This window comes from Mobula birostris, chromosome 4 (assembly GCF_030028105.1).
Source record: "Mobula birostris isolate sMobBir1 chromosome 4, sMobBir1.hap1, whole genome shotgun sequence".
Lineage (NCBI taxonomy): Eukaryota > Metazoa > Chordata > Chondrichthyes > Myliobatiformes > Myliobatidae > Mobula > Mobula birostris.
In genome coordinates this window covers 105,638,858-105,783,036 of record NC_092373.1, presented here as the reverse complement: position 1 = coordinate 105,783,036, position 144,179 = coordinate 105,638,858, and the positions used below count along the sequence as shown (strand labels likewise).

Genomic DNA, 144,179 nt, shown 5'->3' with positions numbered 1-144,179 from the left:
AGACCGATGCAGTTTGATGCCAGCAGCATCCTAGGAGTTGCCGGTTCGTGTTGAGCTCAACATAGGACTGCCTTAGGGACTCCAGCTCCAGATTTTTTCCTCAGGGTTTACTCCCGAAGCCTTCCCTAAGAGTGGGTGTAGCCGCAAGGCAGTGGAAGTTTGAGATCAGAGTTTTTCTTCTCCTAGATGAGCTGCCAACCATGGCTGATGAGTTTCATCTTCCTGAAGTGACTGGTTTTAATGCACCAGTAACCCGTCTCCTGTCAGTAAATACGGTTCCGCCATGCTCAGTAACTCAGACACACCTGAAAGCCAGGAGCTGAACTTAGTTGTCAGAGGTTATTTGAGGTGTGCATTTAATAGGTAGCAGGAGCTTGTCCCCATTACCACCCTCAGCTAAGGGTCCTGGCCTTACGAGGAGAATAAGCTGGGACTAGAGTCCCTGGTGTGAAAGAGGCTGAGGGGTGAGCTTATAGAGGTTTATAAAATCATGAGGAGCATAAGTAAAATGGATTGTGACAGTCTTTTTCCCGGGGTAAGAGTCTAAAACTCGAGGCTATTTGTTTAAGGTTGAAAGTAGAAAAAATTAAAGCAGACCTGAGAGTCAAGGTTTTCACATGTAGATTGGTGGGTATATGCAGAGGTAGAAGCAGGTGCAAACATCATGTTTAAAAGACCACTTGAACGGGTATTGAACACAGATGAGGAAGATTTAAATGGATATGGACCAAATGAAGGCAAATGGGACCAACTCAGTAAGTCACTTTGATCGACATAGACAACTCTGTGCCTTTGTGGTTCAGTGTATGGTTAACCCACTGAACAGTTTTACAATGTACCAAGTACACGTGCCTGGAAATTGGGACACTGGCTTGGGCACTTCCAGGCTTGATTTACCCTAATGCAGAATATGACTATGAAATGGAATCTATTGCATCAATTTTCATTCACAGTAAAACACAAAGCAAAGATTATAGCAAGTTGGCAAGAGACATAAAATAAGGTGTCCCAACTGACATATTGATGCCTAGTTTTGTCCATCACTTACTTGATTTTTCTGTGCTCAGCTTTAATCCAAAGTGTCACTGACAAAATGTATGGTATCTCTACATTATGCACTTCACTGTAAGATGCTGTGATCATAGAAACATAGAAGATAGGTGCAGGAGTAGGCCATTCGGCCCTTCGAGCCTGCACCACCATTTATTATGATCATGGCTGATCATCCAACTCAGAACACCGCCCCAGCCTTCCCTCCATACCCCCTGACCCCCGTAGCCACAAGGGCCATATCTAACTCCCTCTTAAATATAGCCAATGAGCTGGCCTCAACTGTTTCCTGTGGCAGAGAATTCCACAGATTCACCACTCTCTGTGTGAAGAAGTTTTTCCTAATCTCGGTCCTAAAAGGCTTCCCCTCTATCCTCAAACTGTGACCCCTCGTTCTGGACTTCCCCAACATCGGGAACAATCTTCCTGCATCTAGCCTGTCCAATCCCTTTAGGATCTTATACGTTTCAATCAGATCCCCCCTCAATCTTCTAAATTCCAACGAATACAAGCCCAGTTCATCCATTCTTTCTTCATATGAAAGTCCTGCCATCCCAGGAATCAATCTGGTGAACCTTCTCTGTACTCCCTCTATGGCAAGGATGTCTTTCCTCAGATTAGGGGACCAAAACTGCACACAATACTCCAGGTGTGGTCTCACCAAGGCCTTGTACAACTGCAGTAGTACCTCCCTGCTCCTGTACTCAAATCCTCTCGCTATAAATGCCAGCATACCATTTGCCTTACACCCAGGTCACGTTGCACCTCCCCTTTTCCTAATCGGCCACCATTCAGATAATAATCTGTTTTCCTATTTTTGCCATCAAAGTGGATAACTTCACATTTATCCACATTAAATTGCATCTGCCATGAATTTGCTCACTCACCCAACCTATCCAAGTCACCCTGCATCCTCTTAGCATCCTCCTCACAGCTAACACTGCCACCTAGCTTCGTGTCATCCGCAAACTTTTCCCCTGGGTGTGCCCATAATTTGCAATGGGTTTGGACCTTGCATTGATAAGGCTTGGAAGTCGGGGGGCTGTCACTCACAATACGCAAAATTTATCAGGCCAGGCCATTATTTTGCTTCAACCTGGAGACAAAGTACACTTTCCCAATTCTCCTCTGTGCTTTCTTGCCTCTGTGGCAGACTTTTACACTGCAGTACATTGATTCCCTTGAAGAGTATTTCTGACGGCTGAGGAGTATTTACATAAGGTAGTGGCTTGCAGGGGCTATTAGGAAATATGCAGGTAAAATCTTTGCATGAATAGGGATCAGCAGAATGCAAATCTACTGTTATTTCTTTGCAGATCATTTGATTGGTTTCCAATCAAATACATAAACTGCACCAAAAAGATTGGAACTCCAAGCTTCATTAAGTTTTAAATAATATATTGAAAGCATGTCCAGTTTAATACAACTGAAGTTATACAAAAGTCCAAAAGAAATGGTGTTGTACCCAGAGCACAGCTATTTTGTACAGAATTCTAGGTGTGTTAGTGGCCATCAGAAAGTTCAATTCATGACATTAACTGCAAATAACATCAAGATTAGACCATAAGACCATAAAACATATGACCAGAACTAGGCCCATTGAGTCTGCTCCACCATGCCATCATGGCTGATCCTGGATCCCACTCAATCCCATACACTTCCCTTCTCGCAACATCCTTTGATATTCCAGCTGATCAGGAAACAATCAACTTCTGCCTTAAATATACATTTGGACTTGGCCTCCACAGTTGTCTGAGGCAGAGCATTCCACAGATTTACTGCTCTCTGGGTAAAAAAAATCCTCCTTACCTCTGTTCTAAAGGGTTGCCCCTCAATTTTGAGGCTGTGCCCTCCAGTCCTGGATACCCCTACCATAGGAAACATCCTCTCCACATCCACCCTATCTGGTCCTTTCAACATTCAGTAGGTTTCAATGAGATCCCCACACATTCTTCTAAATTCCAGTGAGTACAGGGCCAAAGCTGCCAAATGCTCCTCATTTTAACCCCTTCATTCCTGGAATCATCCTCGTGAATCTCCTCTGGACTCTCTCCAATGCCAACACATCTTTTCTGAGATATGGAGCCCAAAACTGTTGACAATACTCCAAGTGTAGCCTTACTAGTGTCTTATAAAGGGTCAGCATTATCTCCTTGCTTTTATATTCTACTCCCCCTGGAAAAAATGCCAACATTGCATTTGCCTTCTTCACCTCAGATTCAACCTGTAAATTAACCCTCTGGGAGTCCTGCACGAGGACTCCTAAGTCTCTCTGCACCTCTGATGTTTGAACCTTCTTCTCATTTACATAATAGTCTGCACTATTATGCCTTTTACCAAAATGCATTATCATACATTTCCCAACACTGTATTCCATCTGCCACTTCTTTGCCCATTCTTCCAATTTGTCTAAGTCCTGCTGCAATCACATTGCTTCTTCAGTATTACCTACCCCTCCATCTATCTTTGTAACATCCGTAAGCTTTGCCACAAAGCCAACAATTCCATTATCTAAAACATTGGCAACCAATGTGAAAAACAGTGGTCCCAATACTGATCCCTGAGGAACACCACTAGTCACCAGCAGCCAGCCAAATAAAAGGGCAGAAAAAACCCATTTTATTCCCACTTGCTGCCTCCTGCCGGTCAACCATTCCTCGATCCATGCCAGTATCTCTCCTGTAACACCATAGGATTTTATTTTGTTAAGAAACCTCATGTATGGCACCTGATGAAACGCCTTCTGAAAATCCAAGTAAATGACATCCACTGCCTCTCCTTTGTCCACCCTGCTTTTTACTTCCTCAAAGGACTCTAACAGACTTGTCAGGCAAGATTTCCCTTTACAGAAACCATGCTGACTTTGACTTATTTTATCATTAGTGTCCAATTACCTCAAAACTTCATCCTTAACAATAGATTCAATTGGGAGAAGTGTACAGACACAGTAGGCACATCCTTGATAATAGATTCAATTGGGGAAGTGTGCAGACACAGTAGCTCGTCATCATGCAAGGCCACTGAGAAATTTTCAGGATAAAAGGGAGACTTGGCCTAGCGAAGTGATCATCGGAGTAGCTTGGGTTAGCGTAGTAGGGCTTTGGCTCGTTGGAACTTTGGCGAAAACGGGCCTAGGCGAAGTAAGTTACTTTCATATCTCTTTTTAGGAATGGTGGGTATGATTGCAAGGCCAGTTTTCTGTTCTGGGTGTCAGATGTGGGATATCAGGGTAACTTCCAGCCTCTCTGATGGTCACATCTGCACCAAGTGCATCGAGCTGCAGCTCCTTAGAGACCGAGTTAGGGAACTGGAGCTGCAGCTCGATGACCTTCGGCTTGTTTGGGAGAGTGAAGAGGTGATAGACAGGAGCTACAGGCGGGTAGTCACCCTGAGGCCACAGAAGACAGATAAGTGGGTGACTGTCAGGAGAGGGAAGAGATAATGGAGAGTACCTCTGTGGCCATCCCCTTAACAATAAATACTCCATTTTGAGTACTGTTGGGGAGTGAAAGCCTAGCTGGGGGAAGAAATGAATGGCAGGGATGCTTCACTACCAGATGAACTCGATGTCTTTTATGCACGCTTTGAAAGGGAGAACACAACTACAGCTAAGAAGATCCTGCTGCACCTGATGACCCTGTGATCTCTGTCTCAGATTCCAATGTTAGGCTGTCTTTAAAGAAAGTAAACCTTCGCAAGGTGGAAGATCCCAACAGAGTACCTGATAAGGCTCTGAAAACCTGTGCCAACCAACTAGTGGGAGTATTCAAGAACACTTTCAACCTCTCACTGCTACGGGCAGAAGTTCCCACTTGCTTCAAAAAGGCAACAATTATACAAGGGCCTAAGAAGAATAATGTGGGCTGCCTTGATGACTATCGCCTGGTAGCACTCACATCAACAGCTTTGAGAAATGCTTTGAGAGGTTGGTCATGATTAGACTGAACTCCTGCCTCAGCAAAGACCTGGACCCATTGCAATTTGCCTAGTGCCACAATAGGTCAATGGCAGACACAATCTCAATGGCTCTCCACATAGCTTCAGACCACCTGGACAACACAAACACCTACATCAGGATGCTGTTCATCAACTATAGCTCAGCATTTCATACCATCGTTCCCACAATCCTGATTGAGAAGTTACACAACATGGGCTTCTGTGCCTCCCTCTGCAATTGGATCCTCAACTTCCTAATCGGAAGATCACTATCTGTGCGGATTGGTGATAACATAAAAAAGCTTTTTTAAATATATAAAGGATAAAAGAAAGTTGAGGGTAGATATAGGATGAATATAAAATGACACTGGAGATATTGTAATGAGAGATGCAGAGATGGCAGAGGAACTGAATGTGTATTTTGCATCATTCTTCACAGTAAAAGACATCTGTAGTATACTGGACATTCAAAAGTGTCAGGGAAATGAAGTTTGTGCGGTGAAAATTACAACTAAGAAGGTGCTCAGGAAACTTAAAGGTCTGAGGGTGGATAAATCTCCTGGACCTGATGGAATGCACCCTCGGGTTCTGAAGCAAGTAGCTGGAGAGATTGCAGCGGCATTAACGATGATCTTTCAAGAATCAATAGATTCTGGCATTTTACCAGATGACTGGAAAATTGCAAATATTAATCCGCTATTTAAGAAGGGTGGGAGGCAACAGAAAGGAATCTATAAAGCTGTTAGCCTGATATCAGTGGTTGGGAAGTTGCTGGAATCAATGGTTAGGGATGAGATTACGGAGTACCTGGAGGCACATGACAAGATAGGCCAAAGCCAGCATGGTTTCCTGAAAGGAAAATCTTGCCTGACTAACCTACTGCAATTTTTTGACAAAATTACAAGCAGGGTAGACAAAGGAGATGCAGTAGATGTGGTGTACTTGGATTTTCAGAAGGCCTTTGACAAGGTGATGCACACGAGGCTGCATAGCAAGATAAGAGCCCATAGAATTACAGGGAAGTTACTAGCATGGGTGGAGCATTGGCTGGTTGGCAGAAAACAGAGTGTGGGAATAAAGGGATCCTATTCTGGCCGGCTACTGGTTACACAGGGGTCGGTGTTGTGACCACTGCTTTTATGATGTATGTCAATGGTCTAGACTATGGTATTAATGGATTTGTGGCTAAATTTGCCAATGATACAAAGATAGGTGGAGGAACAGGTAGTGTTGAGGAAACAGAGAGCCTGCAGAGAGACTTAGAGGGAATGGGCAAAGAAGTGGCAACTGAAATACAAAGTTGGAAAGTGTATGGTCACGCACTTGGGTGGAAGAAGTAAATGGGCAGACTATTATTTAGAAGGAGAGAGAATTCAAAATGCAGAGATGCAAAGAGACTTGGGAGTCCTTGTGCAAGATACCCTAAAAGTTAACCTACAGGTTGAGTTGGTTGTGAAGAAGGTGAATGCAATGTTGGCATTCATTTCTAGAGGTATAGAATATAAGAGTAGGGATGTGATGTTGAGGCTCTATAAGGCACTTGTGAGACCACACTTGGAGTATTGTGTGCAGTTCTGGACTCCTTATTTTAGAAAGGATATACAGTACTGACATTGGAGAGGGTTCAGAGAAGATTCACGAGAATGATTCCAGGAATGAAAGGGTTACCGTATGAGAAACGTCTGGCAGCTCTTGGGCTGTATTCCCTAGAGTTCAGGAGAATGAGGGAGGATCTCATAGAAACATTCCAAATGTTAAAAGGCCTGAACAGATTAGATACAGTGAAGTTATTTCCTGTGGTAGATATGGCAAAGTTATTTCCCATGGTAGGGGATTCTAGAACAAGAGGACACGACTTTACGATTGAAGGACATCCTTTTAGAACTGAGATGCGGAAAAATTACTTAAGTCAGCGGGTGGTAAATTTGTGGAAATTGTTGCCACGAGTGGTGGAGGCCAAGTCACTGGGTATATTTAAAGCAGAGATAGATAGGTTCTTGATTATCCAGGGCATCGAAGGGTATGGGGTGAAGGCAGGGGAGTGGGGATGACTGGAAGGTTTGGATCAGCCCATGATTAAACGGCAGAGTGGACTCCATGGGCCGATTGGCCTACTTCTGCTCTATATCTTATGGTCTTGTGGTTTTATGGTCTAACATATTCTCCTCGCTGATGGTCAACACTGGCACACCCCAGGGGTGTGTGCTTAGCCCACTGCTCTACTCTCTGTATGCACATGACTGTGTAGCTAGGCATAACTCAAATACCATTTGTAAACTTGCTGATGATACAACCATTTTTGGTGGAATCTCAGGTGGTGACGAGAGGGCGTACAGGAGTGAGATATGCCAACTAGTGGAATGGTGCCTCAGCAACAACCTGGCACTCAACATCAGTAAGACGAAAGAGATGTTTGTGGGCTTCAGGAAGGGTAAGACGAAGGAGCACATACCAATCCTCATAGAGGGCTCAGAAGTGGAGGGAATGAGCAGCTTCAAGTTCCTGGGTGTCAAGATCTCTAAGGATCTAACCTAGTCCCAACACATTGATGTAGGCAAGACAGTAGCTATATTTCATTTGGAGTTTGAAGAGATTTGGCATGTCAACAAATACACTCAATAACTTCTATAGTTGTACCGTGGAGATCATCCTGACAGGCTGCATCACTGTCTGGTATGGGGTGGGGGGGGGGGGGGTGGCGCTACTGCACAGGACCAAAAGAAGCTGCAGAGAGTTGTAAATTTAGTCAGCTCCATCTTGGGTACTAGCCTACCCAAGTACCCAGGATATCTTCAAGGAGCGGTGTCTCAGAAAGGCAGCATCCATTATTAAGGACCTCCAGCACCCAGGGCATGCCCTTTTCTCACTGTTACCATCAGGTAGGAGGTACAGAAGCCTGAAGGCACAAACCCAGTAATTCAGGAATAGATTCTTCCCCTCTGCCATCTGATTTCTAAATGGACATTGAACCTTTGGACACTACCTCACTTTTTAAAAAAATATACAGTATTTCTATTTTTTGCATGCTATTTAATCTATTCAATATACACATACTGTATAAAGTATACTGAATAAGATTTACTTATTTTTTTTTTATTATTATTATTTCTTCTTCTATATTATGTATGCATTGAACTGTTGCTGCTAAGTTAACAAATTTCACGTCACATGTTGGTGATAATAAACCTGATTCTGATTCTGATCAACAGTGGCCGTGTCTCTGGCATTGAGTCCGGCCCTGTGACTCCGAAGGGTAGGGAATGATAGGGAGCAGATAGGGAGGCAGATTCTGAAACAGTGCAATAATAATGGGGTTGTTGTGACGGGAGATTTTAACTTTCCTAATATTGACAGGCATCTCCTAGAACAAGGAGCTTAGATGAGGTGAAGTTTGTTAGGTGTGTTCAGAAATGTTTCCCGACGCAATATGTAGATAAGCCAACCAGAGGAGAGGCTAAATTGATCTGGTATTAGGAAATGAACCTGGTCAGGTGTCAGATTTCTCGGTGGAAGAACATTTTGGAGATAGTGATCACAACTCCAACTCCATTATCATAGCGCTGGAGGGGGATAGGAGCAGAGAATTTGGGAGAACATTTAATTGGGGTAGGGAGAAATATGATGCTATTAGACAGGAACTTGGGAACATAAATTGGGAGTAGATGTTCTCAGGGAAATGCAGAACAGAAATGTGGCAAATGTTTAGAGAACATTTGCATGGTGTTCTGCATAGGTATGTTCCACTGAGGCAGGGAAAGGATGGTCGGGTAAAAGAACCATGGTGTACAAAGGATGTGGAAAATCTAGTTAAGAAAAGCTTATGAAAGGTTCAAGAAACTAGGTACTGGTAGAGTTCTAGAAAATTACAATGTTGCCAGGAAGGAGCTTAAGAATGAAATTAGGAGAGCCAGACAGGTCCATGCGAAGGCCTTGGCAGACAGAATTAAGGAAAACCCCAAGGCATTCAACAAGTATGTGAAGAACAAGAGGAGGAGCCATGTGAGAATAGGACAAATCAAGAATGACAGTGGAAACATGTGCATGGAGCCGGCGGAGTTAGCGGAGGTGTTAATGAATACTTTGCTTCAGTACTCAACAGTGAAAAAAGACTTTGGCAGCTGTAGGGATGACTTGCAGCGGACTGAAAAGCTTGAGCATGTAAATATTAAGAAAGAGGATGTGCTGGAGCTTTTGGAAAGCATGAAGTTGGATAAGTCACCGAGACTGGATGGGATATACCCCAGGCTACTGTGGGACGTGAAGGAGGAGATTGCTGAGCCTCTGGCGATGATCTTTGCATCATCAATAGGGACGGGAGAAGTATTGAAGGATTGGAGGGTTGTAAATGTTGCTCCCTTGTTCAATAAAGGGAGCAGAGATAACCTAGTAAATTATAGACCAGTGAGTCTTACTTCAATAGTGGGCAATTTGTTGGAGAAGATCCTGACAGGCAGGATTTATGAGCTTTTGAGAGACATAGTCTGATTAGGGATAGTCAGCATGGCTTTGTCAAGAGTAGGTTGTGCCTTACGAGCCTGATTGAATTCTTTAAGGATATAACAAAACACTTTGATGAAGGTAGAGCAGTGGATGTAGTGTATAAGGAGGTAAGTAAGGAGGCATGGGATCAAGGAGACCTTGTTTTGTGGATCCAGAATTGGCTTCCCCACAGAAGGCAAAGGGTGGTATTCTGTATGGAGGATGGTGACCGGTGGTGTTCCACAGGGATCTGTTCTGGGACCCCTCCTCTTTGTGACCCGGCTGAAGAAGTAGAAGGGTGGGTTAGTAAGTTTGCTGATGACACAAAAGTTGGGGGTGTTGTGGATAGTCTGGAGGGTTGTCACAGGTTACAGTGGGATATCGATAGGATGCAAAACTGGGCTGAGAAGTGACAGATGGAGTTCAGCCCAGGTAAGTGTGACGTGGTTCATTTCGGTAAGTCAAATTTGAAGACAGAATATAGTAGAATAAGGTAAGACTCTTGGCAGTGCAGAGCATCAGAGGGATCTTGGGATCCGTGTCGATAGGACACTCAAAGCTGCTGCGCAAGTTGACAGTGATGTTAAGAAGGCGTACGGTGTGTTGGCCTTCATCAACCATGGGATTGGGTTCAAGAGCCGCGAGGTAATGTTACAGCTATACAAGATCTTAGTTACACCCCACTTGGAGTAATGTGTTCAGTTCTGGTCACCTCACTACAGGAAGGATATGGATACTATAGAGAGAGTGCAGAGGAGATTTTCAAGGATGTTGCCTGGATTGGAGAGTGTGCCTAATGAAAATAGGTTAAGTGAACTTGACCTTTTCTCCTTGGAGCAACAGAGAATGAGAGGTGACCTGGTAGAGGTGTATAAGATGATGAGAGGCATTGATAGCCAGAGGCTTTTTCCCAGGGCTGAAATGGTTAACACAAAAGGGCATAGTTTTAAGGTGCTTGGAAGTAGGTACAGAGGGGATGTCAGGGGATTTCACACAAAGAGTGGTGGGTGCATTCAATACACTGCTAGCGATAATGGTGGAAACAGATACAATAGGGTCCTTTAAAAGACTCTTACATAGGTACATGGAACTTAGAAAAATAGAGGGCTATGCGGTAGGGAAATTCTAGTCAGTTTCTAGAGTAGGTTACACGGTGGATACAACATTGTGGGCCGAAGGACCTGTAATGTGCTGCAGATTTCTATGTTCTATGACTCTAACACTTCCCCAATCACTGAGGTTAGGCTAACTGGCCTATAATTTCCTCTCTTTTGCCATCCTCCCTTCTTAAAGAGTGGGGTGACATTTGCAATCTTCCCAGGGCCATGCCAGAATCAAATGATTCTTGAAAGATCATGACCAATGCACCCACTATCTCTTCAGTAACTTTGCTCAGAACTCTGGGATGTAGTCCACCTGGTCCAGGTAACTTATTCACCTTAAGACCTTTGAGTTAGCCTGGCACTTTTTCCTTTGTAATACCAATGGCACTCACTCCTGCTCCCTGACACTCATGGACCTCTGGTACACTGCTAGTGCCTTCCACAGTGAAGACGGAGCAAAGCGTCCATCAAGTTCATCTGCCATTTCTTTGTCCCCCATTACTACCTCACCAGCATCATTTTCCAGTGGTCCAATATCAACTCTCACCTCCGTTTTACTGTTTATATAACTGAAAAAACTTTTGGTATCCTGCTTTATATTATTGGCTAGTCTGCCCTCATATTTCATCTTTTCCCTTTTTATAATTGATACAATATCCTAAAGCTGCTCAATGTGTGCTGGGTATGAAAACCTGAGAGATTCAATGTAATCTTGGGCATTGTTTGAGTGCAATTTGCACATTCTCCATGATCAAGCAGTTTTCCTCCAGGAACTTCAGTTTTTCCCCAACATCACAGACACGTCACTTCATAGGTTAGTTGGCTAACTAAACTGCTCAATAGAAGATGAGGTGTGTGATCTTGGGGGGGGGGAGTTGATCTGAATAGGGGGGAGAAAAATGAGGTTAATTAGTGTGAAAGGGAGGTTAATCGTCAGAGCAGATTTGGTGTGCTGAATGATCTGTTTCAATCTTACACTCTTTGACTCTATTAATTTACTGTCTTACTCAACTCAATTCCCTAAAAATAGATACTATTGAAAGGACTTGCATTCAGACTACATCGATTATCCTCACTGTGACTTTTGAACTCCAGTCTCTCACAGTATGTCAACCAGAACTGTACAAGATACCTCTGCTGTGGCCCAACCAATGCCCTAGAAAGTTGTATCAATATCTCCCCAATCTAACATCCAATTCAGACAATAAGGTTGTTCATCTCATCATTTTGAGAGAAAGTACACACAATAATTCAACTTAATTGATTGGAGCATGGTTGGAAATGGGACTGAAAGAAATCTTACTGAAGAATGCAATTGTTTTACAGCTGAGCTACTTTCTGTTTTCAGGAGGAAGCCCCATAACTGCCGAGTGTTACAGCATTGGAGTGTTGCAAAAAGCAGCTTGCTGATCTCCCTCAAACTCAAAACTGTTAGTTGCTTATCTTTTTCCCCCTGTTTTCAAGGTTTCTTCACATTTAGGAATCCCTTCTTACACTAACATTTCATATTGATTTCAACAACAATCTTCCTGTGGCATTGTAAATACTGTGCTGTTTCAGAGTTGTGGAGTTGTGCAGCAGGGAGACAGGCTTTGGCCCACCCTATCACTACTTATAATGGTGCATGTTGTGTAGCAGGAGTGAAAGTGGAGCAGACATTTGTGCTGAATATGCAGCCACAGATTATCACAGCAATGAATTATCAACCACTTTACAGTCTCAGCCATACTTAGAGACACCTTTTTCAGGAGGAGGGGGAATGGGATTGATTAATTTAGTTACAGAAAGGAAAACAGCATGGATAAAAAGTAATGTGTGGGTAACGTTTAAGAAACTCGCTTAAAGGCTTTGTCAAAACTCTTTGCAGCTCAGGGATATGAGCCTAACAGGATCAGATGTTGGTTCACTCGGTTGGTAGATCACGGAAGAGCCTACTGCAGTCTCATGTAATGTTTTGCTTCATTACGTTGCAGGAAATGGAAGATCTTTGCATATGATTAAGATTCTAAATTCAACTAACATTCCCCCAGGGTTTTACTACTGAAATGTGGAGAGTTCTTTATTAAGTTTGGGGTAGCACAGTAGCATAGTGGTTAGCTGAAGGCTTTCCAGTACCAACAACCTGGGTTAATTTCCCACCGTTGTCCGTAAGGAGTTTATACGTTCTCCCTGTGACCGCATGTGTTTCCTCCAGGTGCCCCAGTTTCCTTCTGCAGTCCAAAAATGTACCAGTTGGTAGGTTATTTGGTCATTGTAAATTGTCACGTGATTAGACTAGGATTACATTAGGGGATTGCTGGCCAGTGTAGCTCAAAGGGCCGGAAGAGCCTATCTTTACTACATATTGCAAAATACTGTGTTATGCCAACAGATTTTTGAACAATCAGACACACATTGTGAAATAGTTGAATGGCAAATATTTGACAAACCTTGTTTTGATAAACCGGCACTGCCTGCCGATTTTAGGATTAAAACTTGACAGAACAGAGAAAGATGAGACATTCTAGATACTCTAGAGCTGGTAAAATGCAAGGGAAACTGGTCTTGGGCTTGATAATATGCTTCATCAATTCAGTAAGTTTGCTTTCATTGGGATGAAAGTGAAATAGACTTGTCTTGATTTGAAAGTTAAACATGCTTATTTTAGTTACGATAAATTGCCTCTTACAGAAACAAATGAAAATTTGGTAATTTGCAACCTATTTAAAACAGCAACATCTGCAAGTTTGAATTGATCAACAGAAGCCAGTTATGTGAAATGTTTGTGGCTTGGTATTGCCAGTGTGAAATTAATATCTTATTCTTTGATTTTTACAAAGATTCAAAATTCAGCTTCCACGATCGATCCGCGTGGTCCACGACCTGAAACACTTGGTCAACAAAAATCACCTTCATGTTCAGTGGAGACAAAATGGGCAATCTGCACTGACAGTGACTGGGTAGGTGGTGTGGTCATCATATCAATTTTTGAGAAGATTTGCAACATTGCACAGAAATAAAATAATGTAATTGTGCATTATTACTATAGGGTCCCAAATGTCCATCTGGATGCCGAATGCAAGGATTAATAGATGTTAAAAACCAACAAAATGATGAGCGGTTAAAAGACATCCGTCGGATGTTGGATGACTATTCCAAAATGTTTGGGAGTACTCACATTACAGTGACTGAAGCTGTCAATAGAATCAAACAGTCTCTGGATGGACTAGGAAGTGAGTGTTTCTAGAAATATTTACCTTGCGTGTTCGCATAAACAAAAGGAGTTTAAAGTTGTTCACTTTTAACATTTCTGGATTTTGCCTTTTAAAATGTTATCACTAACTCACTGGAAGTTATGGCTTGATTGTTTTTGCAACAAAACAATTCTTGTTGGCATTTATAGTTATAGTATTCTTAAGGTTATTCTCCCAAACTGACTGACTATGTAAAGATTTTGTAAAGCCCAAAAAAAGTATTGAAAATATTAGCTGATAGGAAAGGTTGCACCTAGAAGGTGCTTGTAGTTTTCAATTCCTTTCCCTCACTCAATTGTATAACTGCAGTTAAGAAATTTAGAGGTTTTATGTAGTCTTTTTTCATCAGTGATTTCTAACAGAAGTTTTGTATATTTTACTTTGTTTAGAATTTGGTGATACATACAATCAGCAAGTACATCATCTGAATTCCAGACTTATCATTTTGCAGAAAAAAATCAATGAACAAATTTATAAAATACATGTACTACGACAAAGTATTTTGGAACAATTCAAAGAAATTACAAGACTAGAGGTAATAACTTTATGGAATCGTAATGTAGTCCAGAAATGGGTCTTTTCTGCCCAGCTCAAGCATGTTGACTACGATGACTCCTCCCATTGGCCTGTATCCAAATACCTTTTAACCACAGTAATTGTTTTTGTTTCTATCAGTTCCTCTGGCAGCTCAGATATTCACCACCATCTGTGTGGTGAATTTTTCACAGATCCCCTTTAAGTTTCTATCCTTTGATCTCAAACCTTTGCTGCCTAGTTCTGTCTCCCCCTGCCTGGGATAAAGACTGACTATTGCCCCCTCAGCCTCCTCATTTCCATTGACAATAACCCCAGTTTATTCAATTTCCCTTTGTTACTGCTACATTCAATTCTGGCAAATTTCTTCTATTGCTACCATGTGTTCCATGTAGAATGGTGATAAGGACTGTACATAATACTCGAAGAGTGGCCTAAACAATGCTTCGTCCAGCAGTTATATGAAATTTCAAGTCTTGTATGCAACATCTTGGCCCATGTCTTATTTTAACAAGTTCACTGAATACCTTCTTCACTACGCTATTCACCTGTGACTCCTTTTTCTTTCTATTCTTTCTTTTTCTTTTTAAATCTTTTTATTGAATAAGTATACAAAAGGATAAGCCATATGGGCACTAATACACTGTTAGAGTATAATAAAATTACAGGAGATATTAATACAGAAAAAAAAGTGATACAAACAATGTAATTTAAACATAACATACTAAGGTAACATAATAGTATACTAATTTATATATATATATCAATAGAGAAAAGAAAAAAAACCCCAAAAAAAACCCCACCGTGCAACTAAACTAAAAGCAAAGCAAAGCAATGGGCTAACTTGGAACCAAATAGAGTTAGAGAACTTAAAATCACGTCCTCAAACCCGACCTCCATTAAAAACAGTAAAAAAAAACAAGAAGGGTATATAAATATGGATCAAAAAAGAGAAGAAAAAAGAATTACATTAAATGAAAATATTGAATAAAAAATCTCCAGGTCTGTTCAAATTTAAGTGAGGAATCATAAAGATTACTTCTAATTTTCTCCAAATTCAAGCATAATATCGTCTGAGAAAACCAAAAAAAGGTGGTTGGAGCGTTAAGCTCTTTCCAATGTTGTAAGATACATCTTTCCGCCATTAAAGTAAGAAATGCAATCATTCTACGGGCTGAAGGAGAAAGATTACTGGAATTTTTAGGTAGTCCAAAGATAGCAGTAATAGGGTGAGGAGAGATATCTATATTCAATACCTTTGAGATAATATTAAAAATGTCTCTCCAAAAAGTTTCCAGAGTAGGACAAGACCAAAACATATAAGTTAAAGAGGCTATCTGCCCCAGACATCAATCACAAAAAGGATTAATATGAGAATAAAAGCGAGCTAATTTATCTTTGGACATATGTGCTCTATGAACAACTTTAAATTGAATTAGGGAATGTTTAGCACAGATAGAGGAAGTATTGACTAATTGTAAAATCTGCCCCCAGTCATCCTCGGAAATGATAGACCCCAATTCCTGTTCCCAATCTACCCTAATCTTATCAAATGGAGCTTTCCTAAGTTTCATAATAATATTATAAATCATAGCCGATGCACCTTTCTGACATGGATTAAGGTTAATTATAGTATCTAAAATGTAAGTAGGACGAAGCATTGGAAAAGAAGAAAGTATAGTACTTAGGAAATTTCTAATTTGTAGATATCTAAAAAAATGTATTCTTGATAAATTATATTTATTAGATCATTGTTCAAAAGACATAAGGGAACCATCTAAAAATAAATCCAAAAACCATGCAATACCCTGAGTCTTCCAAATTTGAAAAGCACGATCCGTAAAAGAGGGAGGAAAAAATGTTACCTAAAATAGGAATCGCTAGCCCAAATTGGTTAAGATCAAAAAATTTTCTGAATTGGAACCAAATACGTAAAGTATATTTAACTATCGGGTTAGATACCTGTTTAAGGCGTTTCAAATCAAAAGAAAGAGAGGAACCTAAAATAGAGCCAAGTGTATAGCCCTGAACAGATTGTAATTCCAATGCTACCCATTTAGGAATCGATAGTATATCCTGATCAAGTAACCAAAATTTCATATATCGAATATTGATTGCCCAATAATAGAATCTAAAGTTAGGTAATGCTAAACCTCCATCTCTCTTAGCTTTCTGTAAATGTATTTTACCCAGTCTCGGGTTTTTATTTTGCCAAATAAATGAAGAAATTTTTGAGTCAACTTTATCAAAAAAAGATTTTGGAACAAAAATCGGTAATGCCCGAAATATATATAGAAATTTTGGCAGAAAAAACATCTTAACCGCATTAATATGACCAATCAAAGTTAAATATAAAGGAAACCATTTAGATGAAAGTTGAATAATATGGTCAATTAAGGGTAAAAAGTTAATCTTAAATAGATCTTTGTGTTTACAAATAATTTTAATCCCAAGATATGAAAAATAATTATTAATCAATTTAAACAGAAAGTTATGATATAAGGGAAGTTGTTTATTAATCGGGAAAAGTTCACTCTTACTAAGATTTAATTTATAACCTGAAAAGAGACTAAATTGTGCTAATAACTCTAAAACAACAGGGATGGATTTTTGAGGATTAGAAATATATAAAAGTAAGTCATCAGCATAGAGTGATATTTTATGGGACTTTAAGCCCCGAGTTATCCCAGTAATATTTGGAGATTCTCGAATGGCAATTGCAAGAGGTTCTAATGCAATATCAAATAATAAAGGACTAAGAGGACAGCCTTGTCGAGTACCTCGAAAAAGAGGGGAAAAAAGGTGAGCTTAGAGAGTTAGTACGGACCGAGGCCACAGGAGAATGATATAACAGTTTGATCCAGGATATAAATTTCGAGCTAAAATTAAACATTTCAAGCAGCTTAAATAAGTAAGGCCATTCTACTCTATCAAAAGCTTTCTCAGCATCTAAAGAGATAACACACTCAGGAACATTTTGTGAGGGGGTATAAACAATATTTAACAGTGTACGAATGATATAAAAAGAGTAATGACCTTTAATAAAACCCGTTTGGTCTTCCGAAATAATAAAAGGAAGTACTTTTTCTAATCTGTTTGCTAATAACTTAGAAAAAATTTTAGAGTCAACATTTAATAAAGATATTGGTCTATAAGATACACATTGAGCAGGATCTTTATCCTTCTTTAATATTAGAGAGATTGACGCTCTATTAAAAGATTCAGGAAGTTTACCAAATTTTAATGAAGCCTCGAAAACCCTACAGAACCAAGGGATTAATGAAGGTGCAAAACATTTATAAAATTCTACTGTAAACCCATCAGGGCCAGGAGCTTTCCCCAGGTTCATAGAGGAAATAATATTCTTAATCTCATCAGTGGTAATGGGAGTATGTAGCATAGAAGACATATCCTGTGAAATCTCAGGGAAGTCTAGGTTATCTAAAAAATCATTCATATATTTAGAGTCTCGAGGAGACTCTGATTGATATAAGGAAGAATAAAAATCAAAGAAAGTTTGATTAATCCCTGCATGATCAAGTATCAGTCGGTCATTTTGATTATAAATCTGATTAATTTGAGATTTAGCATAATTAGACTTCAATTGGTTAGCCAACAGTTTGCCAATTTTGTCACTGTGTACATAAAATTCACTTCTTGTTTTCTTTAATTGGTTTACAATCGAGGACGAAAGTAATGAACTGTTCCATTTGAAGTGCAGTTCTTTGTTTATATAACTCCTCAGAGGGAACTGTAACATATTTCTTATCAATTTCCTTAATCTTGTCCACAATTACCAACTCCTCCTGCTTCAGCTTCTTCCTCAAAGCAGCAGAATACAAGATAATCTGACCACGAATATAAGCTTGACTCCTTTTTCAACTATATTTGTACACCAACACTCCTAAGGTCGTGCCATTTACTCCGTTGTATTCTACCAGAATTTGACTGAACAAAATGGCTTACCTCAGACTTGCATAAATTAAACTCCATCACCTTGTTCACAGCCTTCTTCATTATCTACTGCCAATTTTTGTGTCAACTGCAAACTCACCATCCAGACCACCTACATTTTAATTTAAGAAATATACATCACAAATAACAGATATCCCAGCACCTTCCCCTGCAGTACACCGTTTGCTGAAAACATCCTGTCAGAAAACCACTTCTTTATCACTACCCCTTGCATTCTATCTCCAAGCAAATTTTAGATCTTTTTTGCTAACGTGCTTGGACCTCTTGTGCTTTAATAACCTTCTCCACCAGCTTACCATGCAGGACCTTCTCAAGTGTTTTATCAAAGTCCATATAATTCACACCTACTATTCTGCTTCATTAATTTCCATTGTTATCTCCTCAAAACACACAGTCCGATTTCTGAGACATGATCTCTCCTGTAGAAAATCATGCTGGCTTTTTCTAATCAGTGCTTGTCTTTCAATCTGCCATTTCATTCATTTAAAACTTCAACTTTTCTTTTATTTCTCTACTTTTGCAGAGAGGGCTCGGTTCATATTTGAGATCAAAGTAAATTACAGATCCACTTTAGTCATAAGAAGGGTATAGTTTCTGCTATACATTTTGCATCATTGATGGACTTGTAGCTAAAGTGACAGTTGCTTTATTTGTACACTGAAGATTTCTTCAGTGCTCCTGCTACCTCCCAATCTGTATTAAGGACTACAGAGAGAAAACTAAACTGGCCCCAGCTTTTAACATGATTGCAATGAGCAGACAGCCTCCGGGTAGGCTCAGTGGGGTAGGTGAATGAGCAAGGATGAGCAAATGGGAAGTGTCAGTTTAAGATGCGCAGCACAAAGCTGCATTTCTGCAAGTTGAAGAAGAAATCCAATACAGCACAGCCAGGTCCCCAAAGGTGTACTCTGAGCATCTTTTCAAATGAAACTCCGCTGAAGTTGTGGAGTAGATGCACCTGCAACAGGAATATTGAGCGCATTAGTACAATTGGGATCAATTTTTCAGGTTAATTTAATATTAAGTTTTTGTTCCGTGCTTTTTTTATGGTGTCAGAGGCTATCAATCCCAGCTGAAGAATATTTTGCCAATTGTTTATCTGAATTATCATAAGTGCATTTTTTAAATAATTTGGAAATTGGAAAAGAAAAAACACTTCTCTTGAAAGTGAATAAAATATTTTTCATTTTTAACAAGTTTTTAAAAAATCTTCTAAATTACTGTATCCTTATTTGTTAGGTTGACATCGATATAAAGATACGGGCCTGCAGTGGATCTTGTTCAAAATCATTCATTTACAACATTAACAGAGAACGTAATGCACAACTGAAAAAAAATCTTGAACATATGACTTCATATGGAATCGGAAGTATTGTATATGGAAAACCAACACATGCCTTCAAAATGCGTACGCTCAAAGGGAGTTCAGGCAGCAATTTTAAATCTCTTACAAGAGATCAAAAATATCCAGATTTCTGGGATGAAATAAATACGAGGGAATATACCCTAGAAACAAATACTGAAGATTCAAGTGGTAGTGAAACTAAATATCTTATGGCTTATAATCAAACAGTTAGTGCAACTCCACATTCACATGTGAAAATACCAGCTAGTGCAACTCATGTAGGTAGCACATCGCGGGAGGATGGGCACTTCCAAGAAGGCCATTTTGATGAAAGTCCATATTTCGGCCACAGCTCCTTTCATAAAGCGCACACTTCACATGAGTCTATAATTACTGAAAGAACCATTTCAAAAGATGGTACAGTTAGCAAAACAGTCACAACAGGTGAGCCTGATTCCTTCTCAACTTCCTTTCAACATCTTTTTGACAAGTTAGGAATACCATCACACGCAAAGGGTAAGGGATCTGCTATTAGCACGTCCACACATCACTTGCCTGAGTCTGAAAGTCTTCGAGCTTCCAATACAAAATCAACATCTAAGACAGGTGGTAAGGTAGTTCATAGAACGATAGTCACAGTCACTGATCACTCAGGAGAGTATTCAAACCTGGGGGATTTCAGTGATTTTGGTAGTGACCCAAGTGTCAGAATGGAGGGACTTAGTAGTTCAACAAAAAAAACTACACTTACTCGCTGGTCCAGTAACAGTAATCCAAAGGGATTCACAGTCAGCCATGACATGAATATGTCCGATCTTCTCACTGATGAAATCAGAGACCATCATGAAAGCAGCCACTTTCCTCAGTGAATAGCACATGAGATAAAAGGTAGGCTCCACAAGTATGCCTTCTTTAATTATATATTTATGCGTACTTGTTTTTGGCTATGTAAAATCAGAGGCACAGTGAGCCGAAATATAAGCACTTATTATAGAATTCGTATGGCATTCATTGTTGTCGATTAATTTAGCAATGTGGGTTGAAAAGCTTCAAAAAATTTCCAGAATCTCTTTTTTTTATCAATTAAGCTGCTTCAATATAGCCACGTTGTTGGGACCAAAGTATCAATAAACAAATCTCCATATTCAAACAGTTAATATGGATCTTCAGGCATATATTCTTAGTCCAGGAACAAAATCAGTATTTAAAATATACAATCCAAATTTCAGGTATCCGATTCAATATCAGTCCTAAATTTTCCTGTTTTTTTCAGGATTGACTATCACAGCAGATTTTACAAAATTCTTAATGCAATGACATCTTATTAGGTGTCTAAGATGATGAGGGGCATTGATCGTGTGGATAGTCGGGGGCTTTTTCCCAGGGCTGAAATGGCTAGCATGAGAGGACACAGTTTCAAGGTGCTTGGAAGTAGGTACAGAGGAGATGTCAGGGGTAAGTTTTTTATGCAGAGAGTGGTGAGTGCGTGGAATGGGCTGCCGGCAACGGTGGTGGAGGTGGATACAATAGGGTCTTTTAAGAGACTCCTGGATAGGTACATGGGGCTTAGGAAAATAGAGGGCTATGGGTAAGCCTAGGTAATTTCTAAAGTAAGTGCATGTTCGGCACGGCATTGTGGGCTGAAGGCACAGTATTGTGCTGTAGGTTTTCTATGTTTCTATGAAAGTACCACCCGCTGGGGGTTAATAACAGAAATGTCCTTGTCAAGAATTATCATAGCAATTTACATATTTATGATAGAAACCAAGCCACATTGCACCAAGAAAATTTGGCACTAACTTGACAAAGTTAGGAATGACCAAAAGGTGGTCAAAAGTGTACATTTTAAAGGTGGTCCTAAAGGAAGAAATAATTATGAAGAGACAACAAGATTTAGACTGTAAATTCCAGTACTAGAGGAATTAAAGACCTGATAATGTAACATGCAGGAAATGTGAATGCATTAGGCAACAGGGTTAAAAAACACAGATTTCTTTGCGAATTGTAAAAGTGAAAGAAGAAATGGGGAGGGTAAAATCCCAGTAAGAACTTGTCAACAATTCTAAGAATTTAAAACAAAAATACAAAACACTTAGTAAATCCAGTAGCAGCTGTGAGGTAACATTTCAAGTCATAGAATTTTCATATGAACTGGGACATAGAGGGAAAAAGATGTTAGTTTTAGGTTGCAAAGGATGTGGTGGGGTCTGTGTTGAATGGATCTGACAAAGTGATTCTTCTTCATGTAAGTACCATTTGAGAATTTAAAAAAGTATTGAATGGGTTTTTATTATCTTTCCGGTCAATGTTTTCCAGATTATAATAACTCATTACATGAAAAAAAATCTTCTCATCTTACTCAATCTTCTCCCAATTGCCCTACATGTAAATGATTTACGAACCCTATCCTGCACAATTGTAATCCTTCATCATTTTGAAAATTTTTTTTTCCAAATTGCCCATTAATTGAATCTGCTGTAAGGAGTTGATCCTGGAAAAAAGTCTAGGATCATCCCAAAACTTTAAAATTATGCTTTGTGTGCCAGGGTCTAGGTCATTAATAAATGTTTTCCAAAGGGCAGTGATCCTGACCCCAAATTCCCTCATAGAATTTCCTTCCAGACTGAAATTATTATCAATTCTGATAGAGGGACTTGGCCCGAAACGTCGACTGTACTCTTCTCCATAGATGTTGCCTGGCCTGTTGATTTCCTCAGCATTTTATGTGGGTTGCTTCGATTTCCAGCATCTGCAGACTTTCTCTTGTTTGAAATTATTATTGTCTGTTTTATGTCCATTCGCTGCATTCATAGGGTAAAGAAATATAATCTTTTATTTCTATCTAAATTTCTATCTATTAACTTTCTATTTATATAAATATTATATTATATGTTATATATTATATATAATTGTATGTTATATATAATTATGTATATTATATGACAATATAAAAATTATAATGTTAAATTTCTATCTAAATTTATTCACCTTTGTTTCCTCAGCACCATTTTTTATCCTTTTTTTTCTCATTGTTTACATTTGCTTGTTGATTCTGTTTATATTTTCCTTCACTTCTCCTTTTCTTCCTTTGTTCATGTTTTTTCCCATTTTATCTATAACAATATGGCCAAGCGCGATGGTTTCTCTCTTTATCCAAACATCATAAAGAAACCTCTCATGATCTAAAGATGTTCCAAACCACCATGATCTATTAGTCAGTTTTATTAAGGCTGGTTGAAAAATAATGAGTGGAAACTCCATGAATTCAACCAGTTTTTGTCAGTTCTGATCTTTTACTAGTGTGTGTAATAAAATTTGCATGATATCAATAAAATTCATCTGCTTTACTTTGCAGCAAGTCAAGAGAATGGAAAACTTCCCAAAGATTATCAGCCCTTATCAACTATTTTCTCAAACCCATTATTAATTGAAGAATCATTTCAATAAAGATATGCTACAATGGATTGGAGCTACATTTTTGTTGTTTCTTTCTTCTTAGTAGCAATGCCTAAAAGATCATGTTGCCATAATATCAATCAACTAACTTGTTGCACAATAAGAAGCAAATGAGTTCAAAACAGAATCAAATTAAGAATCAACAGATCACCTGTTTATATTTTAGATCACCAAATAATCAGGAAGAAGATAGACAAACACAATTTCAGACACTTTACAGAAATATGTAATAACTTCAAAATAGGGACAATGAAAATAATGAAATACTTCATTATCCTAATTTAAAGTGGGAAGATAGGAAAAAGGGGAAGATATTCTGAAAATGTGTAACTTTCTTTCTTCATCATTGTATTTCCAATATACAAGTAAAAATGGTAATGGCTCTGAATTATTTTCAGCATGAATAAACTCAATCACTTCCCCCCTTGATCGGCTGTTAATTTATTTTTGAGCTTTCATGTTGTCCCAGTCCTATGCTAGAGGCATAGGTTTAAGGTGAGAGGTAAAAAATATAGATTTAAGAGGCATTTTTTAATGTACACAGTGATAGAACACAAAAACAAGGGTAATGTAGAAACAGATAATATCAATGCTTAACAGGGATTTAGGCAGTCATGGGTTAGAAGGATGTGGTGGTTGATGGGATTAATTTAATTTGACATTATGTTTAGCACAGCTAATGAGTGCATGGTTTTGGTGTAGTTGTATGATTTGAGGCCAATATCATCAGCTTATGAGTGTCAATGCGATAATGGAAATTGAATGTATTTGCTCAGCGATAATCAGATATTGTCAATTAAATATTCAGTGAACTGGATATTTCTGGCAAATTATGATAAATAAGTGGTTGATTTGACAGAAACTCAGCAGATCACGTGACATCCATGGAAAGGGAAAGTAGAAATAACGTTTCAGTATGAAGACTCTGTTTGCTAAAAATCGGTTTTATGTTGATTCTTTTACTTATTGTTTGATTGGCCCTAACAAGAGCAAATATGCAGATGCTGGAAATTGAAGCATCACAAATTGCTGGAGGAACTCAGCATGCCAGGCAGCACTCCGTGCAGAGAAAAGAGCACAGTCAACATTCTGGGCTGAGACCCTTCAACAGGACCTAACCGCCTGTTGCCTCAGCCTTATAGAGAAAACGGCGGTAGTGTTGTTTGGAAGAAGTACAGTCGACAGTTTTAGGCCGAGACCCTTCATCAGGACTAACTGAAAGAAGAGATAGTAAGAAGTTTGAAAGTGGAAGGAGGAGGGGGAGATCCGAAATGATAGAAGACAGGAGGGGGAGGGAGGAAGCTAAGAGCTGGAAAATTGATTGGCAAAAGGGATATGAGAGAATCATGGGACGGGAGGCCTAGGGAGAAAGAAAGGGGGAGGGGAGAAGCCCAGAGGATGGGCAAGGGGTATAGTGAGAGGGACAGAGGGAGAAAAAGAGAAAAAAATAAATAATAATAATAATAAATAAATAACAGATGGGGTACGAAGGGGAGGTGGGGCATTAACTGAAGTTAGAGAAGTCAATGTTCATGCCATCAGGTTGGAGGCTACCCAGACGGAATATAAGGTGTTATTCCTCCAACCTGAGTGTGGCTTCATCTTGACAATAGAGGAGGCCGTGGATAGACATATTAGAATGGGAATGGGGCATGGAATTAAAATGTGTGGCCACTGGGAGATTCTGCTTTCTCTGGCGGACAGAGCGTAGGTGTTCAGCGAAACAATCTCCCAGTCTGCGTCGGGTCTTGCCAATATATAGAAGGCTGCAACGAGAGCACCGGATGCAGTATATCACCCAGCCGACTCATAGTTGAAGTGCAGTCGACGTTTCAGGCCAAGACCCTTCGTCAGGACTAACTGAAGGAAGAGTAAGGGCTTTGAAAGTTCGAGGGGGAGGGGGAGATCTCCCCCTCCCCTTCCAACTTTCAAATCCCTTACTCACTCTTCCTTCAGTTAGTCCTGACGAAGGGTCTTGGCCTGAAACGTCGACTGCACCTCTTCCTAGAGATGCTGCCTGGCCTGCTGCGTTCACCAGCAACTTTGATGTGTGTTGCTTGAATTTCCAGCATCTGCAGAATTCCTGTTGTTTGTCATAGTTGAAGCGTTGCCTCACCTGGAAAGACTGTCTGGGGCCCTGAATGGTGGTGAGGGAGGAAGTGTAAGGGCACGTCTAGCACTTGTTCCGCTTACGAGCATAAGTGCCAGCAGGGAGACCTAACCAGTTCCCCTCTACCACCACTCTGCTCCGTCTAGCTGAATTAGTCCTTACTATTTATATTTTCTCCTTTGGCTCCTCCCACTTCCTCCAAACTAAAGGTGTAGCCATGAGCGCCCATATGGGTCCCAGCTTTGTCTGCCTTTTTTTTGGCTTTGTGGAACAATCCATGTTCCAAGCCTATACTGGTATCTGTCCCCCACTTTTCCTTCGCTACATCGACGACTACATTGGTGCTGCTTCCTGCATGCATACTGAGCTCGTTGACTTCATTGACTTTGCCTCCAACTTTCACCCTGCCCTCAAGTTTACCTGGTCCATTTCCGACACCTCCCTCCCCTTTCTAGATCTTTCTGTCTCTAACTCTGAAGACAGCTTATCTACTGACGTCTACTATAAGCCTACAGACTCTCACAGCTACCTGGACTATTTCTCTTCTCACCCTGTCTCTTGCAAAAATGCCATCCCCTTCTCGCAATTCCTCCGTCTCCGCCGCATCTGCTCTCAGGATGAAGCTTTTCATTCCAGGACGAAGGAGATGTCCTCCTTTTTCAAAGAAAGGGGCTTCCCTTACTCCACCATCAACTCTGCTCTCAGACGCATCTCTCCCATTTCACGCACATCTGCTCACACCCCATCTCTCTGTTTCCACAGGGATCGCACCCTACGCGACTCCGTTGTCCATTTATCCCCCCGTCCCTCCCCACACTTATCCTTGTAAGCAGAACAAGTGCTACACATGCCCTTATACTTCCTCCCTCACCACCATTCAGGGCCCCAGACAGTCCTTCCAGGTGAGGCGACACTTCACCTGTGAGTCGGCTGGGGGGACATACTGCGTCCGGTGCTCCTGATGTGGCCTTCTATATATTGGCGAGACCTGACGCAGGCTGGGAGATTGTTTCGCTGAACACCTACACTCTGTCCGCCAGAGAAAGCAGGATCTCCCAGTGGCCACACATTTTAATTCCATGTCCCATTCGCATTCTGATATGTCTATCCACGGCCTCCTCTACTGTCAAGATGAAGCCACACTCAGGTTGGAGGAGCAACAACTTATATTCCGTCTGGGTAGCCTCCAACCTGATGGTATGAACATTGACTTCTCTAACTTCCATTAATGCCCCACCTCCCCTTTGTACCCCATCCCTTATTTATTTATTTCCTCTTTCCCCCTTTTTCTTTTCTCTCTTTTTTTTCCCTCTGTCCCTCTCACTATACTCCTTGCCCAACCTCTGGGCTTCACCCCTTCCCCTTTCTTTCTCCCTAGGCCTCCTGTCCCATGATCCTCTCATATCCTTTTTGCCAATCAACTGTCCAGCTCTTGGCTCCATCCCTCCCCCTCCTGTCTTCTCCTATCATTTTGGATCTCCCCCTCCCCCTCCCACTTTCAAATCTCTTACTAAAACTCTTCTTTCTCCCTCCCTGCCTCCCTCCCCCCCCTTTTAACTCTACTCAACTTTTTTTCTCTAGTCCTGAGGAAGGGTCTCGGCCTGAAACGTCGACTGTACCTCTTCCTAGAGATGCTGCCTGGCCTGCTGCGTTCACCAGCAATTTTTATGTGTGTTGCTTGAAATTCCAGCATCTGCAGATTTCCTCATGGTAGTGTTGTTTGCCTCCTGAGCTGTTCGTGTGGCGTGCGGCCGCTGGCCGGGAGTGTCGCTGTCGGCAGATTGCGGCCGCTGGCCGGGAGTGTCGCTATAGGTGGAGTGCGGCCGCTGGCCGGGAGTGTCGCTGTCGGTGGAGTGCGGCCGCTGGCCGGGAGTGTCGCTGTCGGTGGAGTGCGGCCGCTGAAGAGACGCGAACAGTTTCTTGCTTCAGGCCTGAGCTGTGGTTCTCGCTGATATTTGCGGAGTTTGCTGAAAAGCTTACGGCGTTGGCTCGATTTGCAGCAGTTTTCAAAAGCAGCTGGAGTTTTGGCGGTTGTCAGCGAGTGGCACCATGGTGGAGGTGGGATTGTTGTTGAACATCTCCGGGTTTGGTTGAGGGGTCGGTCGGATTCATTTGGCGCCCAGGCGTCTCGGAGCCTGGCGTTATGAAAAACTCTGTAACCCATTGATAGAAAATCAGAGTGGGGCGGTTGGGTGGCTTTTACACCGTGACTTTCCGATTTTTGGTCAGTTTCTGCCGTTTGCAGCATTGCATTCGTTGTATAAGAGAGGAGAGGGAGGAAGGAAGGGGTGAAGTGTGCGGCAGTAGTGTGGTCTTCAAACATACGTATTAGGTGGAAGGCGGTATTTGCAGTCTTGAAGTGTATTACTATAATCCTCTGACCAAGTTCACCCTATAGGAGGCCAGGGAAGAAAATGCGAAACTAGGTTTCCCTTATAGAAATAATTGAGTCATAGAACAGTGCAGCACAGAAACAGGCCCTAGTCTGTGCAGAACCATTTCAACTCCCGTCCACTTGCACCTGTACTGTCCAAAATTCTCTTAAACGTTGAAACCGAGCTTGCATGCACCCACTTGAACAACTCAGCAGGCCACGCAGTATCTGTGGAAAAAAAGTACAGTCGACATTTCGGGCAGAAACCCTTCGGCAGGACTAGAGAAAAAAAGTTGAGCAGAGTTAATGGGAGGGGGAGGAAGGGAGGGAGAAACACAAGGTGATGGGTGAAACCTGCAGGGGAAGGAATGAAGTAAAGAGCTAGAAAGTTGATTGGTGGAAGAGAGAGAAGGCTATGGAAGAAAGAAAAGGGGGTAGGAGCACCAGAGGGAGGTGGTAGGCGGACAAGGAGACGTGAGAGGGGAAAAGGGGGTGGGAAATGGTGAAGGAGGGGGTTGGAGGGGTATTACTGGAAGTTTGAGAAATCAATGTTCATGCCATCAGGTTGGAGGATACTCAAACAGAATATAGGGTGTTGTTCCTGCAACCTGAGTGTGGCCTCATCACCGCAGTGGAGGAGGCCATGGATGGACATAGTGGAATTAAAATGGGTGGCCATTGGGAAATCCAGCTGGTTCTGGCAGAAATTGCTCAGCAAAGCGATTTCACCAATATACAGGAGGCCACACTGGGTGCATTGAACACAGTAAATGACCTCAACAGACTCACAGGTGAAGTGTCACCTCATCTGGAAGGACTGTTAGGGGCCTGAATGGTAGTGAGGGAGGAGGTGTAGAGACAGGTGTAGCACTTGTTCTGCTTGCAGGAATAAGTGCCAGGAGGGAGATCAGTGGGGAGGGCTGAATGGACAAGGGAGTCACATAGGGAGCGATCCCTGCAGAAAGTACGGGGGGTGTGTTTGGTGGTGGGATCCCGTTGGTGGTGGTGGAGGTTTCAGAGAATTATGTGCTGGACGCAGATGCGGGGTGGTCTGAGAGGACAAGAGGAACCCTATCCTGTTACATCCTACCAGGAGGATGGTAGGAAGTAGTAAGAGCAGACATGCATGAAATGGAAGAGGTGTGGTTGAAAGTGGCCTTGATAGTGGACGAAGGGAAGCCCATTCTTTGAAAAAAGGAGACCATCTACTTCAATCTGGAATGAAAAGCCTCATCCTGAGAGCAGATGCGGGGGAGATGGAGGAATTGAGTGAAGGGGATGGCGTTTTTGCAAATAACAGGGTGGGAAGAGGTGTAGTCCAGGTAGCTGTGAGAATCCATGGCGTTTGTAATAGACATCAGTGGATAAGCTGTCTCCGGAGGTAGAGTCAGTGAGATCGAGAAAGGGGAGGTAGGTGTCAGAAACGGACCAGGTGAATTTGAGGGCAGGATGGATGTTGGAGGCAAAGTGGAAGAAGTTGACAAATTCAGCATGGGTGCAGGAAGCAGCACCAATGCAGTTGTCGCTGTAGCATAGGAAAAGTAGGGGACTGACACCAGTGTAGGCTTGGAACATGAGACTCTTTTTCAAGCTTATTTACATCTTTCCTGTGGATAAGTGACCAAAGCTGCATGCAGTTATCCAGATTAGGCCTCACAAATGTCTTGTACAACTTCAACATAGCATCCCATCTCCTGTACTCAGCTGTACAGGCCATTGTGCCAAAAGCTTTCTTTACAACCCTATCTTCCTGTGCTACCACTTTCAATGAATTGTGGACCTGTATTCCCAGATCCCTTTGTTTTACCACACTACTCAGTGTCCTACCGTGTACTGTGCGAAGACCTGTCCTGGTTGGTCCTACTGAAGTTCAACTCCTTGCACTTGTCTGCATTAAATTTCATCTGTCATTTTTTACAACGGGTCCAGATCCTGCTGCAAGCCAAGAAAGTCATCCTCACTGTCGTCTACACCCTGCAATCTTGGTATTGTCTGTAAATTTGCTGATTGTAGGAGTGTCGACAAAAATTGACACGAGTGTAATTACTTCCAATGTACTCTTCATTACCCTGCAAACAAATGGTGACATTGTGTGTGTGTGTGTGGGTGGGTGTGTATATATATGTATATCAGAAAAAACCCCACCCCAAAACATAATAGCGTACAAAGTAACATGTAAGGGTGAACTTAACCCTTCATAGTCTGAATGAATTCTGCTTAATGAAAGTAAGGAGTCCCTACATGACCCAGTTAACCACATTATCATCCAGATCATTGATATAGATGACAAACAATGACGTAAGATTGACCCCTGCAGCACTCCACTAGTCACAGACCTCCACTCAGAGAGGCAACCATCTATGACTCATCTCCGTCTACCTTAGGCTACAAACTTAACTATCACCCCTGCTGTGGGTACTTTCTGGAGGTCCAAGATCCGTATACTCCACGACTGCTGGACTAAGTGTGTACACGTAGGAGGACTGTGTTGAAAAATGAATGTGCTGGGTTTTCTAAAGTTGACTCCTTCTACCTTAGGCCACAAACTGATCAACCACCCCTTGTAGTCAACATCCACTGCCTTGCCTTCATCAACTTCCTTGGTAACTTCCTCAAAAAACTTGAAAGATTGGACAGACACGACCTACTGTGCACAAAGGCGTGCTGACCATCCCAAATCAATCCATATCTATCCAAATACTCATATATCCAGTCCCTTAGAATGCCTTCTAATAACTTTCCCCCTGCTGGTGACAGCTTCACTGGCCAATAATTTCCTGGTTTATTTTTATGAGCCTTTTTCAGACAGCATTAGTTATCCTCCAGTCCTCCAGTGCCTCACCTGTCACTAAGGATGATTTAAATATCTCTAATAGGACCCCTGCAATTTCTGCACTTGCTACTCACAAGGATTGAGAAAATACTTTGTCAGGCTCTGTGGATTTGTGCATCCTAATTTGCCTCAAGCCAGCAAACAATAGACCATAGGTGCAGGAGTAGGCCATTCACTGTGATCATGGCTGATCATCCACAATCAGTACCCTGCTCCTGCCTTCTCCCCATATCCCTTGACTCCACTATCTTTAAGAACTTTATCTAACTGTTTCTTGAAAGCATCCAGAGAATTGGCCTCCATTGCCTTCTGAGGCAGAGCATTCCACAGATCCACAACTCTCTGGGTGAAGAAGTTTTTCCTCAACTCCTAAATGGCCTACCCCTTATTCTTAAACTGTGGCCTCTGGTTCTGGACTCCCCCAACATCGGGAACATGTTTCCTGCCTCTAGCGTGTCCAATCCCTTAATAATCTTAAATGTTTCAATCAGATCCCCTCTCATCCTTCCAAATTCCGGTGTATACAAGCCCAGTTGCTCCAACCTTTCAACATATGACAGTCCCGCCATCCTGGGAATTAACCTCGTGAACCTCCGCTGCATTCCCTCAATAGCAAGAATGTCCTTCCTCAAATTTGGAGACCAAAACTGCACTCAATACTCCTGATGTGGTCTCACCAGGGCCCTGTACAACTGCAGAAGGACCTCTTTGCTCCTATATTCAACTCCCCTTGTTATGATGGCCAACATGCCATTAGCTTTCTTCACTGCCTGCTGTACCTGCATGCTTACCTTCAGTGACTGATGAACAAGGACAGCTAGATCTCGTTGTACTTCCCCTTTTCCTAACTTGACACCATTCAGATAGTAATCTGCCTTCCTGTTCTTGCCACCAAAGTGGATAACCTCACATTTATCCACATTAAACTGCATCTGCCATGCATCTGCCCATTCATCCAACCTGTCCAAGTCACTCTGCATTCTCATAACATCCTCCTCACATTTCACACTGCCACCCAGCTTTGTGTCATCTGCAAATTTGCTAATGTTACTTTTAATCCCTTCATCTAAATCATTAATGTACATTTTAAATAGCTGCGGTCCCAGCACCGAGCCTTGCAGTACCCCACTAGTCACTGCCTGCCATTCTGAAAGGGACCCATTAATCCCTACTCTTTGTTTCCTGTCTGCCAACCAGTTTTCTATCCATGTCTACCCTACCCCCAATACCATGTGCTCCAATTTTGTCCACTAACCTCCTATGTGGGACCTTATCAAAGGCTTTCTGAAAGTCCAGGTACACCACATCCACTGGCTGTCCCTTGTCCATTTTCATGGTTACATCCTCAAAAAATTCCAGAAGACTAGTCAAGCATGATTTCACCTTTGTAAATCCAAGCTGACTTGGACCGATCCTGTTACTGCTATCCAAATGTGCCGCTATTTTATCTTTTATAATTGACTCCAACATCTTCCCCACCACTGATGTCAGGGTAACTGGTCTATAATTCCCTGTTTTCTCTTTCCCTCCTTTCTTAAAAAGTGGGATAACGTTAGCTACGCTCCAATCCACAGGAACTGATCCTGAATCTGTAGAACATTGGAAAATGATTACCAATGCGTCCACGATTTCTAGAGCCACCTCCTTAAGTACCCTGGAATGTAGACCATCAGGCCCTGGGGATTTACCAGCCTTCAGTCCCATCAGTTTACCCAACACCATCTTCTGCCTGATGCGAATTTCCTTCAGTTCCTCCGTTACCCTAGGTCCTCTGGCCACTATTACATCTGGGAGATTGTTTGTGTCTTCCGTAGTGAAGACAGATCCAAAGTACCTGTTCAACTCGTCTGCCATTTCTTTGTTCCCTATAATAAATTCACCTGTTTCTGTCTTCAAGGGCCCAACTTTGGTCTTAACTAATTTTTTCCTCTTCACACACCTAAAGAAGCTTTTACTATCCTCCTTTATATTCTTGGCAAACACCTCCTCCTCTGTAGTCTGCATAGGGTCCATGAATTTGCTGCTGCTTTTGCCTCACTTCTATACAGTCTGTATCTGTATTCTAGTAAATACAGTCCACTTGTGATCTTTCCCAACTATTTTGGCTCCACACACGGATTACCATTCTGATCTTCCAGAGGACCAATTTTGTCCCTTGAATCCTTTTGCTCTTAGCATAACTGTAGAATCCCTGAGGATTCACCATGTTTGTTAGGGAACCTCATGATTTCTTTTAGCCCTCCTGGTTTCTTAAGTGTTCTCTTGCATTTCTTATACTCCATAAGTACCTTATTTGTTCATACCTGCCTATATCTGCTAAGCACCTCTGTCTTCTTAATCAGGCCCTCAATGACTCTTGAAAACCAAGGCTCTCGAAACCCGTTCTCTTTACCTTTTATTGTGACAGGCACATATACGCTTTGTACTCTCAAAATTTCACTTTTGAAGGCCTCCTGCTTACGAAGTACACTTTAACCAGAAAGCAGCCTGCCCCATCTACACTTGCAGATTCTTTTTTGTTACCAACAAAATTGGCCTTCCTCCAATTTAGAATCTCAACCCATGGACCAGATCTATCTTTTTGCATACTTACCTCGAAATTAATGGAATTGTGATCAGTAAATGCAAAGTGTTCCCCTACACAAACTCCTGTCACCTGGCCTGTCTCATTCCTTAATATGGGGTGAAATGTTGCACACTCTCACTGGGACCTCTATGTACTGATTAAGGAAACTTTCCTGAATGCATTTGACAAACTCCGTCCAATCTAGTCCTTTTACAGTATGGGAGTCCCAGTCAATATGTGGAAAGTTAAAATTACATACTATAACAATCTTATTTCTTGCAACAGTCTGTGATCTCTCTGGAAAGTTGTTCCTCTAAATCTTGTGTATTGTTGGGTGATCTATAATATAGCCAATTAACCATATAACCATATAACAATTACAGCACGGAAACAGGCCATCTTGGCCCTTCTAGTCTGTGCCGAACTCTTACTCTCACCTAGTCCCACCAACTTGCACTCAGCCCATAACTCTCCATTCCCTTCCTGTCCATATGGCTATCCAATTTAACTTTAAATGACAACATTGAACCTGCCTTAACCACTTCTGCTGGAAGCTTGTTCCACACTGTCTGAGTAAAGAAGTTCCCCTTCATGTTACCCCTAAACTTTTGCCCTTTAACTCTCAACTCATGTCCTCTTGTTTGAATCTCCCCCACTCTCAATGGAAAAAGCCTATCCACGTCAACTCTATCTGTCCCCCTCATAATTTTAAATACCTCTATCAAGTCCCCCCTCAACCTTCTACGCTCCAAAGAATAAAGACCCAACTTGTTCAACCTTTCTCTGTAACTTAGGAGATGAAACCCAGGTAACATTCTAGTAAATCTTCTCTGTACTCTCTCTATTTTATTGACATCTTTCCTATAATTTGGTGACCAGAATGGTACACAATACTCCAAATTTGGGCTTAACAATGCCTTATACAATTTCAACATTACATCCCAACTCCTATACTCAATGCTCTGATTTATAAAGGCCAGCATACCAAAATTTTTCTTCATCACCCTATCCACATGAGATTCCACCTTCATGGAAACTATGCACCATTAGTCCTAGATCCCTCTGTTCTACAGCATTCTTCAATGCCCTACCATTTACCATGTATGTCCTATTTTGATTAGTCCTAACAAAATGTACCACCTCACATTTATCAGCATCATTAACATGGTCATATTTTTTTTATTACTCAGTTCCACCCATAAAGTCACATTAGGTGAGTTTTCCATTTCTGACTGAGCACTGCCATGACATTTTCCCTGACTAGTAAAGTCAACCATCCTCCTTTAATCCCTCCTGCTCTGTTGCATCAAAACAAGGACTATTGAGCTGCGAGTCCTGCCCCTCTTGCAACCAAGTCTCACTAATGGCTACAATATCGTAATTCTATACGTTGATCCATGCCCTGAGCTCATTTGTCCCCAACAATACTGCTTGCGTTAAACTATATGCAGCTCAGGACATTAGTCGCACCATGCTGAACCTTTTGATTCCCGACTTTGTGGTCTTAACAACATCTTTCTCCACAACCTCTCCAGTATCTGTTTTGGCACTCTAGTTCCCATCCCCCTGCAACTCTTGTTTAACCCCCCACTGTGCAGCACTAGCAAACCTTCTCACTAGAAGGGTCCTCCTTGTTGAGGTGCAAATCATCTCTTCTGGAACTTTCCCTAGAAGAGAGCCTAATGATACAAAAATTTGACGCTCTCCCTCTTTCACCAATTCTTCATCCATGTGTTAACTGTATGATCTGGTCTAGCATGTGGCTCAGCTAGCTATCCTAAGATCATAACCCTTGTGGCCCTGCCCTTTAACTTCGCACCTAACTCCCTGAACTCACTTTGCAGAACCTTGTCACTTCCTACCTCTGTCACTGGTACCAATGCTTCATTGTTAGCCACTGGTGAAGTTGCAGAAATCTGCAGGGTGGCTAATGTCCCACTGTTTAATGAGGGTAGTGAAGAAAGACCAGGGCATTACAGGCTAGTGAGCCTGACTTCACTTGTAGGGAAGATACTGGAGGAGTTTTTGAGGGAGAAGATGTACTTCACTTGGATAGTCAAGACCTGAACGGAAATAGTCAGAATTTTTGCATGGTTGGTGACATCTTTGGAATCTTTTGGGGTTTTTCGAAAAGATACCAAAGGATCTAGATGAAGGTGGGACAGTAAATGTGTCTCTGTGGACTTTAGTAAGGCCTCTGACAAGGTCCCATGTGGCAGTCTGATCTGGAAGGTTAGGTCACGTGGAATTCAGAAGAAGCTACTGAGATGGGTTCAGAATTGTCTTGATGATAGAAAGCAGAGAATGATAATTGAAGGTTGATTCTCTGACTGGGGGCCTGTGATTAGTGGGATACCCAGGAGTCATGGTTAGGATCTTTGTTAGTCACTTTTTATGTAAATAATTTAGATGTACATGGCATAATTATCAATTTTTCTATTGTACTAAATTAGCATAATCTGTTGATAGTGAAGCAGGTTACAAAGAATTGCAAAGAGATCTCGATCAGTTAGGGAGATGAGTTGAAGAATGGCAAATGAATTTCAGCTTAGATAAGTACGAGGTGATGCCTTTTGGGCAATCAAACCAATGTAGGACCCACAGAGTGAATGATAGGGCACTGGTAAGTGTAGAACAGAGGAAACTGGAAGTAAGAATGCACAGTTGGCTGGAAGTGACTGCACAAGTAGATAGGATGGTGAAGAAGGTGGGTTAGCATACCGGCCTACATCAGATGGGAATCTCAGACAGCACTGAGAGATTGAAGATAGCTTCGAACACTGCAGCTAGTTGCTCAGCACAGCTTTTCAGTAGATGGGCAATACACTGATGGGGCTTGGTGTGTCCTTGAGCAGGACACTTAACCACGCATTGCTCTGTGACGACACTGGTGCCGAGCTATATGGGTCCTAATGCCCTTCCTTTGGACAACATCGGTGGCATGGAGAGGGGAGACTTGCAGCATAGGCAACTGCCGGTCTTCCATACAACCTTGCCCAGGCCTGCGCCCTGGAAACCTTCCAAGGTGCAAATCCATGGTTTTGGGGGGTATAAAAAAAAATAAAACTTGTATGTAAATTTAATATCTTTGTTCAAGGATTTTACTGCACTTAATTTGCAAAAGACATTGTTCAGTTTTGATTCATAAATTTCAATTAAAGGAATTTATTTTTGTTATTTGTCAGGAAGTGCAGAAACACTCAGTACACACACTGGTGTTCAGATCACTGAAGCGAACCCATGACATGTTTGTTAGTGATCATGCAAAGCCTATTGCAGTTGATGAGAAAAGGTAAGTGCATTCTCTATAGAAGTGGAGATGGATGGATCTTGAGTGAATTTCTATGCCCTTGACTGTATTGCTGTCATGTTAAAAACATTTTATTACTGGTGTTTAAAATATGGAAATTTTTCACAATTGGAGCAACATTGCTTCCCTTTACCATGGGTTAATCTAGGTTGCTGAAATTACTACGTAAATCTGTGCAAACCATATTCAATTTGATGTGGTAGATTATACATCAAGCCTGAACCCTTTCTGAGCTCAACCCATATAGAAAGACATTAATGTCCTTGAAAAACATCTACAATTGCAGGAAAAAGTTTGTGAACCCTTTGCAGTTATCTGGTTTTCTGCATTAATTACTCATAACATGCGGTCTGATCGATGTCTAAGCCACAATAATAGACAAACACAATCTGCCTAAACTAATAACACGCAAACAATTGTACTTTACATGTCTTTATTGAACACATTGTTGAATCATTCACAGTCCAGGCTGGAAAAAGGATATGAACTTTAATAACTGGTAGAACCTCCTTTCGCAGCAATAACCACCAAGCATTTCCTGTATCTGCTGATCAGGCTTGCACATCGGCAAGGCAAAAAATTAGACCATTCCTCCATGCAAAACTGTTTCAGTTCATCAATATTTCTGGGATACCTTGCGTTAACAGCCTTCTTCAGGTCATGCCACAGCATCTCAATTGGGTTAAGGTCTGGACTCTGACTAGGCCATTCCAAAACACAACTTTTGTTCTTAAATCATTCTGTTGTTGATTTACTCGTGTGTTTCAGATCATTGTTTTGTGGCATCATCCAACTTCTATTAAGCGTCAGGTGACAGACCACTACCCTGACATTTTTCTGTAAATTGTCTTGATACAATTTTGAATTCATTGTTCTCTTGGCGATTGCAAGCTGTCCAGGCCCTGAGGCAGCAAAGCAGCCCAAAACCATGATGCTCCTTCCACCATGCTTCACAGTTGGGATGAGGTTTTGGTGTTGGTGTGTAGTTCCTTTTTCCTCCAAATGTAGTGAGTTTCTGCCAAAAAGTTCAACTTTGTTTCATCTGTCCACAGAACATTGTGGAACATCTAGGTGGTCTTTTGCAAACTTGAGACCTGCAGCAATGTTTTTTTTTGGAGAGCAGTGGTTTCCTCCGTGCTGTCCTTCCATGAACACCATTCTTGTCTCTTGTCCTGCTGAAGGGTGTTGGCCTGAAATGTTGACTGTACTCTTTTTCCGTAGATGCTGCCTGACCTGCTGAATTCCTCCAGCATTTTGTGTGTTTTGCTTGGATCTCCAGCATCTACAGATTTTCTCATGTTTGTGATTCTTGTTCAGTGTTTTTCTTATAATGGACGGATGAACAGAGATTTTAGCTGGTTCTAGAGATTTTCCACAGGTCTTTTACTGTTACTCTTGGGTACTTTTTCACCTCCTTCAGCAGTGCATTTTGTTGTCACAATGGGGTGCTGGGAACAGACCCATGCGAGACACAGACACTGAAGTACAAGGAACAGGACTTGACTAGAGTAAGGACGTGACAGGATTCAGGCAAGGAGCAGAGACAAGAGTGCAGACTTGGGCCAGGGAAAGCGGGACTAGGACTAGGAACCATGGACTAGGAGACAAGGCTTGGACTCCGAGCCCGAGACTGGACAAGGACCCAGAACCTGGGTATTGCCTCGGGCTCGGACCCCGGAACCAGGCAAGGACATGACATGGCTTAAGGCTGCGGTCTTGGGTCTTGAGCTCGGCCGCGGGATCCTCGAGGCCTGGGGTCTTGAGCTCGGCTGCGGGATCCTTGAGGCCTGGAGTCTTGAGCTCGGCCGCGGGATCCTCGAGGCCTGGGGTTCTCGGAGCTTAGAGACAGAGGGGGACCCGAACATCTACATAGAGCCGGGACTTTTCCTTTGACAAGCCGGGACTCATTTTTAAAATGACACTAACATGAGACAGGACAGAACATAGACATAGAGACAAGCCAGGACTCAACTTCTCCACACCAAGGTGGGACAGGTCCACCTGTTGGGTAACGGCAGGACAGCCAGACTTACCCAGAGGCAAAGACAAGACATCCCCCCACAGGGCAACGGCAAGACGGCCTGACTTACCCCACAGAGGCAAGGACAAGAGACAAACACCAAAGAACAACAGACAGTTCCATCTCTGCTCCAGGGTAGCTCCAAGTCTCAGTTCAGCCAGCAACCTCAGCTGGCTACGGAAACAGCCGGATCCCTACCTAGCTTGGAGTGGCTGGCAGCCACTCAGCTGGCCCAGGAAACAGCTGAATCCATACTGAAAGGACAGCTCCAACTACTGACAGCAAGGCTCCATGAGGGGATGGTTCCCCAACACAGCCTAAAGATGGCAATTGGCTGCTCTAGCCTTCCACCAGCAGGTTGCTCCAAGGGGGACTGACAAGACAAACCAGCAGCCCACACTCAATCCCAAGGCTATTTATATTGCAAGCCCAAAGATGGGAATCAGCTGCCTTTGATTTAGTCAAACAAGGGACAGCTGGACGACCCAGAGTCCTGAGTCCGTGGACCGGACCGTGAACCGGAATGCGGACTTTACGGACCGGACCATGACAGTTGTGCTCATTCCAGGGAGAGTAGCAGTGGTACTGAATTTCCTCCATTTGTAGACAATTTCTCTTACTGTACATCTCTACAATTCTTCTAAGGTCCTCTGAAAGTTGTTTTGATTGAGGCAAGGAGCACTTAAACAGATCTTTCTTGAGAAGAGCAAGCTGTGTCACATACTTTGTTTTTTTTGTAGGGCAGGACACCTCTACAACCCACACCTCCAAAAGGGTTCACAGACTTTCTAGCATCTGTAAGTAAGATCATAAGATAATGGGAAAAAATAAGGTCATTCACCCCATCAATTCTACTATGTTATTCCACCATGGCTGGTTTATTAACCCTTTCAACCCTATTCTCCTGCTTTTTCCCCATAATCTTTGACACCCGTACTAATCAAGGACCTATCACCCTCTGCACCCTCTGACTTGGCCTCCGGAACCAACTGTAGCAATGAACTCCACAGATTCACCACCCACTGGCTAAAGAAGTTCCTCTTAATCTCTGTCCCCTGTATTTGGAGACTGTGTCCTCTGGTCCTTGACTCCCCCACTATAGGAAATGTCCACGTCACGCCTTCCCCATCTAGGCCTTTCGATATTCGACAGAACAAAGGAGAATTGGTGCATTTTCTGAAGGTGCCACACTTGAGTCTGCTTAACAAGCTAAGAGCCCATGGTATTACAGGAAAGATATTAGCATGGATAAACCAGTGGCTGATTGGCAGGAGACAAAGAGTGGGAATAAAGGGAGCTTTTTCTGTTTGGCTGCTCATGACTAGTGGTGTTCCACAGGGTCTGTGTTGGGACCACTTTTACGTTATATGTCAATGACTTGGGATGATGGAATTGAAAGCTTTGAACCAAAGTTTGTGGATTAAATGAAGATAGGTGGAGGGACAGGTAGTTTTGAGGAAGTAGCGAGGCTACTGAGGGACTTTCCTAGACTGGTTAGGAGAATGGGCAGCGAAGTGACAAATGACAAAACTGTCATGAAATGTATGGACAGGCACTTTGGTAGAAGAAATAAAAGTGTAGACAGTTTTCTAAATGGAGTGGAAATTCAAAAATCTAAGACACAAAGGGACTTGAGTGTCCTTGTGCAAGATTCCCTGAAGGTTAATTTGCAGATTGAGTCTGTGGTGTGGAAGGCTAATGCAATGATAGCATTCATTTCAAGAGAGGTAGAATATTATTATTAGATTATGAGAGCATTCAATCCTCTTTTATTCTCATTTAGAAAGGCATACATGCATTAAGAAATGATACAATGTTTCTCCAGAGTGATATCACAGAAAACAGGACAAACCAAAGACTAACACTGACAGAACCACATAATTATAACATATAGTTACAGCAGTGCAAAGCAATACCATAATTTGATGAAGAACAAACCATGGGCACAGTAAATAAAGTCTCAAAAGTCCCCGAGTCGATCGACTCCTGAGTCCGCGATTGCAGGCGGCAAAAGGGAGAAACTCCCTGCCATAAACCTCCAGGCACCGTCAACTTGCCGATGCCTTAGAAGCAGCCAACCACAGCCGACACTGAGTCCATATAAGAGCAAGGATGTAATGTTTAGTCTATAAGGTACTGGTGGGACCTCACTTGGAGTATCATGAGCAGTTTTGGGCCCCTTGTTTAAGAAAGGATGTGCTGACATTGGAGAGGGTTCAAAGGAGGTTCACGAAAACGATTTTGGGAATAAAAGGCTTGTCATATGTGGAGCATTTGATGATTCCTCGCCTCTGCTCACTGGAATTCAGAAGAATGAAGGGTGGCCTCATTGAAACTTACTGAATGTTGAAAGACCTCGATAGAGTGGACGTGGAGAGGACGTTACCTATGGGGAAAAACGCTAAGACTAGAGGACACAGTCTCAGAATAGAGAGGTGTCCTTTTAGAATGGAGGAGGAATTTCTTTAGCCAGAGTGGTGAATCTGGAGTGGTCATTGGGAATAGTTAGAGCAGAGGTTGATAGATTCTTGATTAGTCAGGGCATGAAGGGTTACAGGGAGAAGGCTGGAGATTGGGTATGGGAGTGAAAATGGACCAGCCATGATGAAATGGTGGTGCAGACTCGATGGGCCAAATGGCCTAATTCTGCTTCTTTATCTTATGTTCTTAGGTTTTCAATGAGATCCCCCCTTATTTTTCTGACCTCCAGTGAGTACAATCCAGAGCTATCAAGAGCTCAAACAACAGGAATTCTGCAGATGCTGGAAATTCAAGCAACACACATAAAAGTTGCTGGTGAACGCAGCAGGCCAGGCAGCACCTCTTCCTGGAGATGCTACCTGGCCTGCTGCGTTCACCGGCAACTTTTATGTGTGTTGCCATCAAGAGCTCCTCATTTTTGTTAAACTCCTCTGGACTCTCTCCAATGCTAGCACATACTTGCAATATTCCAAGTGCATTCTGACCAATGCCTTATAAAGCCTCGGCATTGCATCCTCACTTTTGTATTTTAGACCTCTTGAAATGAATGCTAACATTGCATTTGTCTTCCTTAGCATAGACTCAACCTGCAAGTTAACTTTTAGGGAATCCTGCACAAGAACTCCCTTTGACTGTACTTCTTCCTATAGATGCTGCCTGGCCTGCTGTGTTCCACCAGCATTTTGTGTGTTTTGTTTGAACTCCCTTTGCAACCCTTAATTTCTGAATTTTTCTCCCTGTTTTGAAAATACCCTTCTTCCTTCTACCTAAGTGCATGATCATACACTTTCCAACTGTATATTCCATCTGCCACTTATTTGGTTATTCTCCTTTTGCAGACTCGCTGGTTTTTCAACACTACCTGCTCTCCACCTATCTTCGTATTGTCGGTAAACTTGGCCACAAAGCCACTAATTCTGTCCTCCAAATCATTGACATATAAAGTTTAAAGAAGTAGTCCTAAATACTGACCCTTGCAGAACACCTGTCTAGCTTCCCTACCACCTCAAAGAGTGGAGTGACATTTGCAATTTTCAAGTCTTCTGGAACCATTTCAGAATCCAGTGATTCTTGAAAGGTCACTTCTAATGCCTCCGCAATCTGTTGAGCCATCTCTTTCAGAGTCTTGGGGTATAGTCCATCTGGTCAAGGTGAGTTAATCTTCCCAAACACCACCATCTTATTAATAGCAGCTATACTCACTTCTGCCCCCAACACTCTTAAACTAATGGCATACTGCTGGTGTCATCCACTGTGAAGACTGATGTAAAATACTTACTGAGTTCATTTACCATTTCTTTGCCCTGTTACTACCCCTCTTGCGTCATTTTCCAGCAGTCTGATACTCACTTTTACTCATTATATACAGTACTGTATATTATATCTTTCCACTCACCAAATAACACAATACTACTGAGCTAAGGACTCTTGTGCAATAGACACAAAATGCTGGTGGAACTCGGCAGGTCAAGCAGCATCTATGGAAATGACTAGATAGTCACGACGGAATGCTTCTCCAGTCAGATGTGAGAATTCAAGATATCCAGCTGTTTCCCTGATGACTACATTTTGGGAAGTGCACCCAATTTCAGTGCCTGACTGATCCGGTCAAGGAGTTAGAGCTGGAGTTGAATGTACTCAGGATCATTTGGGAGGCCAAAGATATTATAGATGAGACTTTTGAAGAGCCAGTCCCACCCAGAGAACAGGCTTTGGACAGTAGATGGATAAGGGGATTAGAAAGTCGGTTCAGGATTTCCCCAGGGCAATTCCGTTCAGCAATAAGTAAACCTCTTTGGATGCCACTGGGGTGCATGACCAATTCTGGCAGCAGTAGCCAGGCTGGTGGTCAGACAATGCGGTAATTATAGGGGATTCAATCGAGGGACAGAAAGGAAATTCTGTGGCTGCAAAAGAGACACCAGGATGGTGTGTTGCCTCCTGAGTGCTAGGGTCCAGGATGCATCGAAGCAGCTGCAGGATATTCTTAAGGGTGAATAGCCGGAGGTCGTGGTACATATTGGCATCAGTGGCATAGACGGAAAAGGGAAGAAGTGCTACACAGTGAGTATATAGAGTTAAGAAAGTGGCTGAAGAGAAGGAACTCCAAGGTAGTAATCTCCGAATTACTCCCTGTGCCATGGGTTAGTGCAGGGGTAGGAATGGGTTCAAAGCAGGCAGGAATGGAAGAATGAGTGGCTGAGGAGATGGTGCAGGGGGTAGGGTTTCAAATCCTTGGAGCATTGGAACCTCTTCTGGGGAAGGGGAGACCTGTACAAGAGGGACAGGCTGCACCTGAACTGGAGGGGAATCAATATCCTGGCTGGGAAGTTTGCTAATGCTGCTCTGGAGAGTTTAAACTAATTTTGCATGGGGCTGGGAACTGGAGCACCAGGTTAGTAAGGGAAGGATCAGACCAGAAAGTAGATATCAGGGAGAGTATTAAAAAGCAAACTTGAAATAACAGGTGTGATTGGTCAAATAGTTTGAAGGGTGTCTATTTTAACGCTAGATGGGTTGAGGTGATGAACTTAGAGCATGGATCACAAAATGGAGCTACAATGTTGTGGCCATTACTGAAACTTGGTTGAGAAAGGGGCAAGAATGAGTGATTAATGTACCAGGTTTTCAAAGTTTTAGAAAAGATCGAGAAGGAAGTAAAAAGATTGGGGGGGGGGGTGGAGTTGCACTACTAATTTGGGGCAATATCACAGCTGCACTCCGGGGACATAATGGAGGGGTCGGACACCGAGTCCATTTGCATGAAACTTGGGGATAAGAAGGGTGCAATCATCCTGAGGGGATTGTTCCATGGTTCTCCCAGTGGCCACCAGGACATGAGGGACAGAGATGTAATCAGATGAAGGAAATGCGTGAAAATGATAGGGTTGTTGTCATGGGGGATTTCAACTTCCCTAATATAAACTAGGACCTTCTGGAGAGAAATTGTTGTGTATCCAGGAGGGTTTCTTAAGTCAATATGTGGATGGTCCAGTGAGAGGAGGGGCTGTACTGCTGAGTAATGAGCCTGGCCAGGTGAGAAGTCAGGAAACTGACCACAACACCTGAATTTTCAGGATAGCTTTCCATAAGGATAGGTATGGTTCTTGCACAAGAGTTTTAAATTGGAGTAGGGCAAATTTCGAGGGCAGTAGGCAGGAACTGAGAAGGGTTAATTGGGAACACCGTTCCTCTGCCAAGTCCACAACAGACATGTGGAGGGCATTTAAAGATCAATTGCACGGAGTACCGGAAAGATGTTAGAACATAGAATAGTACAGCACATTACAGGCCCCTCGGCCCACAATGTTGTGCCGACCCTCAAGCCCTGCCTCCCATATAACCCCCCCACCTTAAATTCCTCCATATACCTGTCTAGTAGTCACGAGTGTATCTGCCTCCACCACTGACTCAGTGCATTTCATGCACCAACCACTCTCTGAGTAAAAAACCTTCCTCTAATATTCCCCTTGAACTTCCCACCCCTTACCTTAAAGCCATGTCCTCTTGTATTGAGCAGTGGTGCCCTGGGGAAGAGGCGTTGGCTATCCACTCTATCTATTCCTCTAATTATCTTGTACACCTCTATCATGTCTCCTCTCATCCTTCTTCTCTCCAAAGAGTAAAGCCCTAGCTCCCTTAATCTCTGATCATAATGCATACTCTCTAAACCAGGCAGCATCCTGGTAAAACTCTGTACCCTTTCCAGTTCTTCCATATCCTTCCTATAGTGAGGCAACCCGAACTGGACACAGTACTCCAAGTGTGCCCTAACCAGAGTTTTATAGAGCTGCATCATTACATTGCGACTCTTAAACTCTGTCCCTTGACTTATAAAAGCTAACACCCCATAAGCTTTCTTAACTACCCTATCTACCTGTGAGGCAACTTTCAGGGATCTGTGGACATGAACTCCCAGATCCCTCTGCTCCTCCACACTACCAAGTATCCTGCCATTTACTTTGTACTCTGCCTTGGAGTTTGTCCTTCCAAAGTGTACCACCTCACACTTCTCCGGGTTGAACTCCATCTGCCACTTCTCAGCCCGCTTCTGCATCCTATCAATGTCTCTCTGCAATCTTCGACAATCCTCTACACTATCTACACCACCAACCTTTGTGTTGTCTACAAACTTGCCAACCCACCCTTCTACCCCTACATCCAGGTTGTTAATAAAAATCATGAAAAGTAGAGGTCCCAAAACTGATCCTTGTGGGACACCACTAGTCACAATCCTCCAATCTGAATGTACTCCCTCCACCATGACCCTCTGCATTCTGCAGGCAAGCCAATTCTGAATCCACCTGGCCAAACTTCCCTGGATCCCATGCCTTCTGACTTTCTGAATAAGCCTACCGTGTGGAACCTTGTCAAATGCCTTACTAAAATCCATATAGACCACATCCACTGCACTACCCTCATTTATATGCCTGGTCACATGATCTGCCCTTCACAAAGCCATGCTGACTGTCCCTGATCAGACCATGATTCTCTAAATGCCCATAGATCCTATCTCTAAGAATCTTTTCCAACAGCTTTCCCACTGCAGACGCTCACTGGTCTATAATTACCCAGACTATCCCTACTACCTTGTTTGAACAATAGGACAACATTCGCCTCCCTCCAATCCTCCGGTACCATTACCGTGGACAACGAGGATATAAAGATCCTAGCCAGAGGCTCAGCAATCTCTTCCCTTGCCTCATGGAGCAGCCTGGGAAATATTCCATCAGGCCCCGGGGCTTACCCGTCCTAATGTATTTTAACAACTCCAACATCTCCTCTCCCTTAATATCAACATACTCCAGAACATCAACCTCACTCATATTGTCCTCACCATCATCAAGTTCCCTCTCATTGGTGAATACCGAAGCGAAGTATTCATTGAGGACCTCGCTCACTTCCACAGCTTCCAGGCACATCTTCCCACCTTTATCTCTAATTGGTCCTACCTTCACTTCTGTCATCCTTTTGTTCTTCACATAATTGAAGAATGCCTTGGAGTTTTCCTTTATCCTACTCGTCAAGGCCTTCTCATGCCCCCTTCTTCCTCTTCTCAGCCCCTTAAGCTCCTTTCTCGCTTCCCTATATTCCTCAATAGACCCACCTGATCTTTGCTTCCTAAACCTCACATATGCTGCCTTCTTCCACCTGACTAGATTTTCCACCTGACTTGTCACCCATGGTTCCTTCACCCTACCATTCTTTATCTTCCTCACCAGGACAAATTTATCCCTAAAATCCTGCAAGGGATATCTAAACATCGACCACATGTCCATAGTACATTTCCCTGCAGAAACATCATCCCAATTCACACCCTGCAAGTTCTAGTCTTATAGCCTCCTGTACTCGAATCCTCTTGATATGAATACCAGCATACCATTCGCCGTTTTCACCGCCTGCTGTACCTGCATGCCCACTTTCAATGACTGGTGTACAATGACACCCAGGTCTCGCTGCATCTCCCCTTTTCCTAATCGGCCACCATTCAGATAATAATCTATTTTCCTGTTCTTGCCACCAAAGTGGATAACCTCATATTTATCTACATTAAATTGCATCTGCCACGAATTTGCCCACTCACCTAACCTATCCAAGCCACCCTGCATCCTCTTAGCATCCTCCTCACAGCTAACACTGCCGCCCAGCTTCGTGTCATCCGCAAACTTGGAGATGCTGCATTTAATTCCCTCGTCTAAGTCATTAATATGTATTGTAAACAACTGGGGTCCCAGCACTGAGCCTTGCGGTACCCCACTAGTCACTGCCTGCCATTCTGAAAAGGTCCCGTTTATTCCCACTCTTTGCTTCCTGTCTGCCAACCAATTCTCTATCCACATCAATACCATACCCCCAATACCGTGTGCTTTAAGTTTGCACACTAATCTCCTGTGTGGGACCTTGTCAAAAGCCTTTTGAAAATCCAAATATACCACATCCACTGGTTCTCCCCTATCCACTCTAATAGTTACATCCTCAAAAAATTCGTCAGACATGACTTTCACAAATCCATGCTGACTTTGTCGTATGAATTCACCGCTTTCCAAATGTACTGTTATCACATCTTTGATAACTGACTAGCATTTTCCCCACCACTGATGTCAGGCTAACTGGTCTATAATCCCCCGGTTTCTCTCTCCCTCCTTTTTTAAAAAAACGGGTTTACATTAGCCACCCTCCAATCCTTAGGAACTAATTCAGAATCTAAAGAGTTTTGAAAAATTATCACTAGTGCATCCACTATTTCTTGGGCTACTTCCTTAAGCACTCTGGGATGCAGACCATCTGGCCCTGGGGATTTATCTGCCTTTAACCCATTCAATTTACCTAACACCACTTCCCTACGAACATGTATTTCCCTCTGTTCCTCCATCTCACTAGACTCTCTGTCCCCTACTATTTCCGGAAGATTATTTATGTCCTCCTTAGTGAAGACAGAACCAAAGTAGCTATTCAATTGGTCTGCCATGTCCTTGTTCCCCATGATCAATTTACCTGTTTCTGACTGTAAGGGACCTACATTTGTCTTAACCAATATTTTTTCTTTTAACTTCCTTTATCAGCTATAGTTGCCTACCCCTGCCATCTGAGAACTTCTTCCTCTGCCTTGTGAACTATTCCCAGAAACTTTAGCCATCTCTGCTCTGTGGTCATCCCTGCCAGTATCCTCCTCCAATCCACCTGGGCAAGCTCCTCTCTCATGCCTCTGTAATTCCCTTTATTCCATTGTGCAATATGCTTAAAGACTTGACCTCCATGTGAGATATGCTTCTCCCTCTCAAACTGCAGTATGAATTCAATCATATTTTGATCACTGCCTCCTTAGGTTTCCTTAATTATAAAAGATGAAATACCGGCACATTTGGATAGCAGTAGCAGGATAGATCCAAGTCAGCATGGATTTACGAAGGGGAAATCATGCTTGACTAGTCTTTTGGAATTTTTTGAGGATGTAACTGTGAAAATGGACATGGGAAAGCCAATGGATATAGTGTACCTGGACTTTCAGAAAGTCTTTGATAAGGTCCCACATAGGAGGTTAGTGGGCAAATTTAGAGCACATGGTATTGGGGGTAGGGTACTGACATGGATAGAAAATTGGTTGGCAGACTGGAAACAAAGAGTAGGGATTAATGGGTCCTTTTCAGAATGACAGGCAGTGACTAGTGGGGTACCGCAAGGCTCGGTGCTGGGACTGTAGCTCTTTACAATACACATTAATGATTTAGATGAAGGGATTAAAAGTAACATTAGCAAATTTGCAGATGACACAAAGCCGGGTGACAGTGTGAAATGTGAGGAGGATGTTATGAGAATGCAGGGTGACTTGGACAGGTTGGGTGAGTGGGCAGATGCAGTTTAATGTGCATAAATGTGAGTTTATCCATTTTGGTGGCAAGAACAGGAAGGCAGATTACTATCTGAATGGTTTCAAGTTAGGAAAAGGGGAAGTACAATGAGATCTGGGTGTCCTTGTTCATCAGTCACTGAAAGTAAGCATACAGGTACAGCAGGGAGTGAAGAAAGCTAATGGCATGTTGGCCTTCATTACAAGGAGAGTTGAGTATAGGAGCAAAGAGGTCCTTCTGCAGTTGTACAAGGCCCTGGTGAGACCACACCTGGAGTATTGTGTGCAGTTTTGGTCTCCAAATTTGAGGAAGGACATTCTTGCTATGGAGGGAGTGAAGTGTAGGTTCACTGGGTTAATTCCAGGGATGGCGGGAATGTCATATGTTGAAAGATTGGAGCGACTGGGCTTGTATACACTGGAATTTAGAAGGATGGGAGGGAATCTGATTGAATCATATAAGATTATTAAAGGATTGGACACGCTAGAAGCAGGAAACATGTTTCCGATGTTTGGGGAGTCCAGAACCAGAGGCCACAGTTTAAGAATAAGGGGTAGGCCATTTAGAACGGAGTTAAGGAAAAACATTTTCACCCAGAGAGTTGTGGATCTGTGGAATGCTTTCCCTCAGAAAGCAGTGGAGGCCACTTCTCTGGATTCTTTCAAGAAAGAGTTAGAGCTCTTAAAGATAGCGGAATCAAGGGATACGGGGAGAAGGCAGGAATAGGGTACTGATTGTGGATGATCAGCCCTGATCACAGTGAATGGCGGTGCTGGCTCGAAGGACCGAATAGCCTACTCCTGCACCTATTGTCTAAAAACATTAAGCTTCCTAATAAGATCTGGATTATTACACAACGCCCAATCTGAGATAGCTTTTCCGAGTAGACTCAAGCAAAAGCCTCTGTAAAATGCCATCTCACAAAAGGCATTCAACAAATTCCCTATCTTGTGATCCGACACCAACCTGATTTTCCCAATCCCCTTGCATATTGAAGTCCCCCATTGCAATTGTGACATTACCCTTTTTACATGTCTTTTCCAGCTCCCTTTGCAATCTCAACCCCACATCTTGGCTACTATTTAGAGACCTATATATGATTCCCGCGTTGCATTTTTTACCCTTGCAGTTTCTTATCTCCACCCACAAAGATTTAACATTCTCTGACCCCATGTCACCTCTTTTTTATAAATATGTTAGGGAGTTTAGAGGTCGAGGAAAAGTAAGTGTTGGACTTCGTAAAGAGTATTAAGGTGGATGTCCCCAGTGGCATGATAGGATTGACCTCAGGTTATTGAAGGAGACTATAAAGCATGGCTTTGTGAAGGGCAGATCATCTCTAACAAGCTTGATAGAGTTCTTTGAGTAGGTGACCAGGCACATAGATGAGGGTAGTGCAGTAGATGTGATCTACATGGATTCTAATAAGGCATTTGACAAGGCTCCACACAGTAGGCTTATTCAGAAAGTCAGAAGGCATGGGATCCAGGGAAGTTTGGCCAGGTGGATTCAGAATTGGCTTGCCTGCAGAAAGCAGAGGGTCGTGATGGAGGGAGTACATTCGGATTGGAGGGTTGTGACTATTGGTGTCCCACAAGGATTGATTCTGGGACCTCTACTTTTTGTGATTTTTATTAATGACCTGGATGTCGGGGTAGAAGGGTGGGTTGGCAAGTTTGCAGACGACACAAAAGTTGGTGGTGTTGTGCATAGTGTAGAGGATTGTCGCAGATTGCAGAGAGACATTGATAAGATGCAGAAGTGGGCTGAGAAGTGGCAGATGGAGTTCAACCCGGAGAAGTGTGAGGTGGTACACTTTGGAAGGACAAACTCCAAGGCAGAGTACAAAGTAAATGGCAGGATACTTGGAAGTGTGGAGGAGCAGAGGGATCTGGCGATATATGTCCACAGATCCCTGAAAATTGCCTCACAGGTAGATAGAGTAGTTAAGAAAGCTTATGGGGTGTTAGCTTTCATAAGTCGAGGGATAGAGTTTAAGAGTCGCGGGGTAATGATGAAGCTCTTTAAGACTCTGGTTAGGCCACACTTGGAGTACTGTGTCCAGTTCTGGTCGCCTCACTATAGGAAGGATGTGGAAGCATTGGAAAGGGTACAGAGGAGATTTACCAGGATGCTGCCTGGTTTAGAGAGTGTGCATTATGATCAGAGATTAAGGGAGCTTGGGCTTTACTCTCTGGAGAGAAGGAGAATGAGAGGAGACATGATAGAGGTATACAAGATATTAAGAGGAATAGATGGAGTGGACAGCTAGCGCCTCTTCCCCAGGGCACCTCTGCTCAATACAAGAGGACATGGCTTTATGGTAAAGGGTGGGAAATTCAAGGGGGATATTAGAGGAAGGTTTTTTACCCAGAGAGTGGTTGGTGTATGGAATACACTGCCTGAGTCAGTGGTGGAGGCAGATATACTAATGAAATTTAAGAGACTACTGGACAAGTATATGGAGGAATTTAAGGTGGGGGTTTATATGGGAGGCAGGGTTTGAGGGTCGTCACAACATTGTGGGCCGAAGGGCCTGTACTGTGCTGTACTGTTCCATGTTCTATGTTCTATAAATTATAGGAGCAGAATTAGACCTTTTGGTCCACAGGGTCTGCTCCACCATTTCATCACAGTTGATCCAATTTTCCTCCCAGCCCCAATCTCCATCCTTCTTGTATCTCTTCATGCCATGACCAGTCAAGAATCTATGAACCTCTGCCTTATATATGCTGAAAGACTTGATCTCCACAGCTGCCTGTGGCAAAGAATTGCACATATTCACCACTCTCTGGCTAATAAAATTCCTCCTCATCTCTTGTTCTAAAAGGACATCTATCTATTCTGAGGCTGTGTCTTCTGGTCACGAGTCAGTGACAAGGTCTCTAACATGTTCAGCCTGTGCCTGATCCTGCCATTCTTTGTTCTTTAAGGAAGTGTTTTTTGCTTCAGCCAGCAATTGGTCAAATTTCTTGTGTTTCTTTTCAAGATCAGAAACAGTCTGCCATAGGTGGTCCAGGCCCACAATTACATCGTCCAACTGTTGCTTCAGACGGTTCTTGGTTTTTTCCAGTTTACCATAGGCTGATGCTTTCTATTCAAAGTGCTGAGTTAAGAACTCCATGTCTTTCTGTCGCTTCTTCTTAGCTTCTTCTGCATATTCCAGTGATGCAATGCCAGCATTTTGGCACTTCTTTGATTCAGTCAACTGAGAATGAAGGACAGTTCTTCATTCTCACATCGGTTCTCAGTAGTGTCTTTATCTAGACCAGAGGTAGGCAACCTACAGCCCCGGGCCAAATCCGGACCACGAAGGTATTTTGACTGGCCCGCAAGCAAATATCGGGATACTATGCTAATCCGGCCCACGAGCGATTTTTCCTTATTCTTGAGTGTTTCATGCGACCACACTGATGGACATGCATGGTGTCTTGTTACACTGGCCCCAGGTTCCGTTTTGTTCCAAACCAAACACTGGTTTTTACAAATGATGGGAAGACGGACTATCTTGTTAGAGACTCTCCATACACGCGCAGGTTTTCAGATGGGATCGTTCAAATTTGTAAACAAAAACAGTGTCGTTGTGTTTTAACAAGAAATCCACGCTAAACATCCAGATATTTACATGTGCTATGATACTTGTTGAATAACTTGCGTTTGGAAATAAAATCGAAGAAAAAAAACTCCAATGGCAATGAATGCAGAACGCAGGAAGGTAGACACTGAGTGCAGAAATTTCCAAGACACTTGGACACTAGATTACTTCTTCATTGAGCAAGCTGGGAAATCAGTTTGTCTCATTTGCCTAGAAAATGTTGCTGTGAAGAAGGTGGCAAATATCAGGTGATATTACGAGACCCGCCATAGTGGAAAGAAAGCTGCAATTGTGGGAGTACCAGCTTCAAAAATGAAATTGTGCATATTTTCCCACTTTTCAAAAAAAGTAAAGCACAAGATCCAGGCATTTTTGTAAATGTGGTCCAAGAATTGAGAAAAGAGTTTTCATCTCGTTTTGCTGATTTTCGCTTGCATGCAAATGAGTTCAAGCTGTTTGCTACTCCATTTGATGTGGAAGTGGACACTGCATCAGAAATTTTTCAAATTGAATTGATTGATATGCAGTGTGATGACATACTGAGATGGAAATTTCATTCTGAAGATGTGTCAGAGCTTGACTTGTATAGAAAATATATTCATCCAAGTGGGAAGTATCCTAACTTAGTGGACCATGCAGAAAAGAAGGCATTGCTTGGCAGCACTTATCTGTGTGAGCAATTATTTTCAAAAATGAAGCACAGCAAGAACCATTTGAGAACAAGATTCAGTGATGCCCATCTGGATAATGTCTTGCTCTTGGCATCAACAAGTTTGACACCCAATATTGAGAAGCTTTCAAGCAATAAACAGCATCAAGTTTCACATTGATTATCGACTGTTTGTATTAAAATTTTCTTTTTTATTATATTTAATTTACCACCATTCAATGTATCATGTTCATACGTTTTATGTTTAAAGATTCTTTGTGTCCTTTTAAAAGATGCCTTGATTGAAATAAATTGCAACTAAACTGAGTTCTTTGATTACTAATTGGCATCCTTGGTTAAGCACAAATGATTTTCTAGCATACATTAATTTGAGGCAAAACATAACTAGATGTATTTAAATGGGTAATTCCTATATTTCAAGTTTTTTACGGCATTTATCTGGTCCACCGTCCGCTCATTAATATGTAATCCAGCCCACAGAGGCAAAAAGGTTGCCAACCCCTGATCTAGACTGTTCACACAGGTAATCTCCTGAGCTGGTGAGCTCAAGAGACACTGGTATTGAAACATTGTTGTTTGGTCGTTCTCCATATCCAGTACAGCTCTTGCTTTCTTTAGGGAGGTTTACTCAAGAGTTAACCTGGCTGGTGGCGTAGTGGCATCAGCGTCGGACTTCGGGACGAAAGGTCCCGGGTTCGAATCCAGCCAGCCGGCTCCCCTGCACGCTTGCCATTCGTGCTGGGTTACGAGCTGGTGATCTCTTTGTAAACTCACCCAGCAGAAGGCGATGGCAAACCACTGCAGTAACTTGCCTCGTACGCAATTCCCCACTATGTCAGAGAGGCGTGGAGGGAAATAGTCCGCTAACCGGAGAAACTCCGGGTGCGACGTGCCTACCTACTCAAGAGTAATGGAATTTTCACTGGTACCACCTCTGTTTGTTTTTTTTGTAATTTATTTTTTATTGAAGTTCATCATCAGACAAACATTTCCATAAGATTTATTTCAGATTCTGTATATGTGTGTGTGTGTATGTATATATCATATAATCATATTTGTCACAAATCTCCACGTAATATTTATCTGAGGCATACATTTATAGAAAGGAGAGGAAAAAAGAGCAATCGAAACAAGAAAACTATGTACAAAGTAGGGGGTGAGCTTTTATTTTAACAACATATTCATTGACTTGTGAGAATAAAATTAGGCCAATGAGGTGTTATGTAGTTAAACCATTTTTTCCCCAGTATGAATCAAATTGTTCCAACTTATGATTAACAGATGCTGTTATCTTCTCCATTTTGTAAATGTCCATTCTAATTTCCATCCATACATTTAAAGTTGGGCTGTCCTGTGATAACCATTTCCTGGTAAGGGTCTGTTTTTTTTTTATCAGCCACCAGCAGTATATTTGTTAAATATTTATCTCTTTTCAAACATTCTTGAGGTATATACCCAAAATATATGGTCTTACTCTCTAAGGGTATTTCACATTTAAAGATGTCTTGTAGGGCATTATGTATCTCTCTCTAATAGTCTTTGATAATGGGGCATTCCCAGAAAATATGGTTGGCATTTTGATTTCCACAATTTCTCCAGCAAACAGGGAGGTTACTATCATAATGGGATTTCTGAGAGGGTGTAATAAAATACCTGAATCAAGTTTTTCCACCCGAACTCCCTCCATTTCTGTGAACTGGTACACTTCCATTGATACCTCCATATTATTGTCCATTCTTCCTCAGATATTATTATCCCTCATTCCTTCTCCCGTTTTGTTTTAATGTATGAAGTCAAATGTGTTTTAAGATTTGACAAACCCTTATACACGCTTGAACTGATTCTACTACCGTTGGCTGAATTATATGCTTTTCTAAATAGCTCTACCAGACATGTACTTGCTTTGGTTACATTTGTAACCCTCCTATTAACATACTGTGGCATCTGTAAATACCAATAAAAGTCTTGTTTTTCTAATAAGTGTTTCTCTTCGAGCGTTTCAAAACTGAACAGTATTCCTTCTTTCATTATATTGCAAATAGCTGTTATTCCTTTAGCTGTCCAGTAGCATCCAATTTATTCGGCATAAAATCCAAGTCATATGCACACCATTTAAGAATTGCAATGTCTCTCTCTAGTTTATATTCTTTCATAATAGTTTTCCATATTTTAAGAGTCCATTTCACCCATGGTTTATCAATAGTATTTATAGAAACATAGAAAATAGGTGCAGGAGTAGACCATTCGGCCCTTCGAGCCTGCACCGCCATTTATTATGATCATGGCTGATCATCCAACTCAGAACCCTGCACCAGCCTTCCCTTCATACCCCCTGATCCCCGTAGCCACAGGGGCCATATCTAACTCCCTCTTAAATATAGCCAATGAACTGGCCTCAACTGTTTCCTGTGGCAGAGAATTCCACAGATTCACCACTCTCTGTGTGAAGAAGTTTTTCCTAATCTCGGTCCTAAAAGGCTTCTCCTTTATCCTCACACTGTGACCCCTCGTTCTGGACTTCCCCAACATCAGGAACAATCTTCCTGCATCTAGCCTGTCCAATCCCTTTAGGATTTTATACGTTTCAATCAGATCCCCCTTCGATCTTCTAAATTCCAACGAGTACAAGCCCAGTTCATCCAGTCTTTCTTCATATGAAAGCCCACCATCCCAGGAATCAATCTGGTGAACCTTCTTTGTACTCCCTCTATGGCAAGGATGTCTTTCCTCAGATTAGGGGACCAAAACTGCACACAATACTCCAGGTGTGGTCTCACCAAAGCCTTGTACAACTGCAGTAGTACCTCCCTGCTCCTGTACTCGAATCCTCTCGCTATAAATGCCAGCATACCATTCGCCTTTTTCACTGCCTGCTGTACCTGCATGCCCACTTTCAATGACTGGTGTATAATGACACCCAGGTCTCGTTGCGCCTCCCCTTTTCCTAATCGGCCACCATTCAGATAATAATCTGTTTTCCTATTTTTGCCACCAAAGTGGATAACTTCACATTTATCCACATTAAATTGCATGTGCCACGAATTTGCCCACTCACCCAACCTATCCAAGTCACCCTGCATCCTCGTAGCATCCTCCTCACAGCTAACACTTCTGCCCAGCTTCGTGTCATCCGCAAACTTGGAGGTGCTGCATTTAATTCCCTCATCCAAGTCATTAATATATATTGTAAACAACTGGGGTCCCAGCACTGAGCCTTGCGGTACCCCACTAGTCACTGCCTGCCATTCTGAAAAGGTCCACTCTTTGCTTCCTGTCTGCTAACCAATTCTCTATCCACATCAATACCTTACTCCCAATACTGGGTGCTTTAAGTTTGCACACTAATCTCCTGTGTGGGACCTTGTCTAAAGCCTTTTGAAAATCCAAATATACCACATCCACTGGTTCTCCCCTATCCACTCTACTAGTTACATCCTCAAAAAATTCTATGAGATTCGTCAGACATGATTTTCCTTTCACAAATCCATGCTGACTTTGTCCGATGATTTCATCGCTTTCCAAATGTGCTGTTATTACATCTTTGATAACTGACTCCAGCAGTTTCCCCACCACCGACGTTAGGCTAACCGGTCTATAATTCCCCGGTTTCTCTCTCCCTCCTTTTTTAAAAAGTGAGGTTACATTAGCCACCCTCCAATCCTCAGGAACTAGTCCAGAATCTAACGAGTTTTGAAAAATTATCACTAATGCATCCACTATTTCTTGGGCTACTTCCTTAAGCACTCTGGGATGCAGACCATCTGGCCCTGGGGATTTATCTGCCTCTAATCCCTTCAATTTACCCAACACCACTTCCCTACTAACATGTATTTCGCTCAGTTCCTCCATCTCACTGGACCCTCTGTCCCCTACTATTTCTGGAAGATTATTTATGTCCTCCTTAGTGAAGACAGAACCAAAGTAATTATTCAATTGGTCTGCCATGTCCTTGCTCCCCATAATCAATTCACCTGTTTCGGTCTGTAGGGGACCTACATTTGTCTTTACCAGTCTTTTCCTTTTTACATATCTATAAAAGCTTTTACAGTCAGTTTTTATGTTCCCTGCCAGTTTTCTTTCATAATCTTTTTTCCCCTTCCTAATTAAGCCCTTTGTCCTCCTCTGCTGAACTCTGAATTTCTCCCAGTCCTCAGGTGAGCCACTTTTTCTGGCTAATTTGTATGCTTCTTCTTTGGAATTGATACTATCCCTAATTTCTCTTGTCAGCCACGGGTGCACTACCTTCCTTGATTTATTCTTTTGCCAAACTGGGATGAACAATTTTTGTAGTTCATCCATGCAATCCTTAAATGCTTGCCATTGCATATCCACCGTCAATCCTTTAAGTGTCATTTGCCAGTCTATCTTAGCTAATTCATGTCTCATACCTTCAAAGTTACCCCTCTTTAAGTTCAGAACCTTTGTTTCTGAATTAACTATGTCACTCTCCATCTTAATGAAGAATTCCACCATATTATGGTCACTCTTACCCAAGGGGCCTCTCACGACAAGATTGCTAATTAACCCTTCCTCATTGCTCAAAACTCAGTCTGGAATAGCCTGCTCTCTAGTTGGTTCCTCAACATGTTGGTTCAAAAAACCATCCCGCATACATTCCAAGAAATCCTCTTCCTCAGCACCTTTACCAATTTGGTTCACCCAATCTACATGTAGATTGAAGTCACCCATTGTAACTGCTGTTCCTTTATTGCACACATTTCTAATTTCCTGTTTAATACCATCTCCGACCTCACTACTACTGTTAGGTGGCCTGTACACAACTCCCACGAGCGTTTTCTGCCCCTTAGTGTCATGCAGCTCTACCCATATCGATTCCACATCTTCCCGGCTTATGTCCTTCCTTTCTATTGCGTATTATGTAACCTTGTAGGTGGTTATCAGCCAAAATTGCCTGTATGGGGATGGAAAGTATCCTCTTCCCAATGGTTTTCCATTGAGCGCCATATGATGGGTTGGAGCAGCATATCACAGCTCTCAACTGCGCTGCAAAATAATAATCTCTAAGAAGGTAGGCCCCATCCCCCCTTTTCCTTGGTTAATTGCAAAGTTTTGAGACAAACCCTAGGCCTTTTACCTTGCCATATATATCTTGATAGCATCTTGTTCCATTCATTGAATTGATTTTGGTTCATCTCTGTTGGTAGGGTCTAAAAGAGGTATAGTGGTCTGGGCAGTATATTCATTTTAATAGATTCAATCCTTGAACTGAGACCAAGAAAAGGAATTAGGTTCCACCTTGTTATATCTTCTTTAATTTTTTTATATATAGGCTGATAATTGCATTCTGATAATTTTGCCAAATCTTTTGGCATAATGATGCCCAAATATTTGACAGACTCTGTTTGCCATGCCCAAGGATATCTACTTTCAATTTCTAGTTGGGTTTTATCTATGTTGCTCTTGTATCCTGATAATTGGCCATATTGTTCAAAGGATTGCATCAATTTAGGTAAAGAGTATGTTAGACCAAAATGTCATCCGTGTAACAGGCCAATTTATGCTCTGTCCCTTTAGAAAACCATAGAAACCATAGAAAACTACAGCACAGAAACAGGCCTTTCGGCCCTTCTTGGCTGTACCGAACTATTTTCTGCCTAGTCCAACTGACCTGTACACGGACCATATCCCTCCATACACCTCCCATCCATGTATCTGTCCAATTTATTCTTAAATATTAAAAAAGAACCTGCATTTAGCACCTCGTCTGGCAGCTCATTCCATACTCCCACCACTCTCTGTGTGAAGAAGCTCCCCCTGATGTTCCCTTTAAACTTTTCCCCCCTCACCCTTAACCCATGTCCTCTGGTTTTTTTCTCCCCTTGCCTCAGCGGAAAAAACCTGCTTGCATTCACTCTATCTATACCCATCATAATTTTATATACCACATTCTTCTACGCTCCAGGGAATAAAGTCCTAACCTATTCAACCTTTCTCTGTAACTGAGTTTCTCAAGTCCCAGCAACATCCTTGTAAACCTTCTCTGCACTCTTTCAACCATATTAATATCCTTCCTGTAATTTGGTGACCAAAACTGAACACAATACTCCAGATTCGGCCTCACCAATGCCTTATTCAACCTCATCATAACATTCCAGCTCTTATACTCAATACTTTGATTAATAAAGACCAATGTACCAAAAGCTCTCTTTACAACCCTATCTACCTGTGACGCCACTTTGAAGGAATTTTTTTATCTGTATTCCCAGATCCTTCTGTTCTACTGCACTCCTCAGTGCCTTACCATTAACCCTGTATGTTCTACGTTGGTTTGTCCTTCCAACGTGCAATACCTCACACTTGTCTGTATTAAACTCCATCTGGCATTTTTCAGCCCTTTTTTCCAGCTGGTCCAAGTCCCTCTGCAGACCCTGAAAACCTTCCTTACTGTCCACTACACCTCCAGTCTTTGTATCATCAGCAAATTTGCTGATCCAATTTACCACATTATCATCCAGATCATTGACATAGATGACAAATAACAATGGACCCAGCACTGATCCCTGTGGCACACTACTAGTCACAGGTCTCCACTCTGAGAAGCAATTCTCTACTACCACTCTTTGGCTTCTTCCATTGAGCCAATGTCTAATCCAATTTACCACCTTTCCATGTATACCTAGCGACTGAATTTTCCTAACTAACCTCCCATGCGGGACCTTGTCAAAGGCCTTACTGAAGTCCATGTAGACAACATCCACTGCCTTCCCTTCATCCACTTTCCTGGTAACCACCTCGAAAAACTGCAAGTGATTGATCAAACATGACCTACCACACACAAAGCCATGTTGACTCTTTCTAATAAGTCCCTGTCTATCCAAATGCTTGTAGGTTCTGTCTCTTAGTACTCCCTCCAATAACTTATCCACTACTGATGTCAAATTTACTGGCCTATAATTTCCCGGATTACTTTTCGATCCTTTTTTAAACAACGGAGCAACATGAGCTACTCTCCAATCCTCCGGCACCTCACCCGTAGACACGAACATTTTAAATATATCTGCCAGGGCCCCTGCAATTTCAATGCTAGTCTCCTTCAAGGTCCGAGGGAATACCCTGTCAGGTCCTGGGGATTTATCCACTTTAATTTGCCTCAAGATAGCAAGTACCTCCTCCTTTTCAATCTGTACAGTTTCCATGATCTCACTACTTGTTTCCCTTAGTTCCATAGACTTCATGCCAGTTTCTAGTAAATACAGATGCCAAAAACCCGTTTAAGGTCTCCCCATTTCTTTTGGTTCCGCACGTAGCCAACCACTCTGATCTTCAAGAGGACCAATTTTATCCCTTACAATCCTTTATTCTTAATATACCTGTAAAAGCTCTTTGGATTATCCTTCACTTTGACTCCCAAGGCAACCTCATGTCTTCTTTTAACCCTCCTGATTTGTTTCTTAAGTAATTTTTTTGCACTTTTTATACTCCTCACGCACCTTATTTGCTCCCTGTTTCCTGTACATGTCATATAACTCTCTCTTCTTCTTTATCAGATTTGCAATATCCCTTGAGAACCAAGATTCCTTATTCCTATTCACTTTGCCTTTAATCCTGACAGGAACATACAAGCTCTGCACTCTCAAAATTTCTCCTTTGAAGGCTTCCCACTTACCGATCACATTCTTGCCAGAGAACAACCTGTCCCAATCCACACTTTTTAGATCCTTTCTCATTTCTTCAAATTTGGCCTTCTTCCAGTTCAGAACCCCAACCCTAGGACCAGATCTATCCTTATCCATGATCAAGTTGAAAATAATAGTGTTATGATCACTGGAACCAAAGTGCTCCCCTGCACACACTTCCGTCACTTGTTCTAACTCGTTTCCTAACAGGAGATCCAATATTTTAATAGTAATTCCCCTGATAGCTTCATTGTCTGATGTATTGAGCTAATGGTTCCAGATATAATGCAAAGAGCAGCGGTGACCATGCATAACCCTGTCTCATGCCCCTTTCTAGGGTAAAACTATTAGATAAGCATCCATTGATTTTAATCCTAGCAGTAGGATTGTCATATAGTGCCTTCACAGTTTTTAAGAATTGTGTCATGTAGACCAAATCTATGTAAAACTCTGTAAAGAAAATTCCAATTAACTGAATCAAGTGCCTTTTCAGCGTCCACGCTTATCACTATTGCTTCAATTTCATTTTTTTTGTATGATCCATAGTGTGAAATGTCCTTCGTATATTGTCTTGTGTTTGGCGTTGTTGTATAAAACCTGTCTGATTATGTATCAGTGTGGATAGAAACTCTTCTAATCATTTGGCCGTGATGGAGGTAAATATTCTATAATCCACATTAAGAACAGATATTGGTCTAAGCGACCCACATTCCATTTTATCCTTGCCTTCTTTCGGTATAGCTGAGATTATCGCCTCCTTCCAGCTAGGTGGCATTTGCGCCCACCAGTTCAGTGTGGGGAGTAAAACAGGAATTAACTCATTTCTAAATTCTTTATACCACTCTGCCGTATATCCATCTGATCCTGGCAACTTGCTTAATTGAAGCCCACTAATTGCAGTTTTTAGTTCAGCTTCAGTTATGTCAGCAGTCATTGTTCTATTTTGTTCTTTGCTTAAAGTGAGTAACTAAAGAATTCAGGTAAGTGTCAATTTGTGTTATGCTTCCCCCTGGAACTTTGGAATATAGAGTTTTGTAAAACATTTCAAAAGCTTCTTAAATTTCACTTAGCTTACTTTTTATCACTTTTGTTCTTGGATCCCTAATTCTATGAATTGTATTTTCTGCTATTTTTTTTTCAGTTTCCACCCCAGTACTTTCATAGATTTAGATCCACTTTCATAGTGTCTCTGTTTCAGAAACATTAAAGTTTTTCTACTTTCTTGTGTAGCCAAACTATTATTTTCATTCCTAATTTTTAAAATTTCCTCATGTATCCTGTGCCACACCCAATTTGTTTTTTTCTGGTTCCTTCAGCTTATTTTGTAACTCACCGAATGTTTTGTTCCTTTTTTTTCTTATATGAAGATATCACTATAATTTTCCCTCTTAAGACAGCCTTCAGAGTATCCCATTGAATGGGAGGTGAAACCTCTCCATTACCGTTGAAATCTAAGTAAAGACCAATTTCTTTTTTAATTTGTTCCTTAAAATAGGGATCTTTGAGTAGACTTGAATTTAGTTTCCAAATAGTATTCGTTGGTTGTAGGTCAAAATCAACAGATAAATATATAGGTGCATGGTCACTTAATCTATTGTCCCAATTCCACAGGTGATTATTTTGTTGTTGCCTTTTCAAAATGTTATGAAATAGTCTATTCTTGTATATACAGAATGAGGGGCAGAATAATAAGTTTAATCCCTTCTGTCGGGGTAAAGGCCCCTCCATATATCAATTAGACCAACATCCTCAAAAAGAGTGTTAACTTTCTTATGTAAGGGCTTTTGTTTCATAACTGGATTTCCGTCTGTATTTCCCCTTACCAGAAAATATCTGCCCTCCTTATCTGCCATTTCGAATGCTTTTTCAAAATTTAGCTTGCTTGAGATGAGAATAGCAACTCCTCTTCTATGTCCTGATTTATATGAGGAGAAAAACAAATTAGTGAAGCCCATTCTCTTTAATTTTCCGTGCTGATTATCACTTGTGAGTTTTCTGTAAATATTTCCTGTTCTTTTTCATTTTTGATAGAATTTTACTCAGTTTGATTGGATTTAACAGCCCATTGACATTAAAAGAAATGAATTTTAATTTTGTCCTTAGCCATGTGTATTTATCTGTTAGTATATAATTGAAATTTGCAGAATATAACTTAATCGATCCACTCCCTGAACAAATAAGAGCCAAGAAATGCAAATCATTTTAAAAAAAGTAACGAAGGTGTGATTCCAAGGCTGGGGTCTCTAGATGCCCCTCCTGCCTGTGAGTTGAGTGCCCCCACTGCAGTACCTATAAAAGTAAGTAAAAAAAAATCTATGTCCATTACACAGAAATGATTTCCCTGTGTATTCCTCCCATATATATATTCTCATTTAGGAGGGGAAAAAGAAGTGAATGAATAAATTAAAAAAATTGAGTAATATAAAATCCACATTATACGTATTTCTCGAGATAGGTATATCACCGTCTATTTTTGCTTCCGTTTAGTTTATCAGCACTTTTAAAGTTAGCTGCTTTCTCAGTTCTCTTACTATTTCTCAAGCAGATCGGGATAACTACTCAGCCAGGCTTTCCCTCAGTCTGACCACTCTAACGGGCAACCCTCTGTTGTTCATGTCTGCAGTCACTTCTTCCACCGTCTGATATAGCTGTATCCCTCCTTTGTAAAACACCCTCAGTTTAGCAGGGTACGGGGTTTGGAATTTAATCTTTTCTTGCTTTAATATTCGTTTCGTTTTGGAATATTCCTTCCGTTTCTGTAGGACTGCTGGGGGGTAATCTTGATCGAAGTATATTAACTTCCCCTTCCAAAACACACTCTTCTTTCCCCAGGCCCTTCGTAGAATCTCTGCCTTGCTCTTGAATTGAAGGAATCTAAGTACTACTGAGCGCAGCTTACTTTCTCTGTCTCCAGAAGGCCTCGGGACGAGTGCACTATGTGCCCTCTCAATTTCAATCTTCATCTCCAGTGCTTCCCGCAGCAACTTTTCTACAATCTCCATCATCAACAGCCCTTCTGCTCCTTCAGGAACATTATGAATCCTGATATTTTTCCGTCGCGATCTTCCCTCCTGGTCAAGCCTCCTGTTGATATAATATTTTTATTGTCTTACTTAGTATCTGTTCCATGCTTTGCACGCGATCTTCCACCTTCTCAATTCGTGTCTCTACTGTCATTATTTTCTGATTGACGTTGGCGAGCTCTGACTTTATATCATTTAGTTGCTGTCTTATATATTTTTGGACTTCCCTTATCTCCTCCACAATCTTTATCATATTTACCGCTTCACCTGAGTGAGGCCCAGCGTCAGCTTCACCACCACGCACATGTGTAGGAGAGCCGCTTGTTGTACCTCTCTCTTCCATAGACTCCGCAGTGATGCTTTTTTTTATCTCCATTCTTTTTCCCCATTCTTGTCCCCCCCCCACCTTATCAATTCTGATATTTTCGATAGATCTTGTATTTGACGGATTAACGGGGCAAACTGTGTTCATCAGTTTCTGCACTTCATTCTGGTTTTGTTCACTTGCATAGCTTCCAAGCTGTTTTTCTCTACGCACTGTATGTGTACATGCTGTATCAATAACAGATCCTAGAGATTCTGTCATCAAATTCCCTACATTAGTAAGTGATTCCTTCACAAATAATGTGATACGGCACTCTTCTACATCTTCAGATTTGTTATTTTCTTCAGTTAGCCTCACTTGTTTGGTTCTGTAAGGACGGTTTCTTGCCCAGTGGTAAATACTTTGACGTACCGCACATTTTGATCTCCTGTACTTGTTTATTGGATTTGTGCCAGGTAATGATACCTTTGTCTGGTCCCTCTGGGACCTACACTTGCTATACTCTTGTTTCTGCTCAGTGAAGTATGCCATTTCCTGAGTCAAATTAATTCTGACTGTTGTCTTAGTGGCCTTTTCTCCAAAAATCTTCTTCAGTGCTGATTTTATAGATGTAATGACAAGTTTTGTGCATGCAGTTAATACTAGTTGTCTGTCTTTTATGTCTAGACACATAATATCCAACTTCCATTTTGTAAGAGGTCGGCACGGACTAGAAGGACCGAGATGGCCTGTTTCCGTGCTGTAATTGTTATATGGTTATATGCGACTGTACTTTTGTTCAAAATCAATAACATAATCAGCCATATTTTTTAGATTTGTCTCTATAAATTTTCTTAAAGTCTGAATATGCCTCATAAATCTGATCCTATTCTTCCTTCAGGAAAACTGAGTCACATGTATTTATTAGTGTATTCATACCATCATCTTCATTCAAGTCTTCCACTGAAATTCCCATCGCGGTCTCTCGTTCTTCCTGAAAGTGACAGTGCAACAGCCAAGGCTTGCTTCATCTTCTCCAGTTCTGTAGCATGCATCCATATTCCAGCTTTATTTCTCCAGCTTTCATAAGGCTTGCTCTCATCAAATGCCAGTGGGATCCTATAATTGGAAACCATTCTCTGCCACCACTGTTAATGCCTAAACAACAAGGACAGGTTTTTCTTCTGTTTAAACAGCTTTACTTTCAACATCTACCTTCACTACCGGAGGACCTTTACATCCCACAATTTCACCTTTCACCTCCCATGCGCATGCACATAACAGGAAAAGTATGCATGCATACTAGATACTTACATAGTGCAAATGATCAGAACTCAACAATACCTTTGCGTCTCAGTTTCTTGTATTTTCTCTCCATTTAGAAAGTAGTCAACCCTTTAATTTCTTTTGTCAAAGTGCATGACCATACACTTCCCAACACTATTCCATCCCGCCACTTCTTTGCAGGCTCTCCTAATCTGTCTAAATGCTACTGTAGCCTCTCCACTTCCTCAAAACTATCTACCCCTCCAGCTATTTTCGCAAGCTTTGCAACAAAGCCATCAATTCCATCATCCAAATCATTGACATAATGTAAAAAGAATCGGTCCCAGCACAGACCCCTATGGAACACCACTAATCACCGGCAGCCAACCAGAAAAGGCACTGTTTATTCCCACTCTTTGCCTCCTGCCTATCAGCCACTGCTTTATCCATGCTAGAATCTTTCCTGTAATACTATGGGCTCGTAGCTTGTTAAGCAGCCTCGTGTGACACCTTGTCAAAGGTCTACTGAAAATCGAAGTACACAACATCAACTGATTCTCCATTGTCTATCCTGCTTGTTAATTTTTCAAAGTATTTCAACAAATTTGTCAGGCCAGATTTTCCCTTGAGGAAACCATGCTGACTATGGCCTATTTTATCATTTGACCTCATCCTTATTTATCAACTTCAACATCTTCCCAGCCACTGAGAATTTCCTTCCTTCTACCTCTCCCATCTTGAGTGGAGTGACGTTTGCAATTTTCCAGTCTTCTGGAACCATTCCAGAATTTAGTCGTTTTTGAAATATCATTACTAATGCCCCCTCAATCTCTTCAGCCACCTCTCAGTACCTTGGGGTTTACACCATCTGGTCCAGGTGACTTATCTACCTTCAGACCTTTCAGTTTCCCAAGAACCTTCTCTCTGGTAATAGTAACTTCACACTCCATGACTTCAGAACTTCCAGCATACTGCTTGCGTCTTCCACAGTGAAGACTGATGCAAAATATTTGTTCAGTGCTTTAGTATTTTTAACATTGTAACTCAGGTACTATAAAAATAATCACAGTTAAATGTGTCATGAATATGTTTTCAGTCTTTAATTTCTTTGTTAAATATAATTGAAATATTTTACATGTGAGTAAAAGGATAATTAAGGAAAAGGAGTTTGAGTAAAAGTCAGTGAAGGGAGTAGGTGGGTTACAGGCAGGAGATGATTAAGGTTCTCTGACAGGGCTAAACTCTTCCCTCTTTCTCTGATTGGGAAAAAATTGGAAATTTGGCTTATCACAATTTAAGCCAGAATTCATCGTGTCTCAACAATGACAGTGCGGGCGGTCTTTAAAGTGGAAAAGCTGTTGTATTTGGACATTACTGCTCTCTTGACCTCAGAAGTATGGGTCGAGTAGTACGAACAAGCATCACAAACTGGGGTCTTCCTTGGTAGCAGTGATGACCATGATGACGTCTTTATGCCCTTAGCTCTCCATGGAGCAATGTGGTATCATTTCCTAGCCATTGGATCTCACTGTAGATCTCATCCACCCAGTCTGCCAGAGCTGACTTTGCATGCTAAGGCAGGCATGTCCCTGCTTCACTGGGGTATGAGGTTGCCGGCTACCTTCACCTTGTCCAGCCCACCTGTCGAAGCGGTGTACGAGGGTGTGGTCGTTGTCACATGCAAACAGCTACTTGCAGCTACAGGTGAGAGCTGAGTGTCCAGTGGGGACCAAAGATGAGTGAGCTTCACCAGAGGTGCTACCCCTCCCTGCACACCCCAAAATTCATGTAGGTTAGATGTAAAATGGCATCTGCATTATAGTAAAAGAAAATGGGAATTTCATGACTTATTGTAAATTGCATTCTGTTTATTCAAAGCCATTGCTGATATGCTATTGTGTAGGTGCTATGGAGACAGATGAAATTTGTATGAATTCACTGTTTTGTTCCTTTTGTAATTGATCAGTTACAAGCTCAAGATGAATGTGAAGTTGCAAACAGAGTACAGTCCTGTGCTTCACATGCCTGTACTTAAAGAAATCAGAGAAAAAAGTTCTCAGTCTGATTCCTATAATCATGGACATTATAGCCTAAATCAAGGTAAGTATTCAAACCAAAAGATAATCTGCATTGTTCCATATTCCTCTATTATTTTCTCTGATTTATGTAATTAATTCATACAAGTGTCTTTATCTGTTGAATCTAGATTCTCTTGTGTAATCTCTGGTGATTTTTAAGATTCTATATTATTGATTTCAGAACTTTAATTTTGGCATAATTTGGTAAATATTAAAAGATATTTGAAAATTAAAATAGAAACCAATATTTAAAATGTTTAGTGATCACACAATAATTAAAAATACCCCCCGTAAACCACATATGATTAAAGAAACCTCAACATTGTTGTTTCTTCTCCTCAGCCCGCTCCCCCAGTTGTCCTCCGGTACTCAGTGAAATCACTGAGTTGGTGGATTGGATAGATTCCCTTGTGTGAGAATTTCAACAACTACTTCCATAGCATGTCCAGTGCAGAGCACAATCAAAAGATGACTAATGAAGCTTGGCCAATAAGTTTTGGATTTTGTGTTCAAATTGTAGTTCTGAAACTGGCTACACTAGTATGCCAATCATTATGTAACAATAACAGCAATATTTAGTAGATGAATATAAATAGGTTGGTTAAAAGTCCTGTTATAACAGTATGCAACAACAGAGTGGGAGTATCAACATATTGTGATAATGTAAAGTGATCTCTTACCGTCTAGGAGAAGTAAATATCACCCTTCCCAGTGATGTTCACAATCTGCAAATATACACTAAACAACATCAGTGACCTATACGGATTAAAGAATATGCATATGAATATCTTGTCAGTGGCAATTCCATAAGGTATAAAAAGACAAACGGCTATTTAACTAACAAATTATGTATTTAAATGAAATACGGAACAAATTAGAACTCTACTAATACTACTACAATATGATAAAACAGCGAATTAGTTCCCAATGGTTATTGACGGAGCAATTCGCCCAGTGTATGCTGTCATGTTCTTCTGATTGACTGTAAATGAACAAAATCAGTGCAGATATGTGGTGCAGATAATGACTGCCTTCATACAATGCTCCTGATAATTGCATCCTCCTAATGTTCATTTTCATTGCAACATTCAAAATGATTGTAGATACGTTCAAAATATACAACTACAACTGCGAGAAGTGCATCCAGCTGCAGCTTCTCACAAACTGCGATGAGGATGTGGAGCTGTCCCTGGCACTGAGTCTGCCTCTATGACTCAGAAGGGAAAGGGGGAAGAAGAGACTTGCTGTGGTGATAGGGGATTCATTAGTTAGGGGAACAAACAGGAGATTCTGTGGGCAAGAACGAGATTCCCAGATGGTATGTTGCCTCCCGGGTGCCTCGGACTGGTATATCTCAGATCGAGTCCTCAGCCTTTTTAAGTGGGAGGGTGAACAACCAGGAGTCGTGATCCATGAAGGTACCAATGACATGGGTAGGATGAGTGATGAGTTTCTGCATAAGGAGTTCATGGAGTTAGGTGCTAAATTATAGGTCCTCCTGGGTTGTGATCTCAGGATTGCTACCTGTGCCTTATGCTAGTGAGGCTAGAACTAGCAACATTATACAGTTTTGTACTTGCCTAAAGAGTTGGTGTAAGAGGAAAGGCATAAGATTTTTGGATCATTGGGCTGTCTTCCAGAAAGGTGGGACCTGTACAGAGGGACTGTTTGCACCTGAACTGGAGGGGAACTAATATCCCAGGGGAAGGTTTGTTAAAACTGCACAGTGGGGTTTAAGCTAGAGTTACAGGGGGATAGGAACAGTTAGTGGAGAGATTGTGGAGGCAGATGCTTGTAAGATCTCAGACAAAGTTAGAGATCAAAAGGTTGAGCATGGTGCGACAAAATCTAAGGGGTGAATACAGGACTGAAGATGTTATATCTGAATGCGCGCAGTATACAGAATAAGGCAGATGAACTTGCAGCACAGTTGCAGATTGGCATGAATGATGTTGTAAGCATCACTGAATCAAGGCTAAGAGATAGCTGGGAACTGAATGTCCAAGGATACATATTGTATCGAAAGGATATGCAAGAAGGCAGAGGGGGTGGCCTTGCTCTGTTAAAAGCCCACTAGAGGATCAGCTATTCTGGATTGGGTGTTGCGCAGTGAACCTGAATTGATTGGAGAGCTTAAGGTAAAAGAACCCTTCGGGGCAAATGATCATAATATGATCGAATTCACCCTGAAATTTGAGAAGGAGGAGCTAAAGTCAGATGTACCAGTAGAGGAGCTGGCCAAAATGGATTAGAAAAGAACACTGGCCGAAATGACAGCAGAGCAGCAGTGGTGGAATTTCTGGAAGCAATTCGGAAGGCACAGGATAAATACTTTCCAAAGAGGAAGAAGTATTGTAAAGGAAAGACGACACAATCGTGGCTAACAAGAGAAGTCAAAGCCAACATAAAAGCCAAAGTGAGCACATATAATAGAGAAAAAATTAGTAGGCGGTTAGGGGATTGGGAAGCTTTTAAAAACCTACAGAAGATAACTAAACGAAAGTCATTAAGAAGGTAAAGATGGAATATGAGAGTAAGCTAGCCACTAATACTAAATAGGATACCAAAAGTTTCTTCAGATGCATGAAGTGTGAAAGAGAGGTGAGAGTGGATATTGGACCGCTGGAAAACTATGTTGGAGAGGTAGTAATTGGGGCAAGGAAATGGCAGACGAATTGAATAATTTTGCATCAGTCTTCACTGTGGAAGACACTAGTAGTATGGTGGGAGTTCTGGATATCAGGGGCATGAAGTGTGTGAAGTTACTATTACTAGAAAGAAGGTTCTTGGGAAATTTAAAGGTCTGAAGGTAGATAAGTCATCTGGATCAGATGGTGTACACTCCAAAGTTTTGAAAGTGGTGGATGAAGAGATTGTAGAGGCATTAGTTAATGATCTTTCAAGAATCACAAGATTCTGGTGTGGTTTCAGAAGAATGGAAAATGTGAATGTCACTCCACTGTTCAAGAAGGGAGTGAGCAGAAGAAAGGAAGCTACAGACCAGTTAGCCTTACTTCAGTGGTTGGGCAGATGTTGGAGTCGATTATTAAGGATGAGGTCTCAGTGTACTTGGAGGCACATGATAAAGTATGCCCTGGTCAGCGTGGTCTCTTCAAGGGAAAATCTTGCCTGACGAACCTGTTGGAATTCTTTGAAGAAGTAACAAGCAGGATAGACGAAGGAGAATCACTTTTGTGTACTCAGATTTTCAAAAGTCCTTTGACAAGGTGCCACACATGAGGCTGCTTAACAAGCTTTGAGCCCATGGTATTACAGGAAAGATTGTAGCATGGAAAAAGCAGTGGCTGATTGGCAGGAGGCAAAGAGGGAATAAATGGAGCTTTTACTGGTGGCTGCTGGCCTAGTGGTGTTCCACAGGGGTCTGTGTTGAGACCAATTCTTTTTACATTATATGTCAGATTTGGATGACGGAATTAATGGCTTTGTTGCAAAGTTTGCAGACAAAATGAAGATAGGTGAAGGGGCAAGTAGTTTTGAGGAAGTAGGCTACTTAGAAGGACTTAGACAGATTAGGAGAATGGGCAGATGGAATACAGTGTTGGGAAGTGTATGGTCATGCACTTTGGTAGAAGAAATTAAAGAGTTGACTATTTTCTAAATGGACAGAAAATACAAAAAGCTGAGGTGCAAAGGGACTTGGGAGTCCTTGTGCAGAATTCTCTAAAGGTTAATTTGCAGGTTGAGTCTGATGAATAAGACAAATGCAATGTTAGCATTCATTTCAAGACGACTGGAATATAAATGCAAAGCTGTAATGTTGAAACTTTATAAAGCACTGGTGAGGCAGTGCAGGTTTGGGCCCCTTGGAAAGGATGTGCTGAAACTGGAGTGAGTTCAAAGGAGGTTCACGAATGATTCCAGGATAGAATGGCTTGTCATATGAAGTGCGTTTGATGGCTCTGGGCCTGTATTCACTAGAATTCAGAAGAATGAGAGGTGACCTCATTGAGACCTATCAAATGGTGAAAGGCCTTGATAGAGTGGATGTTACCTATGATGGGAGAGTCTTAAGACCAGAGGACACATCCTCAGTTTAGAGGGACATGCTTTTAGAATGAAGATGAGGAGGAATTTCTTTAGCCAGAGAGTGGTGAATCTGTGGAATTCTTTGCCACAAACAGCTGTGGAGGCCAAGTCTTTATGTGTATATTTAAGGCAGAGGTTGATAGATTCTTTAATGTTCAGGGCATGGAGGGATACAAGGAGAAGGCAGGAGTTTGGGGCTAAGAGGAAAATTGGATCAGCCATGATGACCAGATTCGATCTGATTGTCATGGCTGATGATCAGATCAAATCATCATCTGATCATTAGATTTTGCACCCAAGTCTTATGCTCTAAATTCTTTATAGTTCCTAACTTGTTGAAGTAGTGAAGTTATTTCATTTTTGTACCTGACCATTTCTGGCATCTCCAAGCCTGAATGCTTGAAACCACAGTGAATAAAACAGTTCTGAATTGTCTCCCTGCTTATTTCTCACCAACTATCAGTGAAAAAAATCACTGCTTTTTGGACACCTTGACCTCAATGCCTTCTTGTCCAATTGGATCATCAATTCTTCTCACTTGCAGAGTCCAGTCAGTTCAGATTGGCAACAGCACCCTCTCCACAATTTCCATCAGTGCAGTTGCACCTCCAGGCTGTGTGCTTAGTTCTCTGCTCTACTCGCTTTACACTTACGATTCTATGGCTTACTGCAACAATAATGTCATATTCAAGTTTGCGGACGACACCACTGTCATGGGCCGAATCAAAAGTGACGAACAGCTGAAAGAAAGAACATAGAACATAGAATAAAATAGCACATTACAGGCCCTTCGGCCCACAATGTTGTGCCGACCCTCAAACCCTGCCTCCCATATAACCCCCCACCTTAAATTACTCCATATCCCTGTCTTGTAGTCTCCTAAGCTTCACTAGTGTATCTGCCTCCACCACTGACTCGGCAGTGCATTCCACGCATCAACCACTCTCTGGGTAAAAAACCTTCCTCTAATATCCCCCTTGAGCTTCCCAGCTCTTACCTTAAAGCCACGTCCTCCTGTATTGAGCAGTGGTGCCCTGGGGAAGAGGTGCTGGCTATCCACTCTATTTATTCCTCTTAATATCTTGTACACCTCTGTCAGGTTTCCTCTCATCCTCCTTCTCTCCAAGGAGTAAAGTCCTAGCTCCCTTAATCTCTGATCATAATCCATACTCTCTAAACCAGGCTGGTCCTGGTAAATCTCCTCTGTACCCTTTCCAATGCTTCCACATCTTTCCTATAGTGAGGCGACCAGAACTGGACACAGTACTCCAAGTGTGGCCTAACCAGAGTTTTGTAGAGCTGCATCATTACATCGCGACTCTTAAACACTATCCCTCGACTTATGAAAGCTGGCACCCCATAAGCTTTCTTAACTACCCTATCTACCTGTGAGGCAACTTTCAGGGATCTGTGGACATGTACCCCGAGATCCCTCTGCTCCTCCTCGCTACCAAGTATCCTGCCATTTACTTTGTACTCTGCCTTGGAGTTTGTCCTTACAAAGTGTGCCACCTCACACTTCTCCGGGTTGAACTCCATCTGCCACTTCTGCATCCTGTCAGTGACTCTCTGACAATCCTGTACACTATCTACAACACCACCAATCTTTGTGTCGTCTGCAAACTTGCTAACCCACCTTTCTACCCCCACATCCAGGTCGTTAATAAAAATCATGAAAAGTAGAGGTCCCAGAACAGATCCTTGTGGGACACCACTAGTCACAATCCTCCAATCTGAATGTTTTCCCTCCACCACGACCCTCTGCCTTCTGTAGGCAAGCCAATTCTGAATCCACCTGGCCAAACTTCCCTGGATCCCATGCCTTCTGACTTTCTGAATAAGCCTACCGTGTGGAACTTTGTCAAATGCCTTACTAAAATCCATGTAGATCACATCCACTGCACTACCCTCATCTATATGCCTGGTCACCTCCTCAAAGAACTCTATATCAGGCTTGTTAGACACGATCTGCCCTTCACAAAGCCATGCTGACTGTCCCTGATCAGACCATGATTCTCTAAATGCCCATGGATCCTATCTCTAAGAATCTTTTCCAACAGCTTTCCCACCACAGAAGTAAGGCTCACTGGTCTATAATTACCCGGGCTATCCCTGCTACCGTTTTTGAACAAGGGGACAACATTCGCCTCTCTCCAATCCTCTGCTACCATTCCCGTGGACAACGAGGACATGAAGATCCTAGCCAGAGGCTCAGCCCGGGGACTTATCCGTCCTAATGTATTTTAACAACTCCAACACCTCCTCTCCCTTAATATCAACATGCTCCAGAACATCAACCTCACTCATATTGTCCTCACCGTCATCAAGTTCTCTCTCACTGGTGAATACCGAAGAGAGGTATTCATTGAGGACCTCGCTCACTTCCACAGCCTCCAGGCACATGTTCCCACCTTTATCTCTAATTGGTCCTACCTTCACTCCTGTCATCCTTTTGTTCTTCACATAATTGAAGAATGCCTTGGCGTTTTCCTTTACCCTACTCGCCAAGGCCTTCTCATGCCCCCTTCTTGCTCTTATCAGCCGCTTCTTAAGCTCCTTTTTTGCTTCCCTATATTCCTCAATAGACCTATCTGATCCTTGCTTCCTAAACCTCATGTATGCTGCCTTCTTCCACCTGACTAGATTTTCCACCTCACTTGTCACCCATGGTTCCTTCACCCTACCATTCTTTATCTTCCTCACCGGGACAAATTTATCCCTAACATCCTGCAAGAAATATCTAAACATTGATCACATGTCCATAGTACATTTCCCTGCAGAAATATCATCCCAGATCACACCCGCAAGTTCTAGCCTTATAGCCTCATAATTTGCCCTTCCCCAATTAAAAATTTTCCTATCCTCTCTGAATCTATCCTTTTCCATGATAATGCTAAAGGCCAGGGAACATAGAAACATAGAAAGATAGAAAATAGGTGCAGGAGTAGGCCATTCGGCCCTTGGAGCCTGCACCGCCATTTATTATGATCATGGCTGATCATCCAACTCAGAACACCGCCCCAGCCTTCCCTCCATACCCCCTGACCCCCGTAGCCACAAGGGCCATATCTAACTCCCTCTTAAATATAGCCAATGAACTGGCCTCAACTGTTTCCTGTGGCAGAGAATTCCACAGTGGTGGAATTGAACGGTGGTCACTGTCCCCCAGATGCTCACCCACTGACCCAGTTCGTTACCTAATACTAGATCTAGTATGGCATTCCCCCTAGTCGGCCTGTCAACATACTGTGACAGGACTCCGTCCTGTACACACTTAACAAACTCTGCCCCGTCTAAACCCCTGGAACTAATCAGGTGCCAATCAATATTAGGGAAGTTAAAGTCACCCATGATAACAACCCTGTTATTTTTGCACCTTTCCAAAATCTGCCTCCCAATCTGCTCCTCTGTATCTCTGCTGCTACCGGGGGCTTATAGAATACTCCCAATAGTGTGACTGCTCCCTTCCTGTTCCTGACTTCCACCCATACTGACTCAGAAGAGGATCCTGCTACATTATCCACCTTTTCTGTAGCTGTAATAGTATCCCTGACCAGTAATGCCACCCCTCCTCCCCTTTCTCCCCCCTCTCCTGAAATCCAGGAATATTGAGAATCCATTCCTGCCCTGGTGCCAGCCAAGTCTCTGTAATGGCCACTACATCATAATTCCATGTATGTATCCAAGCTCTCAGTTCATCACCTTTGTTCCTAATGCTTCTTGCATTGAGGTACACACACTTTCGCCCTTCTGCCTTACTACCTTTACACCATTTATTCTGCTTCTCTTTCCTCAAAGCCTCTCTATATGTTAGATCTGGCTTTACTCCATACACTTCTTTCACTGCTCTAAAAGGAGAAATCTGGCTGAGTGGTGCCATAACAACAACCTGTTACTCAATGTCAGCAAGACCAAGGCTTCATGAGGAGGGAACAGGGGTCCATGAACCAGTTGTCATTGGAGGATCAGGTCAGCAACTTTAAGCTCTTTGGTGTTATTATTTTGAGGACCTGTTTTCAGCTCAGCACGTAAGTGCAATTACAAAGGAAGCAAAGCAATGCCTTTGTGAAGATTTGACTTGACATCTAAAACTTGGACAAACTTCTATAGATGCGTAGTGTAACTTATATTGACGGCTGCATCACAGTTTGATATGGAAATACAAATAAAGGGAAAATCCTACAAAAAAAATAGTGGATATGGCCCAATCCTACACAGATAAAGCCCTGTCCACCATTGAGTACATCTACACGGAGTGTTGTTGCAGGAAAGCAGCATCCATCATCAGGGACCCCTCCACCCAGGTCTTGCTCTCTTCTCACTGATGCCATCAAAAAGTTGTGTTGGAGTCTCAGGACTCTCACCACCAGGTTTAGGAACAGTTATTACCCCTCAACCCTCAGGCCCTTGACCCAAAGGGAACAACTTTACCTGCTCCATCATTGAAAGATTCCTACAACCCATGGACTCACTTTCAAGGACTCTTCATCTCATGTTCTCGTATTTATGCTTATTTATTTTTTATTATTATTATTTCTTTCTTTTTGTATTTGCTCAGTTTGTTGTCTTCTGTGCACTGGTTGAATACCCAAGTTGGTGCAGTCTTCCATTGGTTCTATTATGGTTATTTTGCCACTGTATTGTGATTGCCCGCAAGAAAATGAAAGTCATGGTTGTATCTGGTGATATATATGTACTTTGATAATAAATATTTACTTTGAGCTTTGAACAAATGTACACAACTGACACTATTTAAAAACTGTTTGCTCTAAGCAGGGTTTAATGTCTAACGGCCACACAAGTGCACGTGACTGATGCTCGTTAGAACTTGTTTGGCAACAGTATCCTGTCCCAGTTAATGCTCAAATAAATAAAGGAAATCCCGGCTATTTTCTCATTTGGATTTTGTTCTTTAAGAGTTGTCCCAAATAAGCAGCTGTCCCTGTTAACTGATGCCCAAATTAACTGGAATCCACTGTATTTTATATTTCTGCTTGTCCTTTCAGGAGTGTTAATTTATAAATTTCTGATTTTACTAGAGGAACTCTGCTAATATTACAAAATGCCACAGATTCTGGTTTACACTGAACTGAGTTCAAACAGATCTTGGAACTACATCTACAAATAGCTGCTACTGTATTCTTACTTCAATACATGTATTCCTTTTTCACTATGCCTCATGGTGTTGCCAGCATTCTCTGCTGAGTTCTTCATTGGACCAGAGAGAAATTCCCTGGTATGATTGTTATGACTGGTATGAGTGCCTCCCGTCCCAGAATTGCCCCAGTACCCCAAAAAATCTGAAGTTCTCACTCATGTACTATGCCAAGCTTCCTATTTACAGTAGCAAGAGTTTGTGAACTATTTGCAATTACCTGGTTTTCTGCATTAATTACTCATAAAATGTGATTGATCTTCATCTAAGTCACAATAGTAGAGAAACACTATCTGCTTAAACTAATAACACAAACAATTGTACTTCTCATCAACACTGAGTCATAGTCATACTTTATTGATCCCGGGGGAAATTGGTTTTCGTTACAGTTGCACCATAAATAATAAATAGTAATATGTAAATTATGCCAGTAAATTATGAAATAAGTCCAGGACCAGCCTATCGGCTCAGGGTGTCTGACCCTCCAAGGGAGGAGTTGTGAAGTTTGACGGCCACAGGCAGGAATGACTTCCTATGATGCTCTGTGCTGCATCTCGGAGGAATGAGTCTCTGGCTGAATGTACTCCTGTGCCCACCCAGTACATTATGTAGTGGATGGGAGATATTGACCAAGATGGCATGCACTTTTCAGACACCACCGTCAGAGAGTCCAGTTCCATCCCCACGACATCACTGGCCTTACGAATGAGTTTGTTGATTCTGTTGGTGTCTGCTACCCTCAGCCTGCTGCCCCAGCACACAACAGCAAACATGATAGCACTGGCCACCACAGACTCATAGAACATCCTCAGCATCGTCCGGCAGATGTTAAAGGACCTCAGTCTCCTCAGGAAATAGAGACGGCTCTGACTGTTCTTGTAGACAGCCTCAGTGTTCTTAGACCAGTCCAGATTATTGTCAATTCGTATCCCCAAGTATTTGTAATCTTCCACCATGTCCACACTGACCCCCTGGATGGAAACAGGGGTCACCGGTACCTTAGCTCTCTTCAGGTCTACCACCAGCTGCTTAGTCTTTTTCACATTAAGCTGCAGATAATTCTGCTCACACCATGTGACAAAGTTTCCTGCTGTAGCCCTGTACTCAGCCTCATCTCCCTTGCTGATGCATCCAACTATGGCAGAGTCATCCGAAAACTTCTGAAGATGACAAGACTCTGTTCAGTAGTTAAAGTCCGAGGTGTAAATGCTGAAGAGGAAGGGAGACAAGACAGTCCCCTGTGGAGCCCCAGTACTGCTGATCACTCTGTCGGTCACACAGTGTTGCAAGCACACGTACTGTGGTCTGCCAGTCAGGTAATCAAGAATCCATGATACCAGGGAAGCATCCACCTGCATTGCTGTCAGCTTCTCCCCCAGCAGAGCAGGGCGGATGGTGTTGAACACACTGGAGAAGTCAAAAAACATGATCCTCATTTAAACATCATTTAAACATTGCAGTCTGGGTTCATAGAAGTATGTGAACCTCGGGAAATGCCTTTACAAAAACTATTTGGAGTCTGGTGTTCCAATCTTCTCAAGAAAGATATGTGCACCATGCCTCGATCAAAACAACTTTCAGAGGACCTTAGAAGAAGAATTATAGAGATGCATTAAGCTGGATAAGGCTATAAAAGCATTTCTCAAGACCTGAGTCCGCAATAAGAGAAACTGTCTCCAGATGGAGGAAATTCAGTACTGTTGCTAATCTCCCTCTGAGTGGCTGTCCTGCAAAAGTCACAGCAAGAGCACAATGTGCAATGCTGAAGAAGGTGAAAAGGGTAACTTTGAAAAGGGTACCCAAGAGTAACAGCAAAACACAGGGAAACCTTGGGAACTTGCTAAAGTCTCTGTTCATGTGTCCACTATAAGAAAAACATTGAACAAGAGTGATGTTCATGGAAGGACACCAGAGAGGAAACCACCGCTCTCCAAAAAAAAAATTGCTGCACATCTCAAGTTTGCACAAGACAACCTGGATGCAAAAGGAACTAGTGCTTTCCCTGCGTATATGATGAATAAACTCTTCTCAGGCTTCAAGCTTGGTACAAGTATTGATTATAACCAATGTTTTGATAACAGACTCTACCATCTTCAGGGATGATGCCTGGGCAAGTGTAGTCTGGTGATATTTATACCCCTGTATTCCAGACTAGACTTGCCAAGGCATCATCCCTGAAAACCATAATAAGGATAGCATAAGTGACTGGTTTTAGCAAATGCCATTTTTTCAAATAAGTTTTTTTAATGTTTGCAACTTTATTTTACATTTGAAAGACAGTTTTGTAAGCAAACATTCAATGTTATTTGTGTACTTTTATTTGAATGCTGGTTATTACAATTGTATTGTAAAATTTATTTCAGTATCTAACTTAAAACCTTGTATTTTGTTTCTATTCTGTTATAGATCAAGAACCTGAATATGTTATAACTGGTACTCATCCATACCCATCAGGTCCAGGTTAGCAGGGTTCTTTGGGGGGGGGGGGGGGGGCGGCGTGGTATTTTGAACTTTGGAATTGGGATTAACTTGCACTCTGCAAATGTTTATTTATTTTCCACTTGCAAGTTAAATTGCCGTATCGGCCCTCCCTGGCTTATAAATAAATGCACAGCTTATGGACATCTCATCCACACCAACAAACAGTTGGGAGATGCTCTAGGGAGCATGGAGTTGAGTTCATTTGGACTCTTGAGAAACACAAAACTTTTCTGTGCCTTTTCTTCTTACCCCTGTGCCTCAAAAATTGGAGCTTATTCAAAGTAAACAAAATGGGAGTGCTGAGCAGACTTACTGAGTCAATGAACCCAACTGGTAGCCAATCTTCCTGTAGCCGTCACTCTCTTGAATGGAACCCTGTTTTAACCTGTGGACTGCTTAGCAAAGCAAGTCGGAATTTTTTAATATAAAACTTTAGAATTATGAACAATGCATTATTTCAGAGTAATACTGAACCTGAGCATCTCCTGGCTTAATATAAACTATTTATTGCCTTTCTAAATTGTAGGAGTAGCATTGACAGGTGATACACAGCTGCAAAAAATGCCCAGTGAAGCAAGCACTCATGCATTGGCTATGGCAATTCCATCTTCAAAATCCAGGTAAGCTCTTTAAGGAACCTCAGAACTAAATTTTTACACTTTGGAACTAGTGACCATTCTATTAATTTTCGTAGGTGGCACGGTAGCGTAGCAATTATTACAATGCTTTATCACATTGACTGTAAGATGAGGGTTTGATTCCTGCCACTGTCATTGTCTGTAACAAGTTTGCAGGTACTCCCCGTGACTATGTGAGTTTTCTCCAGGTCCTCTGGTTTCATCCCACATTCCAAAGGTGTACAGTTAGGTTTAGGGTTCAGAGTTGTGAGCATGCTATGTTGGCACAGGAAGTGTGGCGACACTTGTGGGCTGCCTGGCACAATCCTCAATGATTTGATGCAAATGACACATTTCACTGGGGAAGCTAGTGCCCATGGTGGAGCTGGCTGAGTTTTCAAGTTTCTGCAACTTTTTCTTATTCTTTGCAGTTCCATACCAGACAATGATACAGCCCATTCGAATGCTCTCCACGGTACATCTGTAGAAATTTGCGAGTGTTTTTGGTGACTTACCAAATTTCCTCAAACTTCTAATGAAATATAGCTGCTGTAATCCCTCCTTTGTAATTGCATCAATATGTTGGGCTCAGGACACCTAGCAACTTGAAACTACTACCTCGATGAAGACTGGTGTGTGTTCCCTCAACTTACCCTTTCTGAGTCTGCAGAATGTCTGCAATCAATTCCTTGGTCTTATTGACATTGAGTGCAAGGTTGTTGTTGCAACACCACTCAACCAGCTGATCTGTCTCACTCCTGTAGCCTCTGCATTACCATCTAAAATTCTGCCAACAATAGTCTTGTCATCGGCAACTTATGGATGGCCTTTGAGCTGTGCCTAGTCACACAGTCGTGGGTGTAGAGAGAGTAGAACAGTGGACTAAGCCCACTTTCAGGTGGGCCGGTGTTGATTGTTAGGAGGAGATATTATTTCCAATCCACACTGACTGTGGTTTCCCAATGAGGAAGTCAAAGATACAGTTGCAGAGGAAGGTGTAGAGACCAAGGTTTTGAAGCTCATTGATTAGTACTGAGGGTATGATGGTGTTGAATGTTGAGCTGTAATCAATAAACAGAAGCCTGACACAGGTATTACTGTTATCCAGGTGATCCAGCCTGAGTGGAGAACCAGTGAGATTGCGTCTGCTGTTGACCAATTGTGGCAGTGGGTCCAGGTCGTTGCTTAGGCAGAAGTTCATTCTGGTTGTGACCAACGTTTCAAACACTTCATCACAGTAGATGCGAGTGCAACTGGGCTATAGTCGTTGAGGCAGCTCACCCTGCACTTCTTGGGCACTGGTATGATTGTTGCCCTTTAGAAGCAGGCAGGAGCAGCAGCAAGAGTTTGAAGATGTCTTTGAACACTCCAACCAGTTGATTGGCACAAGTTTTCAGTGCCCTACCAGGTACATCAGCCTTTCCCAACCTTTTTGCCCTGAGGAACCTTGAAGTAATTTTTAAGTCTCAGGGAACCCCTGCATAACAGTTACTATATCTAGAGCTAGTGGTATGTTAGCATGATCAGTAAGTTGTAGATAAATAACAATCTAAAAATAATTTTTTTGGAGTAGAAATTTTTTTTCTGCTCTTTTGAGTAGAGAATACATTTTTAGCCGATCTTTCTTGAAATAAAACAGTTAAGTTTCGCTTGCCTTTCTTGAAATTACTTTCTCTTTGATAAATTTCAAAAATTCTTCAGGCAAACATAATAAATTTCTCAATTCTGGATTGAACTTAAGATAAGCATGGATTTCGCCTTCAACTGAAATGAGATAATTTCTATCCTTGCTCTTGATGCTTGTTAAGCAAGAAAAAGCTTACTCACATATTTAAGAAGTTGAAAACTGCAGCAAACATTGCTTTCCTATGTATGGCAGGATACTGTTCTTTCATGGAAATCCTGAACTTGTTCAAGGACAGGTCAGTAAATCTCATCTTGGCACTCACAACATGCTGGAGGAACTCAGCAGGTCAGGCAGCATCCCTGGAAAAGATCGGTCGATGTTTCGGGCCGGAACCCTTCGTCAGGGTTCCGGCGCGAAACGTCGACTGATCTTTTCCACGGATGCTGCCCGACCTGCTGAGTTCCTCCAGCGTGTTGTGAGTGTTGCCTTGACCCCAGCATCTGCAGATTATTTTGTGTTTACAAATCTCATCTTGAATGCATGATTGGAGTGCAGCTCACAAAGTCGTTCCTCTTCTCTCAAAGTCAGTTCTCAGGCTGAGCAGAAGATTCAGAGAAAAGGTCCATCATCCAGTCATATACTTGTGTTGAAAGAGAGAAAAAAGTACTGTTCAATCTTGATCTGCAGTTCTTCCAGGTGATTTTCAATAAGACTTAAGTCTTTTTGATACCCTTTCTCACTCTCAAAGTCAAGAAGCTGTGGAAACATTTCAAGATTTCCTTTTGCAGCATTATTTTTCCAAAGAATCCAAGAACTTGAAGTCAAAACATTTTCTCCAGGGCCTTGCAGAGACTTGTTCAACTGGTTCATATGATGAAAAACCTCTATTAAGTAGGCTAGTTTCTGCAACCATTCTTCATCTTCAGCAAAATCTGGCATACTATTTTCTTGAAAGTACTCCTACAATTCACCTTTCAGCTCAGACACCCTGTTGAGAACTCTTCCTCTGCTAAGCCACTGGATTTCTGTATGTAGCAGGAGATTGGTGTGTTCTTTGTCTCGGTTTTCACTCAGTTTTTTTAAATATTCTTGTGTGAACTAGTCTTAAAGCTACTAAATAACTTGCTTACTAAATATTTTTACTGACTGTGGCTTTATTCTCAAAAGCTTTAATCTGTTTGTTTTGAGATTCCAATAGTCATTTAAAATAATCAGCACTTTTACGTGTCATATGGCTGTAATCTGTAGTTAAGTGTCTTTTCAATTTTGCTGGAACCATTGCTACATCTGTAAGTTGTTTGCCACAGACTAGGCACAATGGAATAGGACAACTTGACCACCAGTCCATGTAAAACCCATTGATAAGTAGCTTAAAGTTATAAAGATATGGCAGCGGTCCCCAACCACTGGGCCGCAAAGCATGCACCTTTCCTCATTCCCTGTCACGCCCATTATTGAGCTTGAATGCACGCGAGGTCATTACGCACGCATCATCCATGTCAGCGCGTGAAGGAGATCAACTTCCTCAGGGTTGCAAATGACTGCGGGCTGAAAAGTATGTTTGATATAACATCTCTGCTGGCATTCTGGATCAAAGTCAAGGCTAATATCCTGAGATAGACACGAAAGCACTGAAAACGTTGCTTCCATTTCCAATATATCTCTGCAATGAATGCAACGAAAACTAAATTGCGGAATAGACTGGACATAAGCAACCCCCTTTGAGTATCGCTGTCTCCCATCACCCCTCAATAGGACCGTCTTGTTGTAGGAAAACAAGTATTCAGCCCAGGACTCCCACTGATTCAGCGATATTGGTGTGTTGCAATGATTTTATATGTCCATACGGGGAAAATATGCGCTGTGTTTAATATCCAAATGTTACTTAAAGTGTTATGATGCTATTGACTTACTTATATAACCATATAACAATTACAGCATGGAAACAGGCAATCTCGCCCCTTTTAGTCCATGCCGAACGCTACTCTCACCTAGTACCACTGACCTGCACTCAGCCCATAACCCTCCATTCCTTTCCTGTCCATATACCTGTCCAATTTTTCTTTAAAAGATAATATCAAACCTGCCTAAACCACTTCTACTGGAAGTTCGTTCAACACTTACTTCAAGCTCCCCTGTCCTCCCCTGGTAATTGACTATCGCTATATTCATGCGAGGAAAATATGCGCTGTGTGTTTAATATTAAATTCGTTAGATAAATCATTTTAGAAACAAAATTGAGTGTATTAGCCACTTATCACCCATATTCCGGTTGTGATTAACCCCCCCCCCCAACAGAATCGCCAAAAACGATTTGCAGAAAAAAAATCGGTTGGTACACGCGTGTGCACTGGTGCCCGCGCAAGGCTTCATGGTCATTGTAGTCTTTCTCTGGGTAAACACAACATATTTATAGTCATAGTCATACTTTATTAATCCCGGGGGAAATTGGTTTTCATTACAGTTGCTCCATAAGTAATAAATAGTAATAGAACCATAAATAGTAATATGTAAATTATGCCAGTAAATTATGAAATAAGTCCAGGATCAGCCTATTGGCTCAGGACGTCTGACCCTCCAAGGGAGGAGTTGTAAAGTTTGATGGCCACAGGCAGGAATGACTTCCTATGACGTTCAGTGCTGCATCTCGGAGGAATGAGTCTCTGGCTGAATGTACTCCTGTGCCCACCCAGTACATTATGTAGTGGATGGGAGACATTGAGCAAGATGGCATGCAACTTAGACAGCATCCTCTTTTCAGACACCACCATCAGAGAGTCCAGTTCCATCCCCACAACATCACTGGCCTTACGAATGAGTTTGTTGATTCTGTTGGTGTCTGCCACCCTCAGCCTGCTGCCCCAGCACACGACAGCAAACATGATAGCACTGGCCACTGCAGACTCGTAGAACATCCTCAGCATCGTCTGGCAGATGTTAAAGGACCTCAGTCTCCTCAGGAAATAGAGATGGCTCTAGCCTGTCTTGTAGACAGCCTCAGTGTTCTTTGACCAGTCCAGTTTATTGTCAATTCATATCCCCAGGTATTTGTAATCCTCCACCATGTCCACACTGACCCCCTGGATGGAAACAGGGGCCACCAGTACCTTAGCTCTCCTCAGGTCTACCACCAGCTCCTTAGTCTTTTTCACATTAAGCTGCAGATAATTCTGCTCACGCCATGCTACTCTTTTGACTGCTACTCTTGTCCGATGGCAACCCTACCCCCCCCCCCCCCCCCCCGGTCGGCCAATCCACAAGAATATTGTCAATATTAAACTGGTCCGCAGTGCAAAAAAGGTTGGGGACCCCTGAGATATGGTACCGGATGATTACTTTAGTCCCACCCACTGCTTTTGTGTCCAGGACTCAGAAGAGGCTGGTAGATTTCTTTTGGAGTAACAAGAGATATTGGATCTCTGCTGTGGTCCTGACCTTCTGATCGCGGAGGACAGTCAGTCATTGGTTTGTGTGCACACCTGGCTGATGGCCCTCCACCTCAGGACCCTGCAGAGATAACAGTATAGCGACTACCCTCCGGGATTGCATGCAATGGCGATGTGCTTTCTCTGCAGGAGGGCATGTGGCTTCCAACTTTGAGGGAACTGCCTCACTTTTACTGAGAGCTGTTGAGGGTATGGGGTCTAGTCTCATCCAGACAGAGTGCTCCTGCACCGGTGGGGGACGGTGATCTAGCTGCGAGGGGGACAGGTCCCCATCCTGTCATGGTGGGTGTCGGGGGTGCTCAGGGCAGTGGAGGGGCTTCCAGCTGCACCACTACCTGATGGGCCGGAAGTGGTCAGACCTTTCACTTACTTGGCTTTGTCTGCCGACCAGACTCACCATGGCAATCTGTTTTACCATCTGGCAGCAAAGGGGTCCCCAGTGTAAATCTCTTTGTACAGGAGTCTTTCACCTGTACATTGGGGACTTGGGGTGGAAGGTGTTGCATAGGACAGTATTGTGTAACAGGTCTTCAAGCAGGAACTGACACCCTGTACACCTGTCCATTCTGTGGCTGGGAGGAGTCAGTGTACCACACTTATATGGAGTGTGAGAGGTTGCATCCCCTCTCTGAGTATCTGAAGGGGCAGCTGCTCAGGTTCTGATTGCACTTCATCACCTCACTCCTTATATACGGGCACCCAGTATGGAAGGGGGGTGGCTCATGAGAATATACTGGTGGACTTGCTCCTGAGCCTGGCTGAGGTGACCCTTCACGGGTCTAAGTGGCGGAAAGTGGAGGGCTTCATCAGTAACCTTATCAGATTTGACTATAGGCTTAGGCCGAGAATCCCCTCTCACACCTCCTCTTCAAAAATCGCCACACTGGGCTGTCTTTAGAATGAAAATTTCTCTCCAATTTTCTGCTACATTGGTCAGCGATGCATAATGGGGAGATAATTCGGGAGGGAGAAGCTGATGTCACAGCCCAAGTTGGGTGAGTCCATTCAATGCTCGGAAAATGCACTTTAGCCTACCATGCTCCCCTCTGTGTAATACAGCGATCACCAATTATCAGCCTACCGTCCTCCCCTCCATGCAATACAGCACTCACCAATTATCAGTGTACCATCATTTCCTCCATGCAATATAGCACTCACCAATTATCAGCTTACCGTCCTCCACTCCGTGCGATACAGCGATCACCAATTATCGGCCTACTGTCCTCCCTCCCCTCCGTGCAGTACAGCGCTCACCAATTATCAGCCTACTGTCCTCCCCTCCATGCAGTACAGCACTCACCAATTATCAGCCTACTGTCCTCCTCTCCATGCAATGCAGAGCTCACCAATTATCAGCCTACCGTCCCCCCTCCATGCAATACAGCAGTCACCAATTGTCAGTGGCTTCCCCTATCTCGCGTTTAAAAAATGAGAATGGACTCAAGCAATTAAACACGGTCCTACTGTGCTGAGATTGCGAATGGGGCTGCTCGGTTATTGCCCACCACTGTGAGTGCTAGCATCGCACATTGGGCGAAGTTTAAAAAACAATGTTTTATTTAACCATGATTTCTCACAGAATCCCTGACAACCTCTCACAGAACCATAGGATTCCATGGAACCCCAGTTGAAAAACCCTGAGGTACACCATCGGATCCTGGCACCTTACAAGAGTTCACCCTTTTGAAAGATACTCTTGGCGTCGACCTTCGAGACAGAGGTCACAGGGTCACCAGGTTCTGCAGGGATTTACACAGGTGTAGTTTTATTCTCCCTTTCGAAGTGTGCATAAAAGACATTGAGCTCATCTGGGAGTGAAACATCGCGGCCATTCATGATGTCAAGTTTTACCTTGTAGGAAGTAATGGCTTCCGTCTCATACCTCAATCAGAATAGATTTTTTTGCTCTTAAAGTAGTCTTCTATGGGTTGTACCTGGACTTCTTGTATAGTTCTGAATCATTGATCTTGAAGGCTACATATTGAGCCCTGGTTCATCCACAGCTTTTGGTTTTGGTATGTCCAGTATCTTCTTGAAGGCACGCACTCATCCACAGAGGTCTTGTTGAAGTTGGTCACAACAGTGGCATATTCATTCATTTTTGAATCTCTGAATATTATCCAGTCCACTGATTCAAAGCAGTCCTTTAAGCATTCCTCTGCCTCCCTTGACCATGCCTTCGTGATCCTCACCACTGGTGTTCTGGTTTTCAGTCTCTGCCTGTACACTGGGTGTAGAAGTGTAGCCAAGCGATCAGAGTTGCTGAGTGCGGGCAATGGATGGCGTGATAATTGTTCTTGATGGTGGAGTAACAGTGGTGAAGTGTGTTGGCTTACCTGGTTTCACAGGTGATATGTTGGTGGTAATTGTTCAGAGACCTTCAAGCTGATCCGGTTGAAATCCCTTGCAATCATAGGGAGAGCATCAGGGTCCCTTGTTTCATGACTGCTGATCGTGGTGCTCAATTTCTCTGGTGCCTAACTGATGTGGCCAGGATTGGAATGTACACTACTACCAAGCTGATGGTGGAAAACTCCCTCAGCAGATAAAGTGGATGACAGTTGACTATTCCAGGTTGCGTGAGCAGGACTGAGACTGATTTGCCACATTTGTGCATCACGAAATATACTCTGCCTCCTCTACCTTTAAAAGACTCGGAACAGCTCTGTCCATGTTCAGGTTGCAGCGCAGCATCCGAAGAGGTAGGAGTGAGCCATATTTACGTGAAGCTCAGTACACACAGGTCCCAGATGTCTGTCTGGAACTGCAATCTTGCTCTGAGGCTTTCAGTTTTATTTTCCTGAGTGTACATTCGTCAGCAGGATATTAGGGAGTTGAATCCAAGGTCTCTGCGTTTCAATCTTACTATTTTCTTAAAGGAAAACTGTACTAGCTGTCTGCCAACTTTGAAGATTGATAGATTTTATACAAGTCTTAAAATGATGTTGCTTACTGAAGTACCCATGGCTGTGAATATTTAATGATTCACTGATCCATTGAAAAGAAGGTATTGGGATCTGAGGCAAGAGCCAATTTTGATCCTTCTCCACGATGGTCATCTTCATGCCTGCTAATATGATGAACTGATAAGCAAGGCTTTGGACCTACTCAGGGATGCTCCAGTGTTCAGATTTGAGGACTCCATTTTGGTTTTGAATACTGTTGTTCACTCCAGTTGTTTGTATGATTTTTTTTTCCTTTCTCTTGTGCATGGAGTGTTGGTCTTTTATTTCTACTTCTATTCTTTTTTTTCTTTAATTGGGTTCTTTTGGGTTTCCTGCTTTGTGGCTACTTATGAGCAAGGAGATCTCAAGATTGTGTAATTTATACATTCTTTGATAATAAATGCACTTCTGTCTTGATTCCCTTTGGAGCTGCACTGAGTCGCCACTCTCTGGTGCCATCTAGTGATGTTTTGAAACATCAAAAGAGTACTACAAAAGAGAAGATGTTGAGGTTCATGAAGGTGGATAAATCCCTAGAGTTTATCAAGTGTATCCTAAGGCATTGTGGGATGGAAGGAAAGAGATATTTGCATTATCTTTAGCCACTGGTGAGTTATTGGAAGATCGTTGCAAGTGTTATGCCTTTAGTTAGGAAGAGATGTGACAAACCAGGGCACTGGAAACTGGTGACCTCAACATCATTGGTGGGAAAGTTACTAGAGGAGACAGGATCTATCTGCTTTTGGAACTGTAAGGACAAACTAGGGATAGCCATTGTGTGGGGGAATTGTGTATCACAAAATGAAATTTGTTTTAATGGGGTGATCAAGAGGATTGATGAGGTTAGGGTGGTAGATGTTGTTCACTTGGACTTTAGCAAGGCTTTTGAGAAGGTCCTGCATAATGATTTGATCAGATGGGACCCTGGGAGAGCTAGTCAATTGGAACAAAGTTAGTCTTTTGGAAGATGATAACAGGTGGTAGTAGAGGGCTGTTGTGCTGCAGGTTGCTTGTCATTTATTTAATTTGGATGAGAATATGAGTGTCATGCTTAGAAATTCTGCAGATTAGGGAGTAAAGGGCTTGTTTCTGTGCTATAGAACTCTATAATTCTGTGTCTGTTAGGTTGCCAATGTGGTGTCTTTACCACCTTATTCAGTAATGTGATCTGCATTAGGGTTTATGACATAAAACATAACTGTACAGTGTAGGAGTAGGCTTTCCAGTTCATGATATTTTGTTGAACTAATCAAGCTAGTAATTAAATGCCTAACTAAACTAATCTCATTTGTCTCCACATATGCTTCCATTCCCTATACATTCATATCCCTATCTAAGCCTCTTAAATGCCTCTATTGTATTTGCCTCCATCACCACACCTGCCAGCATGTTGCAGCCACCCAAAACTCTCTATTGAAAGAAAAACTTGCTCCTCGCATCTCCTTTAAACTTACTCCGCTCACCTTAAATTCATGCCCTCTAACATTAGACATTTCAACCTTGGGGGAGAAAGTTACTGACTACCTATCTATGTCTCTCGTGTTATAAACTTCTATCAGATTTCTCCTCAGCCTCTGCTGCTCCAGAGAAAAGAATCCAGGTTTGTTTAACCTCTCCTTGTAGAAAATGCCCTCTAATTCAGGCAGTTTCCTGGAAAATCACTTCTGCTTCCTGTTCAGACACTCCACATTCTTCATATAAAGAGACAACCAGATTAGGATACTCCAGATATGGCCTAACCCAAATTTCTATGATGCTACAATATAACTTCCTTATTCTTGATCTCTGCTTTGATTAAGAAAGGTAAGTATGCTATATCTCATCTTCACGATCCCAATTCATCTGTGCAGCCCTTTTTGTAAGGAAGAATATTAATGCATCAGAAGGAGTTAACTAGAAAGTTGTCTTATGAAGTATGAAGCAAAGATGGAGAGGTGAACTTGATTGAAATGTATAATATCCTGAGGGGTATTGATAGATTGGATATTGTGAGGATGTTTCCTCGGATGCAAGAACCTAGAACAATTGCTCACTGTTTAAAAGTTTGGGATCATTCATTCAAGACTTATTTGAGCCAGAATATTTGTCTATTTTGAGTCTTTGAAACACTACCACAAAGCAGAGTCTCTGAAAACTTTCAAGGCAAAAACAGAAAGATGTACACACAAAATGCTGGAGGAACTCAACTGGCCCAGGCAACATCTATGGAAAAGAGTAAATAGTTAATGTTTTGGGCCGAGACTCTTCATCAGGAGGCATGGGTCAGCTTGGATCAAGTGAATCCATGGAGGAGTTTCAGGGATGCAGGAATATATTCAAACAGAAGGAGGTTAAGTGATGGCTTTGGCAAAGAAGATTAAAGATAATCCAGAGATTTATGTGTTTTACAGGAATAAGTGACTAAAGAGAAAATAAAGCCCCTCAAAGAAAAAAAAGACATCTTTGTGTGGAGAAACAGGAAATGAGCACAATCCTGTAGTTTTATTGTGGAGAAGGACATGAAGACTGGAAGTAGGAAAAGTTAATGGAGTTTGTCTTGGGGGAGTCTGCATTATAGCAAAAGAAGCACTAGATGTCTTAAAACGTAGTAATGTAGTTAAATCTCCAGGGCCTGATCAGGTATATCAAAGCTGTTGGCAGCTGTAGAAGCAATTGTGGGAGATCTGGCTGTGTATATGCATCACTTATTAACAGTAGATCAAGTATTGGAAGATTGGGTGGGAGGGGGGAGGAGTAACTAAGCTATTCATTTAACAAGGCCTGCGAAGCCCTTTTGAACTATACACCGATGAACCGACTGGCTGTTGATGGAGTAGCAATGCTTTTATAATTGCTCCTACTCTACTTAATTTACTGTTTACAACTTGTTTTGAAAACTTACTTTTAATCGCAATATTGTTTTACGATGAGTTATGCCAAAGCTACTAAAAAAGAAGAGGGCCCTCCTGCAACTTTGGAATCTATTTTGGAGACACTTCGGAAGCATAAAAATGAACTTTCAGAGGAGTTCCAGCAGAAATTCCAGCAACTCAGCACTGAATTTAAACAAATGCATGTAAAATTGGATTCTATTCAAAAAACTTTTAAGTGAACACAATGAGTGGATAAAAGAGAATGAAGACACTTTGACGATCTTGGATACGAAGATTGATGACCTGGAAAAGATCTGTGATAAACAGTCAAAGGTTAATGAAACATTCAGACAGAAGATTATCGACTTAAAAAATAGAAACAAAAGAAATAACTTGCGTATTCTGGGTTTTAAAGAGTTAATGGAAGGCTTTGGAATCTTTTGCAAACCTTTTGGCTAATTTTTTTCCGAATATTTTTAAATCTTCACCTAAAATAGACCGAGCTTATAGATCGCCAGTATCAAGACCCTCTCAAGGAGAACGACCCCGTTCAGTGATAATTTGTCTTCACGACTTTCAAACAAAGGAACTGTTAATTAGTGAATCTCGTCGGAAAGGTATGATTGATTATGAAGGCCAGAAGATCAGAATTGTGGAGGATTTTTCACCGGAGGTGTTGAATGAAGGCTTCAAGTTTTAAAAAGTTATGTCAGAGTTGTATAATAAAGGTTTTAAGCCCTCTCTTCGTTACTCCGCTCGTCTTAGAATCATTTTGAAAAATGGCTCTCAGAAATTGTTCCGTTCGACTCAAGAGGTGCAGGATTTCTTAATTTCCGAAACAGTATCAGAAGTTCAGTAATTCCCTATATAAATTTATGTTGCGAATGCCTGATGGATCCTTTTTTTTTTAGAATCAGTAGTCTAACTGTTCATTACTTTCTTCTTTTTTTACTTTTGGTATACCTTCATATCTAATTTTTTTTGTATTTTTATTTCTTTGAAATTAAGGACTTAACATTAGTAAGTTTTCGTTGAGTTAGTACTTTCCAAATTAATATGTTCTGATTTTTCTTTGTTCTTTTCAATATTTTATACTATATTTTTTCATGAGATTTTTTTTAATAAGTTTAATTTTGCTCTGTTTTTTGTTGTGTCTTGTTGGAATGCAGTTAGCCTTGGAAATTTTTTGGAGCTCAGCCAGTGGATTGTTTTGGGAGGGTAATGTTGGTAGGTTTAGCTGTGGACTGCTCTTTGGTCGACTTTCTTTCTTTGGATGGGTTTTTTCTTTTCTATCAGCTGTTTGGTTCTCTTACCTTCATTTGTTGCTTGGTTACTTTATCGTAAAGCTCATTGTTTGGATTTAATATACATTCCAGTGGTTTTTATTCTAACCTCTCTCTTAAGCAATATTTAAAATGGACCATACTATTAATTTACTTAGTTTTAATGTGAAAGGATTAAACCATCCTCTGAAACGTAATGAGATACTTAATTATATTAAGAAATTGAAAGTCTCAGTTATTTTTTATAAGAAACACATGTTCATAAATGTGATAACTTACGTCTTTTCAGCCATTGGAAGGGCTTATTGTTTCATTCCTCCTTTCAGGCTAAGGCTAGAGGAGTTTTGATTCTTATAGACAATTCAGTTTCTTTCGTTCAACATAATGTATTGTCTGATACCAATGGGCGTTTTGTTATAGTGTCAGGGGAATTAGATAATAAATTAATGTTTTTTTACTATTTGTATGCCCCGAATATAGATGATCCAAGTTTTTTAAACGCTTTTTTACGCTTTTACCAGATTTAAGTCTGTACGCTCTGGTCTTAGGAGGAGACTTCAACTGTTGTTTAGACCCTGTTTTAGATCGCTCATCTTTTAAACAATTGACCTTTATTAGATCTGACTCCTTTATCCAATCTTTTTTAATGAAATGTGATATTGTTGATGTTTGGTGCTTTTTGTATACAACTGATAGAGAGTACTCATTTTTTTCTCATGTTCATCATACGTATTCCAGGATTGATTTTTTTTTTGTTGATAGTTGGTTGATTCCATTGGTTTGATGCTGTGAATATAAAGAAATTGCTGTTTCAGATCATGCTCCTGTGTTTTTATCTTTAAATCTTCCGGGCGTCTCCTGAATAAACAGATTCTGGCGTTTTAATCCAACTCTGTTACCTGAAAGGATTTTTAAAAATTTTTGGAGAGACAAATTACTCTTTTTTTGAAGAGAATACGCAAGAAACTTCTAGTCTTATTTTATGAGATGTTTTTAAGGCTTGTATTAGAGGACCAATTATTTCTTTTACCACAAATGTTAAGAAAAAAGCTAATAAGGAGAGAATTGAATTAGCCAATCAGTTGAAACAATTAGACCAAAAATATGCTTTGGCTCCAGATCCTGCTTTATATAAAAGATGTGTTGAAATTAAAACTAAATACAATCTGCTTTTAACTTATCCAATTGAAACTCAACTTTTAAAAGATAAAAGTCAGTTTTATGTTCATGGAGATAAAACGGGTAAATTATTGGCTAACTAATTAAAGACCTTTATAGTTAAATGCCAAATTAAAGAAGTTTGTAAAGTTAATGGTGTTAAAACCTCTGATCATTTAGAAATAAAGGATACTTTTAGAGAATTCTATTTTAAACTCTATAGTTCTGATCCTCCTAAAGATAATATTATAATGAATAATTTCTTAGATTGATTAAACATTCCTACACTTTCTGATGATAATCGAAAATTGCTGGATCAACCCATTTCTTGTGAGGAAATTGTCGAGGTTGTTCACTTGTTGCACTCGGGGAAGGCTCCAGGTCCTGATGGATTTTCTGGAGAGTTTTATAAGACTTTTTCCTTCTTTGCTTATACGTCACTTATATTCAGTCCTTTCGGACTCTTTTAAATTAGGTAGGTTGCCACAATCTTTTTATGAAGCCTCTATTTCGCTTATTCTTAAAAAGAATAAGGATCCAGTTGAATGTTCTTCTTACAGACCAAATTCCTTACTTAATGTTGATACTAAAATTTTATCTAAACTTTTGACTGGTAGGATTGAAAATATTTTGCCATGTATTATTTTTGATGATCGGACTGGATTTATCAAAAATCGATACTCCCACTTTAATATTCGTCGTTTATTGAATGTTATTTATTCTCCTTCTAAAGAGATATCGGAATGTGTGATATCCTTAGATGCTGAGAAAGCCTTTGATCGGGTTGAATGGAATTATTTATTTAAAACTTCAAAAAAATTTAACTTTGGGCCCGATTTTATTCAATGGATTAAGTTACTTTATTTATCTCCCTCTGCTTAGGTTCTTACTAACTCTCAGAATTCTAAACCATTTAAACTTCAATGTGTAACCAGACAAGGTTGTCCTTTGAGTCCTTTGTTTTTTGATTTAGTCTTAGAACCTTTAGCTATTGCTTTCCGGGAATCTAATGATATCACTGGTATTTTAAGGAGGGGTATTACTCACAAAGTGTCACTTTATGCTGATGACCTTTTGCTCTACATTTCTTTACCTTCCGTACTTTCTTTACTCTCCTGCTTTAGTCAGTTTTCAAGATATAAACTTAACTTTCATAAGAGTGAACTTTTTCCTTTGAATAATTTGGTATTAGTTAATACTAACCTTCCTTTTAAAATTGTAAGAAATCAATTTATTTATTTGGGCGTAACAATTACTAGGAATTATAAATTCCTTTTTAAAGAAATTTTTTTACACTTCTGAATTATGTTAAGAAGGCACTATCAAATTGGTCACCCCTCTCTTTATCGTTGATTGGCCAAATTAATTCTATTAAAATGAATATTTTGCCTAAATCTTTATATTTATTTCAGACCATACCTGTTTTTATTCCTAAATCCTTTTTTGATTCTCTGAATTCTATTATATCTTCTTATATATGGAAAAATAAAATTTCTTGATCAAATAAAGTTCATCTTCAAAAAGCTAAAAAGAATGGAGGTTTAGCCTTACCCAATTTTAGGTTTTATTACTGGGCAGTCAATATACGGAATCTTACGTTTTGGTAAAATTAATCGAGAGGACTGTCTGGTCTAGGTTTCTCTAGAAGCTAATTCTGCTAATAAATTTTCTATCATTTCTCTTCTCAGATCCTCAATTCCTTTATCTTTAAGTAATTTAACTGATAATTTTGTAGTTAAACACACCTTGAGGATTTGGGTACAATTTAGAAAAATTTTTGGCTTATTGAGTTTTTCACTTTCAAGTCCCATTTTTTTAAACCTTCTATGACTGATGTAGTTTTTAAAGAGTGGAATAGATTGGGTATTAAATATTTTCAGGATTTGTTTGTTGGAGATAGTCTTTCTTCATTTGAACAATTGTCAGCTAGGTATAGCCTACCCAAAACCCACTTTTTTTCGATATTTACAAATCAGAGACTTCTTGCATTCTCAAGTACATACATTTCCTAAAAGTCCAGGTAAGAATTTACTTGATACAGTTTTTAATTTGAAACCCTTTCATAATGGATCTATATCTAATATATGGTATGTTGTTGGGAATGAGAAATATTCCTTTAGACAAAATTAAAAATCTCCGGGAACAAGATTTACAGATTCTAATATCTGAGGATACTTGGAATGAAATTTTTTAATGGGTTAATATCTCATCGTTATGTGTCTGTCATTCCCTTGTACAATTTAAAGTGTTTCATAGGGCCCACACGACTAAAGATAAGCTCTCTCATTTTTATTCAGATATATCTCCCTATTGTGATAGATGTAACAATGAAGAAGCTTCACTAATTCATATGTTTTGGACTTGTCTGAGTCTTGAAAAATATTGGAAGGAAGTATTCCAAACTTTTCCAGTGTTTTTTAAAGTCAATTTTAAACCTGATCCTTTGACAGCCTTATTAGGTATTGTTGGAGGAAATTATATTATTTTGGAGTCACGTGATTTTCATACTTTGGCCTTTATTTCTCTCATAGCCAGGAGGGGATTGTTGCTTAAGTGGAAGGATGCCACTCCACCTACTCATACTCATTGGTTAAATTATGTTATGTTATGCTTAAATTTAGAGAAGATTTGCTGTTCAATTTCTAAACCTACACAAGATTTTTTAACATTGTGGGGACCTTTTTTGAATTATTTTCAAAATCTTTGATTTGCTATTAAGCACAGATGTTGGCTGACCATATGTTTTATTATATGGTAAGGATTTTTTCCTTTTTTTAAAAAACCAAACAACTGGTTTGTTTTTCTGGTAGTGGGTTTAGATTTTTTTTGTATAATAAAATTATCTCTTTTCAATATTATGTTTAAATTTAATATATACGGATATGGGGTAATGAGATTATATTTGTGATTCCAATATATTGTAATTGATATATATTATATATCCTACTGTACTCTGTATTCTTTTATGTAAGAAATGAATAAAAATATTGAAAAAGAAAGAACTATACACCAGGTAAGTTACTGCAGGGAGATTCTGAAAGATAAGATATACATGGATTTGAAAAGAAAGGGCAGGGTTAGAAACAGTTGGCAGGGCTTTATGCCTGGGGGATCATGTGAGATGAATTTGATTGAGTTTTTAAAAAAGGTTTATCGGTCTCTTTCAATCAATAAAGCTCACCAACGCCTTTACTGTCTGAAGAGAACTGCACATCAATACTCATATCCTTTTACAGATGTGCAGTGGAGAGAATTACTGAATGGTATGGTAACTGCATGGCAGTGGTTGGGAAGGCTCTACAATGGGGTGTCAGAACTGCCCAGTGCATCACCGGCACTAGCCTACCCACCATCAAGGGCATGTATATATAGAAAGGTTCCAGTAAAAGGCCAGCAGCATCATGAAGGATCCCACCCATCCTGCTCATGGATTGTTTATCCCACTTCCATCAGGGAGTAGGCTGCGGAGCATCCAAAGTCCAGAGTCAAAAGCTTTCCTTCCCCAAGCAGTAAGGCTGTTCAACACCCCCACCCACTAACTCCACAACTGCTTTATTCTTTCCTGTCAGGAACCTTATGTACAGGCACTCCTGTACCTTGTATCACTTTATGGGTATCAATCAATATATATAAGCTTAAGACCATAAGGCATAGGAGCAGAATTGCCACTTATTCCATTAATCTGCGACACTCTGACTAACCAAGAACTTGTAAAAGGATATCCCTCTATTCTAAGGCTGTGCCCTCTGGTGCACTATAGGAAACTTCCACTCTGTATATTGCTTTCAATATTCAATAGAGATCAATGAGATTCCTCCCCCCCCCCCCCCATTCCCCCCTCATCCTGCTAAACTCTAGTGAGTTTAGGTCCGGAGTCATCAAACGCTCCTCATATGTTAACTTTACATTCCCACAATCATTCTCATGAACGTCCCCAACACCAGCACACCTTTTAGATAAGGTCCTATTGAAGGGTCTTGGCCTGAAACATCGACTGTACTCTTTTCCATAGATGCTGCCTAGCCTGCTGAGTTCCTCCGGCATTTTATGTGTGTATTTTAGATAAGGGGCCCAAAACTGCTCACAATATCTGACCAGTGCCTTATAAAGCCTTACTCTTATAAGGATGCATTACATCCTTACTCTTACATTCTAGTCCTCAACTAAGGGAAACAAGTAGTGAGACCTTGGAAACTGTACAGATCGAAAAGGAGGAGGTCCTTGCTGTCCTGAGGAAAATTAAAGTGGATAAATCCCCGGGACCTGACAGGGTGTTCCCTCGGACTTTGAAGGAGACTAGTGTTGAAATTGCAGGGGCCCTGCAGAAATATTTAAAATGTCACTGTTTACAGGTGAGGTGCCGGAGGATTGGAGAGTGGCTCATGTTGTTCCGTTGTTTAAAAAAGGATCGAAAAGTAATCCAGGAAATTATAGGCCAGTAAATTTAACGTCGGTAGTAGGTAAGCTATTGGAAGGAGTACTAAGGGACAGAATCTACAATCATTTGGATAGACAGGGACTTATTAGGGAGAGTCAACATGGCCTTGTGCGTGGTAGGTCATGTTTGACCAATCTATTGGAGTTTTTCGAGGAGGTTACCAGGAAAGTGGGTGAAGGGAAGGCAGTGGATATTGTCTACATGGACTTCAGTAAGGCCTTTGACAAGGTCCTGCATGGGAGGTTAGATAGGAAAATTCAGTTGCTAGGTATACATGGAGAGGTGGTAAATTGGATTAGACATTGGCTCAATGGTAGAAGCCAAAGATTGGTAGTAGAGAATTGCTTCTCCGAGTGGAGGCCTGTGACCAGTGGTGTGCCACAGAGATCAGTGCTGGGTCCATTGTTATTTGTCATCTATATCAATGATCTGGATGATACTGTGCTAAATTGGATCAGCAAATTTGCTGATGATACAATGTTTGGAGGTGTAGTAGACAAGTGAGGAAGGTTTTCAGAGCCTGCAGAGGAACTTGGACCAACTGGAAAAATGTGCTGAAAAATGGCAGATGGAGTTTAATACAGACAAGTGTGAGGTATTGCATGTTGGAAGGACAAACCAAGGTAGAACATACAGGGTTGATGGTAACGCACTGAGGAGTGCAGTGGAACAGAGGGATCTGGGAATACAGATACAAAATTCCCTAAAAGTGGCGTCACAGGTAGATAGGGTCGTAAAGAGAGTTTTTGGTACATTGGCCTTTATTAATCAAAGTATTGAGTATAAGAGCTGGAATGTTGTGATGAGGTTGAATAAGGCATTGGTGAGGCCGAATCTGGAGTATTCTGTTTTGGCCACCAAATTACAGGAAGGATATTAATATGGTTGAAAGAGTGCAGAGAAGGCTTACAAGGATGTTGCCGGGACTTGAGAAACTCAGTTACAGAGAAAGGTTGAATAGGTTAGGACTTTATTCCCTGGAGCGTAGAAGAATGAGGTATATAAAATTATGTTGGGTATAGGTAGAGTGAATGCAAGCAGGCTTTTTCCACTGAGGCAAGGGGAGGAAAAAAAACAGAGGACATGGGTTAAGGGTGAGAGGGGAAAAGTTTGAAGGGAACATTAGGGGGGGCTTCTTCACACAGAGAGTGGTGGGAGTATGGAATGAGCTGCCAGACGAGGTGGTAAATGTGGGTTCTTTTTTAACATTTAAGAATAAATTGGACAGATACATGGATGGGAGGTGTATGAAGGGATATGGTCCGTGTGCAGGTCAGTGGGACTAGGCAGAAAATGGTTCGGCACAGCCAAGAAGGGCCAAAAGGCCTGTTTCTGTGCTGTAGTTTCTATGGTTTCTTGAAATGAATGCTTACATTGCATTTGCTTTCTTTACCTATATTCAGCCTGCATGTTTACCTTTAGAGAATCCTATACAAGGACTCCCAAGTCCCTTTGGACCTCAGATTTTTGAAGTTTTTCCCAGTTTGGAAAACAGCCTACATCTTATTTCTTCTACCAAAGGGCATGACCTTATATTTCTCTACGCTACATTCCATCTGCCATTTCTTTTCCCATTCTCCCAATTTGTCCAAGTTGTCTCCCTGCTTCCTCAAGGCTACCTTCCTCTCCAATTATCTTTTTAACATCTACAGGCTTGGCCACAAAGCCATCAATTCCGTTAGCTAAATCGCCAACATATCCGCTGTCCCAGGATACTGACGGACTTTTACTGCTGTACCATTGAGAGCATACTCACCAACTGCATCTCAGTGTGGTATGGCAATTGTCCCATATCAGACTGCAAAGCACTCCAACGTGTGGTGAAAACTGCCCAGTGGATTATTGGCACCCAATTGCCCACCATTGAGAACATCTACCATAAATGCTGCCTGGGCAGGGTGAAAAGCATTATCAAGGGTACATCTCACCCGAACCATGGATGTTTTACTCTCCTCCCATCTGGTAGGCACTACAGGAGCCTCCGTTCCCACACCAGCAGGCACAGGAAGAGCTTCTTCCCTGAGGCTGTGACCCTGCTGAGCCTCACATCACAGTGCTAAGCAGTATTGCACCCATATTGTACTGTCTCAGTATTTTTATATTTGTGTGATGTAGCACTTACTTTTTATTCGCAGTTATTTTGTAAGTAACACTTCTGTTTGCATTTCTGGTTAGATGCTAACTGCATTTCATTGGCTTTGTATCTGTACTTGGCACAATGATAATAAAGTTGAATCTAATCTAATATAATGTGAAAAGATGCGGTCCCAATACTGACCCCTACGGGGCACCTCTTGTCACCGCCAGCCAACCAGAATAGGCCCACTTTATTCTGAATCTTTGCCTCCTACCAAGTGCCAATTTTTTATCTATGCTAACATCTTAACTGTAATAGTCTGGGCTCTCGTATGAGGCAACCTTGTAAAAAGGCCTTCTGAAAATCCAAAGAAACAACTTCCACTGACTCTCCTTTGTCTATCTTGCCTATTATTTTCTCAGAGATTTGTTAGGCAAGCACAATCTGCTTAAACAAATAACACACAAACAATTACACTTTTCATGTCTTTATTTGACACTGTTTAATCATTCACAAAAAAGTATGTGCCCTCTTGTATTTAATAACTGGTAGACCCTCCTTTAGCAGCAATAACCTCCACCAAATACTTCCTGTAGCTGCTGAACAGGCTTGCACAATGGTGAGGAGGAATTTCAGACCATTCCTCCATACGAAACTGTTTCAGTTCATCAATATTTCTGGAATACCTTGCATGAACAGCCTTCTTCAGGTCACGCCACAGCATTGGCCTTCCCAAAACACAAATTTACTTTTTAAACCATTCTGTTGTTGATTTATTCTTGTATTTTGGATCATTTTCTAGTGCAACATCCAACTTCTATTTAGCTTCTGGTGACAGACTGCTACCCTGACAATCTCTGCATTATGTCTTGATACAATTTTGAATTCATTGTTCCCTCAATGATTGGAAGCTGTCCAGGTCCAGAAGCAGCAAAGCAGCCCCAAACCATGATGCTCCTTCCACCATGCTTCACAGTTGGGATGAGGTTTTGGTATTGGTGTGCCTTTTCATCCAAATATAGCGGTGTGCATTTCTGCCAAAAAGTTAAACTTTTGTGTCATCTGTCCATAGAACATTGTCCCAGATGATGATCCAGGTGGTCTTTTGTAAATTTGAGACGTGCAGCAATGTTTTTTTTTTTGGAGAGCAGTGGTTTCCTCTGCGGTGGCTTTCCATGAACACCATTCTTGTCAGTGTTTTTCTTATAGTGGACACATGAACAGAGACTTTAGCAAGTTCTAGAGATTTCTGCAAGTCTTTTGCTGTTACCCTTGGGTTCTTTTTCACCTCCTTCAGCATTGCACATTGTGGTCTTGGTGTAATCTTTGCAGGACGCCCACTCTGAAAGAGAACAGCAACAATACTGAATTTCCTCCATTTGTAAACAATTTCTCTTACTGTGGATTGATGAAGTCTCAGGTCTTTAGAAATGATTTTGTAGCCTTTTCCAGCTTCATGCATCTCTGCATTCTTCTACATTAGTGGTCACCAACCTTTTTAAGCCCAAGATCCCCTACCTCGACCTCAGTGAAGGGCAAGATCAACCTACTAAATCGTTTAGAGAAAAAACAGCTCAGATTGTACTTCCAATTTGAGGCCTTTTATTTGGGCGAATTGTATTTGAATAACACAAAATACTTTTGTCAAACTTTCAAATTAATTCAAACAAGAAAACACTGTAACTAGCATATCAAACAGGCCATAGCTGTCCTTCTTTAAGAATATTACAATACTTCACACCTTTAATTCTAAGTTTCATTATTTAATTTTATTTGAACACGAAAAATAAATGAATAAAAATTGACTGTTGCACTCAGTGTGATGACTGGGGCTGAATACTTTCTGCTAGTTCCCTGAAATTTGGCTCATAACTACAGATAGCCAGTCTGTGAGGTGTAGGGTTGCCAACTGTCCCGTATTCGACCCGCTAAGGTAGAGCGTTCCTATGAAACCTTTCATGCCGAAATGCTTTACACTGAAGAAGCAATTACCATTAATTTACATGGAAAAAAATTTTGAGCGTTCCCAGACCCAAAAAACTAACCTACCAAATCATACTAAATAACACATAAAACCTAAAATAACACTAATATATATTAAAAGCAGGAATGATATGATAAATACACAGCTTATATAAAGTAGAAATAATGAAAATTAAGCCAAAACCGACTGGTGGGGTAAAGAAAAGAAATCGGCACGTACGCGCATGTGCACACAGGTGCCTGCGCAAGGCTTCATGGTCATAGTAGTCTTCCTTGGGGTAAGCACAAATGTCCTGGAATTTGACTGCTACTTTTGTCCGTTATTTGGAGTGAGAAAGTTGGCAACCCTAGTGAGGTGTCTGTCAGTAAGTCAACTCCTGTACTTAGATTTAATAATTTTCATCTGTGAAAATGCTGGGCCCCATCAGTAGTAATTGCCACCAGTTTATGCATGGGGATGTCATTTTCACAGACATTTTTTTAAACTCATTGTAAATATCCTCACCTCTCGTTCTTTCCTTTAATTGCAAAAGAGTGAGGAAGTCCTCCTCTGTTGTAAAATCCTGGAAAGCCATTCTGACAAATACAACAAGCTGAGCTGTTTGCATTACATCCAGGGATTCATTGAACTGTAGTGAAAAATATTCACGTCCTCTGATGGTGACCCTACCCTCCTTGTCACTGTTGCAGGCCCAAGCAGTATATTACGCACTGCGGTTGTGATGCCGTTTTTGTTTTTAAAGTCATTAAAAACAGTCTCTGCGGTAATGACCATTGCTTCCTTGAATAAGTCGCCATCTGTAAAAGGCTTCTTGTGTTCAGCCAAAAGGTGACTTACAGGAAATGATTCAGCTCAACTTTCCAGGCACGAATTGCGCTCTTTGGGGGGTGAGTGTCTTTAAATTCCTGGTGGTTGGTGTTGCGGTGCTGCTCCAGATTCCCTCTTTTAGTCAGTGCTTGTGTTTGGTGGCACAACATACATACACACTTGTCTTTCACTAACGTAAATAGAAATTCCTCTTCCCATTCTGGATGGAATTTGTATGTTTTCGCCTTCTTTCGTGGAGCCTCCGCTGTGCTGTCAGGATATCACGAGCGATTGCTGATTGCGTCGCCTCTGATCTGAACCAACATTTACGTGCCAGGCAGCACCTAATTAATTAGCTTGTTTATTTCGGCTTTTTTTCTTAAAAATGTGCTGTGTGCATCCCAACTACCACTGCACCGCTGCCTGCTTCGCAGCCCGGAGGTTGGGGACCACTGCGGTATATTGATATTTGTGACAGTCAGTACTCTTATCCCTAATCTGATGGGTCACTTTGATGCAGCACAGGCTCCACTGAAAATATGGTGCATGGCGGGGGAGCTACACACATGCGCACTGGGCAGCAAGAACGGAACTAAACCCCTGCAACCGGGAAACAATCTCTCTTTACAAACAGCTTTTTAGCGAAAATGTTGCTATATTACCATTATCCTAATTAGTATTACTTACTTTTATAATGCTCACATTACAACAGTATTTGTGTATTTATTTTTGATTTTTCTTCGGGATCTACTGGGAAAGTCTGAAAGGTCGACCGGTCGATCGCGATCGACGGGTTGGCGACCCCTATTCTACATAAACAGATCTTTTTGAGAAGGGCAGGCTCTGTCACACTTTTTTTTTAATAGGGCAGGGCATCTCCACAACCCACACTTCCAATCTCATCTCATTGATTGAAACCCCTGACTCCAATTAGCTTTTGTAGAAGGCATTACCCCCAGAGGTTCACATGCTTCTTTGAACCTAGACTGATTGTTTAAATGGTATACTCAGTATTGAGAAGAAGTACAATTGCTTGTGTGTTATTAGTTTAGGCAAATTGTGTTTGCCTATTATTGTGACTGAAATGAAGATCAGATCACATGTTATGACTAATTAATGCAGAAAACCAGGTAATTGCAAAGTGTTCATAAACTTTTTCTTGCAAATGTACTTGTGCAGTAAATCTGGTAGCAAACCTTTAGTAGAACTGGACTGGTAGACAGTTGAATGCTATTCCAATTATTTGATGTGCTTCTAATTCACTTTTTCTTAAAATAAGTATGTTAAATAATTTGGTGAGTTTAAATGGATACGGATGTGTTGTATTAATGGTCTGCAAAGCAGAAGACCAATAAAGATGACATGTAACCATAAATATGCTGCTTTTACAAATTTGTTACATTTATTTAGAAATTTTATTGAAAAGCAGAAAGAACAAAAAAAATCAATACACACAAAATGCTGGAGGAGCCCAGCAGGCCAGGCAGCATCTGTGGAAAAGAGTAAGCGGTCGACATTTCGGCTGGAGACCCTACATCAGGAGTGGAGAAAAAAAGATGAAGAGTAGATTTAAAAGGTGGGGTGGGCAGAAATGCAAGGTGAAACCGGGAGTCAAGAGGAGTGAAGTAAAGAACTGGGAAGTTGATTGGTGAAAGAGATACAGGGCTGGAGAAGGGGAGAGGAGCACCAGAGGGGGGCGATGGGCAGGCAAGGTGAAAGAGAGATAAGGAGAGGGGAAATAGTAAGGGGGGTTGGTATTACTGGAAGTTTGAGAAATCGATGTTCATACCATCAGGTTGGAGGCTACCTCGATGGAATATAAGATGTCATTCCTCCCATCCGAGTGTGGCCTCATCGCAACAGCAGGGGATTAACATTGGAATAGGAAGTGGAGTTAATATGGGTGGCCACTGGCAGATCCTGCTTCTTCTGTGGAACTTGGTGCTTGGTGAAGCAGTCTCAGTCTACGTCGTGTCTCCCTGATATACAGGAGACAACATCGGTAGCATCAGACATAGTATATGACCCCAACAGACACAGGTGAAGTGTCTCCTCACCTGGAAGGACTGTTTGGGGCCCTGAATGGTCATGAGGGAGGAGGCGTAGGGGCAGGTGTAACACTTGTTCTGTTTGCAAGGAGGGAGATCGGTGGAGAGGGACGAATGGACAAGGGAGTCGCATAGGAAGCAATCCCTACAGAAAGTGAGGGGGAGGGAAAGATGTGTTTGGTAATGGGATAAAAAAATATTTTACATTTAGTATTCTAAAATTTTTTCCATTTTTGTATTTCCTTCCACCAGTAGGCCAGGTTCATTTCTGATGCAAGTAGCCCACTAGAATGCAAGTTGAGTGTTGATGACGCTCTGCTCCCAGCTTGATGGCATTCAAACCTGTTGTTTAAATTGAACGTTTGTGAATGCCTCTGATATTTACAAACATTTACCTTAATTAAGGAACCATCAAATAATAAATATCTGCATGCCTGTTGCAAAATTTAACCTAAAATAAATGAAAGTTTACATAATTTTCTATAGAAGCTAATTTTTCCCACTAAGTTTAAATTGGCTTGTTGTACGTGGCTTTGCTTGATTTGTAACGTTTTCCCCATTTTTATTTGGGTCCAAAACTTGGGAGACCTAGAAGGATGCTTTAATCAATAGTTTGACAGTGGCTTTTGTAGATCAGAGTCCGCACATGGTCACACTTGTAGCTAGTGATTGCCTGCTGAATCCAAGATGGAGGTTATGGTGCTTATTTTCACAATTTGCAGGCATTTATTGATTAAATATTTTAGTGATGAAGCTTTTTAATAACACTACAGTTGACTATTACTCAGTTTGATTCATTATTTCACTTTAAGGCAAGAAGTTAATCATACCACTGCCAGTGTTGCTGACATCCACAGACATGCAGGCATTGCTGAACGTTCACAGCCTCCAGTGTCTTCCATGGTATGGCTTCTTTGGAGTTAATAAATTATAAATACTAAAATGCATTATTTCTAATGGGAAAAACAAATTCATTTAATTTTCAAAGAAAAATGTACAAGTTTGCCTTTATTTGTGTATGATTCATGTTACAGGCTGTGTTGGAAGCTGGAGGCACAAAGAATTCCTCACAAATAGCAAGAAAACTTCCTACAATGCCAAAACCACAATGGCATCCACCTTGGAAACTCTACAGAGTGAGAAAATTATTGTGTGATTTTTTTTGTATTAAAGAACCATTTCCATTTGTTCTCAGAATTTGTTCAGTATGCATGGCAAGCAAATGGTTTCAGTGCTTTCTTTTTTTACAAATTGCCTAACCAAATGGAAGTACTTTACAAATTCATATGAAAAACTGATCCTGGTGGGAAATTCACTGAGCACTATCATTCTTCAATTTCAAATTGTAGTAGGAACTAGAAATTGGCCAGAGAACTGCCACTTTATAGGGAAGGAAAGATGAAAAAGGAAAATATTCAATTTCGGGCAAACCCTGATAACATTTTAAGTGAAAGCAAAGTGCTGGAAATACTCAGTAGTAAGCATTTGTAGAAATGTCATTAGCCTAAAATGTTAACGCCTTCTCTCATCACTAAAGTAGCTTGACCTGTCAAGTGTTTTTTTTTTTGTTTTCATTATTTCAGACTTGCAGTGTCTGCAATAATTTGCTTTTGTAGCTTTTAAGGAAAAAATGGCATAATGACAGCAGCTGAACAAAATTAATGCATTGTCTGAACTTTGTTAGTGAAAGCTAAGTGTATATCTGGGAGACTATGGATATACAAGTCTAAGTCAACATGGTTTCTATGAAGGGAAGTCTTGCCTGACAAACCTGTTTGAGTTCTTCGAGGAAGTAACAAGCAGTGTGGACAAAGGCAGTGGATGTCATTTACTTCAATTTTCAGAAAGCGTTTGATGAGGCTGCTCAACAAAATAAAATCCTATGTTGTTACTGGAAAGATACTGATAGAGGAATGGCTGACAGACAGGAGTCAGTGAGTGAGAATAAAAAGGGGGCTTTTCTGGTTGGCTGCCAGTGACTAGTGGTGTTCCTCAGGGGTCAGTATTGGGACCGCTACTTTTCACATTGTTTGTCAGTGATTTAGATAATGGAATTAATGGCTTTGTGGCGAAGTTTGTGGACGATATGAAGATTGGTGGAGGGGTAGGTAGTGCTGAGGAAGCAATGCGATCATAGTAGGACTTGGACAGATTGGAAGAATACGCAAAAAAAATGGCAGATGGAATGCAGTGTTGGGAACCGTATGATAATGTATTTTTGGTAAAAAGAACAATAGTATAGACCATTATCTAAATGGGGAGAAAGTTCAAACATCAGAGGTGCAAAGGGACTTAGGAGTCCTCGTACAAGACTCCTAGAAGGTTAATTCACAGGTTGAGTCTGTGGTAAAGGAGGCAAATTTAATGTTGGCATTTATTTCAAGGAGAATAGAATATACAAGCAAGAAATGATGCTGAGGCTTTATATGATACTAGTCAGGCTGCACTTGGGAGTATTGTCAACAATTTTGGGTCATATATCTCAGAAAGGGTGTGTTGTCATTGGAGAGAGTCCAGAGGAGGTTCACAAGGACGATTCCAGGAATGAAGGGGTTAACATATGAGGAGCGTTTGGCAGCTTTGGGCCTGTACTCACTGGAATTTAGAAGAATGCTTGGGGATCTCATGGAAACCTATCAAATGTAGGTGAGGTGGGTGTGGAGAGGATGTTTCCTTTGGTGGGGGTATCCAGAACTAGAGGACACAGCCTCAAAATTGAAGGGCGACCTTTTAGAATAGAAGTAAGGAGGATATTTTTTAGCCAAAGAGTGGTGAATCTGGAATGCTCTGCCTCAAACTGAGGTGGAGGCCTAGTCCGTGGGTATATTTAAGGTGGAAGTTGATATAGTCCTGATTGGTTGGGGCATCGAGGGATATGGTGAGAGGGCAGGTGTATGGGATCCAGGATCAGCCATGATGAAATGGCAGAGCAGACTTGATAAGCTTAATAGCCTAATTCTGTTCCTAAGTCTTACGGAATTATAAGTAAAAAGCAGATAGACGTGAAGGAAAATATTTTGCTGTTGATAGCTGTTTCTCAGATTTAAAAAAAACATTCTGCTAGGTTTACAAAAATATTCTGCTGTTTACCTTGCCATTGGTGTCTTGAGTGTGAATGTCATGAAGTTCCTGTGTTTGCATGAGATATGAGCTAAATTCGAAGCAGAAGGTTATGCCTCGTCAATTGCAAGCATAGCTAAACGTTTAAATGTGAAGTCATTAAATGCTGTCAGTTACCCTATAGTGCTGAAGCAAAAAATAATTGTGACAGAGTTTGATGGGACACAAACAGAAGTAAATGAAGAAACTGGATCATTGTATATTCCATGGAAGTATAATTGATAAGAAGGTTTCTAAATATGATCTCAGCTGTAATATTAAGGTGACATATGTGATGAGAATACACATAAAATTAAGATGTTTGCTGGCCTGGGTTAGCATCAGTGACATCAGCAGTTGGTCTGCCACCTGTCCTCAGGGGAAGGAGAGATAAGGAACAATGGAGCAGCGTCTGGAGATGTGTAATGAAGGGACGGGTGAGAGAGCTGTCTGGAGCAGCTCCCCCTTTGAACCCTGAACTATTTGAAGTGATGGCAGGCGATCTGGAGATGTGTAATGAAGGGATGGGCGAGAGAGCTGTCTGGAGCGGCTCCCCCTTTGAACCCTGGACTGTTTGAAGTGATGGACAGGCGATACCCCAGCAGGGGGATAGAAAGGGACCGGTTCGCTAAGGCACACACACAACACCCGAGGTAACGAGACCCTGGAAGCGGTGCGCCTCTCACGAGTCGGTGGGAAGTACTGGACAACGCACAGGGTGGAAAGGTACAATCAGCGGGAACCCGGTGTGTGTCCGCCCTTGCTTGGGTGCCGAGTTCACTGCAGAGGATCGACCGCATTTGGAGGAGGGGTCACAGTCGGTGACCTCAGGTGACATCACCAAGGACCTGCCCAAAAGCTGCTTGTGAGCCATATCGCCGGTCTGTGAGTGGAAGCCGTGTCTGAATGATCAGTCGTTCCCGTTCTCTCTCTCTCTCTCTCTCTCCCCCCACGTTGTCCATCGCCATGGCAACGATTACTGCGAACTGAACTACCAAATTGGACTGGACTTTGTGTCACTTTGAAATTGGTCATTTATCCCTAGACAACGATAGAGCTTGATTGATGCTGTCATCTTAATTCTGTGCACATGTGTGGTTATCATTGCTGAACTGTTGCATTTATTATCCTTTGGATTACTGTGTTGCTTGTTTCTTTAATAAAACTTTCTTAGTTCTAGTAATCCAGACTCCAGCTGAGTGATCCATTTCTGCTGGTTTGGCAACCCAGTTACGGGGTACGTAACACATAAGACAGATGACTCTGAATATTTTTATTTGTATAAAGATCCTTTACTTGTACATGACAAACAAGTATAGTGCCCCGTGTTTCTAATCGTGAATTTTTTGTTATCCTTCAGGTAATCAGTGGGCATTTGGGCTGGGTGAGATGTCTTGCAGTGGAACCTGGTAATCAGTGGTTTGTTACTGGCTCAGCTGATAGAACTATTAAGGTAAAATTATATTATAAAAATATTGTGGCAATTTGGGACTGAATTATTTTTCAGATCTTTCTCTTTGTTAACAGAATGAGTAGCCATCAAGCATTGGCACCATACCATGTAGGGCTAACAATTTACTCCAGTTTTCCGGCATAGTAGCACTGTTGGTAATGCATTTCTTTAAGTAATGATATAATGACGTCCTTAACATGCTCCAGGCTTTCAGTGTTTTAGAAAAGGTAGGGAGCGTCTGTAAAAGAGGTGGGAGGGGTTGTATTAGAAATCAGGGTAAATAGGGGACAAATAAGTCAGAGGGGAAGAAATGGAGAGGATATTAATGGAGTCAATATGAGTAAAACTCAAAAATAAGAACATACCACCATTCTGATGGGTTTATACTATATACTCCCAAATAGCTATAGGGACACTGAGGAGCATAAACAACATGGTTATCTTTGTGGGTGACATCAGCGCGGAAGATTTAAAAGGACACAAATCCTGATTCGGGTTTAGTTCAGAGAACGAAGTCTGAGAATTGGAGTGGGAGTGCGGAGGAAGCCTTTTTTGAATTTTTCGGGTTTTTTTCATCGGCGTTGAGAGAGGCGGGACTGTGCAGGTGTGGGACTTCGGGGAGTGAAGCGCAGAAGATTTAAACAGCCTTATACAGTGGCCAGCGTCATTTTGCGGGCTGCAGAGTGAAGGCTTAAGGGCTTCGGCTCAACGGGCTTAGGCAGAAACGGGCAAGGCAAGGAAGGTTTGGTATTCATTTTTTGTTGTTATTTGAGGAGAGGGCTAAGTATGAGTGCGAGGGCATCTTGTTGTTCTCAGTGCTGGATGTGGGAGGTAGTGGAGTCTCCCAGCTTCCCGGACATCCACATCTGTGCCAGGTCCGTCGAGATGCAGCTACTAAGAGACCGCGTTAGGGAACTGGAGCTGCAGCTCGATGACCTTCGTCTTGTCAGGGAGAGTGAGGAGTCGATAGAGAGGAGTTACAGGCAGATGAGTGGGTCACGGTTAGGAGGGGGAATAGGAAGAATCAGGTAACAGGGAGTACCCCTGTGGCTGTGGCTGTGCCCCTTGACAGTAAGTACTCCTGTTTGAGTACTGTTGGGGGGGACAGCATACCTGGGGGAAGCAACACTGGCCGTGCCTCCGGCACAGAGTCCGGCCCTGTAGCTAAGGAGGGTAGGGAACGGAAGAGGAGAGCAGTAGTAATAGGGAACTCAATAGTTGGGGGGTCAGATAGATGATTCTGTGGACGCAGTCCGGAGACCCAGATGGTAGTTTGCCTCCCTGGTGCCAGGGTCTGGGATGTTTCTGATTGCGTCCAAGAGATCTTGAAGTGGGAGGGAGAGGAGCTAGAGGTCGTGGTACATATAGGTACCAATGACATAGGTTGGAAAAGGAGAGAGGTCCTGAAAGGAGAATATAGGGAGTTAGGAAGGGGGTTGAGAAAAAGGACCGCAAGGGTTGTAATCTCGGGATTACTGCCTGTGCCACGCGACAGTGAGAGTAGGAATGCAATGAGATGTAAGATAAATGCGTGGCTGAGGGATTGGAGCATGGGGCAGGGATTAAAGTTTTTGGGTCATTGGGACCTCTATTGGCGCAGGTGTGACCTGTACAAAAAGGACACGTTACACTTGAATCCTCGGGGGACCAATATCCTGGCGGGGAGATTTGCGAGGACTACTGAGGTGACTTTAAACTAGAATGGTTGGGGGGTGGGAATCAAATTAGGGAGACTAGGAGAGGGGAGGTTGGCTCACAAATGGAGAAGGCAGGTAGGTGGTGTGTTTGGCAGTATAGGCAGGGGACAGAGATCAGGAGCAATCAGGCCAAGGATGTAGGGGAAAAGGAAGGAAAAGATAACAAAGTTGTTTGCACCATTGAGGATAAACAGAGAGTGGGAGGTGGAGAGTTTCTTAAGTGCATCTATTTTAATGCTAGGAGCATTGTAAGAAAAGTGGATGAGCTTAGAGCCTGGAAATATGATGTTGTAGCTATTAGTGAAACGTGGTTGCAGGAGGGGTGTGATTGGCAACTAAATACTCCAGGATTTCGTTGCTTCAGGTGTGATAGAATAGGAGGGGCAAGAGGAGGAGGTGTTGCATTCCTTGTCAGAGAATATATAACAGTGGGGCTCTGGCAGGATAGATTAGTGGACTCGTTGAGGGAGGCTATTTGGGTGGAATTGAGGAATAGGAAAGGTGTTGTGACGCTTATAGGGGTGTATTATAGACCACCTAATGGGGGCCAAGGAGCAAATCTGTAAGGAGGTAGCAGATATTTGTAGTAAGCACAAGGTTGTGATTGTGGGAGATTTTTATTTTCCACACATAGACTGGGAAGCCCATTCTGTAAAAGGGCTGGATGGTTTGGAGTTTGTCAAATGTGTGCAAGATAGTTTTTTGCAGCAATACATAGAGGTACCAACTAGAGAAGGGGCAGTGTTGGATCTCCTGTTAGAGAATGAGATAGGGCAGGTGACAGAGGTATGTGTTAGGGAGCACTTCGGGTCCAGTGATCACAATACCATTAGTTTCTGTGTAACTATGGAGAAGGATAGGACTGGACCTAGGATTGAGAATTTTGATTGGAGAAAGGCTAACTTTGAGGAGATGCAAAAGGATTTAGAAGGAGTGGATTGGGACAGTTTGTTTTATGGGAAGAATGTAATAGAGAAATGGAGGTGATTTAAAGGTGAAATTTTGAGGGTACAGGATCTTTATGTTCCTGTTAGGTTGAAAGGAAAGGTTAAAAGTTTGAGAGAGCCATGGTTTTCAAGGGATATTGGAAACTTGGTTCTGAAAAAGAGAGGGATCTTCAATAGATATAGGCAACTTGAAGTTAATGAGGTGCTCGAGGAATATAAAGAATGTAAAAAGAATCTTAAGAAAGAAATTAGAAAAGCTAAAAGAAGATACGTGGCTGCTTTGGCAAGTAAGGTGAAAATAAATCCGAAGGGTTTCTACAGTTATGTTAGTGGCAAAAGGATAGTGAGGGATAAAATTGGACCCTTAGAGAATCAGAGTGGACGGCTATGTGCGGAGCCAAAAGAGATGGGGGAGATTTTGAACAATTTCTTTTCTTCGGTATTCACTAAGGAGAAGGATATTGAATTGTGTAAGGTAAAGGAAACAAGAAGGGTAGTTATGGAAAGTATGACAATTAAAGAAGAGGAAGTACTGGTGCTTTTAAGGAATATAAAAGTGGATAAGCCTCCGGGTCCGGTCAAGATATTCCCTAGGACCTTGAGGGCAGTTAGTGTGGAAATAGCAGGGGCTCTGACAGAAATATTTCAAATGTCATTAGAAACGGGAATGGTGCCGGAGGATTGGCATATTGCTCATGTGGTTCCATTGTTTAAGAAGGGTTCTAAGAGTAAACCTGGCAATTATCAGCCTGTGAGTTTGACATCAGTGGTGGGTAAATTGATGGAAGGTATTCTTAGAGATGGTATATATAATTATCTGGATAGACAGGGTCTGATTAGGAACAGTCAACATGGATTTGTGCATGGAAGGTCATGTTTGACAAATCTTATTGAATTTTTTGATGAGGTTACTAAGAAATTTGATGAGGGTAAAGCGGTGGATGTTGTCTATATGGACTTCAGTAAGGCCTTTGACAAGGTTCCACATGGAAGGTTAGTTAGGAAGGTTCAATCGTTAGACATTAATATAAAATGGATTCAGCAGTGGCTAGATGGGAGACGCCAGAGAGTAGTGGTGGATAACTGTGTGTCAGATTGGAGGACGGTGTGTAGCAGTGTGCCTCAGGGATCTGTACTGGGTCCATTGTTGTTTGTCATATATATTAATGATCTGGATGATGGGGTGGTAAATTGGATTAGTAAGTATGCAGATAATACTAAGATAGGTGGCGTTGTGGATGATGAAGTAGGTTTTCAAAGCTTGCAGAGAGATTTAGGCGAGTTAGAAGAGTGGGCTGAAAGATGGCAGATGGAGTTTAGTCCTGAAAAGTGTGAGGTGCTACATTTTGGTAGGACTAATCAAAATAGGACATACATGATAAATGGTAGGGCATTGAAGAATGCTGTGGAACAGAGGGATCTAGGAATAATGGTGCATAGTTCCCTGAAGGTGATATCCAATATGGATAGGGTGGTGAAGAAAGCTTTGGGAATGCTGGCCTTTATTAATCAGAGCGTTGAGTATAGGAGTTGGGCTGTAATGTTGAAATTGTATAAGTCATTGGTAAGGCCAAATTTGGAGTATTGTGTACAGTTCTGGTCACCGAATTATAGGAAAGATGTCAGTAAAATTGAGAGAGTAGAGAGGAGGTTTACTAAAATGTTGCCTGGGTTTCATCTCCTAAGTTACAGAGAAAGGTTGAACAAGTTCGGTCTTTATTCTTTGGAGCGTAGAAGGTTGAGGGGGGACTTGATAGAGGTATTTAAAATTATGAGGGGGATTTGATAGGCTTTTTCCATTGAGAGTGGGGAGATTCAAACAAGAGGACATGAGTTGAGAGTTAAACGACATAAGTTTAGGGGTAACATGAGGCAGAACTTCTTTACTCAGAGAGTAGTAGCTGTGTAGAACGAGCTTCCAGCAGAAGTGGTTGAGGCAGGTTCGATGTTGTCATTTAAAGTTAAATTGGATAGATATATGAACAGGAAAAGAATGGAGGGTTATGGGCTGAGTGCAGGTCGGTGGGATTAGGTGAGAGTAAGAGTTCGGCACGGACTAGAAGGGCAGAGATGGCCTGTTTCCGTGCTGTAATCGTTATATGTTACATGGTTATATGGAACTCCTCAGCGCAGAAGGTTTAGATGGATGTGCCCAAGAACATTTTTTAACGAAGTATATAGATAGTCCAACCAGAGAGCAGACCCTTGTACTAGGGTCTGGCCTGTCCATGGATGAACAGTGAACAGAACTCCTTTAGCCATGAATAAGGATAACACTGGATCTTGCAGGAAAGTATTAAAATGTGGGAGGGTTTCAGATAGGAGCTGAGAAAATTGTTCGAGGGCAAATCCACATCTGGTATGTGCACAGGTCAGGTATGTTCCAGTTAGAGGAAAGGCAAGGTATGGGGACCTTGGACGATGAGAGAGGTAGTTAATTTAGTCAAGAAGAAGCAGGGAGTATATGTAGGGTGCTTGAGGACTCTAAAGGAGTCAGATGGAAACTTAAGAAGCAACTTGGGAGAGCTAGAAGGGGCCATGGAAAGTAACTAGCGAACAGAATTGAAGGGACACACATAAATCAAGAGTAAGCAGGCAGCTAAAGAGAGGGTAGGACCATTTAAAAATTAAGGCAACACGTGCTTAGAGGCAGAGGATGTAGTTGAGTTTGTAAATAAGTACTGTGTATCAGTATTTAGTAAGTAGGAGGACATGGAGTGTGTTAAAATGCCGGGGTATTTCAAAGTAAAGAAAGGAGTAGTGTTAGGTCATTTTAAATAACTGTCACATACATTCGAAGAAGGAAGTCTGAGAGTCGGAGCGGGAGTGCGGAGGAAGATATTTTTGAAATTTTCGGGTTTTTTTCTCCAACGGTGTTCAGAGAGGCGGGACTGCACAGGCGTGTGACGTCGGGCAGTGCAGCGCGGCAGATTTAAAAGGAACAGAGCCTCATACAGCGGGCAGCGTAGTTTGCAGGCGGCGGAGTGAGCTGGGAGCAGAGTGAAGGCTTAAGGGCTTCGGCTCAACGGGCTTAGGCGGAAACGGGCGAGGCGAGGAAGGTTTGGTATTCATTTTCTGTTGTTATTTGAGGAGAGGGGCAGTATGAGTGTGAGGGCAGTTTGTTGTTCTCGGTGTCGGATGTGGGAGGCCCTGGAGTCTCCAAGCCTCCCGGACGTCTACATCTGCGCCAAGTGCATCGAGATGCAGCTCCTAAGGGACCGCGTTACGGAACTGGAGCTGCAGCTCGATGACCTTCGTCTGGTCAGGGAGAGTGAGGAGTTGATAGAAAGGAGTTGCAGGCAGGTGGTCACACCGGGGCCACGGGACGCAGACAAGTGGGTCACGGTTAGGAGGGGGAAGGGGAAGAGTCAGGTAATAAAGAGTACCCCGGTGGCTGTGCCCCTTAACAATAGGAACTCCTGTTTGAGTACTGTTGGGGGGGACAGCTTACCCGGGGGAAGCGACAGTGGCCGTGCCTCCGGCACAGAGTCCGGCCCTGTAGCTCAGGAGGGTAGGGAAAGGAAGAGGAGGGCAGTTGTGATAGGGGACTGGATAGTAAGGAGGTCAGATAGGCGATTCTGTGGACGCAGTCCAGAGACCCGGATGGTAGTTTGCCTCCCTGGTGCCAGGGTCCGGGATATTTCTGATCGTATTCAAGATATCCTGAAGTGGGAGGGTGAGGAGCCAGAGGTCGTGGTACATATAGGTATCAATGACATAGGTAGGAAAAGGGAAGAGGTCCTGAAAGGAGAATACAGGGAGCTAGGAAGGGAGTTGAGAAAAAGGACTGCAAAGGTAGTAATCTCGGGATTACTGCCTGTGCCACGCGACAGTGAGAGTAGGAATGCGATGAGGTGGAGGATAAATGCGTGGCTGAGGGATTGGAGCAGGAGGCAGGGATTCAAGTTTTTGGATCATTGGGACCTCTTTTGGCGCAGGCGTGACCTGTACAAAAAGGACAGGTTACACTTGAATCCTAGGGGGACCAATATCCTGGCAGGGAGATTAGCGAGGGCGACTGAGGTGACTTTAAACTAGAATGGTTGTGGGGTGGGAATCAAATTAAAGAGGCTAGGCGAGAGGAGGTTAGTTCACAACAGGGGGATGGGAACCAGTGTAGAGTGACAGAGGGGTGTAAAGTGAGGGTAGAAGCAAAAAGCAGTAAGGAGAAAAGTAAAAGTGGCAGGCCGACAAATCCAGGGCAAGCATCGAAAAGGGCCACTTTTCAACATAATTGTATAAGGGCTAAGAGAGTTGTAAAAGAGCGCCTGAAGGCTTTGTGTGTCAATGCTAGTAGCATTCGTAACAAGGTGGATGAATTGAAAGTGCAGATTGTTATTAATGATTATGATATAGTTGGGATCACAGAGACATGGCTCCAGGGTGACCAAGGATGGAGCTCAACGTTCAGGGATATTCAATATTCAGGAGGGATAGACATGAAAGAAAAGGAGGTGGGGTGGCGTTGCTGGTTAAAGATGAGATTAACGCAATAGAAAGGAAGGGCATAAGCCGGGAAGATGTGGAATCAATATGGGTAGAGCTGCATAACACTAAGGGGCAGAAAACGCTGGTGGGAGTTGTATACAGGCCACCTAACAGTAGTAGTGAAGTCGGAGATGGTATTAAACAGGAAATTAGAAATGTGTGCAATAAAGGAACAGCAGTTATAATGGGTGACTTCAATCTACATGTAGATTGGGTGAACCAAATTGGTAAAGGTGCTGAGGAAGAGGATTTCTTGGAACGTATGCGGGATGGTTTTTTGAACCATCATGTCGAGGAACCAACTAGAGAGCAGGCCATTCTAGACTGGGTATTGAGCCATGAGGAAGGGTTAATTAGCAATCTTGTCGTGAGAGGCCCCTTGGGTAAGAGTGACCATAATATGGTGGAATTCTTCATTAAGATGGAGAGTGACATAGTTAATTCAGAAACAAAGGTTCTGAACTTAAAGAGGGGTAACTTTGAAGGTATGAGACGTGAATTAGCTGAGATAGACTGGCAAATGACACTTAAAGGATTGACGGTGGATATGCAATGGCAAGCATTTAAAGATTGCATGGATGAATTACAACAATTGTTCATCCCAGTTTGGCAAAAGAATAAATCAAGGAAGGTAGTGCACCCATGGCTGACAAGAGAAATTAGGGATAGTATCAATTCCAAAGAAGAAGCATACAAATTAGCCAGAAAAAGTGGCTCACCTGAGGACTGGGAGAAATTCAGAGTTCAGCAGGGGAGGACAAAGGGCTTAATTAGGAAGGGGAAAAAAGATTATGAAAGAAAACTGGCAGGGAACATAAAAACTGACTGTAAAAGCTTTTATAGATATGTAAAAAGGAAAAGACTGGTAAAGACAAATGTAGGTCCCCTACAGACAGAAACAAGTGAATTGATTATGGGTAGCAAGGACATGGCAGACCAATTGAATAATTACTTTGGTTCTGTCTTCACTAAGGAGGACATAAATAATCTTCCAGAAATAGTAGGGGACAGAGGGTCCAGTGAGATGGAGGAACTGAGGGAAATACATGTTAGTAGGGAAGTGGTGTTAGGTAAATTGAAGGGATTAAAGGCAGATAAATCCCCAGGGCCAGATGGTCTGCATCCCAGACTGCTTAAGGAAGTAGCCCAAGAAATAGTGGATGCATTAGTGATAATTTTTCAAAACTCGTTAGATTCTGGACTAGTTCCTGAAGATTGGAGGGTGGCTAATGTAACCTCACTTTTTAAAAAAGGAGGGAGAGAGAAACCGGGGAATTATAGACCGGTTAGCCTAACGTCGGTGGTGGGGAAACTGCTGGAGTCAGTTATCAAAGATGTGATAACAGCACATTTGGAAAGCGGTGAAATCATCGGACAAAGTCAGCGTGGATTTGTGAAAGGAAAATCATGTCTGACGAATCTCATAGAATTTTTTGAGGATGTAACTAGTAGAGTGGATAGGGGAGAACCAGTGGATGTGGTATATTTGGATTTCAAAAGGCTTTTGACAAGGCCTCACACAGGAGATTAGTGTGCAAACTTAAAGCACACGGTATTGGGGGTAAGGTATCGATGTGGTTAGAGAATTGGTTAGCAGACAGGAAGCAAAGAATGGACCTTTTCAGAATGGCAGGCAGTGTTTATAATATATATTAATGACTTAGGTGAGGGAATTAAATGCAGCATCTCCAAGTTTGCGGATGACACAAAGCTGAGCGGCAGTGTTAGCTGTGAGGGGGATGCTAAGAGGATGCAGGGTGACTTGGATAGGTTGGGTGAGTGGGCAATTTCATGGCAGATGCAATTTAATGTGGATAAATGTGAAGTTATCCACTTTGGTGGCAAAAACAGGAAAACAGATTACTATCTGAATGATGGCCGATTAGGAAAAGGGGAGGTGCAACGAGACCTGGGTGTCATTATACACCAGTCATTGAAAGTGGGCATGCAGGTACAGCAGGCGGTGAAAAAGGCGAATGGTATGCTGGCATTTATAGCGAGAGGATTTGAGTACAGGAGCAGGGAGGTACTACTGCAGTTGTACAAGGCCTTGGTGAGACCACACCTGGAATATTGTGTGCAGTTTTGGTCCCCTAATCTGAGGAAAGACATCCTTGCCGTAGAGGCAGTACAAAGAAGGTTCACCAGATTGATTCCTGGGATGGCAGGACTTTCATATGAAGAAAGACTGGATGAACTAGGCTTGTACTCGTTGGAATTTAGAAGATTGAGGGGGGGGATCTGATTGAAACATATAAAATCCTAAAGGGATTGGACAGTCTAGATGCAGGAAGATTGTTCCCGATGTTGGGGAAGTCCGGAACGAGGGGTCACAGTTTGAAGATAAAGGGGAAGCCTTTTAGGACTGAGATTAGGAAAAACTTCTTCACACAGAGAGTGGTGAATCTGTGGAATTCTCTGCCACAGGAAACAGTTGAGGCCAGTTCATTGGCTATATTTAAGAGGAAGTTAGATATGGCCCTTGTGGCTATGGGGATCAGGGAGTATGGAGGGAAGACTGGTGCAGGGTTCTGAGTTGGATGATCAGCCATGATCACAATAAATGGCGGTGCAGACTTGAAGGGCCGAATGGCCTACTCCTGCACCTATTTTCTATGTTTCTATACCCTGTGACGGGTTAAAGAACGAGCAGAAATAGAAAACACTTTGGAGTCCAGTATTGCTATTAACTAATAATATTTATTAGTAACTACACAATATAGTAATATAAATGTAGATAAATCAAACAGGTTAGCATTATGAAAATCAAGCTTCTTCAAGTCCAGGGGTAAATAGATAGTCTTACGACAATGAGTAAAGTTCAGTTCAGTTCATGGTGTTGAATTGAGTAGTGATGGAGAGAGAGAGGGAGAGGTTTGAGTCTTCAGTTGAGCTGACCCCATTGATCTTCTCGTTGTCCTCCGAAATCCTTTAAAAGTCACCGACTGTGACTTCAACAAAGGGGACCGGTTTTCTGTGGTGGAACTATCAACCCAGGCAAGGACAACTCCCCACCAGTCAGTCCCTTTTCTCACTGCAAGAGCGACTGATCGATCCTCCAAAAACCCACTTTTCCTGTGGGCACAACAAAGCTCATTCAGTGTCCAAAACATGTGCCTGAAGTCTATATCATCTGACCTCCTATTTATCTCACCGTACTGAGTACCAACTGTCATTCAAATACCTCCTCCCTTTGTCTGTGTAAGAAATGTACAAGCATGCCATGTCCTTGGGAGTATAAACACGCTGCCGAAAAATCATAACATCGATTGTCCATCAAATAATGCCGCCCTCGGTCACCATAGCAACTTACGAGCTCTGGACTCAGCAGAAATCTAAAGGTTATTTCCAGTGCCTTAAAATGACAGCCCAAAAGTTAGTCTTTGTCTCTGTCTGTGTCTGTGTGTCTCTCTCTCTCACTCTCTCACTCTCTCACTCTCTCACTCTCTCACTCTCTCTCTCTCTCTCTCTCTCTCTCACTCTCTCACTCTCTCACTCTCACTCTCTCTCTCTCTCTCTCTCTCTCTCTCTCTCTCTCTCTCTCTCTCTCTTTTTTTTCAAAAGCGCAGTTCATAGGGGTAATTCAGGACCCCGTCACATAACATTGAAATAAATAAGTCCCCAGGGCCTGATGGAATGCACCATAGGTTACTGAGAGAGGCAAGAGATGAGATTTTGACCAAGATTTTTACATCCTCTAGCCACAATTGAGGCCCTGGAGGACTGGTGAGTAATGATATTCTTTTGATCAAGAGGATTGGGGATAATCCAGATAACTAAATACAGGTGAGTCTCATATCAATGGTAGGGGAAACTAATGAGGAGGATTCTTAAGGGTAGGAATTATTATCATTTTGAGGAGCACAGTCTGATTAGGGACAGTCAGCATGCCGTTATATGGGGCAAGTCATGTTTCCAGCATTTTTATTTCAAATTTTCTCCAAATTAACTCAATTTATTTTGAGTTATTCCCACAACATTTGTAGCTGAAATTGTAATTTTGTAATGAGAGGGTATGTTTCCCTAATTTTACTTTGTTAGATTAAATTGCAGAACAAACAAGACTGTTTTGGAGTGTGTTGTGTTTTTTTTACAAGATACAGTTTCAGGTATTATAATATCACGGACCATGGCTGACTTATATAAAGTTGCTTTATTTTATAGCAAGAAAAAAAATAGTGTTTTTGTTGCTTAGATCTGGGATCTAGCTAGTGGTAAATTGAAGCTGTCCTTGACTGGGCACATCAGCACTGTACGTGGAGTGGCAGTCAGTTCACGCAGCCCCTATCTTTTTTCCTGTGGAGAAGATAAGCAAGTGAAATGCTGGGATCTGGAATATAACAAGGTAAAAATGCTGCAGTTTCCAGTTTTGAATTTAACTATTAATACTGAATGCCTATTGTACTAATTTCTGAACATTTGAACTTTCTTTTGCTGCTTATTCAGGTTATTCGTCATTACCACGGTCATTTAAGTGCAGTGTATGGGCTTGATTTGCATCCTACTATTGATGTCTTGATAACATGTGGCAGAGATTCAACAGCAAGGGTAAGTTGTTTTCTAAAGTCCACACCTCAGTGTAGTGGATCATTAATCACGTTTGTCCAATCTACCTTATTAGCATTTATCAAAATGAACCTACGTTTTTTTTTATTTATTGAGATACAGTGCAGAATAGGCCCTTCCGGCCCCTCGAGCTGCGTCACCCAGCAATCCCCAGATTTAATCATAGTCTAATCACGGGACAATTTACAATGACCAATTAACCTACCAACCAGATTTAATGATAGTCTAATCATGGAACAATTTATAGTAACCAATTAACCTACTAGCTTGTACATCTTTGGACCATGGGAGGAAACCGGAGCACCCAGAAGAAATCCACACAGTCATGGGAAGAATGAACATACTTCTTACAGACAGTGGCAGGAATTGAACTGGCTCGTTGGTACTGTAAAGTGATCACTACTCTACTTTCTGGGAACCTGTTTCCTGCACTTTTTAAACAAAATGGGTTTGTGGGATAATTTACAATATTATGCCATTGTATGACATTTTTTTCCTAAGTCAAAGGCATTTGGTGGATTGGATCAAGTAAGATAAATAATTCAGAAAAGCTGCCAGCCCAGCACTAAATCCCAATGGTACCAAAAACAGAATATGGGCAATGAAGCTTCCACTGTATATTCCTATTAATCTAGTCTTCAATTCCATTGTTTCCAACTTTATTGTAAAAAGGTTATTGACTTTACGCATTTGTTCAGATTTAAAACCAAGGAATTCTTCAAGATGATAGTCAATGCTTCCTTTATGAATGGTGAACAAGGCAGCAGCAATCTGATTTATAGCTTTGGCCAAACAATGAATGTTGTTACAATGCCCTTCAAAAGCAGCACATTCTTATGTGGGTATTTTTGGTGCAGGTATGGGACATTCGAACAAAAGCAAATGTACACACGTTAACAGGGCACACAAATACAGTAGCAACTGTGAAGTGCCAGGCTGGAGAACCACAGATTATTACAGGTAATGGCACTGTATGTGAATTTTAAATATATTCTTGCAATGAAGTAGAAGGTTTATGCCAGGTCCTAGCAGAACAATCCCATCAGTCTCAATTTCCTGCACATCTTCTCCCACACACACCCATCAACTCTCCTTTGTTTCTTTTTGTATTAACCTAAAGAATTATGTATAGAAATCAGTTAGCCTAGTAGCATATCTTGCAGTGACATCAATAACTGCTGCATTAGCGCTGACCCTTAACTACTTAATTGTTAATGTATTTATGTAAACTGAATGTTAGAGTAAATCTGTTTATTTCTTGTAGGAAGCCACGACACAACTATACGGCTGTGGGACTTGGTAGCAGGGAAAACTAGAGTCACTTTAACCAATCATAAGAAGTCTGTTCGTTCTCTCATTCTCCATCCAAGACAGTATGTCTTACTCTATATTGTTTCTATAATATGTGAATATTTTTGGTCTGATTGAACAATGAATGAGATAATTACTTTGATTAGAATTGGGCATTGTGAATTTTACTTTGTTTTATTTATTCACAATGTTTATCAACCATGTGTTACGTGATCAATGTATTTATTTTATTATAGGTATACTTTTGCTTCTGGTTCTCCAGATAATATAAAGCAGTGGAAGTGTCCAGATGGTATTTTTATTCAGAATCTACCCGGTCACAATGCTATCATCAACGCACTTGCTGTCAACTCAGATGGCGTGCTAGTATCTGGAGGTAAGCCATAGAGGTAGAAAGTAGCAAAAAAAAAAAGGGAAATTGTTTTCTGTAGGCAAACCCACATATTTTGCCCATATTTGGGCTACAGTTAGGGCAGGATTAATTAAACTTCAGAGTGGCAGTGATGCAGTTGGTAGTACCGCTGTCTCACAGTCCCAGAGACCATGGGTTCAATCCTGACTTTGATTACCATGACTGGTGTTTGCGTATTCTTCATGGCACCTCTTGGATTTCATTTTGGGTGCTCTGGTTTTCTTGCACATCCCAAAGATATATGAGTTGTTAGGTTAATTGCCCCTAGTCTATAGATGAATGGCAAAATCTGGTGAAGATGAAAATTCGGGATTAATGTTGGATTAGTTGATGACTAGTAGAGACTCGATGGGTTAAAGGGCCTGTTTCTGTGTTCTATACTATGACACTACACTACAACTCAATAAATTAAACTTTGATAGTGTGGTAAAGTGCACAAAACAATCTTGTGAAATGTGTAATTGTGATCAATTACAGGAGCTCCCAGGGTGACAAATGACCTGACTTATGGGAATCTAGCTTTACTCAAATTCTCTCGTGCACTTTTCAAGATAGTAATATTGTGGTAAATTTTGTGGTATTCATTAATGACTGGATACCATATACACGCAGTGAGGTCTTTTGCTGTAGCCCATCCACTTCAAGGTTTGACATGTGTGTTCAGAGGTGCTATTCTGCATGCATTCTTGTCAGCTTGAATGAGAGGTTATTACAAGGCATTTTCACCTACTGCCACTCACTGAATGGTTTCTGTTTCTTGCACCGTTCTCTGTAAACTCCTAGAGAATGTTGTGCGTGAAAATTTCGGGAGATCAGCAGTTTCTGATATACTCCAACCAGCCTGTATGGCATCAATAATCATTCTACAGACAAAATCACTAAGATTGGATTTTTTTCCCCATTCCGATATTTGGTCTGAATAATTACTGAACCTCTTGACCATGTCTGCATGCTTTTATGCATTGAGTTGTTGCCACGTGATTGGCTGATTATATATTTGCATTAATGAGGAGATGTACAGGTTTACCTAGAGGGGCAGCTCAATTTGTATGAATGTCACTTCCTGTGTGTAAGCTGTATTTTAATATTTCCTGCAGTGTTCATTTGGATTCAATTTATCATTTATTTGCCCTCCGAATAGCAAATTCTGTAGGTTTTCAGTTTTGTTAATAATGGTAAACATTGTAGATATATTTTGAAGGGAGTACTATGTTTATTATTGTTACTGTTGCACCACAAGTTCTCTATAACAAGCATAACAAGCATAGTTATGGAGTGTTGCATATGTGTATTACTTTGGTTAACACCAATAGCAAGAATAATCGACAGTATTAGTATATTCAGGTACGCGACATTCTGTATTGTACTTACTTGCTGCAGTTTCACTAGTAAGATCTCATTAAAAACCCTGAAGAAAGCTTCTGTCTTGGGTGTTTTTGAAGAAGGTGTTTAGCTTGTTGTATAGGCAGTGGAGTGAACATACTATTCCTCTTCAAAGGCGTTAGCCATGGACAGGAGATGCATCTGAACGCTGTAGACCATAATGTTGGCTTTCATCCTGAACAACGTCTATTGCTAAGACCTGGAAGTCAGGTCATAATGTGGTTCGTCATCATGTGTGGTCCATGCCATGCAGCAAACATGCCTTTCACATAGTCTAGATAATGACAGTTAAGGTCTACAGGAGCAAAACCACACAACACCCCCTTCTGCAGCTTCATCACAGTAAAGACTTCAGTTCAGAGTTGCTACTGATGTCAATCCTATAAGGACAGACTAAATCTCAGGTCACATATTTGGTAAACCAGTCTCCATAACGCTCTCATTTAGGAGCCACGTATGTGCAATAGATCTGGCTTGGTACCTGGCTCGTCAAGACCTCGTCACAGCAGGACTAAAGTGTTTGACAACCAGTCTGTCAGTTATCTGTCCTGAAAATCATTACTTTCACAGTGCCTTGGAAAGACTTAAGTCCCAAACCTAGCGAAGAGCTAGACCTTCTCTGTGAGTAGCTTGATGGGGAGGCACTGCAACGTGCAAGAAGGTTTAGGGCAGTTCACAGTAATGCAGTTGTGGGTTTACAAATGCTGTACTTTCTTTGCTGCAGTCTCACTAGTAAATTCTCATTAAAAACCTTGAAGAAAGCTTCTGTCTGGGCGTTTTTTAGGAAGTTATTTAGTTGGAGGCTGAACAAATGCTATGGCTGTACAGAGGCAGTCAAAGAATCTCTCTTCAGTAGACTTGATATCATTTTCCAGACCCCCCCTCAAAGAATTGCAGAAGCTACTGGAGCATGTAGATGTCTGAACTGTAAGTCACAAAAACAACGATTATTTACTCGTACTGACAGCAGGAAGAATAAACCCTATAGTCAGGTATAAACCAAAGCATCTTGCCACCATTTTCATTCTTGGTGAATTCATCTGTCGCCAAGCAGAAATGTGAAATGACCCTAGTTTTATGCTCTCAACTTCTAGTAACATGTCTTTCAAAGAGAGGTCTCCAGCAAAAATATGGGAAACCAGAACCCCTATCACAGTCAATATAACTGAGGTAGAAAACTCCCCAATAGATAATGCCCTGTCCATAAGAAATCTGACTCCTTAAGGAAATGCAGAGGATTCAGGAAAACACTTGTAGATTGGCCACACTTCCTAAAGGAGCAATCAATATATTTCAACAGTATACCATCAAATTACTCTAGAGCAGTGTTTCCCAACCTTTTTTAGCCCTGAAACACTTCCATACTTGTCAATGCCCCCTGAAAGCGCTTCCATACTTGGCAACACACCTCTTAGGCACAATATACTTTCTGGCATTGTATGAAAGTGTAGTTTGTAGGTAAGCAAACCAAATACCATGATATACTTTTGGTCAACCAGATTCAGACAAGCTGATTTTCTGTCACTTAGAGCATGATTATAAGCTGGCCCCTTCCATTGAAGATGAGATCTTCCTTTGAAATACAAACAAAGGGTTTAGCAAAAACAAGTCAAGCAGTTGGGTAGCTCCTCTTCCTTTCTCCTCTCCACAACAACTCCTACCTAACAACAGAGTCCTTTAGTCACACATTTAAAAGGAAACCAGAAATGAAAGATCATTATGTGGAGTTCATTGGGAGATTCTTCAAGAACATTCATGCTGAACCAGCTCCTCCACAAGATTTCAGCAAAGTGGTATTTGCCCAACATTGGTGTTTCCCTCCCCCAGAAGCCTGCACAAATAAGAAATGTCAAAGGTATATTTCTGAACGATGTGCTGTTATGGCACCAGACTTCAATAGTAGTCTGCTCAGAGTCCTCAAGTGCCTCAGAACTGAGTCCATCGCAGTGATGGCAAACATTGAACAGATGTTCCCCAATTTCTGAGTGAGACAGGATCATTGTCACATGGTGTGAGCAGAATTATCTGCTGCTTAATGTGAAAAAGACTAAGGAGCTGGTGGTAGACCTGAGGAGAGCTAAGGTACCGGTGACCCCTGTTTCCATCCAGGGGGTCAGTGTGGACATGGTGGAGGATTACAAATACCTGGGGATACGAATTGATAATAAACTGGACAGGTCAAAGAACACTGAGGCTGTCTACAAGAAAGGTCAGAGCCGTCTCTATTTCCTGAGGAGACTGAGGCCCTTTAACATCTGCCGGATGGTGCTGAGGATGTTCTACGAGTCTGTGGTGGCCAGTGTTATCATGTTTGCTGTTGTGTGCTGGGGCAGCAGGCTGAGGGTAGCAGACACCAACAGAATCAACAAACTCATTCGTAAGGTCAGTGATGTTGTGGGGATGGAACTGGACTCTCTGACGGTGAGGATGCTGTCTTAAGTTGCATGCCATCTTGGTCAATGTCTCCCATCCACTACATAATGTACTGGTTGGGCACATTCAGCCAGAGACTCATTCCACCGAGATGCAGCACAGAGCGTCATAGGAAGTCATTCCTGCCTGTGGCCATCAAACTTTACAACTCCTCCCTTGGAGGGTCAGACACCCTGAGCCAATAGGTTGGTCCTGGGCTTATTTCATAATTTACTGGCATAATTTACATATTACTATTTAACTATTTATGGTTCTATTACTATTTATTATTTATGGTGCAACTGTAACAAAAACTAATTTCCCCCAGGATCAATAAAGTATGACTATGAGACTACCTCAGATTCTTGTTTTTTGATCATCAACTGGGCAAGGAAATTGTGGAATACCACATTGGACTTCATGTATTTGGTAACTGGCCCTCACCACCTGTGGCAATATATGACCGTAAGAGGACAGCAATCGAGGGAGAGAACATATTCAGTACTGAAGCGCAGAGGTACATAGAGACATGTTTGTGTTGATGATGGTCTTCAGTCACTTTCTAGTGCAGAAGAAGCAGTCAACATGCTGAACACAGAACAAGACATGTTGGCGCAGTCTAATCTCAGACTTCTAAGATTGCATCCAACAGTCACGCAACATTTCCTATCTGAAGATCTGGCCCAAGGTCTACAGAATCTTGATCTTGTACAGGATCTCCCTCCTATGAAGAACAGTCTGGACCTTGAATGGGACCTCATTATGAGCACCTTTACTTCCCTGGTCGCTGACACCAAAAGACCTTTTAAGCAACATGGTATGTTCTCAACTATCAGCAGCCTATTTGAGGAGGGAGGAGAAGATGGTGGCCGTTCCGAATGATATCATATGTGTTAACTAGGGGGCCGTGCACAATCCGGATTTGATGGAGACAGTCATGAGAAGCACAGAGAAACACCTGGAGAAACTTCTGAAATGCCCGCTTCGCTGCCGCTGCTACTGTGCGATCGAGAATCTCCGGAGGGGAAGGCTCCAAATCCTCGGCTTTGCCTATTGCCTGTTGCCGGGGCTGGGGTCAAAGCGCTCGGCAGAGATGCTGGTCGGAGGCTCAGAGTTTTCGGACGGACTTGGAGTCGGACTGTGGTCGGATGCTTCCAGGATGCTGCATCGGGAAGTTTGCGGCGCTGGAGGTTTACTGTCTGCGTGAGATGATAGGACTTTCGAGAGACTTTGAGACTTCTACCATGCCGTGGTCTGTTATCAAATTGTGGTATTGCTTTGCACTGTTGTAACTATATGTTATAATTATGTGGTTTTTGTCAGTTTTTAAATTGGTTTGTCATGTGTTTCTGTGATATCATTCTGGAAAAACATTGTATCATTTCTTAATGTATGCATTACTAAATGACAATAAAAGAGGACTGCGTGTCCTCATAATCTAATCTTCTTGGATTCGCTGCTCCTGTCAGTATCCAGGGACACTTCATGTTAAGAAAGTTGACCTCGGACACTTGTGGACAGGACAGCCCGCTCCGAAGAGAGAAACATCAGCAATGGCAACAGTGGTGTTCTCCTCATCTGGATCTTAAAGGCTTTAAGTCTTGGATGATTTTTGAGAAGTTGTTAAGCTCACTGCATTAATAAAGTAGTCTATCAGTACAGTATTAGGGTGAATATGCAGTGAAATTAAAGAAATAGTAAGTGTTTCCAGAATGATACAGTTATGGAAAGACAGATGTTTCTGATAATACAGAATAGTTTGCTTACAGACAACTCTCAGGAAACCAACCTTTGTGCGTGTATATAGAAATTGCTTATTACCTGCACTGTAAAATTAACATGAGTAGGTCTTTTCCATTGTCTGTATTAATTTAAAGCTATGTCTGTTTAATTAACTGTTAAGCAAAATGTTGACATTGCAATATTTTAAGAATGGTAGTTTTCCAAGAACATAATGATGCATGGTGTCATCAGCTACCACACAGGAATTGTACCACACTGAACAAGATAGTGTAAGTCACAAAAAAACAATTGCACATCCTTATGTTGTTACATGTATTTGCATGCTTAATACATTGTTATTTTAAATTTATATCAACAGCTGACAATGGCACTATGCACCTTTGGGACTGGAGAACTGGGTACAACTTCCAACGAATACATGCTGCTGTGCAGCCAGGTTCCTTGGATAGTGAATCTGGGATTTTTGCATGCACCTTTGACCAGTCAGAAAGCAGGTTACTTACGGCAGAAGCTGATAAAACAATCAAAGTCTACAAGGAAGATGACATGGCTGTATGTATTAACGTATTTTTGTTCTAAAAGGAATAACAATATCAACTTTTTGTGACTGGATTTCATCATGTTTTTATGACCAGATGTTACGTGTGAATAGCATGTTGTCTTCATCCAATTTAATCAAGCTACTGGAATAGAGACGGCCTTATCACCTGTCTAAAAATGTGCCAGAAACTTAATCCAATTTGTAATGTGCAGAAAGAAAAAAAGTGCAAAGTTTAGAATAATACTTGTAAAGAGTTGGATAATTTCTAACTCAGTCAACAATGTGGCATAAAATGATATATTGATAGAGGTGTTCAAAATTACAAGGTATAGATGGTTAAATGCAAGCTGGCTTTTTCCACTGAGGTTGGGTGGGACCACAGCCAGAGGTCATGGGTTAAAGGTGAAAGGTGAAAAGTTTAAGGAGAACATGAGGGGAAACTATTTCAGTCAAAGAGGGTCGTGAGAGTAGAATGAGCTGTCACGCAAGCTGTATTTCAGTGTTTAACAGAAGTTTGGATAGGTTCATGGAATGTAGGTATATGGAGGAATGTAGGTCCTGATGTAGGTCAATGGGAATAAGCAGTTTAATTGGTTTGGTATGGACTAGATGGGCAGCAGGGCCTGTGCTGTACTTTTCTATGACTGACAATTATACTAAGCAAGGTAGAGTCCTGGATGTGGTGTTTGATAAAGTTCCCCATGGTAGACTCATTCAGAAAGTATGGAGGTATGGAATCCAGGGAATTTTGGCTGTGTGGATGCAGAATTGGCTTGTCAATAGAAGCAGAGTGTGGTTGTAGATGGAGAACGTTCTGCCTGGAGGTCAGTGACCAATGGTGTTCCACAGGGATCTGTTCTGGCCTCATGCTAATGGCAGAGTTGTGAATAGTATAGAGGGTTGTTGTAGGTTGCATTGAGGACATTGGCAGGGTACTGAGCTGGACTGAGAAGTGGCAGATGGAGTTCTCCCTGGAAAAGTGAAGTGATGCATTTTGAAAGGCTGGATTTGAAGACAGAAAACAGGATTAATGTCAGCATTCTTGGCAGTGTGGAGGAACAGAGGAATCTTGGGGGTCCATGTCCATAGATCCCCCAGATTTGCTGTGCATGCTGATACGGTTGTTCAGAAGGCTGATGGTATGTTGGTCCTTATTAGTCAGGGGATTGAGTTCAAGAGTCATGAGTTAATGATGCAACTCTATAAAAATCCTGGTTAAACCACACTTTGAGTATTGTTTTTAGTTCTGTTTGTCTTATTATAGGAAGGATGTAGAAGCTTTAGAAAGTTTGAAGAGGAGATTTACCAGGATGCTGCCTGGACTAGAGGGTATGTCTTATGAGGATTCATTGAGAGAGCTCAAGCTTTTCTCCTTCGAGTGAAGGAGGTTGAGAGGAAACTTGATACAGGTGTACAAGGTAATAAGAGACATGGATAGAGTGGATAGTCGGAGACATTTTTCCCCAGAGCGGAAGAAGTAAAATCAGTGTGTTTCTAAGATGATTGGGGGGATGTCAGGTGGGTGCGTGGTACCTTAGGGCACATCCGAAAGTCTTAGATAAGCCCATGGATAATAGAAACATTCAAGATTTTAAAAAGCAGAGCTTTCAACCAGTTTTCTCTGGGCTGTACAGTCCACACCAGGGGGTGTGTGAAAAGAGCTACTTTTTAATCAGGGTGGCGATCAAGATTTTGAAGGCAATATTTCGCAGCAGTTTTCTCATTTGAGGAGTGATCAGCAAGAGGGATCCATTAGAAAGGGCCAGTGAGAATAATTCCAGTGCAAGCAGAGCAGCCATTCCTCGGTCGTTAGAGTGGGTTTGGCTCATCAGGCGTAGGTGAGATCAGGCTTGAGTGAGGTAGATTGTTTTGTAAGTTACTCACTCTGTTCGTATTTCTTCATTCCTTATCTAGCATAGTATAGTGAGAATGGAGCCAGGGGCAGTATTTTTGTATTGTGTGGGAAGTCTGGGAGATGGGAGACTGGAGACTGGGAAACATATCTGCACCAACTGTACCGAGCTACAGGTCTTGAGGGAATGTATTGAGGAACTGGAGCTGCAACTCAATGACCTTTGACTCATGCCGGAGAATGAGGAGGTGATAGATAGAAGCTACAGGAAGGTAGTTACTCCTAGCTTGCAGGAGGAGTCAGGTAACTGGGTGACTGCCAGGACAAGGAAAAGAAATGCACAGCCAGTGCAGAGTACACCTGTGGCTGTTCCCCTCAATAATAAGTATATAACTTTGGATACCGTTGAGGGGTCAACCTACTGGGGGGGGGGGGTGAGGGAAGACACAGTGACCGAGTCTCAGGCAGTGAGTCTGGTGCTGTGGCTCAGAAGAGCAGAGAGGTGAAGAAGACTGCAGTGTTGATAGGAACAGAGATGAGGTTCTGTGGCCACAATAGAGACACCCAGAAGATGGTATGTTGCCTCCCTGGTGCCAGGATTGGGAATGTCTCAGATCATGCCCATGGCATTCTCAAGGGCGAGGGTGAGCAGCCAGAAGCCTTGGTACATATTCGCACCAATGACATGGTGAGAGATTTTAGGGAGCTGGGTAGAAAGCTGAGAAGCAGGCTCTCCAGGGTAGTAATCTCTGGATTGCTGCCTGTGCCACGTGCAAGAATAGGATGATTTGGCAGATGAATGTATGGCTGAGGAAGTGCAATGGGTGGGGGATCAGATTTATGGATCTGGGGAAGGTATGACCTGTATAAAATGGATGTGTTACACATGAACCCAGATTTTTTAGATTAAAGTCTGTCATGAGCCTTGTGGCCCATCAGGCCGGTGGTGTGAAATGACTGAGAGTACAGTACAAGACCCCCCCCCCCCCCGGATAGGTCGCCAGTCTACCGCGAGGTTAACCCCCAGCATTTTTGCCAGTACCCATTCTCAGCTGGGTAGACTGGAGCATTGTGTGGTTAAGTGCCTTGCTCACGGACACACATGCTGCCTCGGCCAAGGCTTGAACCCACGACCTTCAGATCGCTAGTCCAACACCCTAACCACTTGGTCACGCACCACACACACGTGAAATCCAGGGGGTCCAATATCCTTCCAGGCAGGTTGGCTAGAGTTGTTCAGGTGGTTTTATATTAATTTAGCAGGAGGATGGGAACCAGAGTGGTAGTGTGGAAGATGAGATAGTTGGTTTACAAACAAGTATTTTGTGTGTGTTGCCTGAACCAGCATCTGCAGATTTCCTCGTGATTGTTGTAGTGAGAGTGTTAGCAAGAAGAGGTTGATGATAAGGCAAAATTGCAGTCTGCAGGATGAGTTGCAATGTAAAAGGTGAACAAAATCAAAAAAAGTTGAATACAGGACTAAAAGTGTTGTATTTGAATGTGTACAGAATAAGGTCAATGAACTTGTAGCACAGCTACAGATTGGCAGGTGTGATGTTGTAGGCATCATGGCTGCAAGCAGCTGGGAGATTAACATCCAAGAATACAAATTGTATTGAAAGGATTGGCTCTGTTGGTAACAAATGAGATTAAATCATTACAAAGAGGTGACATAAGGTCGGAAGGTGTTGAATTATTGTGGATAGAGCTAAGGAACTGCAAGGGTAAAAAGACCCAGATGGGAGTTGTATACAGACCCCCAAACAATGTGGCCTACAAGTTACCACGGGAGAGAGAAAATGCATATTAAAAGGGGAATTTCAATATGCAGGTAGATTGGAAAAATCATGTTGGTGCGGGTTCCAAAAGGGGGAATTTGTAGAACGCCTATGAGACAGCTTTTTAGAACAGCTCATGGTTGAGCCCACCAGGGGATCAGCTATTCTGGATTGAGTGTTGTGCAATGACCAGGATTGATTAGAGAGCTTGAGGCAAAAGAACCCTTAGAGGCAACTGACCATGATATGATTGAATTCACTCTGAAATTTGAGAAAGAGAAGCTAAGGTCAGATGTATCAGTATTAAGTGGAGTTAAGGAAATTACAGAGGCATGAGAGGCAGTTGGCCAGATTGATTGTAAAAGAACACTGGCAGGGATGGAAGCTATTCAGAAAGCACGGGATATATACACCCCAAAGAGGAAGTAGTATTCAGAAGGCAAGGTGTCACAACCATAGCTAACAAGCCAACATAAAAGCCAAAGAGAGAGCATACAATAAAGCAAAAATTATTGGGAAGTTAAGAGGATTGGAAAGCTTTTAAATGCCAACAGAAAGCAACTAAAAAGTCATTAAGAAGGTAAAGATGGAATGCGAAAGTAAGCTAGCCAGTAATAGTAAAGACAAAACCTAAAGGTTCTTCAGATACTTAAATGTGAAAGAGAAGGAAGAGTGAGATACCAGACTGCTAGAAAAATTGCTGGAGAGGTAGTAATGGGGACAAGGAAATGATGGACAAATTGAATTAGTATTTAGCATCAGTCTTCACTGTGGATGACACTAGCAGTATGGTGGAAGTTCCAGGTGTCCGGGGTCATGAAGTGTGTGAAGTTACAATTACTGGAAAGAAGGTTCTTGGGAAACTGAAAGGTCTGAAGTTAGATAAGTCGCCTAGACCAGATGATGTATGCCCCAGGGTTCTGAAAGAGGAGGCATTAGTAATGCTATTTCAAGAATTGTTTCCGTGCTGTAATTATTATATGGTTATATATTGCAGGCCGGTGGGACTAGGTGAGAGTAAGAGTTCAGCACGGACTAGAAGAACCGAGATGGTCTGTTTCCGTGCTGTAATTGTTATATGGTTATAAGAATCAATTGATTCTGGCATGGTTCCAGAAGAACGGAGAATTGCAAATGTCACTCCACTCTTCAGGAAAGGAGAGACGCAGAAGAAAGGAAATTATAGGCCAGTTAGTCTGACTTCAGTGGCTGGGAAGATTTTGGAGTTGATTGTTAAGGATGTAGTTTGGGGTACTTGAAGGCACATGATAAAATAGGTTTCCTCAAGGGAAAATCTTGCCTGACAAATCTGTTGGAATTCTTTGAGGAAATAACAAGCAGGATGGACAAGTGAGAATTGGTTGATGTTCTGCACTTGGATTTTCAGAATGCCTTTGACAAGGTGCAACAGATGAAGCTGCTTAACAAAGTGCGAGCTGATGGTATTACAGGAAAGATTCTTTCATGGATAAATCAGTGGCTGATTGGCAGGAGGCAACGTGTGGGAATAAAGGGAGCCTTTCCTGTTTTGCTGCCAGGGACTAATGGTGTTCCACAGGGGTCTGTGTTGGGACCGATTCTTTTTACATTATATGTCAATAATTTGGTTGATGGAATTGATGGCTTTGCTGCAAAGTTTGCAGACGATATAAAGATAAGAGGACGGGCAGGTTGTATGAAGAGCATTGATGGTGCTGGGCCTGTATTCACTGGAATTTAGAAGAAAGGGGGGGGGTGACCTAATTAAAACCTATCATGGTGAAAGGACTTGATAGTGTGGATGTGGAGAGGATGTTTCCTATGGTGATAGTGTCTAAGACCAGAGGACATAGCCTCAAAATAGATGTGTGTCCTTTTACAATGGAGATAAGGAGGAATTTCTGTAGCCAGAGAGTGAATCTGTGAAATTCTTTGCCACAGGCAGCTGTGGAGGCCAAATCTATATATATTTAAGGCAGAGATTGATAGATTCTTGTTTGGTCAGGGCATGAAGGGATACAGGAAGAAGGCAGGAGATTGGGGCTGAGAGGAAAATTTGATCAGCCATGATGAAATGGTGGAACAGCCTCGATGGGGCAAATGGCCTAATTCTGCTGCTATATCTTGTGGTCTAAAAATGGGTTATGTTGGAGGGAAGCATGTGATTGATCTTAGAGCAGGTTAAAAGGTCGGTATAACATTGTGGGCTGAAGGGCCTGTACTGTTCTGTATTCTAATTATTTGAGTATCACATGATAAACTAATTCATGAACCTTATATTTTCAATTGGTCATTGTTGGGTTGGGCAAATCATTCTGTAATGTTGCATTTTGCTAGGAAAGCCTTAAAATTTGCAGAGTTTTAACTTAAATATATTTCTTTGATCTGGTGGAGTAATATTCTGTTTTTTTTTTAAATCCTAGACTGAAGAAACCCACCCTGTCAACTGGAAACCAGAGATCATCAAAAGGAAGAGATTTTAAGAACTTCATTTCTTGCAGTTTTGTTTTCCATCTGGCTGGAAATGTTTCAAATTTAGTTTATCTTGGTTATACATTGTATCCTATAATAAATTGTACAAATCTGACGATGCATATAGTGATATAATGAGACAGCAGATAATGAGGTAAAAATCAAAATCTTTTTTTAAAAAGTTAGAAAAGATTATAAGGGATCTTGGGGTAAATTTATTTTGCACAAAATCTTTCTAAAATCGACAAGGCTGAAATGGAGAACAAAGCAACACTTTCAGTACGCTGGATGAACTCAGCAGGTTGGGCAGCATCAGTCAGAAACGATGAGTCGACGTTTTGGGCCGGAACCCTTCGTCAGGACTGAGGAAACATAGAAACATAGAAAATAGGTGCAGGAGTAGGCCATTCGGCCCTTCGAGCCTGCACCGCCATTTATTATGATCATGGCTGATCATCCAACTCAGAACCCCGCTCCAGCCTTCCCTCCATACCCCCTGACCCCCGTAGCCACAAGGGCCATATCTAACTCCCTCTTAAATATAGCCAATGAACTGGCCTCAACTGTTTCCTGTGGCAGAGAATTCCACAGATTCACCACTCTCTGTGTGAAGAAGTTTTTCCTAATCTTGGTCCTAAAAGGCTTCCCCATTATTCTCAATCTGTGACCCCTCGTTCCGGACTTCCCCAACATCGGGAACAATCTTCCTGCATCTAGCCTGTCCAATCCCTTTAGGATTTTATACGTTTCAATAAGATCCCCCCTCAATCTTCTAAATTCCAACGAGTACAAGCCCAGTTCATCCAGTCTTTCTTCATATGAAAGTCCTGCCATCCCAGGAATCAATCTGGTGAGCCTTCTTTGTACTGCCTCTATGGCAAAGATGTCTTTCCTCAGATTAGGGGACCAAAACTGCACACAATACTCCAGGTGTTGTCTCACCAAGGCCTTGTACAACGGCAGTAGTACCTCCCTGCTCCTGTACTCGAATCCTCTTGCTATAAATGCCAGCATACCATTCACCTTTTTCACCACCTGCTGTATCTGCATGCCCACTTTCAATGACTGGTGTATAATGACACCCAGGTCTCGTTGCACCTCCCCTTTTCCTAATCGGCCACCATTCAGATAATAATCTGTTTTCCTATTTTTGCCACCAAAGTGGATAACTTCACATTTATCCACATTAAATTACATCTGCCATGAATTTGCCCACTCACCCAACCTATCCAAGTCACTCTGCATCCTGTTAGCATCCTCCTCACAGCTAACACTGCCACCCAGCTTCGTGTCATCTGCAAACTTGGAGATGCTGCATTTAATTCCCTCATCCAAGTCATTAATATATATTGTAAACAACTGGGGTCCCAGCACTGAGCCTTGCGGTACCCCACTAGTCACTGCCTGCCATTCTGAAAAGGTCCTGTTTATTCCCACTCTTTGCTTCCTGTCTGCTAACCAATTCTCCATCCACATCAATACCTTACCCCAATACTGTGTGCTTTAAGTTTGCACACTAATCTCCTGTGTGGGACCTTGTCAAAAGCTTTTGAAAATCCAAATATACGACATCCACTGGTTCTCCCCTATCCACTCTACTAGTTACATCCTCAAAAAATTCTATGAGATTCGTCAGACATGATTTTCCTTTCACAAATCCATGCTGACTTTGTCCGATGATTTCACCGCTTTCCAAATGTGCTGTTATCACATCTTTGATAACTGACTCCAGCAGTTTCCCCACCACCGACGTTAGGCTAACCGGTCTATAATTCCCTGGTTTCTCTCTCCCTTCTTTTTTAAAAAGTGGGGTTACATTAGCCGCCCTCCAATCCTCAGGAACTAGTCCAGAATCTAACGAGTTTTGAAAAATTATCACTAATGCATCCACTATTTCTTGGGCTACTTCCTTAAGCACTCTAGGATGCAGACCATCTGGCCCTGGGGATTTATCTGCCTTCAATCCCTTCAATTTACCTAACACCACTTCCCTACTAATATGTATTTCGCTCAGTTCCTCCATCTCACTGGACCCTCTGTCCCCTACTATTTCTGGAAGATTATTTATGTCCTCCTTAGTGAAGACAGAACCAAAGTAATTATTCAATTGGTCTGCCATGTCCTTGCTACCCATAATCAATTCATCTGTTTCTGTCTGTAGGGGACCTACATTTGTCTTTACCAGTCTTTTCCTTTTTACATATCTATAAAAGCTTTTACAGTCAGTTTTTATGTTCCATGCCAGTTTTCTCTCATGTATCTTTTTTCCCCTTCCTAATTAAGCCCTTTGTCCTCCTCTGCTGAACTCTGAATTTCTCCCAGTCCTCAGGTGAGCCACTTTCTCTAGCTAATTTGTATGCTTCTTCTTTGGAATTGATACTATCCCTAATTTCTCTTGTCAGCCACGGGTGCACTACCTTCCTTGATTTATTCTTTTGCCAAACTGGGATGAACAATTGTTGTAGTTCATCCATGCAACCTTTAAATGCTTGCCATTGCATATCCACCATCAATCCTTTAAGTGTCATTTGCCAGTCTGTCTTAGCTAATTCACGTCTCATACTTTCAAAGTTACCCCAAAGAATGAAAGATGGGGAAGGATTTGAAGAATGCTTGTAGCGTCAGTTGATAGACCAGTAATTTGAAAGACAAAAGGGGTGGGGGAGGGGAAGCATTGATGTCATAGCCCTGAAAACAATGGGTGGTAGAAGAAGGAGGCGGAACCATGAGGGAGCTGGGGGTGGGGGTAGAGTGAAATAGGGATAGAGGAAGGGAGAGGGAGGGAATTACCAGAAGTTGGAGAATTCTATGTTCATACCAAGAGGCTGGAGACTACCTAGACGGTATATGAGGTGTTGCTCTTCATCATGGCAGTAGAGGAGGCCATGTATGGATATATCTGAATGGGAAGCAGAGTTGAAGTGGGTGGCTACCGGGAGATCCTGTCTGTTGTGGCGGACAGAGTGGAGGTGCTCGACGAAGCAGTCCTCCAATCTGCGTCGGGTTTCACCAATGTAGAGGAGGCTGCACCGGGAGCACTGGATGCAATAGATGACCCCAACGGACTCACAAGTGAAGTGTTGTCTCACCTGGAAGGACTGTTTAGGGCCCTGAATGGTTGCAAGAGATGAGGTGTAGGGACAGGTGTAGCACTACGCTTACAGGGATAAGTGCCGGGTGGGAGATCAGTGGGGATGGATGTGTGGATAAGTGAGTCGCGGAGGGACCGATCCCTGCGGAAAGCGGAGAGGGGTGGAGAGGGAAAGATGTGCTTAGTGGTGGGGTCCTGTTGAAGGTGGCGGAAGTTGCAGAGGATAATGTGCTGAATCCAGAGTCTGGTAGGGTGGTAGGTAAGGACAAGGGGAACTCTGTCCCTGCTGTGGTTGCGGGAGGATGGGGTGAGGGCCGAAGTGCAGGAAATGGAGGAGATGCAGGTGAGGGCATCATTGATGACGGTAGAAGGGAAACCACGATCCTTAAAGAAAGACGACGTTTGAGATGCCCTGGAATGGAAAGCTTCATCCTCTGAGCAGATGCGGTGGAGACGAACTGGGAATAGGGAATGGCATTTTTCCATGTGGCGGGGTGGGAAGAGGTATAGTCGGGGTAGTTATGAGAGTCAGTGGGCTTGTAGAAGATGTCAGTGGACAGTCTGTCTCCAGAGATGGAGACCGAGACATGGAGAAAGGGGAGAGAAGTGTCCGAGATAGAGTAAGTGAATTTGAGGGCTGGGTGGAAGTTTGAGGTAAAGTCGATGAAATTGACGAGCTCAGCATGGGTGCAGGAAGCAGCACCAATGTAGTCATCAATGTACCGAAGGAAAAGTTGGAGAGCAGTACCAGAATAGGTCTGGAGTACAGACTGTTCTACATAACCAACGAAGAGGCAGGTGTAGCAGGGTCCCATGCGAGTTCCCATAGCTACACCTTTAGTCTGAAGAAAGTGGGAAGATCCAAAAGAGAAGTTATTAAGTGTGAGAACCAGTTCCGCCAACCGGAGGAGGGTAGTTAGTGGTGGTGGGGAACTGGTGAGGTCTATTATCCAGGAAGTAGCGGAGGGCTTTGAGGCTGAAATCGAAAATGTGAAGGCATTCCCTCCACTTGCACTTTCAATAACTGTCAAGATGTTCGACACTATCCAGGAGAGGAAGCTTCTTGACCATCAAAAACAAAAATGGAAAATGCTGGACATAGCATATGAGGCATATGAAACAGGGCTTAATCATCACCTTATCAACTACACCATCACAATGCATTTGGGTGTTGTGTATATTAACAAAATACACACCACCTTCACCTGCTATATTAATTTGAAAATGTTTCATAATTTCTTTCTTATTGCTGATCTTGTCAACTGCACTATACTCAAAGTCCAATATAAAGCATCATAAATCACCAGAAAATACAACCAATCTGCAAATTAAAGAAAAAAATAATTTAGTAATTGATCAGCTCTAAACTTTCTAGGTAAGATTTTAATACCTTTTAGCATAGTTTATGGATAAATTCTGAACTGTTGGTGTTTGCACAGCTGATCTTTATGAAAATTATTGGTAAAAGTTGTGTTTTTTGAACTTTAGGTTATTAACTATAGTTTGTCCATCTACCCTTGTACATTAGTGATGTCATTAGTATCAGTACTATAATTGAAGGATTACAGACCTCCAGTCATATTTCATTGTTTTGTTACTTACTCTATATTGGGGAGGAAATGTGTTAGGGGACTAAAGTCAAGTTTTCTCTATTTTGTTATACCCACTGCTGGTTATATAGTCTATTACAACTTGTCATCGATTCACCATTGAAATAGACTTAACTTCACTGAGCCTGCGCCTATTTACATTTTACCATTTAATCCACCCACATTATTACCAATTCCATTTAGTTTATAGAGCAGCAATTAACATGCTGACAGGAGAGTTAGGAGAAAGCCAGTGAGTGAATTGTGTGAATGGTTGGGACCAGGAGTAGGAGAGATGGGGTGGCATTTGAGCTACACTTTGCCACACAGTCATGGGTATAGAGAGAGTAGAGTAGTGGGTTAAGCAGACATCCCTGCAGGTGTTGATCGTCAGAGGTGGATAGCTGTGGAAGCTGGAGTGTTTATAGTAAATGTTTGTCTCTATCCACACTGGCCATCCTGAACTCCTAGTTGCTTACTAATTCCCTTCTTGTTCTCACAACAACCTCGTTCACTGCCTGGGTGAGACTCAGAACAAGCACTCGAGTAACCCCTTTGGAATTTTTTTTAACTCCTGAGCCTTTGTAGCATATAAAAGGGAGGCAGGGTGTGGAACGACTATTTTAGAGCAGCTGCTTTGAGATCAAAGTGCTGCTGGTATGTCAAAGTGCAAGCCTCAGGAGGAGAGCAAGCGTAGCAAGGTAAACCAAAGGTAAGGTGTTCACATTGCAACACATCTGCTAGGTTTATTGTAAAGAATGTATTAAAAAGACAATGATGTCAGTTGAGGGGTAAACTGTCCTTTAGAGATGTGGAAGATCAGAGAGCAATCTATTGCTCCTGATGACGATGTCTACAGGTACTGTGTACAACTGCAGCTCCTATCAGTCTATGGATCAGGTGGAGCACAACAAAGTCAAAGAGGCTTACAGATAGTAGTTCCAGAGAGGTCGTCACCTGCCTCCCTTTTATGTGCTACTAAGCCTGATAGTGACCACCAGGAGAGGCACACAGGTAATGCAGGAGGCTTCTGTAGCTAACCCCTCTCCATCGATCACAAGTCACCCACCCCATCAATCACACAACCCCCATCAACCACACCTCCCCTGTCGATCACCACAACACCCCCATCAATCACTACACCACACCAACTCCATCGATTGCCACATCATTGCCATCAATCAGCACAGCCACCCATCAATCACAACATCATACCAACCCCCAATCAACACACCACCCCCATCGATCACCACAACACCCCCATCGATCAGCACACCACCCCATCGATCACCACACCACCCCATCGATCACCACACCACCCCATCGATCACCACAACACCCCCATCAATCACCGCACCACACCCATCGATCACCACAACACCCCCATCGATCAGCACACCACCCCATCAATCACCACACCACCCCCATCGATCAGCACACCACCCCATCAATCACCACACCACCCCCATCGATCACCACAACACCCCCATCGATCACCACAGCACCCCCATCAATCACTGCACCACACCATTGAGCACACCACCACACCCATGGATCGCTGCCCACCCCCATCAATGACACCACACCACCCCAATCGATCACACCACTGCCATCGTCACTACACCACACCAACCACATCGATCAGCACACCACCCCATCGATCAGCACACCACCCCCATTGATCACCAAACCACCTCCATCATTCACCACACCAGCAGCATCGATCACACATCCCGCAACGATCACCACACTACCCCATCGATCACACCACACCACCAATCACACCACCCCTATCGATCGCCACAACAGCCCCATCAATCACTGCACCACACCACCCCCATCGATCAGCACACCACCCTATCGATCACTCTCCGCACCATCGATCACCACACCACCCCCATCGATCACTCCCCACCCCATCGATCACCTAACCAAGCCCATTGATCACCACACCAGCACCATCGATCACATCACCCACACTCACACCCATCGATCACACAACCCCCATCGATCAACCACACTACCCCATCGATCACACCACCCCTATCGATCACCATAACACCCCCATCAATCACTACACTATACCAACTCCATCGATCACCACACTATCCCCATCGATCAGCACACCACCCCATCGACCACCACACCACACCCATCGATCATACAACCCCCTCGATCAACACACCACCCCTATTGATCACCACACTACCCCCATTGATCACTCCCCACACCATCGATCACCACACCACCCCCATAGGTCACTCCCCACCCCATCGATCACCACACCAACCCCATCAATGACCACACCATCCCCATCGATCAGACCACCCCCCCGATCAACACACCACCCCCATTGATCACCACACCACCCCCATCGATCACCACACCAGCACCATTGATCACATGTCACCCACCCCCATCGAGCACACAACCCCCAATGATCACCACACTACCCCATTGATCACACACCATCGATCACGACTCCTATCAATCACCACAACACCCCCATCAATCACTGCACCAGACCAACCCCATTGATCACAACAACCCCATTGATCAGCAGAACACCCCATCGATCACTACACCACCCTCATCGATCACTCCCCACCCTATCGATCACTCCCCACAACATCACCACACCACCCACATCCATGGCTCCCCACCCTATTGATCACCACACCCATCGATCACTCACCACCCCATCGATCACCACACCAACCCCATCGATCACCACACTAACCCATCGATCACACCACACCTATCGATCACCACAACACCCCTAACAATCACCGACCACACCAACTCCATCAATCCCCACACCATCACCATCGATCAGCACAGCAACCCATCGATCACCACACCACCCCCATCGATCACCGCACCACACCCATCGATCACTCCCCACCCCATCGATCACCACGCCAACCCCATCGATCAGCACACCACCTCCATCGTACACCACACCAGCACCATCGATCACAAGTCACCCACCCCATCGATCACACAACCCCCATCAACCACACCTCCCCTGTCGATCACAACACCCCCATCAATCACTACACCACACCAACTCCATCAATCGCCACACCATTGCCATCGATCAGAACAGCCATCCATCGATCACCACAGCCATCCATCGATCACCACATCATACCAACCCCCGATCACCACACCACCCCCATCGATTACTCCCCATAACATCGATCACCACACCACACCCATTGGTCACTCCCCACCCGATCGATCACCACACCAACCCCATCGATCAGCACATCACCCCCATAGATCGGCACACCACAGCATCGATCACCACACCAGCACCAACAATCACCACACCAAATCCATCCATCAGCACAACACACCATTGATTATCACACCAACCCAATCGATCATCAAACCATCTCCATCGTTCACCACACCTGCACCATCGATCACATCACCCACCCCCATCGATCACGACACCACCCCCATTTATCACTCCCCACCCCATCAATCATCACACCACCCCCATTGATCACCACAACACCCCCATCAATCACTGCACCACACTAACCCCATAGATCACCACACCCATCGATCACAACACCAACCCAATGGATCACCAATCCACACCCATCGATCACCACACCAAATCGATCACACCACCCCCATCGATCACCACACCACCCCCATCGAATATCACAACACACCATTGATCACACCACCCCAATCGATCACACCACCACCCCCATGGATCACTGCTCACCCCCATCAATCACACCACACCAACCCCATCGATCAGCACACCAACCCCATCGATCAGCACACCACCCCATCGATCACCACACCGCACCCGTCGATCAGCACACCACCCCATCGATCACCACACCGCACCCGTCGATCACCAAACCACCTCCATCGTACACCACACCAGCACCATCGATCACGTCACCCACCCCCATCGATCGCACCACACCATCAATCACACCACACCTATCAATCACCACAACACTCCCATCAATCACTCCCCACACCATCGATCACCTAACCAAGCCAATCGATCACACCAACCCCATCAGTCAGAACACCACCTTATAGATCACCACACCACACCAATCGATCACCAAACCACCTCTATCGTACACCAGCACCATCGATCTCATGTCACCCACCCCCATCGATCACACAACCCCCATCGATCAGCACACTACCCCATCGAGCACACCACACAATCGATCACACCACCCCGTCGATCACTTCAACACCACCATCAATCACTGCCCCACACCAACCCCATCGATCACCACACCACACCCATCGATCACACCACCCACACCGCTCACCACACCACACACATCAATCACGACAAAGACCCCATTGATCACGACACCACCCCCATCGATCACAACACCACACCCATCGATCACACTACCCCAATGATCACCACAGCACCCCCATCAATCACTCCCCACCCCATCGACCACCACACCACCCCATCGATCACTCCACACCACACCCATTGATCAACATACCAACCTCCTCAAGCATCACACCACCCCAACAATCACCACACCCATCGATCACACCACACCCATCGATCACACCACACCCATCGATCACACCACCATCATCGATCACTACACCACCTCCATCGACCACCACACCACCCCATCGATCACTCCACACCACACCCATTGATCAACATACCAACCTCCTCAAGCATCACACCACACCAACGATCACCACACCCATCGATCATCACACCACAATCGATCACACCACCATCATCGATCACTACACCACCTCCATCGATCACCACACCACCCCATCGATCACATGACATGCCATCCCCATCAAGCACACACCATTGATCACACCTCACCCATCGATCACCACACCACCCCAAATCGGTCACCAAACCACCTCCATCGTACACCACACAAGCTCCATCGATCACGTCACCCACCCCCATCGATCACCACACTAACCCATCGATCACACCACACCTATCGATCTCCACAACACCCCCAACAATCACTACACCACACCAACTCCATCGATCCCCACACCATTGCCATCGATCTGCACAGCAACCCATCGATCACCACATCATACCAACCCCCGATCAACACACCACCCCCATCGATCACCACACCACACCCATCGATCACTCCCCACCCCATCGATCACCACACTACCCCATCAATTACTACACCACACCAACCCCATTGATCAGCACACACGCCGTCGATCGCCAGACCAATCCCATTGAAAACCAAACCACCTCCATCGTTCACCACACTAGCACCGTCGATCACGTCACCCACCCCCAGCGAACACACGACCCCCATCGATCACCGCACTACCCCATCGATCACACCAGCCCCATTTATCACCACACCACACCCATCGATCACAGCACCCCCATCGATCACAACACCACACCCATCGATCACACCACCCACACCGATCACCACACCACACACATCAATCACGACAAAAACCCAATCGATCACGACACCACCCCATCGATCACCACACCAGACCCATCGATCACCACACCAACCCCATCGAGCATTACACCACCCCATCAATCACCACACCACCCCCATCGATCACCACCCATCCCCATTGATGATAGTACACCACCCCATCGATCACACCACACCACCCCTTCGATCAGACCACACCACAC

At 42.3% G+C, this 144,179-nt stretch overlaps 2 protein-coding genes across 4 annotated transcripts; both read left to right on the top strand.

Moving 5' to 3' along the window:
• Positions 1–13,038: 13,038 nt before the first annotated feature.
• On the top strand, positions 13,039–23,540 carry LOC140196522 (fibrinogen alpha chain-like). The gene is made up of 6 exons (XM_072255865.1): positions 13,039–13,142; positions 13,388–13,507; positions 13,597–13,780; positions 14,191–14,336; positions 19,550–20,543; positions 23,011–23,540. The coding sequence occupies exons 1-5, from the start codon at positions 13,062–13,064 to the stop codon at positions 20,522–20,524; spliced, it is 1,506 nt and encodes a 501-aa protein (XP_072111966.1). The 5' UTR covers positions 13,039–13,061; the 3' UTR covers positions 20,525–20,543; positions 23,011–23,540.
• A 3,557-nt stretch (positions 23,541–27,097) lies between these two features.
• plrg1 (pleiotropic regulator 1) lies at positions 27,098–133,940 on the top strand. 3 transcript variants are annotated; one of them, XM_072255857.1, is made up of 15 exons: positions 27,098–27,279; positions 36,180–36,286; positions 66,616–66,749; positions 78,336–78,389; positions 78,937–79,030; positions 104,505–104,595; positions 104,727–104,828; positions 108,152–108,244; positions 119,572–119,721; positions 119,823–119,924; positions 120,800–120,902; positions 121,207–121,315; positions 121,490–121,629; positions 127,562–127,755; positions 133,777–133,940. In XM_072255857.1, the coding sequence occupies exons 1-15, from the start codon at positions 27,271–27,273 to the stop codon at positions 133,834–133,836; spliced, it is 1,542 nt and encodes a 513-aa protein (XP_072111958.1). In that variant the 5' UTR covers positions 27,098–27,270; the 3' UTR covers positions 133,837–133,940. The 3 variants fall into 3 exon arrangements, with proteins under 3 accessions (XP_072111958.1, XP_072111960.1, XP_072111961.1); XM_072255859.1 differs by lacking the exon at positions 27,098–27,279 and adding an exon at positions 39,065–39,121 and having other exon boundaries at positions 36,217–36,286; XM_072255860.1 differs by lacking the exons at positions 27,098–27,279; positions 66,616–66,749 and having other exon boundaries at positions 36,226–36,286.
• Positions 133,941–144,179: the final 10,239 nt, after the last annotated feature.

Bases quoted from the DNA above. Each gene is read 5' to 3' on its own strand.
- LOC140196522 (XM_072255865.1), top strand. From the start codon at position 13,062: ATGAGACATTCTAGATACTCTAGAGCTGGTAAAATGCAAGGGAAACTG. The intron at 13,143-13,387 runs GTAAGTTTGCTT...ATTTTTACAAAG, and splicing joins TAATATGCTTCATCAATTCA to ATTCAAAATTCAGCTTCCAC. The intron at 13,781-14,190 runs GTGAGTGTTTCT...TACTTTGTTTAG, and splicing joins GTCTCTGGATGGACTAGGAA to AATTTGGTGATACATACAAT.
- plrg1 (XM_072255857.1), top strand. The intron at 78,390-78,936 runs GTTAGCAGGGTT...TCTAAATTGTAG, and splicing joins TCCATACCCATCAGGTCCAG to GAGTAGCATTGACAGGTGAT. The intron at 121,316-121,489 runs GTATGTCTTACT...ATTTTATTATAG, and splicing joins CTCATTCTCCATCCAAGACA to GTATACTTTTGCTTCTGGTT.